The sequence below is a fragment of the Myotis myotis genome, unplaced genomic scaffold, assembly GCF_014108235.1.
Source record: "Myotis myotis isolate mMyoMyo1 unplaced genomic scaffold, mMyoMyo1.p scaffold_m19_p_3, whole genome shotgun sequence".
Classification (NCBI taxonomy): domain Eukaryota; kingdom Metazoa; phylum Chordata; class Mammalia; order Chiroptera; family Vespertilionidae; genus Myotis; species Myotis myotis.
In genome coordinates, this window is record NW_023416335.1 from 185,879,933 (window position 1) to 186,024,111 (window position 144,179).

Genomic DNA, 144,179 nt, shown 5'->3' on the forward strand with positions numbered 1-144,179 from the left:
CACATGCCTGGGTTGTGGGCTTGGTCCCAGTGCCTGGTCAATGATTCTCTCTCCTCATTGATTCTCTCTCTCTCTTTCTCTCTCTCTCTGTTCCTCTCTGAAATAAATAAAAATATAATAAAAACAAATGTAAAACATCCTTTTGTGTTAAAAAGGACAGGACCTAATGTTTTCCTTACCCCTTACACAGTAGCTTCACATTAAGAAGCCAAGTACCTGAGAAAAGTTCCCTCCCTGGAATATTTTATCTATTTCAAATATAAATTAAAGAATGGGCTCTGTTAAAATAGGTCTTGGGTTTAAGTGCAATTATACTGGAATCACCAAAAGTTAAGGCATTCCAATAGGTAAAAATCACATGCAGCTGAATCGATCTCGGCTTGCTGCAATCCCTTGGAAGATTTTGTGGATAATTATTCTAACCTCATCTAAAATGTTTATTCTGGGCTCCGCAGCTTGCTTTTAAGCCCAGAGTGTAATCAAGTTCACTGCCGACTGTGAAAGGATTAAGGGATAATGTCATTTCCATTGTTCTGTCTCCTGTTCTTGGCTATGAAAAGCAACAAAATATACACCTCTATCCTGGAGTTTCATGATTTAGAAGTGCTGCCACTGGTGGGTTTTATCACGGAAAGAGGCATTTACTTTGAAATCTAGGTGTTGAGTACTGGCTTTCCAGTCGAGTGGTTCTCAAAGTGTGGTTCCTGGGTCATAGCATTAACATCACCTGGGAACTGCTTGGAAATGCAAATTCTGGGGCCCCATAGCCAATTTACTGAATTGGAAACTCTGGGGGTAGGGCTGGAATTCTGTGTTTTATAAACCCTCCCAGTATTTCTCATATAAAATAGTTTGGGAAAGTAGGGAACTGCTTTCTTTGGCAGCACAACTAACCACTCCGATCAAAGAATTTACTTCTGAGAAGGGAATAGCAAATGTCCCTTTTCAGTAACACACTTCAGAGCATTAAAGGAATCTTCCCTTCAACTAACCTAACTTCACATGTAGCATGAGCTCATTTCCTCTTCTCTAGAGGAAATACAGGACTCTTGTCTGCTAAGATCTAATGTAGAAGTACCCTTTCCTGGGACCGTTAGACATCAAGTACCCTTCAGTCTTCTCCCAGATCCTTTTACCTTTGTTTATAATGACTTTTTAAAACTCTTCATCATCCTCGTCAAGCTCCAGAATAAAGTATAACCTCATTTCACTGTTCAAATGAATTACAACTCATTTCCTGTCCCTGAACCAGAGAAAATAATGCCACAAAACCTAGGCTTCTTCTATTCTACCTACATTTCATAGTATAAGATGTACTTCTAAAAATAAAAAAATCAAATTTTATGTCTGTTCTTTCTAGATACTCTGATTCCTCCTCCTCACCCCTGTTCTTCCTAAAAAAGTTTTAGTTCATCATAAGGTCACTAACTATTTCACATATATTGCATTAAACATTCGATCCTCATTTGTCCTATTAACTAAGAATTGACCAGATGGCTATTCCTCTGACTCTCTCTCCTGAGCAGGTTTTAGTTAATTAAAAATGATTATTTTTACTACCTATTTTATATATCAGCCAGATGTTACCTGTGGTCATTTCTGGAAAGGATCATTTGGTGGTGGTTATAAAATATCTATGTTCCTTTGGGAGGCAAGACTCTTGCACATGATCAGGAAAACAATTGTAGGAATTGATTTCACCTCACACCTTTTTCATAGCGTCCAAATGGGCATAACATTTCATTTCCTTAGAAAATACAATCAAATCAAATTCTTTCTTCTATTTCTGCACTCTGGCCCTATTTATGTTGTGTAAAAAAAATGATCAAGTTGACAGAAGAAAAATTAATATTGGTCTCCCCATGTACTAGAAGTGCAAGCTGATTTTTCCAAAGAAACACGTGGTTTTCTAGATTGGGTTTGAGACACAGATGTAGGACAGCAAGCTGCACTGCTCCATCAGGACAGACACTGTATCACGTTCTTGTGAGGATGCACTTCCAGGAAGATATCTGAAATGGTTCCCACTTTGCATAGGTCTCCTCAGATGCTGTATTTCATACAAACTAATATGCCCAAATTTCCCATTAGTGCTGAAATAATCCACAATGAGGCAACAATATTATAATTATGAAATTGTTTTGCAAGTATACATCATTTTCTCTCCATTTTTATACAAACTAGAATCCAAACAAGCCCCCCCGTTTTTTTTTTTTTAAAGCAACATTGACCTTTTAAAAAAAAATATTCAGTTCTTGAGGTCACCAAAAACTCTGAAAGTCCAAGAAATGAAATTAACCACACCAGCACTTGGACTAGATTTAGATGGCTGATCATCTCCAAACACCATTCAGAAGACTCCTAGAAGCAAAAGTGAGTCCTTCAAAAGTCTAAAGTTCACATGTTGACAAACATAATACTAGGTATGGCAGGATTTATAAACAATTACGAAATGTCAATTCCAAAGCCCTGGCTATGACCTGTAGAATATTTCATGGCGTGATGTGGATCTACTTTCTCTGTGACTTTGCATAAGTGACTTCCCACTTTGAGTTTCTATTCTCACATAAAAAAAAAAAAAGGATAAAATTAGATAGTCCCTGAAGTCATTTTAAGCCCCTAAACTTTATGATTGGTTGTTTTACATTATCTTTAAAACCTAATATGCTTTATTCAACAATTGTGACAATTTTGGGGGAGGTTGTTTTTATGAACTTAGAAGCTTTAAACACAACACAGCAAAACTCATTTTCTGGTTGCATAAAGCATTGGCTCCCAGTGTTCTCAAGCAGACAAATCTGCTTGTAGTAAATCACAATCACCTCAGAAATGACCTCTTCCTCTTATGTTTTCATAGCAATCAACACTGACTGGGGGCTTCTATTAAAGTCATCCCTGTTATATTTGACTTCAAGAGCCAGGTAAGGGGCAGACATTTCTGACGAAGAGGCAAATAGTCCTTGGAATAAATTGTCCCCCAAAATACAAGGTTATTTACCTTTAGAGCAGGCCATCCTCATCAGCCTCTAATAGGTCTGAGGGATTCACCAGTCTTAATTTCCTGTGTGAATCTATAATCGTCCACAGAGGTCAATTTCTGTGGATGTCTCATATAAATTAGAATTGAAGATAATGATGCCTGTTCACTTGATCAACTAAAGTGACCAGCTGGGTTTAATGGGAGGAAAACAGAAAGCCCTGTGAAATTGAAATAGCTTCAAAGGTGATAGAGTGTAATTATTTTCTGCAGTTTCTTCTCCAAAGGTGACTGACCTTTGTGCTGGGGGACACCTGGGCCAGCCTGTTATGAAGGTGGAAGCGGCATTCAGAGTCACTGACCACGTCCAAAGACATAAGTCAAAAGCCAGCTTTCTGCTAAGGTGTTGGGGGAAAGCAGGATTACTTCTCTGTACTTATTTCCGTCATTTCATTTACAGTTAGAGAGGTGCTTTGAGGGACTTGCCTAATTGACTCCTGAGAGGCAAATTCTAACTTAGATTGCTACAATAAACTTTTTCTCTTTATAGCCATAAAGCATCTTCTTGGATCTGTTATGGTTTATCCTTAGGGCATTGTAATGTTAGGGTATGAAAGCACCTTGATATCACCTGCCTCAGTCCTTTTATTTCACAGATAAAGAAACGGAGGTCCAGAAATGTGAATCTACTGGGCCAAGGTCACAGAGCTAGAAAGAGGAAGGGGCTGAGCCAGGACCCGGCAGGTGAGTCACAACTGCAACTGACTCCCAGTTTCTCGTTCATGAGTAGCTAGAGATTCATTCAGGAAGGAGAAGACTCCATCAAAATCACCATTTAAAAAAAAAAATAGGGCCGAAACCGGTTTGGCTCAGTGGATGGAGCGTCGGCCTGCGGACTAAAGGGTCCCAGGTTCGATTCCGGTCAAGGGCATGTACCTGGGTTGCGGGCACTTCCCCAGTGGGGGATGTGCAGGAGGCAGCTGATCAATGTTTCTCTCTCATCGATGTTTCTAACTCTCTATCTCTCTCCCTTCTCTCTGTAAAAAATCAATAAAATATATTTAAAAAAAAAAATAGGGGCAAGAGGGGATAAATGATGATGAGAAAAATATATATATTTTTTAAATGAGCAAATGCCCTGAAGCGTCTCAGTACTGTGTCTGATGAACAAAAACAGATCCAGAGACAGAGAAACATTGATCAGACCATCAAACCTCAGAGGGAAGATAGGGGAGGGTGGGGGTAAGGGGGAGAGACCAACCAAAGGACTTGTATGCATGCATATAAGCCTAACCAATGGACACAGACAACGGGGGGCGGGTAGATGGGGGGGTAATGGGGGGATAAGGACACATATGTAATACCTTAATCAATAAAGAAATTTAAAAACATACTGTGTCTGAGTACCTGATTCATAGTATAAACTAAGTGAATGTCGATTTGGAAATGTAATCAGTTTCCTGATGCAGTTTTAGATTGAAAATTAATATCAATTAATTGTATCAAAATAAATTATTTTAACTATTAAACAAAAAAGAAAAAACAGGTTTTTATAATGTGGTAAAGGTGCTAGCAAGCAACACAGGTGGAGGTGTGAAGTTGGGAGAGACCTCAGCCGCCAAAGGAACCAGCTGAGTAAAACAGAGACGATGATCCCACTGACTGTGAGCTGTTTGTGTGTGTGGGTGTGCTGAGGGACAGTTCCACACGGGAGTGCCCGCACAGGCTCGGGAGCCAGACTGTCTGCCTGGGCTTGATTCTTGACTGCTAATTTTTGAGCTTCGTGACCTTTGGCAAGTTACTTAAATCTCTGTGCCTCAGTCCCGCATCTGAATAAAAGGAAGATAATATCAGTATTCATTGTTGTAAGGATTTAAAACCTTCATGTAGTTACATCACTGTTATAGAGATTAAATAAGGATTAAGTAAATTGGTGTATGTAAAGAGTTGAGCACTTATTAAGTCTTATGTTAGTGTCTGCTGTTTTACCCCTATTCACTGTATTAGAAAATCTTAAGTTTCAGAATATAGACGTAAATTGTACTCATTAATAATGGGCTGGGGGTGCTGCACCTGAGATAAGTACCCCTGGACTCTACCAGAGAGAGTCAGGATTCAGAAAGTCATTGATAACCTCTTTATATGTTTCATGAATTCATGTTTGCAATGTATGGTGACAATTTAAAATTTTAAAGAAATAAACAACTACAGGAATTTTTTTTTATTTAAAAAATTCAATGACATCCATAGTTTCATATTGCAATGACAGGCATTTCATTAACAAAACAATTAATAAAAGAGCATATCTGTTGCAAAAATTAAAGACGGATTTTCATGGCAGGAAGTTAGTGCGGAGCCAGTGAGTCCTGGGTCGCTGAAGGAAAGCAGCGGGCCAGTTTCTTCTGCACGTTTCTTGGGCACGTCAACATTTTTTCCTTAGAATTTAATGTTGTCAATGCTGTCATTAACGTGATACTCAGAGTTTTAAAGAGAAAACCTTCACACAATTAACAGTGCAGATCTAGTCATTAAGGGCATTTCATATGTGCCTGAAATGAGTTTCATGTGTGGATTAGCTGGCATTTTTCTTTCATTCTTTGAATTAAATTCAACGGAAATTTTAAGGGGAAAAAGGCAGTTACCTAGTCTCTCATTTTTTAATTAAGTAATTTTCATAATCATGTAGAGAAATAATTTTTAAACGTTGTGAAAAATGTTTTCTGGAATCCACTTCGGGTTTAACACATTGGAAGATCATGATAAGCAGCATATCTTCCAGTCACGTGATGATAAATCTGTGAGGGAAACAGTTTTTTAATTAATAATTATTATATTATTACACATTAATTAATAATCATACTATTATACAATAATTAATGATGTTAATTAACACTTCATTATAAAGCCCCATTATTCTGCACTTCAGCAAAACCTCCATCCAACCTACTTCAGGGGCAGTTTTGCTTGGAAGAAGGCAGAAGTTTGGATATGATGACATACGTCAGATGAGTTTTGTTTTGCTTTTAAATATATTTATATTGATTTCAGAGAGGAAGGGAGAGGGAGAGAGAGATAGAAACATCAATGATGAGAGAGAATCATTGATCGGCTGCCTCCTGCACGCCCCACAATGGGGATCGAGCCCGCAGCCTGGGCATGTGCCCTGACCAGGAATCGAACCGTGGGTCACAGGTTGATGTTCAATCACTGAGCTATGTCGGCCGGGCAAGTCAAATGAGTTTTCACCTCTAGTTCTCACAGCCCTATAGGGGACTTTTCGTTTCTCTCTCCAAAACACTTATCAGTTTGTTCCAAGGACAATGGGCTACTACTCACCTGCCTCTCAATGTCGGAAAGCAGAGCGCTGGCACCGATCCGAAAGAGTTCTGGCTTCAGCCACTCATCTCCCAGCTCCTCCTTTATGAGGGAGAGCCAGGCCAGGGAGTCCTTGGCACTGCGGATGCCTCCTGCCGGCTTAAAGCCTATCTACAAGGGAAGGTGGGAAAGACAACAAGGTTCATTGTCACTGGGTTATTTTTAAAAATGCTACTGCATTAATACAGGTCTCAATTCTCTCGCTCTTTTTTTTTTAGTCTATTTCAGTCCATCTTCAGCAAAAGAGCTTAGATGACTGACTAACGCCCATTCACACTACAAAATGGCTTTTCCAAGACTAATGAGAAGAACGTGCTTCTGAGGAGGCACTAATGAGAGTTAATAACCCTCATTGACATTGCACTTATTGGAAAGTCATAAACCTCAACCACCTAGACCAGCGGTTCTCAACCTGTGGGTCGCAACCCCTTTGGTCCTGCTAGACCCCTTTCACCGGGGTCGCCTAAGACCATCCTGCATATCAGATATTTACATTACGATTCATAACAGTAGCAACATTACAGTTATGAAGTAGCAACGAAAATAATTTTATGGTTGGGTCACAACATGAGAAACTGTATTTAAAGGGCCAGAAGGTTGAGAACCACTGTCCTAGACGATAGCTGTGAACCTGGGGTAAGCAAAAAAGTGTCAATAAATAGGAAAACATCTCACAAAAGCCCACTCATTCTACATTTCTACTAGTAAGCCTGGAGAGACACCTTTCAGCCCTTCATCTCGAGGTGCAAAACTCACATGTGTATCTAAAACAACAGCAAACCACGGTTTGGCTCAGTGGATAGAGCGTCGGCCTGCGGACTGAAAGGTCCCAGGTTCGATTCTGGTCAAGGGCATGTACCTGGGTTGCGGGCACATCCCCAATAGGAGATGTGCAGGAGGCAGCTGATCGATGTTTCTCTCTCATCGATATTTCTAACTCTCTCTATCTCTCTCCCTTCCTCTCTGTAAAAAATCAATAAAATATGTAAAAAAAAAAAAAATTTTAAAAACAACAGCAAACCAGAGAGCCCACACTAACCACTCTGGCAGCAATCAGCAAGGAGCGCTGACAGTTATTTTAATCAGCTTAAACTGCAGGGACATTTCCCCCTAAGTTGTAAGTAGACAGTTATATAAAGCAGCCGGACTCATTCAAGAAGCACAGCAGAAAAAGGCAGTGTAGGGGCTCTTCGCACTTCAGTAGTCTTTGAAGGTGCCCATAAAACAGCACCATTTAGCCAATAACTGATGTTTACAAATGATGTCCCTGAGCCCATTGGAAAAGGACAAATGTGCTCTACACACAGTAAAACCTGCTTATCTGGAGTCACCTGTCTCAAGAACTAGACGGGAGCAATCAAGAAAACACCCCCTGGCCCGAGTCCTAACTCTCATGCACTTGACTACTCGGAGCTGTGCGTTTCCTAGGCACACCAGCAGCGGTGACAGCTAACAGAATGCTGGAGAAGGGAAGCCATAAGAAATGAACCCAAGCTAGGAACCTCATAGTTCACCAGGACTCCACCGTTTTCCTCACCTTACCACACCCAATCGATCAACAGTCAAGGCCCCCCAGTCCTACCCTCTTCACTTGTATATGGCCCTGTGCACACTTCCCTATCTACTCTCACTTTCGCTGCTTTCATTTTTGACCCTCATCACTTCTCACAAGGAATATCAGTAAAGGTCTCCCAGCTGGTTTCCATGCCTCAATCACACGCGTCGCACAGCTAAGCAGCAGCTGTGCAGAGATTCTAACCACGTCTGCCTATTGCTCTGGAACCCAAGCGACTCTGTAAGAGTGAGGGGAGTTGGGAGAATGGGGCAGGCAAGTGGGATGGGTTACTTATTGAGAAGAGGCAAAAAAAAAAATCTATTAGCTGATATTAGCATACATGTTAATCACAGGAGCACTTCTATCAATTAGGCAGTGCTGCATATAGATTTTCCTACAGGATTCAGTTGTGTCAGCAAGTCTGTTGGGCAATGCTTCTGAAGACAGGTTCTAGCATAAGTTTGCACCTTTTATGAGGCAGAGAACATGGAAAACATGAATCTGCAATGAAATCAGTTATGAAATATTAAACCTCTGCTTCTCAGGAGTGGCACTAATCACGGTCGGGAAGGCGGCTGATCCCATTTTAAAACTCCCTCTAAATCAATGATGTAGAAACTTTACAGCCCAGGCAACCTGTCAACAACCTGAAAGGATGCACCTGATTTGCAAGACACACACACAGCACCTCACTGTGTGAAACCAAATGTGATGAAAATGAATACAGTTTACCTTGTACCTGTCCCTATCTGAATGAAACTGGTATGACCTTTGCTTACTTGCTGAGGAAAGAGTCAACACAATTCAAAAAGAAAGTGCTGAAAGACAGCAAAACATCCCTGGCTCTCTACTCTGGTCTAGAACATAGAGCATTTAAAACTTCTATTGAAATTCTTTGCTTGTTGTCTAAGGGATCTCCTGGGAAGAGACTTGCTCATTTTGGTGTCCCTAACTAACATATAACATAGGTTAACATGGTACATAGTTAAGGACTCAATGAATGTTTGTTGAGACTAAAACAGGATTGGGTTCCCAATGGAGAGTTTTAATCCCAACTATGGAGCTTATGGAATGTGGACAGGTCTGAGGACTCCCCCCGATGCAGCACTGCAGGGATGCGTGCCCAGGCCTCTACAAGTAGAAAAGGCTTCACATCTATTTGGATGTTACTGGGCTGAGAAAAAGAAGTGCTGGTCTAGTAAGTGGTGGGCCCACTCACTCAATGGGGAAGGGGAGGAGGGGTAAAGATAGAGTTCTCTCATTTTTAGAGCTTTACTTAAATTTTTTAATTTGGATCACTACAGAAAGGCAACCAAGAAGTGTTATTCAAGTTGGGTCAACTTTCATATGTAGGTCACAGTTGTTACTTAACCTATTTTGTACTTTTTTAAGATATGAAGTTATTCTTTTATATATATCCTAGAGGCTCAATGCACAAAATTCGTGCAAGGGGCTTGGCCCTCACAGCCCCAGCTTCATCCAGAAGGTCATCCAGAAGGATATCCGGTCTAATTAGCATATTATGCTTTCATTATTATAGATATATTAATTGATTTCAGAGAGGAAGGGAGAAGAAAAAGAGAAACATCAATGATGAGAGATAGTCATTGATTAGCTGCCTGCTGCACGCCCCACACTGGGGATTGAGCCCACAACCCGGGCATGTGCCTTGACTGGGAATCGAACTGGCATCTCCTGGTTCATTCGTTGACAATCAACCAGTGAGCAACACCAGCCAGGCAAGATATGAAGTTATTCTGAAGGAGAAAATTCTGGAAGGAGTTAATTGCTTCTCAAACCCAGTACATTCTCAAAAAGGTCTCCGATTCCAAAATAAACAGAAGCTACAGCCACATATAAAGTCATCACATCCAGTTAGCAAAGGATTAAAGATCTTTTTCAGGGTTTCTATTTGGCAGAAATCACAAGATTGGTTTTACAGGATGTCTTCTGAGGAAGGGAAAGTCTCATTTAAAAAAAAAAATTACCGTTCTTTCCAATGATGTAAAAAAAATTCCTTTTGAGATAATTTGCAACTAAACAAGCAACTTGAAATGAAAAGAAAAATGCAAATTCATTTTAAAAAACACCTCATATGCATTTTTCTGTTAACTTCATGTTTCAAAAAATATGTATTATTTTTCGAAAAGCTGACAAAAGCTAGCATATACCCTCCTCAGCTTAACAGCCTTCCAAAGAGCACATCTAACTGCCATAAAACGCAAAAATGGATATTTAATTCAAGAGCTATATAACGTCTAGCTACCTTTTCCCTGCTGTTTCACAGCATTTCATTATTTTGTTTAATAAGTTCATCTCCTCAAGAATTTTCTCTTCACCTCATATTATTAAAAGTAATAAGTTTTTCTGGACCGGGGGTTTCCCAACAGAAAAACCAATTTATGTGTGTCCTTCAATAATGACAGGAAAAGATTATTTCCCATTATATTGCATACTTTTCATATCACCACCACAGCTTATCATTCAATAAATGTTACTCTGCAATTCTTTCCATTCCTCAAGGAAGTTTAATTTCTGCATTAACCTGTTTTCTCTGGCCAACACCTTACCAGAAAGCCTCTGTGTTGCAGCAGAATTAGTTTGTTAAAGAACCCATTTAGGAATTTCTTGTCAGTGATAAAATTGTCTTCGGTTAAGAAAAGGCCATAAAGTAAGTTTGCATCTCGATCACACATACTTACTCCCACACTCACACGCACTTTCTGTTCCCTGCACATGTTTCTCCGGGCATGTGTTCTTTTGCAATGAAAAGTAAATTAAACATTTATCTTAATAAGGGTAACTCATTCACACCTTCTGCATACGAAGACAGTTATCGGGGCTGTAACACGTATTATAAATAGCATTAGCTTTACTCTGAAGGAAGATGTGCTGGCAATAACATACCTTTTTTCCAGTTTTCCAGAAGAAATCTCTAATGGCCCGTAGCATTACTATAGCTACCGGGAAGGTGGCATTTACTGTTTCTTTTCCAGTAGAAGTCTTAATAAAATCTGATCCTAAAACACAAGGCAGAAACACTGCATGTCAATTAAACACTTATTTTTTACACTTTTGAGTAAGTGGAAGAAATGAGTTGTGTAAATTTTTTTTTCCTGAAGAACACAACTTTTTCAAGAATTAGTTGAAAAACTAAAAAATATATATATCTTTAAAATAATTATTTCCATGCTTTACTATAAAATGAATTAAATTAAGCACCAAATGAATTCTCATGAACCCCTGGGGCTCTTGCCTCTATATTTCCATATCACCAATTAAAATTAAGTTGGTTTATTTAATGCATAACTGAGATGAATAAAACAATTTTATTCCCTGTACTTAACATCATATAACACTTTACTACAAAAATGGATTGCCAACTCATTTTTCCCTCATTTCCTTATGCTTGATAAAAAGCACACAGAACAGCTGTGACAACACAAGATGAATCACCAATAGCTGATTTCCACTGCGTTGTTTGTTAATAAATGCACTGTTTCCAACCAGATTAGGATTTTTATGAAAATCCTATGTTAGTTCATAACTTGCAAATATTTTAAATGACTTCTTGTCTCTGAAATATATCTCCTACCAATTGAAGCAGTTTAACAGAATAATATAAGGAGACAAAGAAGCAATAATAACAGTTAAGATTCACCAAGGGCGATGTACCATGCACTATTCTAGGTGCTCTGAAAGTATTAACTCAGTTAATCCTCATGACAGCTGTAAAAGTTAGGTACTAAAATGACCCACTTTTTTTTTAGAGAGAGAGGAAGGGAGAGGGGGAGAGTGGGAGAAAGGGAAGAAAGGGAGGACAGAGAGAGAGAAAGAAAAAAATACTGATCAGTTGTCTCAGTTGCCTCTCATACACTCCCTGACTGGGGATCGAACCAGCGGCCTTTCGGTGCTTGGGACAACCAACTGAGCGACTCTGGCCAGAGCAAATGATGACCATTTTTAAAGAGGAAACTGAAGCACAAAATGTTAGGTAACTTGCTTGTGGTTACATAGTAAGCAGAGGAGGTAGAATTTTAACCAAAGCAATATAGCTTACCCAATATGCTACATACAGTGTCTCCAAGAAACTTATTTAGTTCACACAGACATATAGCCAAATACAGATTCTGTCTTTCATGTGGTTACCTATTCCTGAAATACTCAAAGTGTGGATAACAGACCAGCAGCATGGGTACCATCAGGGAATTTGTCAAAAGTGCAGACTTCTCAGGCCCTACACTAGACCAAATGAATCTAAATCTGAATATCAGCGAGGCCCCTAAGTGATTCCTGTGCAAATTTACAGCCCTAGCCCATTGAATCCATGGGTCCATAGGTAAGACAAATCTCTGAGAGTCTCTCAGGGTCTATCAAAAAAATGGTCGATGGAAGTGGAGGGAAAAAGTGGCCAAAACTTTCCCCTCTAGTTTCCATTAGAAGAGATACATCCACAACTATTGTGTGTATGGAAAGGTTCAAAAAGATATGCCTTTAGTAGGTGCACTGCGTGTAAAGCGCTGTGAAAAATATAAAAAACAATACCCACACCCTTGCCCTCAAAGCCACACACATTCTACATGCAAGTGGAGGTGAACCCTAGTCCTGCGTAATCACGTGATGAGCTAGAAGTCAGCAGATCTGGTTTCCAGCTCTAGCTCTGACATTTACCTTCAAATTCCATCTCCTAATCTCTCTCATTTTTAAAAGATATTTTTATTGATTTCATAGAGGAAGGGAGAGGGAGAGAGAAATAGAAACATCAAACTGTGAGAGAAACTTTGATCTGCTGCCTCCTGCACGCCCCCCACCAAGGATCGAGCCTGCAACCTGGGCATGTGCCCTAACCAGGAATCTAACTGTGACCCCTTGGTTCATGAGTCGATGCTCAACCCTGAGCTACATCAGCTGGGGCCGAATCTCTCTCATTTGTAAAACAGATCTGGAAATTCTTACTGGCTTCATATTTGAGGAATCAAAAGAGACAATCTATGTGAAAGCACTCTGGAAACTGTTAAGCGTTACACACATGCGAGCGGAGCGAAGACCTGGGTAGGGCTGCAGTCTAGAAATACCATAGGAATTCTGACATATTGGAACAGTTCACTGGAAGCCTTCTTTGCTTTGGGTCTGTAGGTAGGCCCATGTGGGGAAAATGGAGACATGGTTGTCATGCATGCATTCATTCAACAAATATTGACTAAGTGCTTACTATGCTCTAAACCAGTGGTCGGCAAACTCATTAGTCAACAGAGCCAAATATCAACAGTACAACGATTGAAATTTCTTTTGAGAGCCAAATTTTTTAAACTTAAACGATATAGGTAGGTACATTGTTATTAACTTAATTAGAGTACTCCTAAGGCTTAGGAAGAGCCACACTCAAGGGGCCAAAGAGCCGCATGTGGCTCGCGAGCTGCAGTTTGCCGACCACGGCTCTAGATTCTTCTAGGTGCTGGGAATAGACCACTAAACAAAACAGACCAAGTTCCTGCCCTTGTGATAATTTCTGGAAGAGGAAGACAATAAGCTTGAATATATAACAAAAGCCAGGTGGAGATAAGTGCCGTGAAACAAATAAGCAATGTAACAGGAGAGAGTGGCGGATTTGAGGAGATAGAGCCATATTTAAATAGAGTCCTCATAAAGCATCTCAGATGAGTGAAATGCAGAGAGTGAAGAAGGGGACTGTGAAAAGAGCCTCGAAACAAGGAAACCAGAATCTGTCGCCCTCTTCACATTGCTTCTCTCCCCTGTGTGAGCTGAAGCTTCCTCTGCCTCTCCTACAAGAACATTTGTGATGGTATTGAGGGACCCCCTGGATAATCCAGAACAATCACTTCATCTCAATGTCCTTAATTTAACCACATCAGCAAAATCTTTTTTTTTTTTCCCAAATAAGCTAATATTCACAGGCTCTGGGGATTAGGATGTGGACATATGTTTGGGAGCCATTATCAGCTTACCATATTTCCCAACCTGTATACCTTTTATCCCATTTTCTTGTCTTACTGCCTCAGGTCAGACTTCCAGGACAATGCTGAACAGGAGCTGTGCGAGAGAACAGCCTTCCTTGTTCTTCAGGGGAACTTAAGGGGCAAGCATCTAGTTTCTCATCGTAAGTACGTTAGAGGAAGTTTGTTTCCAGATGTTCTTTATCAAGCTGAGGATGTTCCCCTCTATTCCAAGTTTGCTGAGAATTTTTATTATGAATAGGTGTTGAAATTCATCCAATGCCTAATCTGTATCAACTATATGATCCTATGACTTTTCTTTCTTACATTATTGATGCAGTGGACTACATTACATCAAGCCAGTCTTGAATCTCTATAAAGTAAATCCCATTTGGTTGTGGTGTATAATTATTTTTATACACTGTTGGCCTCATTTTACTAATGCGTTGTTGAAGATGTTCGCATCTATGTTCATGAGTGATATTGATCTATAGTTTTCCTTTCTTGTAATGCCTTTATCTGGATTTGGTATTAGGGTAATGATGGTCTCACAGTCTCTCTCTATTATTTTCTGGAAGAGACTGTAGAGAATTGGTATTTCTCCCTTAAATGTTTGGTAGAATTCACCAGTGAAATCATCTACCGCTGAATTTCATCTTTGTAAGGTTATATTATTTTTATTTAATAATTTAGAGTTATTAAATAATTATTTTAAAACATTCTATAATTTAAATATTTTATAAAATAGATTAAAAGTAAAATAATTTCTTCAATAGTTACAGACTTATTCAGACCTTTTCTTTTTGTGTGAGTGTTGGTTGTTTATATCTTTGATCTATTTAATCTAAGTTATTCAATTGTGGACACACAGTATTCCTTTATTATTGTTTTGATGTTCGTAGGAAGAGTAATGGTCCTCCTTTCATTTGTAATATTAATTTATGTCTTTTATCTTTTATTCTTGGGTAGTCTGTCTAGGAGTTTATCAATTTTATTGATTTTTTAAAAAAAAAACAGCTTTTAGGATTTTTTATTTTTCTGTGTGTTTTTTTTTTTGTTTTCAATTTCATTGATTTCTTCTCTGATTTTTATTTCTTTTGTTCTGCTTGCCTTAGGCTTGCATTGTTCTTTCTCTATTTTCCTAAGATAGAAGGCTGAAGTTATTGATTTTAAACCATTTCTTTTTTTAAAATATATATACCTAATGTTATAAATTTCTCTCTAGGCAATGTTTTTGCATTGTAGAGTCTGCTTTTTTTGACAATCTTCTTTTCATTGCTAGATTTAGACCATTATCATCTAAAGCTATTACTGATTTAGTTGAGTTAATATCTACAGTTTATAAATTTTCTATTTATTGTGTTTTATCTTTATTAAATGTTATACCTCTTTTTCTGCCTGCTCTGGCTTTAATTGAACATTTTATATCATCCCATTTTATGTCCTTGCAGCATATCAGTTAAATTTCTTTTGTACTTTTTTTATTGGTTGTCCTAGAGTTCCCAATATTCATTTTAACAATCTAAGTCTACCTTCAAATAACACTGTACCACCATACAAGTATTTCAGGTACCTTTTAACAAAATATTCCTAATTCCTCCCTTCTGTTCCTTAGAATATTTCACTCTTCTATTTGGTATACTTACCCAACACATTGTTACTGTCATTACTTTAAATAGTTATCTTTTAGATCAATTGAAAGAGAAAAATTGTTTACTCTTCATTTATTCTTTCTTTGACATTCTTCCCGTTTTAATATAGATTAGAGTTTCTCCATAAAAATTCTAGAAGAATCCAAAGGCAACAAAATCTCAGACATATGCCAAAGCAATTTCTTCACTGATACAGCTCCTAGGGCACTTGAAACTAAAGAGAAATTGAACAAATGGGACTACATCAAAATAAAAAGCTTCTGCACAGCAAAAGAAACCATCAACAAAACAACGAGAAAACCCACTGTGTGGGAAAACATATTTGCCAATGTCATTTCTGATAAGGGCCTAATCTCCAAAATTTATAGGGAACTCATACAACTTAACAAAAGGAAGATAAACAATCCAATCAAAAAATGGGCAAAGGACCTAAATAGACACCTTTCAAAAGAGGACATTCAGAAAGCCAAGAGACATATGAAAACATGCTCAAAGTCACTAATCATCCGAGAGATGCAAATCAAAACAACAATGAGGTACCATCTCACACCTGTCAGACTGGCTATCATCAACAAATCAACAAACGACAAGTGCTGGAGAGGATGTGGAGAAAAAGGAACACTTGTGCACTGCTGGTGGGAATGCAGACTGGTGCAGCCACTATGGAAGACAGTATGGAGTTTCCTTAAAAAACTGAAAATGGAACTCCCATTTGACCCTGTGATCCCACTTCTAGGAATATATCCCAGGAAACCAGAAACACCAATCAGAAAGGATATATGCACCCCTATGTTCATAGCAGCACAATTCACCATAGCTAAGATCTGGAAACAGCCTAAGTGCCCATCAGTAGATGAATGGATTAGAAAACTGTGGTACATCTACACGATGGAATACTATGCTGCTCTAAAAAGGAAGGAACTCTTACCATTTGCAACGTCATGGATGGAACTGGAGAGCATTATGCTAAGTGAAATAAGCCAGTCAATGAAGGAAAAATACCACATGATCTCACTCATTCATGGATAATAGAGACCATTATAAACTTTTGAACAATAATAGATACAGGGGCAGAGCTGCCTCAAACAGATTGTCAAACTGCAGCAGGAAGGCCGGGGAGGGTTGGGGGGCAGGAGGTAGGGGGGTAAGAGATCAACTAAAGGACTTGTATGCATGCATATAAGCATAACCAGTGGACATAAGACATTGGGGGGTAGGGGAGGCTAGGGGACTGTCTAGGGCGGGGGGATAAAATGGACACATATGTAATACCCTTTGTAATACTTTAAGCAATAAATTAAAAATATATATATATATAGATTAGAGTTTCTGATTTACATCATTGTCCTACTCCTAACATTTCTTTTAACATTTCTTACAGGGCACATCTGCTGACAACAAATTCCCTCAGTTTTTGTATAGCTAAGCTCCTTCACTTTTAAAGGATAATCTCACCGACATAGATTTCTAGGTTGGTGAGGGTTTTTCCCCTCTCAATACTTTAAGTATTTCACTCTATTCACTTCTTGCTGACATGGTTTCTAATAAGAAGACCACTGTAATTATTTCCATTTTTGTCTATCAGTATTTTCTTTCTGTTTTTTAATTCAAGATTTTCTATTTGCCCTTGGTTTCCTTCCATTTGAATGATATATCTAGGTGTAATTTTTTAAAATATTTATCCTGCTAGGTGTTCTCTCAACTTCCTGGATCTGTGGTTTGGCATCTGTCATTAATTTTGAAAAATTCTTGACCATTACTACTTCAAATATGTTGTCTGCTCCATTTCTTATTTTTCTGCTGGTATTCCAATTACACTTATGTCACACCTTTTGAAATTGTCCCAAAACTTTTAGAAACTCTGTTCCATATTTTTCAGCCTTTTTTCCCCCTCTCTCTCTCTTTATATTTCACTTTATGGGGCTTCCCTTGACCTATCTTCATGGTCACTAGTACTTTCCACAGTCTACTGGTGAGCCTGTCTACTAATGGGCTCAATCCTGCTCACTGATGAGCCCATAAGGCATTCTTCATTTTTGTTCGTGTTTTTTATTTCCAGCATTTCCTTTTAATTATTTCTTAAGAGTTTCCATCAATCTGTTTACATTACCTTTCATTTTTTCATGCTATTTTTTTCCCGAACATTAATTATAGCTATTTTAAATTTCTCTTTCTGATAATTCCAACTTCTCTTTTACATTTGAATCTGATTGTAATGCTTGCTTTGTCTCTACAGATTATGGGGTTTTTGTATGTGTGCGTCTTTTGATGTAGTTAATCCTCACCTGAGGATACTTTTCCATTGATTTTCAGAGAAAGTGAAAGGAAGGGGGAGAGACAGAGAGAGAGAGAAACATTGTTGCGGGAGAGACACATCATTTGGTTGCCTCTAGCTCATGCTCTGACTAGGGCTGGGGATCGAGCCTGCAACTGAGGTACGTGCCTTTGACTGAGGGGCAATGCTCCATCCACTGAGCCAAACCAGCTGAGCCAGACTGTACTTTTTCTTGCCTTTTAGCATCTCTTATAATTTTAACTGAAAGCTGGACATGACATATTGGGTAATAGGATACAACTATGATATAAACAGGCCTTTGGTGTGAGATTTTATGTTAATCTGGCTAGGAGGTGGGCTGTGCTGAATGTTTGCTGTAGCCATAGGTACCAGAGTATTTAAATCCTATAGTATCTTTGTTTTTTCTTCCCTGCTTACTTAGGGCTTCCTAAGTATTCCTCCTCAGATAGTCTATGTTTTTCCTTTTAGCTCTGTCACTGTAATCCACAGGATTATTGGAGCCCCATTACTGTGATAGTAATGTATGGGGGAGAGGAAATCCTATATAATAAAAGCATAATATGCAAATTGCCCCCTCAGGAGTTCGACCACTCGCTATTACATGCGCTGATCACCAGGGGGCAGTGCAAAACATGGAGGGCGTCGGCAACAGGGCGCTGGCAGCGGGCAGTGGGCAGCAGTGGAGGCACTGCTGGCCCCAATGGGCCCCAATGAGAGCAGGACTGTGGTGGGATGGTGGAGCAGATGAGCGGGTGGCACCAGGCCAAAGCAGGGTGCCAGGCAGGAATGCAGGGCTGCAAGGCTGGGGGCACAAACTGAGGCCTAATTGCTGCAGGCAACCCCGAGGCACCCCACCCGTGCATAAATTCATGCACCGGGCCTCTAGTATTTTATAATATTATAATTAAATATCAGTCTTTTACTAGTTGTAGGCCTGTGCCACTGGCCTACACAAATGTGTACTAGCTTTTCTCGCCCCCTTTGGTGAGGTATGAAGACTAGAAGACAAATGCCTTCCCAGGTAAGATAAGACTCTAGTAAAGATGTAGGCCTTTGCTAAGGAGAACACTCTGGACATATTTTGCAATAATTATCTTCCCCTTCCTTGCCAGAACCAAGTTCTTTCTTAGCTTTTCACTGAGAATCTGGGGCTCCTGGAGGTAAAACCCACAAAAGTATTGGGGTTACACTAAGCTTCCCACAATTTGTCAAATTTACCACCTAAGTGTTCTTATCAGTGTATGATCCTAGCAGGTAAGCAGATCTCGATTGTGACTCTTAGGATTTCCCTGTCTTTTCAGATTTCAAGGGGGCAGTTTGCCCTACTCCCTAAGTTCTTTGACAGGTCTTAGAAAAGTCACTGATTTTCCTTTTATTTGGCTTTTTCATGTTCTAAAGAACAGGAATGACAACTTCCAAATTCCCTACATGTTGAAGCTAAAACCTGAAGTCCTTAAATATTAAGAGCAGCCTTTATTATTTAGAAATCAGATATGGATGGAGATACAATTATGTATGGTATTTAAGGTATTTTAGACATATGCCAAGAAACTATCATGGTCAAGTAGAATTGGAAAGATTCAGAGAGATTCATTTTATCTAGAATATGGGATAGGTAGAATTTGGTACAAACCCTGAAGGAGAATAAAGAAGAGAGGAATAGAAGAACAATGCCATCAGAAGAAACACAAGCATAGAAAATATAAGACACATCCAAAGAATAACAAATGGATCCATCAAAGGAATCTCTGTGAGGGGCAGGGAGCTTGGGGGTTGGGGGATAGTGATATTTGGCGTGAGTGTGTCAATGTGTGTTTTGGAACATCCTATATAATAAAAGCCTAATATTTAAATTGTCCCCTCAACCGGGAGTTCAACCAGGAGTTCAACCAGGGGGTGGGGCCAGTCGGCTAACCGCCTGTGGCCCCTCCCCCTGGCTGGCCCACCCTGGCCAGTGGTGGTAGACAGCCGGGGGAAGGGAGGCCCTGGCTGGCAGCCAGCAGCCACTAGGGACCCTAGCCATGCACAAATTTCGTGCACTGGGCCTCTAGTGTGACTGTAAAAATCCCTTAGGAAACATGAGGTCTGTCCCCTGAAATCAGTGTTTAAGATGCTAAATTTGGTGTCTAGTTAGATGGGAGGAGGAAAGACAATGGAGAGTCAGAGCTCACACAAGAGACTAACAGGCATGCAGGCACCACTGGCTATTTCTGTAAGCCCAGGAATAAGACTTAGTTTTCATCACACAAAATACTATAGAAAGTACATTAGTATTATACTACTGTCAAAAAAACAATGGACTTTCCAATGGGACTAAGCGGGCACACACTCTTGTTTTACTTCTCATTTTAATATTGCTTCCTTTGCCCCTCTGCTAAAACAAAATTACCTTAGAGAAATAAATGCTAGATTTAGACTATCCAACACCACAGAACACCATAGACTCTCCTCAGAGCTTATGTAAATCCAACCTTAACCAAGCTCACTTCTGCTCAGCTTGGGGAAAAAGACCTTATGAGAAAATATCTCACAATTAGAATAGCTATTCATATAAATGTTCTCTCATCAGTGCCCACAATTTCAATGAAATGACTAACTTAGAAGATGAAAGGCCTGGAAGTCAAAAGTAACACATTAAATAGACTAGTATTCAACTGTAATTAGTTGAAATTAAAATTAATAATAAATTTATAGTATTATATCAAAACGTATTTTTTTCTTTTCCTAATTTGAAATCTCTAGCACAATACTTTTTTGTGGTCTAAAGCAACTCAAAGCTTTTCTAAGGCCCATAATTACAAGTCTCCACGGTACAGTTTCATTAAAAACTTTCATTAAACAACAGCTGCCCTTGTATATGGTCTTCTAATCAATTTGGTCAAACAGAATGACTTCTAATCAGCTGTTGATAAAAATAGAAGATGAAATTTTAATTCTAATAGATTAACCACAAACTCAAGACAGTCTTCAAAATCCATCTAGCTCTATTCTCCAGTGGATTTAATGACTATTCAGCAACTCATTACTAAATAGAACAAGATGAACATTTTCCAGTTCATTAAAGAAATGTACTATGTATTTTTGCATTGTCCTCATGATTCGTTACAGGGAGTCTTAATTACAAGATAATGGATAATGGTTATTAAATGCAGACTGCAGTAATGAAGCTCTATTCATTTGCGAGCCTCAGAGACTGCAAAGAGAAGAAAATAAAATTACTAGCTTCAAAAGATTAACGGATCAAATTATTATTCAATTTTGAAAATCTCATTCAGACTTCACAGAAACAAGAGGAGATTAAAAACTAGTATTAAGACCAAAGTAGTACATTTAAAAAAATAATATCTTAAGGCTATTACTGCATAATAAGCTTCAGATGTGATTATTAGAAAAACATATAGCTAACAATGGGAAAACATACATTTTTATTTCCTGAACAACTCTTATTTATGAGATAAGAAGTTACTAGTAGAATCTTAAAGGGAGTCTTGGTGAACATGGGAGACATATGCTACTATGCTACAAAAGAACAGCACAATGGAAGGTATTATTAACATTTTATACCTCACTAATGAAAACAGGATTAAAATCAACTGCTGCTTGAGAAAGCTTGTCATTAAGTGGAATTCATGCCAACCCAATAATAAGAGCTTCTGGGCACATTACTCATTAGCACTGTGTTTTCTATCATTCTCTGAAAAAATTCCCGATTAAAGTTAGCAAGAGAGTTTTGTGTGGTGATTCTGAAACTAATTTATACTTGCGCTCTGCAATGGGACAGCTTTTCTTTTTTAATCCTCACCAGAGGATATGTTTTTATTGAACCCGCAACCCAAGCATGTACCCTGAATGGGAATTGAACTGGCAATCTTTTGGTGCACAGGACAATACACAACCAACCCAGCCACTCTGGCTGGGCAAGGACACCTTTAAAAAACTGTGTGTGTGTGTGTATTTTCTCCTGTATATTTACACTGTACAAAAGTATGAAGCCCCAGTCCGGCCGGTGTGGCTCAGTTGGTTGAGTGTCTTCCCGTGCACCAGGAGGTTGGCAGTTCAGGTTCAACTCCAGTTCAACTCCAGGTCAGGGCACATGCCTGGGTTGTGGGCCCAATCCCCAAATTAAAACATATTCTTTGATATTATATTCTTTCACTCAACAAAGGCCTGGAAATAATTTGGGGAGCGATAAGGACCCAGTATTATGGTTGAAGAACTGGCCAAAGATGAAAGCAGAAGACCCCTGAGGGGTATCAATATGGTGCTGATACTCAGTCTAGAGACCAATTATACCACAAAGACATCCTTACATGACCCAGAGATCATAGCTACTCTTGTAAACAAGAGGGGAACGTTTTCTAAGAGAGAGAGAGAGAGAGAGAGAGAGAGAGAGAGGGAGAGAGAGAGAGAGAGAGAGAGAGAGGGAGAGAGAGAGAAAACATAAGGAAAGAAAAAATAAATAAAAACACCTGCTCTCTCAGTTCTTTCCTTCATCCTGAATAGTGAGCTCTGGAAATACTTTGCAGCTGGCCCAGCCTATCACATGAGAAAGGCAACAGCGCTGCATAATTAAGCAGTAAGGCATGTTCAAGCTCAATGGCAATCAGAAAGCAATCACAATCTCAGAGGCAGAAAATATCCCAAATACCCCTAGGGGAAGATTAGCTCATGATAACCACATTCCTTGTAGTGCCTTCGCCTCAATAAAAATAAAAATGTGGCCAGTTAAAATAATGCAAAACAGTAGGATTCAAATGGAATACAAGGTGGGGACTCTGACTATATAATACTTGGTAATTGACAGTAATGTCGCTGGGAGAATATCTTAAACAATTATGTTAACCATACAAAGATATGTGGTGGAATCTCTTGCCACAAACAAGAGTCCTTGAGTTATGTCTAATGCTACGAGTTCCCCTTCACTTCTAAAATGTAGCTATTTAAAATGAGCTTCAGAACTGTAATAATACCAGAGGTGAGTTACTCATCAATGCAAATATCTATTTTAGAGTAGATTTAAATTTTTCAAACAACTCTAAAATGTTTGTTTGTTTTTTACAAATTTGGAAAAAGAAAAGAGTTATTTAACTCAAATGTTTACAAGGCCATATTGTCCGCATTTTAGACCAAGAGTCAAACTGGGAAATAACAGAATGTGTCCTAAACCAAGCTCTATACAGCCTCTAATTTTTAATATTGCATTGGTGCTCCTGAGGGTGTTTACAAATATCTAAATAGAGTTAACTGTTCAGAAATGGGTTCCTAAAATATCATGCTGCACTTCTTGGCTCTCATTTTTATCCTCTCCCTCCTCCTTCTTTTGAGTAAGTTTATCAAGGAAGAAGAGTTAGGGGTGAATCCTAGAAGATCTGTAATTAAAACAAGAAGTCTGAAATTACAAAGTGGGGATAGCTGCACAATGCTGTGAATGTACTAAAAAACCCTTAACTGTACACTTTCAAGGGTGAGTTTTATGTCATGGCAATTACATCTCAATCCTATATAATAAAAGCCTAATATGCTAAGCATCCAGTCATCCGTTCAACCAATCAAAGTGTAATATGCTATGCTAAGGCCGCTCAACCTCTCACTATGACGTGCATTGACCACCAGGGGGCAGACAGTCGACCAGTCAACCAGTCACTATGACGTGCACTGACCACCAGAGAGCAGATGTTCTGACCGGTAGGTTAGCTTGCTGCTGAGATCCGGCCAATCAGGACTGAGTGAGAAGGGCCAGACATGCCCTAGAGCAGTGGTTCTCAACCTTGGCTGCACATTAGAATCACCTGGGAATCTTTTTAAAATCCTGATTTCTGGGCCTCCTCCTCTGGAAATTCTGTTTCTTTGTTATGGGGTGGGGCCACAACATTAGTAACAAAGAAACAATTTCTGGAGGATGAGGCCCAGAAATCAGGATTTAAAAAAGATTCCCAGGTGATTCTAATGTGTAGCCAAGGTTGAGAACCACTGCCCTAGAGCCTTCCCGTGGTCCCTCCCTGGCTGGCCAACCTCCCACATCCCTCCCCAGCCTTGACTGTGCACCGGTGGGGTCTCTCGGCCTGGCCTGCGCCCTCTCGCAATCCGAGACCGCTCGGGGGATGTTGGAGAGCCGGTTTTGGCCCGATCCCACAGGCCAGGCCAAGGGATCCCATTGGTGCACAAATTCGTGCACCGGGCCTCTAGTTTAAAATAAAAAAGGAAGTGTGTTCACGGGGGAGAAAGGGGATAAAAACTAAGTAAAGCTAACTCTGAGTAAAATTATCAATTTGTTAACAAATTAAGTATATATAGCAAGGGTCCTCAAACTTTTTAAACAGGGGGCCAGTTCACTGTCCCTCAGACCATTGGAGGGCTGGACTATAGTTTAAAAAAAACTATGAACAAATTCCTATGCACACTTGCCGGGAGCCAGTCCATGCTTGCTGTTTCAAGGGACCTGGCATACATGGCATACTGTTCTTAATATGTTTGCTCACCTTCTTGGCACTGTGTTTTAACCAAGGTCTCCTCTCTGAGAAAGGTTGCTGCACATATCTTATTTTGAAGTAAAAAACACAAACGGGAACAAATACAATATTTGTATTTGCATGTGGCCTGCGGGCCGTAGTTTGAGGACCCCGGATATATAGTCATCTGCACCTTCACCCCTTTTTCTGGTCTCATGTCTAAAGGCTACTCCTAATTTTGATTTGCACTTCCCTAATAGCTAGTGAAGTTGAACACCTTTTTATATATCTGCTGGCCACTTGTATGTCTTCTTGGAGGGATGTCTGTTTAGGTCCTCTGCCCATTTTTTAATTGGGCTGTTTGTTTGGTGTTGAGTTGTATGAGTTTTTTATATATTTTGAATAGTAACCCCTTGTCGGAGCTGTTGTTTGCAAATACCATCTCCCATTCGGTTGGTTGCCTTTTTGTTTTGTTGGCATTTTCTTTTGCTGTGCAGAATCTTTTTAGTTTGATACAGTCCCATTCATTAATTTTTGCCTTTACTTCCCTTGCCTTTAGGATCAAATTCATAAAATCCTCTCTAAGACCAAGGTCCAGAAGTCTAGTACTTATGTTTTCTTCTATGTAATTTATTGTTTAAGGTCTTATAGTTAGGTCTTTGATCCATTTTGAATTAATTTTTGTACACGGGGAGAAGATTCTGTCTTTAATTCATGACAAGATCTAGCACTGTGTCTTGGGAGACAGAAAAGGCAATAAAGCTGGAGCCAGAAGACCTGGGTTCAAATAATGAAAATATGTGATCTCTAATCGTCATTAATGATTATAACATACCAGTAACATTTAGTCATCATTGGTCTAAACAGACACGGTTATTTATTGATGTTTTACTCTGGAAATAAGGTTAACCAAATGAAGAGCATTCATATCCAAGCATTAAACTACTTAAAATATTACTTTTGAAGAAAAATACTTCAACACATCTATCATTATCTATACTAATAAAAGGGTAATATGCTAATTAGATTGGATAGACCGGATTTCTGGGCATCCTTCTGGACAAAGCCACAGCAGTTGTGAGGGCCAAGGAGAGCTGAGGAGGCCCAGCAGCAGCGGTGACTGCTAGAGCAGGCAGTGGCAGCATCAGCAGCGGGGTGATGGGGGTGGCGCCTTACCCTGATCGGCCCAGTCGCCTCCCGCAGAGGAAAAGGCCTAAGCCGTCAGTAGGACATCCCTTAAGGCTTCTGGACTGTGAGAGGGGGAAGGCCGGGCTGAGGCACAACCCCCCCCCCCCCACGCCCAGTGCATGAAAATTCGTGCACTGGGCCTCTAGTACTTTCTTAAACAGATTTTTAGCCCTAGCTGGTTTGGCTCAGTGGCTAGTGTAGGCCCACAGGCTGAAGGGTCCCAGTTTGATTCTGGTCTCAATTGCAGGCTCAATCCCTGGCCCCCATCGGGGCACATGCAGGAGACAATGAATCTCACATAGATGTTTCTCTCTCTGTGTCTCTCCCCCTCCCTCTTTTCCACTCTAAAAATCAATGAAAAAAAAATCCTCTGGTGAAGATTAATGAACAAACAAACAAAAAAGATTTTTAAAGAGTGATATCAACACTGAGAATGTCATGCTGTCCAAAGAGAGAATTTTTATTTAAGGGCCTTTTAGGACCAGTTCAACGATGCCAGCTGGGAGTCACCGACTTTGCCTTGTGCACAGTCGAAGACTATGATGTCTAATGCGGAAGTCACTCGCCAATGTGGCTACTGAGCACTTGCAAAGTGGTTCATCCAAACTGGGATGTGCTATCAGTATGAAATACACAGAGTTTTGAAGACTTAGTACAAAAATGAGAATATAAAATCTCTCACTAATACTTTTCACATGGATTACAAACTGAAATGATATTGTGGATTTATTGGGCTAAATAAAATTTATTATTATAATTACTTTCACCCATTTCTTTTTACTTTACTAAAGTGGCTATTAAGAATTTTTAAAATTATATATCTCTGTTAGGCAGGAATGGTCCAGAACTTCAATGAGACACTGAAATCTGTATTCACTCTGCCTAAGCTACAGTTTGATGCCCTTTTAAACTAATATCCTTGGTTTTCATTTATTTAGGAAAAATAAAAAAGGCTTAAATCTGCCCAGAGGTAGAGTAAGAAGTTCCCTGGTAACAACACTTAACTATTCTCTCTCATTCAAAGAATTCAGTTCTGTCCCCATATTTGAATACTTCACTCAACAAACAAAAGCTCTGTAATTAACTGGACCTGCCCTCCCTAGAAAGCAGCCAATATCTGTTTGGGGGAACATAAGAACACGCCCCTATGTCTTATACCCAATCCTAATCATATACAGTAGAGGCATTCTAGGAAACACAATTTTCTCTGTCTTGAACATTTTCATTGGTTTCAATGCCTCTTATGGATTAGCACCCTGGGAACCTGGCCAGCTGGCTGGCCCCTTAATCCTGTTTGGAATTGGCCTTGCTTTCTGTTTTCAAACACACAGGAATAACTCTAAACCACACTTACCAACTCATGACTGCATGTGACTTGTGCTCACAGCTCTGTGCTCAAGCCAACCACTCTCTCTCCCAATCTTTCAACATCCACTCAATTAATATTCACTGAGCACCTACTATGTGCTAGTACTATTGTATGAACTGGGGACACAACAGTATACATGACAAGAACTCCCTTAATAGGCCACTGTTACAGGCAACACTCCCTTAATGGGCCTCTATTAAAGGCAAGACTGACTCAGTTATAGAAGTTATTTGTTTTCTGTCTGGCTATCTAAAGAAAAAAAAACCTCTGTCTCCATCACATTACCCCCTGTTTTCAAGAGAGCTGGTGGCACTGCTGAAAAGGAAAAAATGAGATTCATGACATTAGACTAGTACCCGATGATCAAAAGAAAATGCCAGACGTGCCCCCAGGCACTGTTACTGTATAGGTATAATGGTTTGGATAAAACAGCAAACGGTTTTAGACTCAATATAAAATGAAAACATCAACCTGCAAATCAAGTTACTGATGCCAGATGCCTCAAAACCAAAATGCTTTCCTTTTTGGGCCGGCTTGTTACAGCTGAACTTACTGGTGTAGGAATGTATTATGTTAAAGCAAATGTCCTCTACTGATACGGTATTTTAAAGTCATCTTATCTTGAAATGACACAACCATATCTAACGCATTCTTTTTTCCTCCTCATTTGCTGGGAGAAAAGAAGGAGATGGGACCTCAATACAAGGTAAAATGTGATTTGGTATCACTATATATACTTTGGCAAATAAGGGTAAAATGAAGATGCATTTTAACAAAATAACAGGCTAGATATGCTTTAAACAACTGGATTTCATTTTGATTGTGCTTCCCATTGTCACAGGCAAGTTTGGAATATACAATATACATTAACATTAAAAGTCAGGTATGCTTGTGTGGAATCTATTAACTTGAGAGAAAATGACTCAAATTGAAGAAATAGCTGCTTAAAATGGATTTAGAAATATATTTTACTGAACAAAGCAAGCTAGAAAATTAGGCTACTTTATCAGGATTAGAAGAGTGCTGTGAATTTTAAACACAAAGCTTTTAAAAACAATGCAGAACATAGTTGAGCTTATCCTGCCTCAATGTCATCATCAATCTTTTTTTCAGTAACAGATGATGTCTGCAGAGTTACTTTTTACAATGACCTGTCTTTCATAAAAAAAAAAAAAAAAAAATCTGTGTTAATTTTTCTGCAGGGATTTTTATCTCCCGGTGATTGTTTCACTGTACCTGGAGACGCACACACTTTCCATTAGCAGATCTCTAGATGGTGAACCTTGAAAAGGCTCTGAATGGGAACTATTCACCATGGCCTGGCCATGTGGGTTATTGCAGTCACCACTTACCAACCACTTATAAAGACAATGCTGCCACCTCCTACTGCTCACAACCATTGTCAAGTTAAAATCCTGTCTCTATTTTCCAACTAGTCACGACTTGATTTTTATCTGTATTCCTCTGCACTCAGCCACCACCAGAGGCCTTGATTCCTCAACAAAAGAGGTACATGTTGGCAAAGGAGGCCCAGCGAATCTCCTCTATGGTAAGAGTCTGATCAGAGAGGATCACCTCAAACTTTGCCAAGTCATGGGCCTCATCAGGATATGAGAATCATTCACAAATTCCTGAAAACACATAAGGCAAGGAGAAAGGATGGGAAAAAGAAGTTTGTGAATTGGGCAGGAAGAACGGTCCTGACCTAGACTCCGAAAAAGTTATGAATTAATACAGCATGCCTACAAGCTGGATCCATTTTGCATATTCACTAGAAATCATATAGGATTCCCTGGGTATCAGACTGTCTGTTTTCGACAGTTTTAAATAGAAATTATATATAACCATATGGTAATGATGTGTATTTCAGAGAAATAGTTTACATTACACACTTAATACAGAGGTTTTATCTGCCTCTCACAGAACTTCCTATTAGAAGGCTAACAGGTTTGATTAAAGGCTATTCATTTTTAGGAGATTTCCCTCATCGGAAAACAGAATATAAATAGTTTCTTAATATCTATAGATATTTACCTACCTTCCTTTTAAACCCACATTTAAAAGTTCTAACACATATTTAATGTTTTATTACTACCTGTATAATTGCTTTAAGTGTGGCATTTATTTCCTCCCCCTAAAGTACATGTTATGTCATAGGTGTAATTTCTCCCAGGTATTTCAGGGGAGGTTTTAAATGTCAAAATCCAAAGTGAATACATACATAACTTAAAAATGCAAAATCTCAGCCAAAAAAATATTTCAGCTGTTAAGTTTATTACCAAAAATGGGAAATGAAATTCACAATGATAACCTATAAGGTAAAAGGCATTTAGAAAATGGAATTAGAGACAGCTGCTGGCCATCCATTTACTTATGCTTCTGACCAAAAAAAAAAAAAAATCATAAATTTGTTCTGGAGAAAGAAGGTTTTCCGTGTGGACTTGGCCCAGCTTTTTATATTTAATACATGAAAACTAAAGAGCACAAAAATGTTTAAGTGTGAAGGGCTAAGAAGTGTTGAAATGCAGAATGGAAAGATAAGACAGGTTTGCTGTGGCATTTTTCATCTCAAAACCTTCAACTGCTTACAGAATAAAACTCTAGCATTTCTACTCTTCAGGATCTGAATTTAGCTAATATTCCATTGGTGCCTTCTGCTACTCACCCTAAAGTATCTCGGGTTCTAGCAAATTCTGATGAATAATAATAATAATGACAATACTACTACTACTAATAATAATAAAACAAACCCAGCTGGTGTGGTTCAGTGGTTGAGTGTTGACCCATGAACCAGAGGTCACAATCCAATTCCAGGTCAGGGCATATGTCTGGGTTGCAAGCTCGATCCCCAGTAGGGGGTGTGCAGGGGATAGCCAATAGATGATTCTCTCATCACTGATGTGTCTAACTCTCTCTCCCTCTCCCTTCCTCTCTCTGAAATCAATAAAAAGCATATGTTTAAAATAATAATAATAATCTACACTAATAAAAGACAAACATGCCAATTGACCATACCTTCGCTACACCTTAAGCCACGCCCACCAGCCAATCAGAGAGACTATATGCAAATTAACCCAACCAAGATGGTGACCGGCAGCCATGGAGCTGGAGTGAGCAGGAGGTTTGGTTGCCCCAGTGATGGAGGAAGCCAAGCTTCCTGCCTGCTGCGGCACGCTCTGAGCTCCACTGAAGGCAACAAAGTTTCAATTATAGAAGATAAATAAACCCCAGATACCTGCTTTCAGCCGGCCGTGGCCATGGAGCTGGAGCGAGCAGGAGGCTTGGGTTGCCCCTGGCGATGGAGGAAACGAAGCTTTCCACCCCGCCCTGGCTGGCTCTGAGTTCCACTCAAGACTACAAAGTTTCAATTATAGAAGGTAAATAAATCCCAGAATAAAAAAAGAAAAGAAAAAAAGGAGAGGCTGGGAACTTCCATCACCGGGGGACTTGGCCAGCCTGAAAACGGCCCTCAGCCCCTCACCCAGACTGGCCAGGAACCCCAGTGAGAACCCCCCACCCTAAAGGGGGTGTGGCCAGCCTGCAAACAGCCATCAGCCCCTCACCCAGGCTGGCCAGACCTCCTTGGGGTGAGGGTCCCCACTTGCGGGGGGGCTTGACCAGCCTGCAAACAGCTATCAGCCCCTCACCCAGGCTGGCCAGGCACCCCAGCAGGACTCCCACCCTGATCTGGGACACCCTTCAGGGCAAACCAGCTGGCCCCCACCTGTGCACCAGGCCTCAATCCAGGAGCTGTTCCCTGGTGGTCAGTGCACTCCCACAGGGAGAGCTCTGCTCAGCCACAAGCCAGGCTGATGGCTGCCAGCACAGTGGTGGTGGCGGGAGCCTCTTCTGCCTCCTCAGCAGCACTAAGGATGTCTGACTGCAGCTTAGGTCTGCTCCCTGCTGGTAAGTGGACATCCCCCGAGGGCTGCTGGGCTGCCAGAGGGATGTCTGACTGCCAGCTTGGGCCCGATCCCCCAGGTAGCAGGCCTAAGCCAGCAGGTGGACATCCTCTGAGGGGTCCCAGACTGCAAGAGGGTGTAGGCCGGGCTGAGGGAGCCCCCCCCCCCCGCCAGTGCACAAATTTTTGTGCACCGGGCCTCTAGTAATAATATAAGACAAAACAACATTAATAGTAGTAGAATGCATCTCCTTTGTGAGAACTCACAGGTACTGGGCTCCAGCTAACCACTTTATTTATCTACTCTCATTTAATCCCCACAGTAACTTAAAAGACAGGCACTCTTATTGTCACCATTTACAAATGAAGAAACCAGGGGTGACAGATATTGAGGAACTCATCTAAGACTATAATTTATAAACATCACACATGGAACTTAACACAGCTTTTTCTAACTCAAAGTCCAGGCTTTTCATTACTACACTTCTGCCCCCCACACCAGCGGAGGTGTTATTTCACAGAAACACCCTCTACCTTTTCAAATTTGTACTCTCCATCCTTTCTCTCCCTGTCAAAATCCTACCTGGCCAGTTCAACCGTTTCCTTCACTATGAAGCAGCACAAACATTGCTTTTCCCCCTATTTTGAATGGAAACATGATGACTGGAGCTGAGGCAGCCGCCTTTCAACCATGAGGAAAATGCCAAGAGAATAACAGAGGCACTAAACCTGGCACGGATGATGAACCAGCAGCCGTGACTGACTATGCCTCTGAACTTTTTTTTTAATGAGAAAAATAATTCCTTATTTATGTAAGTCACTGTTCTTAAGTTTGGTGCTTTTTGTAGCCACACCCAATCCTAACTGATGAGGTCCCGGGACTGTTTATTTTTGCTCTGCTGAGCTAGAAATCCAATGGTGCACCCTATCTGTTAATTTCCCTTGGCATCACTCTCTGCAACCATGGACACTGGGTGCCACTTCCCCTCCTCCCCAACACACATACACAGCCTCCTCTCTGCCTGGCTGAGACCCCTGGATATGCCACCGGCTATGCCTACCCAAACCCCTAGATCCCCACTCCATCTACATTAGTAAATCAGACAGAAGTCAAAGTCCACCTGGAAAAAATGTAAAAGGAAAAGTAGCAGGTGAAAGGGGACCCTCGTAAGCTGTAGGTATTATTAGGAAAAGCTAGAAGTGGAAAGCCTCGGGAGAACAGAGATTTCTGTTGGAGAGACAACCGTCTGAGAGATTCGTGAATGGAGCATCTATACACCAATCTGAACACGTTATTGAAGAAACAGAGAAAGGAACTGTTTTATCAACAGAGACTCTAAGGAGTTCTAGCAAAAGTAGAAGATGAGGAAGAAACTAAGGTACAAGCCCTAAAAAGCTAACTGGAGAACACACGGGGCCCGGATAAGTGGGACCATTTTTCAATGTGTGTGTCCATCCCCGTGCACTAACCCCACAGCCTTTCAGGGCCATGGCCACCTCATTCACTGGCGTCATACGGACCATATGTAGCGAGCACAGTGGTCACAGTATAGACTTAATAAATACAAAATCTAAATAAGTTCACAACCAGGTAAGCTCTGGTAAAACATAATGTCTGTACGGAACACAACTAAACTCCCCAGCGATTCCACAGCTGTCTAATTGTATAAATACATGAGTTTCTACTTCATTAACCTCTTTAGTAAACACTTACATAGCACTCAGCATGTGCTAGGTACCTTTCTGAGAGCTTTATCAATAACCCAACAAGTGTTAATAAAATAAAGCAGTGATTGGGCACTTCAGGATCTGACTGAAGCTACCTTGCTGAGTAACATGGGAAGTAGACCTATGATAAGGCTAAGCATCCAAGAAGTAATCTTGAGAAATCCTATGCTTCCTGGCCCAAGGGACCTGTCCTTGACCTAGTCTGTCCCACCACCAGTACCTGTGAGTGACTACCGTGCTCTAGGCTGTGTGCTGGGCAGTGATGAATAAGCTTTCCTGAAACTGCTCCATTCTGAGAGAGAGGCTAAGTGGAGAATGAAGTGTTGGACGTCAACCAGGGCACACAACCTGGAGTCCACAAGGGTGGCTGTGAGGACATGAATGGCTGAGATCTCTTTCTTTGGTGGGCGGAGTCGGAGGAGCTGTATGGAGAGAGCACAGTTGATCCAGGACACTTTAAATGAGGGCTACTCGCTAACTGGTTTTTTCTGATTTTAGTCGTAGTTTCAGTCGGTTTAACTGAGCAAATCTACATTAAATTTCTCCTGCTCTCCACTTCTAAGCTGTTTATCTTACACACATTGAGCACTAATACAAATATCTTGATTGGCAACACTGTTGTCAGCCTCAAGAGAAAGTTTCTCTTTTCTTGAAGAGTTTGAGTTTGGCTGAACAAATAAATATCCTGACTTCTTTTACTTGGGGGTGGGAGGGGGGGATCCAAGGTGAGAAAGGGATTCTAACCTTACGGTTTCAACTCAATGGATATTTTTTAATCAAATATTTTCACAAACTTCACATCTAGTTCTCTGCATCTATCAACTAGTTTTGCTCAAGTAATGTGATACAGTTATTGAACCCGTGTCTTTTTAAAAATGCATTTAAATTTTAACAGGCTTAAACTAAAGAGTGAGGATCTAACAGTGGAATTTCAGACATTAGCCACAGGAACAACAGGAAGGGGGCGGCGTTTGGGGCGACTGCAAGGCAGGTATTCTAAAATTGGACCACTTACACTGGCAGGCTTACGCTCCCATAGCTCCGTGTTCATTGTAATCTTGTCTGCTTAAAAATGTATACCAGTACTCCCACAGAGCATAAGCTTCTATGTCTACAGGACCCGACGGAACCTAATGATATTCACTGACTCTAGTCTTCGGTTCAATATTCATAATGACACACGAGAAAAACTTTGCCATACATAAAAATAAGTGTGGTGTGGTGGGCTTACAAATACATAGTTTTCCTTTCTGTAAACTTTCAGGATCTTTTCTAAGTGCACATGCACCGTGAATGGCTTGTAGGCGTACATGTTACACTGTGTCCCCAAAGTTGTCTGATCATGTGACCTCTTTTTCAGAGACGTTTTCATTGAAATATTGTATCACAGAATGCAGTTTGGAAATCATTGTTTTAGCTGAAAATTATCCCAAAACACACACATTTTCTTTATTCGTTTGGTTGGAGGCAGGCTGGTCCCTGGAATAACCTTCTCGGTTCTGGCAGGACTTTTCTAGAACCTCAGACCATCCAAGGGCAAGTGTTGTGGAGCTCATTACCTTGGCTAGCTCGCGGAAATGTGTTTTGAAGTAGACTGCATGAGAAGACAGAACCTTTTAAACTTCTAAAACCGTTTCGTAGCAAAATTTAATTTGGACTTTCTAGGGCGTGAAACCAAATCCTCAGGTGCTGTTTCTTCTTTATCTAATTATTCATAGACTCTAATACTTAAAATAGGTTCATAGATCTCATTAAATTATCAAAAGATTTCTAACCCTTTACACTAAGAAATATACATACACAGATGATCTATGCGATTTATAAATCAACGCTTCCTAACCTGGAGTTTGGAAACTCCCAAGGTATTTCTTTCTTAATTTATAATGAAATTTTCTTTAAGTCTCAAAAAATTAATAAACGTAATCCATGTTAATTTTGGGGGGAAAAATGTAACCAAAAAAATAAATAAATAAAATAAAAACCAAAGCCCCATTAAGTCATTGTTACCATTGTACAAAGGATACGTTTGCAAATACCTTCTGTCTTTAAGAAGAAAGCATACAACTTAACACACTAAAAAGATTACTAATAAAAATTTAAGAAGATGGCTGGTTCTTTTTTTTCCACATTAGCTTCATCTTTTTCGGTGCATTAACACAAATGGAGAATTGTTGCATTTAAAATTAATCTTTTATCAAAACTATGAGATGTCTAGATTCATAAATCAAAGCAAAAAAAACCCCCCAAAACACAGGTTGGTGGGGAACTAGGTTGTTAGGCAGCAATTAGGCTTTTTTCGTTCAGTTTTGTTTTATTTTGCTTTCCGTGGTGACTCCTTTGCAGTATGTAAGGTCTCTGGGGGTATTATGTGAGCTTCTTATTTTTTCTCTGTATTTATTTATGTCTTTTGAGTACTTAGTTTTAGATTCAGATTTAAATGAGTGGCCTATGTTAAACTGCTAATTGACTACATAGATAAACCAGTTACATTTTCTACCTTTAATTATTAAATCGAGCAGTTTAATACATAATTTTCACAACCTAGAAGTGGAATGCAGTCCAAAAGCTCATAAATTCACAGCAGGCTGGAAATTAAAATGTTCCTCTACAGATAAACACTATTTCAACCGATAGTAAGTCCCAGGTCAGCCCTGGCAAGCATGTTTTACCTGCCCAGAACCCATGTCCTACCAACCCCTCCTAAGCATTCTGCATAACAGTGTTTCCTTAGGAGACTGAAGAAGGCCAGGTGGTGCATCTGACTGTCAGTCCCTACAACCCATCACTTCTATCATCTGCCAGGTTGGGGATGGGGGTCACCTGAGCTTTAAATTACCAAAGGAGTTTACACTTGCAAGGTGAGAAGGGCTGGGTAACTAGGACTTGGGGGGAGTGGGTGGTGAGGAGTTATGGGAGCCAATAGCCTCTTAGTCACAAATCACTAGAAATGCTCACTCATAAGCCACATCCTAGTCACTCTTGCCTCCTTGCTTTCTTCCATCAGCTCTAGAGTCTCCTCTCCAGGGTCACTTATAGGTTGTTTTAGCTGGTGCGCAGCTCACCATAATAGAGAAATATAATCTCACTGCTTCTCTCCTACTTCAAACAAGCACTCAGCCCTTAAGCACATAAGCAAAATGAGCAAAAAGGTCCTCCCTGAACTCTATTTGGCTTTCCTTCTTTAGGGCTCACTTGTTATGAGTTGAGTCGTGTCCTCCACTAATTTCATATGTTGAAGTCCTAATCCCCAGATGTTGGAGTGTAACTTTATTTGGGGAAATAGGGTCACTGAAGATACAATTAGTAACTGGAATAGGTAGGGTGGCCCCCCAATCCAATATGATTAGTGCCCTTATAAAAAGAATGCCATGTGAAGAGATAAACACACACACACACACACACACACACACACACACACACACACACACGCAGAGAATGCCGTGTGAACATGAAGGCAGAGTTCAGAGTGATGCTTCTACAAGCCAGCACACTACCCGGAGCCAGAGGAGAGGCCCAGAACAGATCCTCCCTCTGCCCTCAGAAGGAACCAACCCTGCCCACTCCCTGATCTCAGGCTTCTGGTCTCCAGAACTGGGAGGCAATACATTTCTACTGTATAAATCATTCCGTTTGTGGCATCTTTATATCAGTCTTAGGAAACAATATAAGAATAAATTTAAAAAGTAAAACAGACATCACACACATAGGTATTAAGAAGTGAGTCTTGTACAGTTCAAGATCAGGTCACTTATATTTCGGAACAAATCCAAACTCAAATCTCCAGGGTATCTCACCACAGAGCTGGGGCTTGGTAGGGGACTGATAAAGAGCTGCGATGAGGGAAAAGGGCGCAGCCAAGGAACTAGCACTGGGCCTGGCAGAGCAACGGCTGCAGGAGAAGAGATGAATGGGACTACTGCCCTTCCCAAGACACCGGCGGTATTTCAGGAGAGGAGGAGAAAACCGCAATAGGCAGCGACTAGCTAAGGAAAAAGAGAAGAGGAAACTCCCACAGGGCATCTCTGAGGCACAGGGGTATTATTCCCAAGCTCTCTACCAATGTTCCTGCTAGTTGCTGGTCATGTATAAGAGCCACGTTTAAGTCAAGGTGATACACATTGGGTCCTATACATCTGTGATTTCTCTAGCAAATAACTAGAGTTTATAACAGTGCCTGGCAACCATTACCCTAACTTTATTGGAGTGAACCTATTTGGAGCAATAAGGAAAGAGACAGTTGGATGAAAAGTCCACTTGGGATTTCCTTTCGAAGCACCTGAACTGTCAATAAGCTTCTAGTCAAATGTCGCCTCCCTAACGTGCCAGCTATGTCTAGCTGAATGCCACCTTCCTAACTCTGGGGAGCAGGAAACAGAGCCCTGTCTTATTCTCCCAGTTCATGACCGAACCCTCCTCGGGAAACTCTTCCTCTAATACCATTTCCTCTATTAACACTGTTTCCACCATCTAATAGGCATAAATTCAGCCAGATCCTGTGGAAATTGGTGAAGTCTGGCAATCCCATCTAAGTCTAAAATTACTCAAACAATGCACAGCTTTAAGAGCATCAAATACAACATCACATAAGATCATGAGACTGTGGCTTCACATGCATCTGTATCTTTGTTTCTAAGCACAAACCTCTTTCCTATCTCTGTGTGAGTCACTTCTCCTCTGAGTCAACTATCTTGAATGAAATACCTGAACTTTTCCAGCCTGCTGAAGGAGCAACCGAAGAAAACAGTTAGTGGAAAGGGGTGGATTTAACTAAGAAGTATATTCGGGTATAAAGGAATGCCTGATTACCTCTTGGGAGTATGGATGTTAAAAAGCAGTACCCTGCCCTAACCGGTTTGGCTCAGTGGATAGAGCATCAGCCTGCAGACTCAGGAGTCCCAGGTTTGATTCTGGTCAAGGGCATGTACCTTGGTTGCGGGCACATCCCCAGTGGGGGGTGTGCAGGAGGCAGCTGATCGATGTTTCTCTCTCATCGATGTTTCTCACACTCTATTCCTCTCCCTTCCTCTCTGTAAAAAATCAATAAAATATATTTTATAAAAGCAGGGCCCTGGCCAGTGTGGCTCAGTTGATTGAGCACAGTCCCGTGCACGGACAGGTTGCAGGCTCGATCCCTAGTAGGGGGCGTGCAAGAGGCCGCCATTGGGTAGATCTCTCTCTCATTGATGTTTCTCTCCCTTCCTCTTTCTCTAAAATCAATGAAAATATACTTTAAAAATAAATAAATAAAAGGGGTTAGAGATTTTTTTTTTTTTAAGCAGAGCAGGCAGAAACAGTATCAACTTGGCCTGGGTGTGTGCTTATGGACAGGAGATGAAAATGAGAAATGTACTTCAAAAATAATTTCAGCAGAAAAGTATATTTAGCCACTCACTTTAGAAAAATACCATCTGTAATGAAAATGCCTCAAAGTAATTTAAAGATTTTTATATTTTTGAAAGGCCTTACACTAATGAATACTGTAAAATGAGGATGCTGAGGAAGGCAGAAGACAATGTGCTTTTTAATTGTCTCAGTTATCCAGCTACAATACTAGTCAGAAGCCTCAAGATCTGTGAATGCAAATATAGGTAACATTATACACTCTGAGGAAATTTATATGCTTTTTCTTTTTATTAAAAAATAAACAGGAATATTTTAATTATTCACTAGAATGTTAATATCAAACCAGTGTGATAGCAGCTAACATTCTACAAACAGCCTTTTGTGTGACATGGATGATCTAAATTCTTCCCAATTTCATGGACTATTCAGTGCCTCCTCTGTTGTCCCTGCCCAATTTAGCAGCTTCGTAGCATAGGAAACATACTTTCGGATGCCCCAGTTGATGATAAATTTTTTACAAAAAGGCATACTATACTCGTTCGGGGGTCACTAGCAAGACAAAGCATCACCCCAATAATTCACGTTAAAAGCATGAATTTCCTTTTCCTCCCGAATCGCTAAAACAACTGTATTTGTTCTCCATTTTACTTGACATGCCTTGTCTTGCTAATGTTTTCTAAACAGAAGGAGAGCCTCTCTTTCTTTTATCTTCATAGCCTGAATCAGATCTCCTCACCAATGTTAATTTTTTTTTTCTTGTTAAAGAACAAAAAAGGAGAGGGCAAGCGGCGAGACTGAGCTGCGTCCTGCAGTAAGCCAACAACAGAATGAACAGGAGGAGGAGGTCCCATAAAGGGAAGCAGAGGCTTGGACTCCAGGCCTGGGGAAAAGCCTGGCTTCTCGTGAATTCCCTATGCTGACAAACGGCACCATTAGGAGCTGCTCTGTCCTCTCCCTCCCAGCTTGGTATACAATCATTCACCAACTTCCATTCATTCTGCCCCTTTAATCCTTCCCCTGGCTGTCCACTCCTCTCCATTCCCACCACTCTCACTACAACTCAGCTCCTCATCATGGCCAGCTGGGCTGTTACGACAGCTTCCTAAGGGCGTCCCTGTCTCCGGCTACAATCACTGCCCAAAGGTTGTTTCTAATGAGACTCTGATCACCATTCCTCTACCACAGAGTGTTTGGAATAAAGGTATCTTGTGGATGTCCTTCATCCCAGGGCCTGGCACAGAGCCGACTTCACCAAATCCTTGTGAGGAGGCGGAGGGGGCAATTACAGTGCGTCTTCACAGCATCCTGGTTTCCCCACCTACCCAATGGAAGGAAGCTTTGCGGTTAATGAGACTTCTTTATGCTTCATGATCCTTTTTAGTTTCAAAGCATTTACAACTTTTATGAGTTAACTTTTGAGTGTTTAGCTGCTCCATTTCTCTTGGCTTCTCTGACAATGTACAAATCAAGGGAAAACAGACATGAATTTGTAAAAACCTTTTAGTGACTTAGACAAAGGGACTGGCAGGCACAATTCCAATATGAAAAGTATGTTTCCCACATACTAACTAGTTCCTGGGAGGACAAAAGTAACATATACAAATTTTATGGATTTTTTTTTTTGAGAGCCATTATGTTAAATTTTTTAAAAAGGGGGGAAAAAAAGTTCCATACTATTTCACTCCCTCAGATGTGTAGTTTCATCATTCTAACAATGACTTTTTTGCATATGCTTCCATTAAAGTCACAAGCTGATGATTTCAATAACGCCCCCTCACTTCTTAAGTCGTTTTCCTGCATGGCTTGCTGAGCTATTTAACATACAAGGTCCCTAATTTCTTTATGTTAGTGACGCCAATACAACCTTTGTCTAGCTTCGACCAATTTTTCCCTCAGTTAACACATCTTTCCAAGTTTAAAAAAAATATTTTTGCATTTATTTGGCTTGTAAACTAAACCCAGAAACCTGCAAATATTTTTTTAAAAGCAAATAAAGAAATATTCAGCCATGCAGAAGAAAGGAGAACACAGGAGAATCGCTGGCTCCATTTTATAATATTATGGCACATTGTGTAGTGTTCTGTCAGTATTTATTATCAGTCATTTAGTTTATGATAGAGAATAACTTTTGATTACTGATGCTTGTAGCATTACTCACTCTGTCTTGGACTGTTTGAAGATCTGTATTTTTATTACAAAGTCTAATAAAAATAAAGTGAAAAACCCATAGGTCCCCAAACGGATTCTGGCTTGGGTTGTATGTCACTCCTTTCCAATCTAAAAAGTATTCCTTTCTGCTGTTAGTCTCTGTCTCTTGCTCATAAGCAAATTTATCTCCTAATGCCTCATTCTTTATTTTAGCCATTAATCTCCCATTGAGAACCTTACCAATGCTTTTTGCAGATAAAAATATTTAATATCTACTAGATTTCCCCTACCTACAAAACCATCCAACATTGTTTACAGGGGGGAAAAAAATCCATCTTTTGTACCTGAATTTAAGTTTGTTGGTTTGACTCAAAGTCTTTTTCTCTGACTTCTTCGGGTCTTTTTATGGGAAATAATAGAACCACAATGCAAGAACCCTATTTCTCTTTGTTATAAATTGAACTGTGCCCCCCCCACCCCCGCCAAACCCCCAGTTCCAGCCCCCAGTCCCTCAGAAAGTGACCTTGGAAACAGGGACACTGCAGATGTAATTGATTAATTAAACATAAGGTCTTATTACATTGGGTGGGAAATGAGACAACCAGTGTCCTTATAAGAAAAGAAGAGACGGGGAGAAGATGGCACATGATGACAGAGGATTGCCAAATATTGTCAGCAAACACCAGGGTCAAGAAAAGGCAAGGAAGGATTCTCCCCTACAGATTTCAGAGGGAGCAGGACCCTGCAGATATCCTGATTTCAGACATCTACACTTCAGAACCATGAGACTACATTTCTGTTGTTTGAAATCACCAGTTTGAGTTAGTTTGTCATACAGCACTAGAGGCTCTGGGCACAAATTTCATGCACTTGTTTCTATCTCTCAATTCCTCTCCATTCCACTATGAAATCAATAAAAATATATACACTTTTTTAAAAAAGAAATAAGGTCGGTTACATTTTTTAAATTTTCACACAGTGAAATTTTATACAGGCCAGTATATACCACATAAAAAACTAGGCTTATAAGCTTCTTCTTTTCTTTCTTTTTTAACCCCAGAAGCCAAGCCACGAGGAGGTAAAGTGCTTTCTGTGTAAATGTATAGACTTACCCTTTTTTTAACATGATATGCATATACCGGATTCACCATCAGTAACGCCTGCACTGTTGGGAGGCCAGGGAATATAATCTCCCTTCCGCAGAGCTCCTGATCTTGCACTCTGCAGAGGATAGGGAGGGCGTGGGTGCATGGGGGTAAGCTCTCTGAAATTTTTGCCTGGGGGTCTGAATTTAAATTTACTCCCTGAATGAGATGTCAAGGTAATTAGTGTTTGCCCTATAAGTGCTGTCATTTTCAGGGCTAGTTTAAGAAACTGCAAATAAATTTACACTTTAAATCCTTTAACTCTTAACCTAACACATGTCTACAGTCTTATGCTAATGAACTTTCCATTGCAGCACACCTTTTCATAAATTGAAATGCTTTTCCCATGAAAAGCAAATATTTTAAAAAAAAAAGAGCTGGAACACTGCAGGGGTCAAATGTGCCATCTGGATCAATATTCCTTGAGTATGCAAAGATCTGCAAGCCTAAGACAAGGACTCTGTGACCTGTGACAATTTTTAGAAATACAAAGCTACACTGTCATTTACTCTACTATCTGATTCATATTTAAATTTCTATAACTGTCTTTTTAATTCTTAGATGTTAATTTGATATTAATCACAGCATCTTTATAGGGTTTTGGTTTCCTTCCGTCATAGCAAGTTTCCCACTATTTTTTCCCTTTACTTCAGTATTTTTTTAATGGCCTCCCTTCTATATTATTTCTCTGCTTCATCTCATTGTTCCCGTGTGATTTTGATCTTATTGGGTTAAATTTCGAATATTCCCTCCCCTGGTTCCTAGTTTTGTGTTGCTGTTTTCCTGCACATTATAAAATCCCAGCCAAGTTCCAAGCTCACTTTGTATTCCTTCAAGGTCTGCGTTTCTCAAGCCCCATGTTTTCGTATTAGTACTCTTCCCACAGACCTTCATCAGCAATTCAAACCTGATGACATTATGATTGCATCTTCAGTGTTTTTCTCCTCCAACCTTATTTATCAGGCCTGCATTATTTCCAAAGATAAGGTCTAGAGTAACTTCAGAGCAGAGCTTGTTAACTGTTGCATGTGTGCGAACAGCCCACAGTTCCTGAAAGATAAAGCCACTTTTCTACATCCTGGCATTATTCTCAACCTGTGCACTTGCTGGGCTGAAATCCCTTAGCGGAGACCGATCTGATTTTAGACTTCTCTTTTCTGTAAGCATGTTTCCCTTTCTGTCTTACTTCCTATCACCTTGTTCTTGCACAGTTCAATGAGAAAAAAAAAAAATGTGGCTCTCCTTTCTCCTCCCTGATTATATTCCCTTCCAATGGTTTCCTCCTGCCTCACCTCCTCCTTTGTTTGTATCTCTCTCACCGCATTTCCACTAATGTAAATGGGAGATCCAGTTTTTTTTTACAAAAAGCTAAAGCAAAAGGGTTTCCTTAGTATTTTCTTGCCTCCATAACTACTTCAAAATCTTCACAAACCTTTAATGTCATACCACTACTTAGATCGTCTAAACCAGCGGTCGCCAACCAGTGGTCCGCAGACCATTGGTGGTCCGTGAGGTCCGAAAGGTTGGCGACCACTGGCCTAAACAATGCCATGGATATATAATCTCCCGCTCAAGGTTTACTCTCAAAATAGCACGTCCAAACTCTACAAAGCTGTCGCACATGTGGAAAGATGAATCTAGATCAGCCATGGGCAAACTACGGCCCGCGGGCTGGATCCCGCCCGTTTGAAATGAATAAAACTAAAAAAAAAAAAAAGACCGTACCCTTTTATGTAATGATGTTTACTTTGAATTTATATTAGTTCACACAAACACTCCATCCATGCTTTTGTTCGGGCCCTCCGGTCCAGTTTAAGAACCCATTGTGGCCCTCGAGTCAAAAAGTTTGCCCACCCCTGAAGATCTTCACATTTCACTTTCCCGTTTTCTCTTTTCCTTACATCGCTATCTTTCTTTCCTATTCATTCAAATATTCTGAAATATTGTCTCTGGCTCTCCTAGATGTCAGGCACATAATAATCACAGGAAATACAAATAAGTGAGATTTAGTCCTTTGTCTCAGGGAGGTTCACAGTTTTGCAAAAAATCTAAAAAAGTAGAACTGATGGAAATACTATCTGGCAATGCTACTGGTATTTACAACTGTCCTAGGAGCACAACAGTATGAACAATTAATTAATTCAGCTTTTAGAGGATCATGGAGAGATTTGACAGAGTTTGGAAATTTTATTAAAAGCTTTAAAAACAGTTAAGGGGAGGAGGGGGAAACGCTAGAACAGACAGAGAAAATAATAAATAACAAAGACAGAAATACCTGGAATATTTCCAAATATCAATAATGACCATATGGAATAGAAGCAAAAATATCCTTTGAACTGCTGTTCTTATTTTGCCACAGGAGAGCACCTACCTCATAGAGTTGTTGTGAAGAGTAAATAAAAACATACATAAATCCCCTAAGTCGCTGGCATATGGTAAATGCTCAAAAAATGTGAGCTGTTATTGTTTTATTCCAGATCACATTTTTAATATGTCATCTTTCTTCTTCCCCCTGGTTCATGACTTGGTTTTGGGTCATTGTGGCTGCTGAATAAGTGATTTCCAGTTAAGTGACATTTCATTTGGATACACATCTAAAGAACTGATGTGGCTGCTATAGCCCCCAGAGTAAAAGAATGAAGAGAGATGACAAATAAACATAGCTGAGATGTGTACCATAAAAAACGTAGCTATACCACATCTAATTGTTATTCTCAACTAATCAGACTCTTTTTACACCTTTCTTTTTCAAGACAGAGTCAAGAGTTGACAAAACAAGTTCATATCTTCTGGTAAGATTCATTGAACAATCCTACCAATATAGTAAGCTTTGGGATTAGTACAGAATGAAATACAGCTCAATATCTTACGTTTCCTAAAGCTACACCAAATGACTTTGAAAACTGAGGTTCTGAATAATGCTTTGTAATAGTCTAGGGGGAAAAAGATTCAATTATGTTCCTTCCTTATTGAGGTGGGATGGGGTAGGAAGGTATACTAATATTTTTTAGTAACTTGCAAAGTATTTAACTTATAGTTTATAATGTAGTCACACAAATTACTTTATTTCAATTGATAATCAGATTAATGTGTTTGCTCAAGGTCACAAAATGTGCAAGACAGAACAAGAGGGCAGGTCTTTGTACTCCAATGACCATGCTTCTTCCCCTAAGACATTTTAAAGACATAAACAAGATTAAAGCAAGAGTAGGATACTAATCATTTACTTAACCCAAAATGCAAATACCCTGGTTTACTACGTTTTTATACTTACAATGATGTGTATAATACCAGACTAACATAATATCTCTACTTTATCTCCAGAGAATTATTTTTGCAATAATCTAAATGGCTATCAAAATTAGGAGATAAATTATGAATGTAAATGATAAACCTCCTTTCTTTTAAGATTTTGAAACTAAAATAATTCAAAAACAATGGCAATTAAAAAAATTCCAGACACGACGGAGTGTTACCAAGACTTGCCTTCTTGCTATAAATAACTTTACAGCTGAACAAAATATATAAGGCAACTATTTTCAGGCACTGGAAAATTGGCAGCCTAAGATAGATTCTAAGATAATCCAGATACATATTAGCAGTTTGAGGACTTAAAGGAAAACATAATCTCAATGAGTGAATAAATAGAGAAGCACAGCAGGGAAATGAAAATTATAATAAATAGTACAATGGATATTCTAAAACTAAAACATGTACAATAGCCCTGGCTCGGTTAGTTGGGCCTCATCCCAGGTTCAATTCCCAGTCAGGGCACATGCCCAGGTTGTGGGCATGATCGCCACCAGGGGGCATGGAGAAGGCAGCCAATCGAAGGTTTGTTTTCACATGGTTGTTTCTCCTTCTCCCGTTCCCTTCCCCTTTCTCTAAAAATTAATTTTAAAAATCTTCTTAAAAAATAAAATAAAATATGTACAATAGCATCAATTTCACTGGATGGGCTTAAAATTGAGATAGAAAATAAAGGGAAATTAGAAAGTATTTTAAACTAAAAAATTACAAAATGAAGCAAAAAACTGGCTCTTTGAAAAGATCCATGAAACTGGCAGACTCTAGCAAGGCTCATTTTCTACCAAAAAAACAACAACAAAAAACAAAAACAAAACAGTAATAACAGCAATAATGACCAATCTATAATAATAAAAGCGTAATAGGCTAATTAGGCCAGACATCCTTCTGGACAACTTTCTGGATGAAGTTGGGGCTGTGAGGGAAGTCCGGGTCCCGGGTGCCTGCCGGCAGCCAGAGAGAAGCCCAGGTCCTGGGTGCCAGAGGGAAGCTGGTGCTGGCAGCCGGGGAAAGGAAGGCCTACTCTGGCACGAATTTCGTGCATCAGGCCTCTAGTAAAAGGAATAAAGAAGTATATATAACCACAGATCCTGTAGACATCAGACTAATAAAATAATTTTAGAAACAACTTTATATCAAGAAATTTATCAACTCAGTATATTTGTACAATGGAAAACGTCTAAGCAAACTCATACACAGAACAACATGGATACACCTCAACCTTATTATCTTTGATCAGGGGGAGACAAGCACAAAAGTCTCTATGGTGTTCTAAAACTAGCAGAGCTAATTTATGGTGGGAGATAAAATCAGATCAGTGCTTGCATGTGGGGCAGAAGGTGAGACAAGTGGAATTCACTGTCAAAACTCATCATAGCCCTAACCGGTTTAGCTCAGTGGATAGAGCATCAGCCTGCAGACTCCCGGGTTCGATTCCGGTCAAGGGCATGTACCTTGTTTGAGGGCACATCCCCAGTAGGGAGTGTGCAGGAGGCAGCTGATTGATGCTTCTCTCTCATCGATGTTTCTAACTCTCGGATTATCCCTCTCCCTTCCTCTCTGTAAAAAATCAATAAAATATATTTAAAAAATAAAAAATAAAAACAAACAAAAAAACCCCATCACGCCGAAACCGGTTTGGCTCAGTGGATAGAGCATCGGCCTGCGGACTGAAAGGTCCCAGGTTCGATTCCGGTCAAAGGCATATACCTGGGTTGCGGGCACATCCCCAGTGGGAGATGTGCAGGAGGCAGCTGATCGATGTTTCTCTCTCATCGATGTTTCTAACTTTCTATCTCTCTCCCTTCCTCTCTGTAAAAAATCAATAAAATATATTTAAAAAAAAAACACATCACATTGTACACTTAAACACCTGAATTTTATTGAATATAAATTTACTTCAATAAAAGTGATTTTTAAGAAAAAAATTTTAAATATCACAAAAATGGGAAGCATTGTGAATTTAGTTCAATTTTTTTTCTTTAATTCTTCAAAATTTTAAAATTACTTCTTTTCTACTATATACCTTCTTAACATAACAGGAAGCATAACTGTGGGCCAGGAAGTATGCTAGCAGCTTCCACACAGGCCACTTCACAAGGTTGTGTTTTTAATTCATGCCAAGACCTAGCACGGTGCCTTGAAAGACAGAAAAAAACAATAAAGCTGGAACCAGAAGACTTGGGTTCAAATAATTACCATATGTGATCTCTTAGTTTCGGGACTGTAGACAAGAGACTTAATTTTAAACTTCATCAACTAAAGGAATGATGTGAAGATTAAGAGATATTAAAGTAGACAATGGTTAAATGAAGGACATAAACAACAACATGGACAGGGAAGGAGTTGGCAGGAAGATACAGGGGAGAGCCTGTTTCAAATTAGGTATTTGTCTGTGCACGGGTAGAGGAAAGGGTGGAACAGAGGCGCCAAGTGTGATGACTTAATACCATGTTCCTGTCATGAGCAGTGGGTGCAGTGATTAGGAAAGGGTTGGCTGATGTCCCAGAGTGAATATACTTTCATTATGTCCTGAACAACAGCATTCTGGGCTAGCAATCCCTTGTCCTGACAAGGAGCATGAAAAGGGAGGCTCCTTGTCCACTTAAGACTCCAAAGGTGGGTTCCTAAGAGTTGCGGACAGTCTTCTATTACTACACATCTTTTAAGTGCCACCATGATTGATGACCACCCATTCTTTCTCATCCTTAGGTTTTCAGAGATTCTGCTCTGAATGAGAAGAGATCTGGATACAGCAGCAGTGAGCAGAGCATCATTCATGCCTAGTAGGCTGACCTTCCGTAGAGTTCCAGGGAACAATGTTAGCCTGACAGAGTATCCTAAAAGTACATGAGTATAAGAATCTGGAGGGTGGCCCTGGCCGGTTTGGCTCAGTGGATAGAGCGTTGGCCTGCGGACTGAAGGATCCCAGGTTCAATTCCGGTCGGGGGCATGTGCCTTGGTTGCGGGCACATCCCCAGTGGGCGGTGTGGTGTGCAGGAGGCAGCTGATCGATGTTTCTCTCTCATCGATGTTCCTGGCTCTCTATCCCTCTCCCTTCCTCTCTGTAAAGAAATCAATAGAAAATATTTTTTTTAAAAAAAATCTGGAGGGTGACTTCAAAGACGCCCAGATTTAAGACCTAAGAAGTCTCGTATCTTCACCCAAATATGGAGCCACTTGTAGGGCACCTAGAACTTCAAAACTCGATCACAGAGCAGTGCGACAAGTTATCTGACAGAGGTTTTAACAGAATGCGATGGGGGGCACACAGAAGCGATAATGAACCAAGTGGTGGGGAAGAAGCAGTGCTGGGACACATTCTCGAGAAGAGTGACACCTGTGCTGAATCCAAAGATGCTAAGAAGTTATTTGGGCAAAACATATTTCAAGGCAAGGGGCACAGCACAAAGACTCAAAAGGGTTGGACGGTGACATTCACAGAAAACTGCAAGCAATTCCACAGAACTGGAGCATATGGCGTGAAGGGAGAATGGGGAGATGGCAGAGGCCCAGGCAGGGTCTCGGGAAGGACCACTTTAAAAATCAGGCTGAAGGAACTTGCAGTTTACCTTGAAGATGAAGGAAAGTCATTGCAGGATTTTAAGCAAGGAGTACCGCAATCAAATAGATCATTTCTGAGAGATCACTCTGGCAACACTGTGGAGAACAGACTCGAAGGGGACGAACGCAGATATGGGGACAGTGAGGAGCGGCGGAGAGCGGCCCGCAGGAGGAGCGCTGATGGCGGGCAGCGGAGCCGGGAACCTGGCGGGGGGGGGGCGGTGGTTGCCACTGCGGTGCCCAAGACCCGCGAGCACCTCTTCAAGGTGCTGGTCATTGGCGAGCTGGGCGTGGGCAAGACCAGCATCATCAAGCACTACGTCCACCAGCTCATCTCCCAGCACTACCGGGCCACCACCGGGGTGGACTTAGCGCTCAAGGTCCTCAGCTGGGACAGCCGGACGCTGGTGCGCCTGCAGCTGTGGGACATCGTGGGGCAGGAGCGGTTTGGCAACATGACCCGAGTCTACTATAAAGAAGCTGTTGGTGCTTTTGTAGTCTTTGATATATCGAGAGGTTCCACATTTGAGGCCGTCTTAAAATGGAAAAGTGACCTGGATAGTAAAGTCCATCTTCCAAGTGGTGGCCCTATTCCTGCTGTTCTCTTAGCTAATGTATGTGACCAGAAAAAGGAAGGTAGCCAGATTCCCGCCCAGATGGACCAGTTCTGCAAAGAACATGGCTTCACTGGAGGGTTTGAAACCTCCGCAAAGGACAACCTCAACATAGAGGAAGCAGCCCGCTTCCTGGTGGAGAACATTCTCATGAACCAGCAAAGCTTTCCCAATGAAGACAACGATGGGGACAAAATTAAACTGCACCAGGAGACCTTGCCAGCAGAGAGCAAATCCCCGTGTTGCTGATGTGGCTCCAGCTCCTCTCCTGCTCGCCAGATGCAGCCTGACTTGATTTCTCCATTTGGAGCAAATTCCTGAGAAGGGATTGAGGTGGTGGATGCCCTGCTCTGTGATCTTCCCAGAGCTGTGCTTAACGTGACCGTGAGGGCACTCGGGGAGCCTTAGCTGAAGTGGGTGTCGGTGTCTATCCTGAGCATGGCTCTACACCTTAGAGTGAGCACTTGGACCTCTCTTGTTGTTGCTGCTGCCGTCAGGTGCAGGATAATGTTTACATCCTTCTTAATATCTTTGAAAATGACAATGCTCAAGATGTGGTACGAGTTGCAAGTTGTGGCTCTTAGTGTAAGCGCTGGGGTGGTAATAAACTTTCCCAGCAGTCTTACAGTAATTGTACGAGCCTATATTTTTGTATTCTATCTTCACTTTTGAGGGAGGCTTTTAGACTGTTAGCCACAGAAGGCTTGAAGTTTCTGTTTAGCAAGGTTTTCCCCCTCAAAACTTCTACCTGGAGCTAGTTTTATCAGATCTGTAACAGTCATGGTCAAGCAAAGGGGCTATTCAAAGGTTAGACCCAAGGTCCCATAGTATGAATTGTGAGAGAAACAAGGTCGTGTGGTTTTATATAAAGTTCTGGGCACTTAAAATATAATACACGAAGAAGGTATGTCTGGCTCACAATACTTGTATTACCATTCAATCCAATTAAGAACATGCCGGAGTCCATTCATTGTCTTCACTAGCTGAGTTTAGACAGAGACCCCCAAAAGCTAGTAACCTTTGAAGTCCTAGCAAAGGTCAGGACTGTGTACCACCCAGTTAATTTAGGTAATAATAGTTGAAGCATCATCCCCACCTTAGTTCCCTTAATTCCTTAGATACTTGTGTAGATCCTTGTTGATTACTGTTGATCAGATACTCTGCCCATTCCTGGAAATCATCTACTGATGAGCTAATCAGACACTCTGTATATTCCTGGAAATTGTCTGCTGATCCAGGTGTCATTGAAATCCCCTTACCTCAGGCTACCCCGACCTGAATAAAAGATCGGAGCAGCCTGAGCACAGGAAGAAGTCCTTCGGGACTTGCCCACCTGGTCCCCCAATATTGCAAAATTATCTCGTGTCTTTTTCTCTCATTTGTTGTGCGGCTCCTCTTTCAGATACCAAACACTACTCCACGCAGAACGTGGAGGGAGTGTTACTCGACAGAGCAGAATAAATATTTAAAAAAAAAAAAAGATATGGGGACAGTGGTCAGAGACTGCTGTGGAGAACCCTGTGGGAGTGACAGTGGCCTACCACAGCAGCACTCAGAATGGAGAAGAGATGTAGTAGATACAGTAAAGGGGTCGAACTCCCAAGTCTTATTCACTGATTCATGTGCAGGTGAGAAAGAGAAGGAATCAAGCAGGTCTCACGCTTAAATGGACAGGCCTTCTGTCCACCAAAAGAAAGAATGGGCCAACTTCTATATGAAAGTATCAAAAACAATGATTCGGCACTAAATTTCAGAAGAAAGAATTAACACAAAAGCACGGGTTTCCTTAGAAAGTATGGATACTCTATCCCCAAGAAAAAATCAAACACTTAAATTCACAGAGAGGAATAAGCCAGAGTTAAAGAAATTCCTGTCTAACATGCTGATGAATGAATAATCAAAGAATAATGCAGTAGGCAATTCACTAACAAGAGAGCCATCTACTGCCATATCAGGATAGTGCAGCAATGAAATGCCAACAAAGAGTGTGGAAGGAAGCCAACTGTTTGGACACTTCACATTGTACATGTAGTCCCAAAATATTTGACATTCCACCCCCCCACTGCCCACCCCAAAATCCAAGTGGTTAGCACTTTTAGCTAATAGCCAAATGTTTTCACTTACTTGTTTCACCTAAAAACATCAATTCAATTGATATGATCATTTGAATAGAATATGCTTACCTGCCATCATTGCTATCATGCTGGCTTTATAGACATTAGTGAGCGATCCAAGTTCTCCAGTTGCTAAGATGGTTTTGAGATGCGCCTTCCCACAGGCCTTGCGGAACTGACGAATCTCATCATACAGGGCTGGGGGAGGAAATAATTGAGGCCGTTACAAAGCAGGCAAGTGATAACATGACTTGGCAGCCGTTTAGAGCTGGTAGAGCCCATCTCAGATTTAGGAAATATAAAACATTTGTCACTTTCTCAAAATCGCCCCAATTTAATATCGCCTAGAGCATTCTGTTGCAGTTCACATTCTGTTACAAGGAATGCTTAGTTTGCTACCGTGAAACAGTTTCCAAGCCCTGGCCCAAGGTCCAGAGGCATGAAGATTTAAAAAGTATCATTATAATGACATGCAAATTACAAATAATTTCTACCTCTTCCAGATGACAGTTACTTATAAGTAAAAAGAAATCTACAGACCACACATACAGGGGTGTACCACTTTGCAAACTAAAGGAAAAAAAAATCCTCGGGTCCCTATGAACTCTTCCATTCACACATAATAAGTTCTCTTGTTGGAATATAAAGCAGGCCTTCCCTGGGAGCCCTGCTAATGACAATAAAGACATAACAGCTTGTCGCACTATCTGCCAGGGTGTGTGTCTATATCTCTGACAAAAAAGTGTCGAGGTAGCCTTGGCTGTATGTGTGCAGAGCCAGCTGTGGAGGGATTTACAGATGTGGCCTTGAACCTATTAACCCCTGACCCTAGAGCCACACCTGGCTTTCTCAGGCTCCACGTAGCACCCTGAAAGCAGCTTGCTCATATGCATATAAAGCTGTACACAACAAAATAAAGCCAAAAGGAAAAACAGTTCCTACTTAAAGTAACAGAATTTCAGTAAACAAAATCAGTGTCATAAGTATAAAATTTTTGAAAAAATTATTTTACAGTCTTTTGTCCTGACACCAGTGGATCTGGGCTGTCACCCTGCATCAGCTTGGCCATATTCATTTCCTGAACTTGAGCTGTGGCAAATTATCAGGACTAAGGGCAGCGCTTTTTCTTTCTTCTGTATGTGTGTTTCATAGGAAGCAGTTTTATAAGCACACAGATTAAACTGAACAAGAACGAAACATGCATAGCATGTTTTTAATACAATGAGAGTTCTGTAATTCATAGGTTTCCTAAAGTACATAAAAAGTACTTAAACTCAGCAAACTCCATGAAAGTTATAACAAGAGGCACAAAACTTGTCTTCCCAATCCCAGAAAACTTAACTTGAAGATAGAAAGTGAAAACTGAATATGAATGAAGTCAAATATTCTATTACAAGATGCTTGGTCAAATTCCGTGTTTACTGCCACCAGACATGGTCTCACAGGTTTTTCAAGAAGATTGAATATTTTCACAAATCCCTAAAAATATGTAGTTTTGAGTACTAGAGATGATCTGAGATGCCACACCACCTACCAAACCCTGCCCATCCTTACTAAACTGTGATAAAATTATTACTCATACATCCAATCTGACAACATGTGAGAATGGATGGTATAAACAGTACAAGACTATGTGATGATAACAACTTATATTCTTTTAACTCAGAGAAGGGGTTACCAAATCTAAACAGAGAAAATTGTTCTCGAAGAAGTAGTGACAAGGAAATCTCTTGATCTAAAAATTCAAGAATGCTAATCCAGAGTTAACTTGTGATTCAATTAATGACTATTCTTCCACAGTACAGTGTTGCCATCAAAAACAAGCTGGAGAGTCAGACAAACATGGATTTATTTTTTTTAACTTTTTTTTTTTTTATTTTGAGAGAGAGAGGAAGAGGGAAATATCGATGCAAGATGAAACATCGACCAGTTGCCTCCTGCACGACCCCCACTGGGGGATCGAGCTCGCAAGCCAGGCACATGCCCTGACCGGGAATCAAACTGGCAAGCTTTCAGTGCATGAGCCATCACCAGGCAGGGATAGACAAATGTGGATTTAAAATCCAACTCCACCACTTACTGTAGGACCCTGGGAAAGTTATTGCTCTTAGCCTCAATACCATCCTAAAAGCGTCAATAAGAACATGGATTTTACAGGGTTATTATGAGAATTAAAAGGGAATGTATATATATATATATATATATATACACACACACACACACACACACACACACACACACACATATATATATATATACACACACACACACATATATATATATACATATAATTACTTTGCACATTGCCTGGCTTATAATAAGCACTTAAATCATGTAGTCCTTATTAAGCTCAGAATTCTAGTAAAATGAGTTTACATTAAGTGTTGTGTGATGAAAACCAGATCTTATTTCTTGGCCTGATCCAACTCCTTGTACTGCACTGAAATTTTTTATATGGATTAGTGCTTACAATCAGTGAGCCATCAGATAAGGCTTAAAAATATTTTATTATAGCATTTGTTAAGCTGAACTTTGGCCTATATAACAAAGCTCTGGAAACACTGATCCCGATCGTATTTATGCCATCCTTTTCCTAAAGAATATCACCTTTTGATATCCAGTGAATTTCTTCACCTATAGTTAAAATCAACCAGAAAACCCAAATATATTTTATGACTCAATTATCAGCCTCATAGGAGTAATGCTCTTTAATCCATGATCCAAACAGAATGAAACAAAAATAATCACTTAGAATTTAACTGGGTTTAGCTAATATGCAACGAGTGCATTCTTAGTTTTTACCTGCCAACTCCTCAAATCATTCTACTGACCTGTTTCAACACATTAGGAGGGTCACATTTTTCTGAGCAAATATATTAATTAATAAGTTCAACATTGGGAAAGTTGTTGCTTCTTTCTCTTACTATTCCGCTCAGAGTATACCAGCACAATTAAATGACAAAGTATATCAGATCTGGCTTTTTAAAAATGTGGCCTGAAGGCCCAAAGCCCAGCACACCCAACGTACACCACGGCTACCGCTCACGCTGACCAAAGGGGCTCCTCAGCAGCTCCCCACCACTGATTTCAAAAGTAACCTCCTGCCTGAGCTGGTTTGGCTCAGTGAATAGAGTGTCAGCCTGCAGACCGAAGGGTTCTGGGTTTGATTCCGGTCAAGGGCATGTACCTCGGTTGCAGGTTCCCCGGCCCTGGTCGGGGTGCATGCAGAAGGCAACCAATGGATGTGTCTCTCTCACAACAGTGTTTCTCTCTGTCTCTCCCTCTCCCTTCTACTCTCTCTCAAAATCAATGGAAAAATATCCTGAGTGGGGATTAACCAAAATAAATAAATATAAATAAATAAATAAATAAAATTTAAAAAACGTAGCCTGAGCCCTGGCTGGTTTGGCTCAGTGGATAGAACGTCTGCCTGCGGACTAAAGGGACCCAGATTTGATTCCAGGTCAGGGCACATGCCTGCGTTATGGGCTCGATCCACAGTGTGGGGCGTGCAGGAGGCAGTCAATCAATGATTCTCTTTCATCATTGATGTTTCTCTCTCTCTTTCTCTCCCTTTCTCTTCCTCTCTGAAATCAATAAAAAATATATTTTTTAAAAGAGTTTAAAAATAAATAAATATATATATACATACATACATACATACATACATACACACATACATATGGGCTGGGCTACATCAATGAAAACTTCAACCTGGGCCTGTGAATCTCAGTGAGTGATACAAAGATGAAAGAGCAGTTAGAGATTTGTATTAGCATTGCAGCATCACCCATGGGAGCAGATGCAAGAGTCCAGCGGCCACCAGCCAGCAGCATGGTACTGTACTGGCCAGTGGTGGCGGCAGCAGCAGTGGCCCTGTGACCAAGCTCTTCCTGGGGCTCAGTCTGGCTGTATCCTCTGCTCCCCAGTCCTTCATGATCCTACTTGTTTTCCAAGCCTGGTTTTGCAGGCTTCCCACGGATGCAGTGAGTTACTATATATCCTCCTAATAAAGCCCTTTAGCTTAACTTAATCAGAATTGCTTTTCATTTGTGTTCAACTCAGAAGTCTAGTATAACAAATATTTACTGAGGAAGGATGGGAAAGCAGCCAGTAGTGGGTGCCCTGGCTGCGTGGGCTCACATCCCAGCTATAAAACTAATCTGCTGTTTGATTTGGGCAAGGTACTTAACCTTTGTCTCATTTCCCTTGTCTATAAAATGGGAATAATAGAGGTACGAACAATTCATGGAGTTATTTCAAGCATCAGACAGGTTACTACACACAAAATGCAAAGGACAGTATTGGTCACATAGTTAACACTCAAGGAATGGCAGCACTTGTTTTCCTGTTGCTGGCAGCGGTGGTGGTGCTGTTACTGTTATTGCTGAGTGCTTCTTAGGTTCAGAGCACAGAGGGGCTGATAAAAGCGGAGGACTCCATGACCTGTGGATACAACCTCTTTGGGCACTGGAAGAGTGGTCTGAAAAAACATGGTTACTATATCACAGACAGTTTTTTTTAAAACTCAGAGCCCACGCTCCTTTGGATAGCACAGACTCCTGGGATAATAAGACAGTCGGGCTACTTACTAGATTTGTAAACTTGTAGGAATTACTCAATTTTTTCTAAGCCTAATTACTTAGGAGCTGCAGTTTGCTCACATGTTTTTGTGAAGATTAAATATAATAATACCTGTGGCTAGAACAGCACCAGGCATATAGAAGCATTTAATCATTCAATAGTAGTTTTCCACATTTCTTCCTTATATACATACATCCAGGAATTTCAAAAACTCTAAAAAACAAAATGAAGCAAGCACTGCCCTAACACTTATGAAAGTATAATTAGAATTTATAGCTCTCACATGTAAGAAAAATAGACCACCCCCCTCCAGCACAAGCCACAGAAACCAGGAGAAGCACTATGAGAGGTGTCTACATAGTTCTGGGCACGCTGGCATCACAATGATGGACACCTAGGAACCAGACAGATGATAAATGCAAATCAAACGACTTGATGGCTGAAATGTAACCCAGTCTATCTCCGATCAGAATGTCCTTTAACATACTCAACTGTCACTTTCAAGATAAACAAGCAAAAGAATGCAAAAGCTAAAGGGTGTTTTCTCTACATTAACAGGAAAGGACAGCAGGATGTAGGTTTACATAATTGCAACTGAACTATATATGTGGAGAGAATCACAAGTGAAGTGATAAGTGCAAGAGATCCTCCTTCCAAAAAATTCTTCACGCAGAATAGTTACTCAAAAGAATGAAAAGTCCCCTAACTTTCAAAGCATCTCCCTTTAAAAATTCTCAAATTGTTTTCCATGCATTGAGGGGCACTCTTACCAGTGAGGGTGGGGAATTCTGGAGAACTTGGAGAACAGCCTGAGTACACCAACTGGACGAGGGAGACAGCCCACAGGAAAAATAGATTGTTATATACAAGGAAATTGACCCAATAAGCAAATATACTGAGAATAATCGGAGCAAGATTTCTCACTGACAAGAAAGAGGGACATAAATATAGAAAGGGAGAGGCGTAAATAAACCATGTGATGTTGCCTTATAGTAAAAGTTGTCCATGTGAACTCATGGGTTCTGGAATAGAGAGACAGATAGACAGACAGACAGACAGGTAGATGTGTTTATGTGGGTGCATTGCGTATATGTGAATATTCACGTATTTCCTAAAGCTGTCCTCTGAGAAGGCCTAGAAATAATAACATCCCTATACCATCTTCCATTGCATGGTCATAAATAATTTATTCAATCATTTTTCTATTATTGGCTATTTAAGGTTTCAGATCTTTTGCTCTGATAAACAACACTTTAGTACTGTAAATAACCTTACTGCTAAATCTATGTATATATCGTGACCTTATTCCCTAGAGTACTTATTAACTTTTCTGCTCACATATTCACACAATACATATTCATTGTTAAAATTTCAAACATTATAAAAACCGAGAATTCCCCCATTAAAAACAAAGGAAGAAAAACAATTCTCGCACGTACCAGAAAAATAATAATTTGGAAGGCTATTATAAAAGATGACTGACAAATGAAAATGGAATTCAAACACCACGACTGCAAATTAGTCAGAATAATGCAAAATTTAACAAAACACATACACCAGAGAAGTGGCTGGCATAGTGATGTCACATTAAAAACCTGATAATAAATGTTTTGACTTATAATGAGGTTTTCAGGAGTAGCGAGAGTGGGTGTACTAGAAACCCAGGCTATATTACATTGCAGGTGCTTAATCAATACAGTGTCTCAACCAGCAGAAGGGGTTGTCTCCTGTCTGTCCCCCCCTCATCCCTCCTACTACTACTGCCCCATTGACGAGGAGAGATGGAGGTCACACCTGACCTTCTGCTCATCATTCCCAGATAAAGAAACAGGTGAGGGTGGAGTGCTCACTGACAGGGATCAGAGAACTTAGCTGCATTGGGAAAGGTCTACATGCAGGGCCTTGTGGATCTAAGTTGTGGAGTGGGTCATCCTTCCCATACCTGTCTTAAATTTTTTTAAATCTATTTGAGAGAGAGAGAGAGAGAGAGAGAGAGAGAGAGAGAGAGAGAGATCAATTTGTTGTTCCATTTATTATGCACCCATTGGTTGCTTCTTTTGCTTCTTGTATGTGCCCTGACTAGGGATCGAACCTGCAACACTGGCGTACTGAGATGACACTCTAACCAACTGAACTACCCAGCCAGGGCTATCCCGCACCTGTTTTAAAGAGCATCCAAAATAGGTGGAAACTGACTCTACCTTCTGCTCCCCGGGTCAGCAGGAACTTGCATCTATAGCATTTTATTTTCTCTATTTAAAATTATCTGTTCCTCTCCAGCTCCCACCTTAAAGGAAAATATTTTCTTAATCTTCAGGCTGCTGACAGTGAGTTAAGTTTTCTGGAAAAGCACTGCTACAGACATAGAAAACTATGTTAGGGAAGCTTTCCTGTACAGAAATTATTATTTAAGGAAGAACCCAGGTGTGTAAAGACTGTATTTCCTATCTAAAAGTCGTAAAGTGGATTTTCTTTTATAGTTCGTGCTATCCAAAGGCACTTAAAAAATAATTGTTAACGAACATATCTAAGCAATTATTTTTTGAGTACCGGAAAGATGTTCAACACTGCAGAAGAATGGCCTGAAAATAACTCTTATGATAATTATATGTACAGTAAAACACTTAATATAAATTGTACGGCAACCTTTTAAACTAAAAAAGTCACAGAATGTTCAAGAACAGTTTTCTTCCACCAAGGCATCTAATTAATCTAGTCTAAGTAAAACAGAGATGAGCTCAAACACCAGGCAGTAAAATAACCTACAAGAAATAAAACACACATTTTGGTCAATAGTATTTGAAGTTTTGAGCATAAAAACAAAAGCCATAAAAGCATACAGCTGCCAGAAGTATCTCTAGCATTTTCTGTTATAAATAACTCCCAAAACTGAGAAAGCACAGATTACAGCTGATGTGATTCTTCCCAAGGAAGTGTCTAGAGATGCCGAGATTGCTTTTCTCGTTGATATGATGATTAACAGCTCTACAAAACGAAGAAAAACACCAATTTCTCTTAAAGGATGTTCTTTCTACCATCCCTCTTGTGTAAAAATAAGCAAACAAGAAAAATAAATGGGTGCCCAGATTCAAGATCTTCAGGATCCACTAGCGTACGACACAATGATAGACACTGTAGCTTTGGCCCGAATATTTCATTCTCTCCCCCTAAAACTCTTGATAGGCCGTAGCCGGCTTGGCTCAGTGGATAGAGCATCATCCTGCGGACTGAAGGGTCCCAGGTTCGATTCCGGCCAAGGGCACAGGCCTGGGTTGCGGGCTCGATCCCCAGTGTGGGGCGTGCAGGAGGCAGCCAATCAATGATTCTCTCTCATCACTGATGTTTCTCTCTCCTTCTCCCTTCCTCTCTGAAATCAATAAAGAAATATATTTTTTAAAAGACAACAACAACTCTGGATAGCCAGGAGGCATGTACTCCACAGACCAGGTCTAGAAGAGCAACTCTGGGCTACCGAAGGGAAGGAGGTGAAAGGCACCTGAGGCTCTGGAAGCAGGAGACAAACAATATCTCCACGTGCTACACTGAGCATACAATTCTGGGAAAACGTCACAGACGAGGCCCCCTTTGGGGTCATTTCTGTTGGTGGTCCAGGGCCAGATGGGTTTCTGGAAACTAGGAAAGACAGCTCCGGGTCCCGGGCTCAAGGAACTAGAAGGTTGTGGAGTGAGGCAGAATCTGACAGCATTGCTATGTCCCTGGTAATATAGTAGTAAGTAAAGATATGCAGCAGAGAGAGGTCATAAAAAGGTAAAAAAAAAAAATAAAAAAAAAAAAGAACACTTCTGTGTATTTACAGAGCATGGAATGCACTTAGTTTTCAAAACCTGCTGGGCAAGATTTGAGATGAAGAATCCCTTCTGGGATTCATCAAAGAATGGTTTAAAGATGCACCTTAGATGTCAACTTCAATGTCGTCATTAAAAAAACACAGTATTGCAAGCGCTCGTCATGGGAATGATACCCACAGACAAAGAAACGCCAAATATAAACTCACAGGCCATTAAAGCTAAAGGGCTGTGGAAATCCTTAAGTCTTATCCCCCCCCCCCCCCCCCCCGCACTGGTAGCTTATTTAAATGCAGGCAGAGAGAAGCGTTTGCCCAAAGTCTAGGTGTAAATTAACAAAATTACAGAGGCTGAAGCTCAAGCCCTTCGAGTTCCACTGCAGTGACTCAATACATGTGCTTGGCCACATACTAACCTCAGCAGGAGGAAGAGGGGGAAAGCAAAGAAAATGCAGTTGGCCAGGAGGGAGTCATCTGGGCTGAGCAACAGGATGAGCCACTCACACACATTATCTCATTTAATGCCTATTACGACCCTGTGAAGTAGATGCCATTATTGCTATTTTACAAAAGGAACAGAAGGCACAGAGAAGGAACTTGCCCAAGAGAAAAGAGCTACTAATGGTAGTGCCTGGACTGCAACCAAGGTCTGACTAATGCAAAGACTCAGCTCTCAGTTCTTCTGTCTCCCAGCCCCACCCTCGCTTCCTGCTCCACAGGGTACACGTTCTGGGTCTGACTGAGGTCCCATGATACCTGGCATACCTGGCTGGTCGGCTGGGTGCCCCCACCTCTACCACAGGCCAGCACAGCCCTCGCCACCCCACCACAAGCTGGGGGTTGGGGGATGCACAAGATTCTGTGAGGAGAGGTACTGGGGCAAGTCATCTGAAAACGTCTGTCAATCATAAGGACACAGAGAAGAGACTGATGGTTGCCCAAGGGACAGGGGGTTGGGGGGCTGGGTGAAAAAGGTGAAGGGATTAAGAACTACAAAGTGGCAGTTTGAAATAGTCACGGGGATATAAAGTACAGCATAGGGAATATAGTCAATGATACTGTAATAACTATGCACGGTGCCAAGTGGGTACTAGAAATATCGGGGGGGTGGAGGGGGACACTTTGTAAAGTATAGGACTGTCTAACCACTATGCTGAACACCTGAAACTCATACAAAATAAGATCGAATGTAAACTGTAATTGAAAAATAAAATTGAAAGTTCTAAAAAAAAAAGAGAGAAAGAAAGTGTCTGCCAGGTAACTCGGAGGACCAGCAATACATCCCACACCCTCAGCAGTTAAAACCACTGCCCCGAGCGATGCCAGGGGGTGCACCTCTCTGTGCCCAGACGGGAAGGATCGAGGGGAGCACTGGCAGGGAAGGACAGTGCCCCGTAAGGAGCGAAGCAGGATGTCTTAACAAAAAGCTCAACAGCAGCCCTGACCGGTTTGGCTCAGTGGATAGAGTGTTGGCCTGCGGACTGAGGGGTCCCGGGTTCGATTCCAGTCAAGGGCATGTACCTTGATTGCGGGCACATCCCCAGTAGGGGGTGTGCAGGAGGCAGCTGATCAATGTTTCTCTCTCATCAATGTTTCTAACTCTCTATCCCTCTCCCTCTCTGTAAAAAACCAATAAAATATATATTTAAAAAAAAAAAAAAAAAAGCTTAACAGCAAAGGGCCAGGCAAAGCAGCATCACCAACAATGTTTCAATGTAAAGACATATGAAGGCAGAAAGCAGACATCTCTGCCCCTGAGAGAATCACTGTGCTCTAGAATAACACAAGCATGGACACGACGGTGCTGAAATAAAACTGTGTTTAACAGAAAGTGTTTAAGTTGGAGAGATGTGCATTCTTCCCCCCAAAAAATGTCAAGATTCTCTGCTTGGATCAAGATTCATCGATTTCTGAATGTCTGCTTATGTGAAAAGGATGGATGAAAAGCAACAGAGTTTAGTGGGGAAATGGAACATGAGTTCAGGAGGCAGGCAAGACTCAGGCTCTGACATTTAGACGGTGTGGGAGTCTTTGGCACAGGGGACGTAGCCGAAGTCAGAGAAGAGAGGAGAGCGTGTGTGCCTCATCAGAGGGGGGTCGGTCGCAGAGCTGGCTAGGGCAGGACCCAGGACCACCGACTCTCTGGGAGGCCAGAGGAGGCAGAGGAGCTTGTTAACAAGATGCAGGAGAAATCAGAATCACGGAGGAATACCTGAAGGACATACAGTCACCAGAACCATGGCAATAGAGTGTTTCCAGCATGTGTCACATGCTGCTGAACAGTAAAGCTAAGTAGAAGGAAGGGTATCCCCTGGGCACAGTGAAATGAGGGGGCATTAGTATCTAGAACAGATTCAAGAGTAACAATGACATCTGAATCAAGAATTTAGCCATCGGGAAGGGAAATTTAGCGGGAGACAAAGGGGAAAGGTGGCATATGGGGCTTTTAATGAATAAGAAAAGCTTACATATGTCTGATGCTAATGAGAATGAGCAAGGAGAGGGAGGCTAAAGAAACAGGAGGGGAAAAAGGCCAATAAATGGAGTAAGGCCTCCGAAAATGCGGAAGAAAATGAAAGCCCGGGCATAACAGAGGGGTTGGATTGAGAGGAGGTATAAAGGGAAGCAGATCTGATGCAAGGACCTTGAGGGAGTTCCTGTCTAATGTTTTCTTTCTTCTCTGAGAGGTAGCAGGTAGGTCGTCAGCTAAGAGTGAAGGAGCCTCCAGGTGAGCAGAAGAGTTAAAAGTCTGAGGACAGTAGAGATTTCAAATCATCACCATGGAGAACCCAAGAGGAGGAATATGAGGCCCCTCCAATCTCCCCTTTGAATTCATATCCTAAACTGTGGATCCTTGTGACCATAGACATGGTTGAGATGCACTCTGAATGCCAGGTTTTTAAAAATGGGATTCTTTCCTTCTTTAACCAGGTCCTACATACCCTCAGTACACAGAGAAGGACCCAGATTTGAATGTGGAATAGCCCGACAGACCCCTCCATCAGCAAATTCCAAGAAATCAATTTTAGACTCATATTTTAATAAATGGCTAATATTAAAACATAACACTGAAAAAATACAATGTGTAACCAAATTGAGAACCGAAAGATAAAATACTGCAGTGGAAAAAGTCCTAAGTCATTGCTGATTTCTATTTAGAATTACATTTCTAATATTAAATGTTCCTATTCCATTTGTTTTGGGTCAAGAGGTTATTAACATCATAAAAAAGGGTTAATAGAAAAATATGGCCTAGGACAAAAATGTGTTTTTATATTTTGTATGAATGCCTGTTATTGGGAAATTACCAGTTCTTACAAACAACCATTCCTAGTCCATTAAGGGACTGCCAATTACATCAAAACCCCTCTCCTACTGTATTTTATTTTCCAATTAATAGTATTCTAGAGACAAAGCACAGGTTACAATATAAACTATACTTCTATATCTACAACTATTTTTTTTAAACTTAAAAAACTTTTATTAACAGATATTACAGCCACAAAATAGAGAGAATGCAATAAAAAGAGAATAATATGTAAACAAGAAAAACATCGTAAAATTGCAAATATAAAATTAGAGATAATTTTTTACATCAATCAAAGAACTGGAAGGTAAAGTTGATAAAATCTTCCAGCAATTAGTATAAAAACCTAATGATGAAAAATTATAAGGTAAAAGATCCACACTATTATAAAATGCCTCAATACAAAGGACAGAGAAAAATCCTAAAAAACTTCCAGAGAAAAACAGAAGGAATCACAATAGTGGTGGACTTCTTAAAAGTAATACAGGAAGCTGAAATACAATGGAGAAATGACTTTAAGATTTCAAAGAAAATCAAACCTAAACTCCAACACCTGGACACACTTTCATGTCCATGTGACACTAGAACAGAAGTATTGCCAGGTGTGTGAAGTACAGTAGACATTACTTACACCAATATGTTTTTCCTTTCCTTTCTAGTACCCAGAAGACTACACTTCCCAGATTTCTCCAAAGTAGGCAAGGCCATGTGTTCTGATCAAGTGTCTGTGGGCAGGAGTGGCATGAGCCATTCCTGCCAAAGCATTAAAGAGAGGTGTGAGTGCCACATGTTCTGAAGAGGCCTCATGCTGAGATGGTAGAGCCACAAGATCGAAGCAGTTTGATCACTGAGAGGCCACAGGAAAGACAGCTGCCCTGGAGAGGTAAAATCTATTTCTTTACTATCTATAGTAATAAAAGCATAATATGCTAATTAGACGACCTTCCGGACGAAGCCAGGGCTGCAAGGGAAGCCTGGATCCCAGGTGCCAGAGGGAAGCCAGTGCCGGCAGCCGGAGGAAGGAAGACCTACTCTTGCACAAATTTCGTGCATTGGGCCTCTAGTCTAATTATAAAAGACAATAGTATGTTACTGGAATAGGCAACATCCCATTGTAATCAGTGTGAAAGTAAATCATGAATCTCAAAGGTGAATATGAAATAATATTCATAGGAGCTATGTCAAGAACAGAAGTAAATACAGACTTAGCAGACATTAATAATTCCACATCCTAAAAATACACAAAGATTAACATATAAAAGGGAAATTTCCTCCATCATATTAAAATACACTTTGCATAAAAGACTTGCCTGGAGTGATTATTGCATTGATTAACAAAACAATATAGAATAGGATAAAAGTTAATAATCTACTGAATGGAAATAACTATTCACCTAAGCACTCAGAAGGATCTAAAAAGCTCATGCAGGTAGGCAAATTCCAGGATTTATCAGGGGCACAAGGATGAGTGATCTTAGCCATGGCTTCTCCTAGATCAGCAGTTCTCAACCTGTGGATCGCAACCCCTTTGGGGGTCACCTAAGACCTTCGGAAAACACACATATAATTACATATTGTTTTTGTGATTAATCACTATGCTTTAATTATGTTCAATTTGTAACAATGCATATCAGATATGTACATTACAATTCATTAACAGTAGCAAAATTACAGTTATGAAGTAGGAACGAAAATAATTTATGGTTGGGGGTCACCACAACATGAGGTACTGTATTAAGGGGTCACAGCATTAGGAAGGTTGAGAACCACTGTCCTAGATTCACCCTCCCATCCAATCACTTGTGATGTGGAGCAATAATTTTCAAAACATGCTGTCTCTGACCAGATCCCCCCCATTTCATCCACCAGGGAAGAACTGTGTCTCCCTTGTAGGTTAGGACATGCACCTACCTTCCCACTGGCCTGTCAGCACCAAGGTCCTGTTAATTACCACATCGATTTCCGTAGCTCCATCTTCCACAGCCAATCTGACCTCTTCTAATCGTGTTTTTAAATGAGTCTGTCCAGCTGGAAAGCCAGTGGCCACTGGTAGAGAACGGAAAAAAGAAAAGAAAGGAAGGAACTTCGTTTGGTCAACAAAGAATTTCAGACAAAATAAATCAGCATTTAAAGACCAAAGCATTCATGACACTTAAAAAGCTTCAAGCATATCCTGATTAAGTTAAGTGTGATGAAACAGAATGTTATCTCATATAGTAATGGCATTAGGGCAGACATCAGCATCATATCCTCACGTCTAGAAGACCTGAAATCAAGTTACTTCAGAGATGCTCATGAAGGTACTCTGAGCAAATAGCAATTAAAAAAATGTCATCACACTGATGCTCATAAAATAGTAGCTGTATCCCTATCTTCACATCAGGGCACTAATTACGCATCCCACTCAGGAGGCCCTCAATGTATTTTTTATTTACCATTCACATTTTTAGCCATTGTAACCAAATTGTAAGGTAGGTTCTTCCACATGCCTATCTTAAAACAACCAGCTAAGCAGATAGGAATAAAGGAAAGAGAATGAAGAAAAAGCACCTGATCAGTCCACAAAACTGGGGCAGGGACAGAGCTGGGAAGAGCAGGGCCAAACATAAAGAAAATGAAAACACAACTACAGTTTTGGAAAAGTATTAAACATTTTGACACGCATCATTAATTCCATTCTGATAGCTATAGATAATCCCTTGTGTTACCTTGATGTTAAATTCCTTGGGTCTGCTCCCTTAGAGAAAGGCACATTTCTCTGTTGTACAGAGGAAACGCTGAATTGACTGAGAATTTAACATCAGTAAAGGTGTAGCTGCCAAATACTTTGGAAATCTTCACAAATGAGCTATATGAAAATACTGTACATAACGTTTCTTTTGATGTATTCTGAATACAATAAATTAACAATCTTTATAGATACTTTTTTCGAGCACCAGGATATTCCTCCAACATCTTCTTTTTTAATATGTTTTTATTGATTTCAGAGCGAGAGGAAGGGAGAGAGATGAAAAGATAGAAACATCAGTGAGAGAGAAACACCAATCAGTTGCCTCCTGCACGCCTACTACTGGTAATGGAGTCCTAACCGGGAATTGAACAATGACCTCTTGGTTCATAGGTCAATGCTCAACCACTGAGCCACACCGGCCAGGCTCTCCAACATCTTTAAAAGTAAATTTTAATTTTTCGTCCATCCATCCATCCACCCATCTATCCATCTATCTATGTGTAAGAGGCAGACACACACACATACCCCCCCACACACACTGAAGCTTTTAAAAAGACTTTTCTTTCCCTTACGCCATGTCCTACGTGTCTATCTTAAGTCGGTAACTCTTGAACATGCCCTCTCTTATCTTCTAGGCTTTGGGGTGTCTCTCATCATCTCCCACAGGGACAGGGATAGTCTCCCTAAGTCCAGCTTCCCCCCTTCTCATTTGCTCACTACCATGCCCTAACTTAGGACATCATGAAGTGGATCGTGGTCTGCCTCTGCTTAAAACCTTTCGGTACCTTCCCCATCACCAGAACACAGCCCAAACAGCACAGCCTGGCATGGTCTCCCGTAAGATCTCCAGCTTCAACTCCCACAGTCCCGACTCTGTCCCACCTCAGGATCCAACAATTGCAAGCCACCTGCAGTTCTCGGAACATGCTTCTGCCTTCACCCACACTCGTTCTTCTGTCTAAATGCCATTCCCTATGCTCTCAACACTGGAAACCCCCTTACCCTTTCAGACCCAGTGCAGTTATTGTTTGTCTCTATGAAGCATTCCCTTACTCTCCAAGTGTCACCAACCTCTGCAGAATAAATAAGTTCCCGCTCAGAGTTACCACTACCTTCTGCATGACTTTATTATCATATTTTACATTTATATAATATACTACACATCTGGCATTATGATTTTTTAAATTTGATTATTCCTCCAAAACAACTAAGTTGCCTTAAGGACAAGGATACAGGTCTATATTTTTGAGAATATAATTCCCTTTGATTAAAGGAATTAGTAATTAGTTAATGTTAATTGCTACTTGGAAGGCAATTAATAAATACTAAAAGAATAAATACAACTGATCAAATACATAAAACTGATTAAAAGCATAGTGTACAACTATATGTAATACCCCAAGATGTCTGAGCCGAAGAACTGGAAACATGTTGAAAGACATCAACAAAAGCCACACCAGTTTTACCTGATGCCACGGGAATAGTACAGCCGGCAGCCTTCAGTGCTTTCACGGCATCACACACACGGGCAGGGTAGACACAAACGGCAGCCGTAGTGATGCCTATGAAGAAAGAAACCACAGCAGCCTTCTGAATGTGAAGTTCAATATGCCTTTAACTATTATCTATAGCACAGTATCAGCAGAAATCAAAATGAGAGGAAAAAAGAATTCCCCCATGATGTGGCAAAAATTAAAAGATTTTTATTTATTTTTATTTTATTTTACCGTTTAAAGTATTACAAATAGTAGTACGTATGTCTCCTTTTTTTTCCCCCATTGACCTTCCCCGACCTCCCCTACCCCTGGCACATGCCCTCACCCCACCCCCCCAGTGTCTTGTGTCCATTGGTTATGCTTATATGCATGGATACAAGTCCTTCGGTTGATCTCCTACCTCCCCCATCAACACTCCCCAGCCTTCCCACTGTAATTTGACAATATGTTCGGTTTTTATTTTCCACATTTCTTTCCAGTTCTTGACAACATGGACCATTTTCTCATCGTTACAGTCATAGAATAAAACAATTGTGATACATTGTTCTTTAAAGTTAACATAACACGACTTTTTTTAAATTCTTAAATAATAAGGGTGGTGGTCTTGGGTCAATAAAAATATCTTATTTCATGCCCTGACCAGTTTGGCTCAGTGGATAGAGCGTCGGCCTGAGGACTCAAGGGTCCCAGGTTCAATTCCGGTCAAGGGCATGTACCTTGGTTGCAGGCACATACCCAGTGGGGGGTGTGCAGGAGGCAGCTGATCGATGTTTCTCTCTCATCGATGTTTCTAGCTCTCTATCCCTCTCCCCTCCTCTCTGTAAAAAATCAATAAAATATATTTTTTTAAAAAATCTTATTTCATGTAATTAACAAAATCCAGATTTGTCCAGCATTCAGAAAGTGGATGAAGAAAAATATAAGCTAACCTTACAGGGTAGTATAGCAAAATGACATTTAAGTAATCCTATCCCCTTTTATAAAAAATAATCTATATATATAAAGCCCAGTGACTGGAACAGCAGAACAACCAGAATGACCGGTGGCTATGATGTGTACTGCAGCAGCTAACCAGCCTGATCCAGACCCCAATCAGCCCCCCCGCCCGCCCCCCCGCCCCCCCCCCGTCCATCTGGCCCCCAATAGGCCCCTCCCACCCCAATCAGGGGTGGGGCCAGCCGGCCAACTGCCCTCGGCCCCTCCCCCTGCCGGCCCAGCCCGATGGGCCCCCATCAGTGCAGCCAGCCAGGCCACCTGTGAACAAATTCATGCACCGGACCTCTAGTAAATAAATCTGGAACCTCCATTTTGAGGAATAAGCTCTTACAAAAATAAAAATTAAATTAAACACTATAAAACAAAACAATAACATAAAGCATACAGAGTTGTTACATTTTTCAGCCCCTCTCCCCCAAAGCTGTTACTATTAAGTATTACTAGTAGGTGTTGTTTTTATTGTCAACTCAAGAAAAACATCATAAATATTTTTCAAAAGCTGTCCAGTTTTTTAGGTCTACAACTTATCTACATATCCAGTTGCACTCATTACAGACACCCTTCATAGAAAGACCTGGCTCCTGACACCAGCCCAGCGAACAACAGGGCACGTCCTCCTGCAAACAGCATTTAGCCGTCCAGGTCGTCTCCTCCTCATTTAGAAATATTAGAGCCCGGCCAGCGTGGTTCAGTTGTTGAGCATTGACCTATGAACCAGGGGGTCACAGTTCGATTCCCAGTCAGGGCACATGCCAGGATTGTGGGCTCGATTCCCAGTGTAGGGCATGCAGGAGGCAGTCAGTCAATGATTCTCTCTCATCATTGATGTTTTTATGTCTCTCTCTCTCCCTTCCTCTCTAAAATCAATAAAGATACATATTTTTTAAAAAGAAATATTAGAAATAAGGAGACTGACTCTCAAAGGTCTCCTCCATTTCTAAAATATTAAAGTTTTGTACCTATAGCAACTTTCTAAAGTTGCTGTAAGTTCTTTCATGTATACTAAGAAAGTGAATATAACTTTTCTCAAAAGATCGAACCTAATATACAAGCATGTAATATTTCCCATTTGCATTTTATTCTCAAAAGTATTTCATTTGCTCACAGAAAATACTTTATGTATGAGATGTGATGATTAAGTAATGAGACTGGCTTTTTCACATGTGGCTGGGGAATCAGACTCAGTATTTTAGAGTCACTAGATAGAAAATTTCCAAAACTGAAGAAATGAAAAGAAAAATCAAGAAGTTCTCTACCAGCAACTTGAATCCATGATGGAAAGAACAGGCCTACACATAAGACTCAGATTCTTTCCCTGCTGTTTTTCAGAGAAGAATCTAATTATTTGTCTGGGTACACAATTCTATTACTTGGATTTTATTGTTGCTATCATTTTAGCAGCTGAATCTTGTCTTAAGTCCTCTGGATTTAGTCATCAGCATTGTAAAAAGGAAAAACCCAGACAGATTACACACCATACAATACCTTTATCGTGCATATTTAAAGCTTCCAAGAGATCCTCCCGTATTGGATACTTGGCTTTATAACAGAGCCTTTGAATGTTGGAATACGTGTCATCGCCCGAAAGTGTAGTAAGATCTATAAAGGTAACAGCTTTCAGGAGCCAAGCAGCCTGGTTTGAAGGAAAATAAAACTAAGGTTAAAAAAAAAAATCAATCTCCAACCCAGTTAGTTAGCAGAGAATCACTAGACAAACATGAATGCTAAAAGCTGACATGTATACTATTCACAGCATATCATTCTGTTATAAACATTGCTAAGAGTGACCAAAAACCTGAGTATCACATAGAATAAAATAAAAGGGGGAAGAGCAGTCTTACTTTTTTTTTTCTCCCATAGAGTCCAATCTGAAATCCCTAATAGATCCAGTCTCCCCACATCTGACTGCTCCATCTCATTCACAAGGAGCCCCTCACAGCTACCCCACATGGAAGAACGTGGGAACAAGAGCATTTCTGTCTTAACGTTCCACCTCCAGCCCTGGAATCTCAGATGAGATAGTATAAAAAGACTCCATGCCCTCGCTGATTGCTCAGTGGTTAGGGCACCAGCCCTCCGACTGAAGAGTCCCGGGTTCAATTCCAGTCAAGGGCACGTACCTCGGTTGCAGGTTTGATCCCAGTAGGGCATGTGCAGGAGGCAACGAATCGATGCGTCTCTCTCACATTAATATTTCTCTCTCTCTGCCTCTCCCCCTCCCTTCCACTCTCTCTAAAAATCAATGGGAAAAATAGCCTCGGGTGAGGATTAACAACAACAAAAAAAGACTCCCTAACTCCTTTGTTTGTTTGTTTCAATTTAATCCAATTCCATTTTTAAATAATATTCATATCTCACAACTCATTCTGACTAGTTTCCTTTTAACTTTTCAATCAGCATATCTCCAAAGATGAACAAAATGTGAGATGTCACCCAAAAGGATTCGATCACAACACTTTGCCTCCCTGGTAAAATGGACTCTCAATTCCTTTTAGTCCTGCGAGGCATAGCACGTCTTTGGTTGGTATCCACAGGAGAATATGCTGACCACAAGTACTCCACGCAACATCATTTTTCTGAATTTTGAAACATGATTTATGAAAATTAATACGAAGGAAAATATGATGGTCAAAGGAGGTCACCTAAGGGCCTCAACAGGGGGCACACCAGGTTTGGATGTTACGGTTTGAAAATTCAAATAGAAGCCATCCAAAGGAGGTATGTCTAAGAAACTGAATAAATGTGTTGAGAAAAGATGCCATTGAGTGCACTCATGAATAAAGATGCCTCAAAATCATTTGCGGCTTTGCCACTCAAGAGTGATAACAATTTTAACTTGTTTGGATAAATGTGTTATCTTTCTCCAACCCATCATCATCATATATGAATTATTAAAATAAGTCATGGACAGCTGCAATCTTTTAAGGTTAGATACATCTTGAGCGAAATTCAATACTGTGGCCTTGAGGGAAGAGCCAGGCACTGGAAGGTACAGGCACTAAGAAGCCTTACCTGCCACTCCTTCTTCACGGTCCTGCGAGCCTGGATTTGTTGAGCGCGTCTCAGGACCGCCGGTTGATTCACTTGTATTTTAGAGATCCAGCTGAGGTCTAAAAGGGAATGAAGAATACTTTTTAAAACTTAAGAAGTTTTATTAAATACAGCCACCCATTTTTTTTTTTTTAAACACGGCCCTTGAAAGGATATATTTATCATCTGGCACCACAGCTCTCTTAGAGCTTATGTTTCTTTTTCGCGCAACTACAAATAAATAACCTTGTTGAAAGAAGCCCAGTCATGAAAAGGCATGCTTCGTGGAAAGTTAAGTTATTTGGAACCGGAAGAGCCTGCATTGATTCATTACACAGACGTGCCTAACAATGGGGGGGAAATGTTGTGCTGCCCAGGCCACGTGCCTCGCTTCTGACAGCGAAGACGTATGTGTGAGTGCCCAGGCCAGGAGAGCAAACGATTAAAACATACTTAAGTGAATTGATGTTGGGCCTTAAAGGAATCCTCAATCACTACCCCCTCACTGACAAGATTAATATCTACTACATGCTGACATGATACAGCCCATTCTTTCCTCAAAGGGGAATTTTTCAGAATGTATTAGAAATTACAACATTGATATAGCAGAGGTTAGGAAAAGGAAAAGAAACAAGCTGCTCAAAATTCCAGGAGACATCTCTGTTGCTTCGGTTTTGAAATGCTCTTTCCGACGCCATCCCACCCGCCGTTCTCCGCTGGTTGACTGAAATTTCTACTTTAAGACCCAGCCTGTATGGTTTTCTTTGTGAAAACACTGCCAGCTCCCCGCACAGAGCCAACACTTGGATCCCTCTGTACTGGGGAACTTGTATCAGTTCATACTGGAGTTGGGGTAAAATTGTCACTTGTATTTCCTGTGTTGTGAGTCATGACCTTACTCATCTCTGAGTGCCCAAACCAAACACAGTGTCGGGCGCACACGCAGTGCAACTGCACCCACCAACACTCTGTAACACAGGTGGCCTCACCCATTTACCTTCTATAGCCAACCTCATTCTACATCCCTCTGGCAACCTCATGTTTTTAAAGAATCTTCTAGAGCCTTAAAGGACTATTGTAGAAAAGGTTACTCAAGAGGGGAGAACCAAGATGGCGGCATAGGTTAACGCTGGAGTTTGCTGCTTTGAACAACTACTTCAAAAGTGAAGCCAAAAAACGGAAGGGACATCACCCAGAACCACAGGAACGCTGGCTGAGTGGAAGTCCTACAACTAGGAGGAAAGAGAAACGCATACGGACACTCAGAGGAGGCACAGTGCTGAATTCAAATTCTGAGGTGCGGAGTGCACGGAGCGGGCTGGCGGCGGAAGGCGCGGTTGGCGTTTTCAATCAGGAGGGAGTCGCAGACTCTGAGCTCCAGATACAGGCGAGTCTTTAGGGACCCAGACTCAAACGGGAGAAGCGGGACTGTCTGGCTTCGGTCAGAGCGAGCGCAGCTTTCTCTCTGAGCTTTGCAGCGGGTGCTGGGACTCAGAGAGGCAGAGCCCCTGGGGACAGGACTGAGAGCCGCCATAACTGCTCTCTCCGGCCCACCCTGTTGATCCTGTGCGACCCGCCCCGCCCAAACCCTGCATAGAGGCATTTGCCGGATAGCCTCAGGCAAAGGCTACATTAGCACCTCCCTAGAGGACAGAAGTTCTCTCACTGCTGACACAGCTGATTCTCATAGCCACTTGGCCTGGAGGTCAAACCCTCCCTGGAATTAGCTACAACAATCAAGATTTAACTATAAGACTGCGAACAAAGACCACTAGGGGGTGCACCAAGGAAGCATAACAAAATGCGGAGACAAAGAAACAGGACAAAATTGTCAATGGAAGATATAGAGTTCAGAACCACACTTTTAAGGTCTCTCAAGAACTGTTTAGAAGCCGCCGATAAACTTAATGAGATCTACAAGAAAAGTAATAAGACCCTCGATCTTATATTGGGGAACCAACTAGAAATTAAGCATACACGGACTGAAATAACGAATATTGTACAGACTCCCGACAGCAGACCAGAGGAGCGCAAGAATCAAGTCAATGATTTGAAATGCGAGGAAGCAAAAAACACCCTACCGGAAAAGCAAAATGAAAAAAGAATCCAAAAATGTGAGGATAGTGTAAGGAGCCTCTGGGACAGCTTCAAGCGTACCAACATCAGAATTATAGGGGTGCCAGAAGATGAGAGAGAGCAAGATATTGAAAACCTATTTGAAGAAATAATGACAGAAAACTTCCCCCACCTGGTGAAAGAAATGGACTTACAGGTCCAAGAAGCGCGGAGAACCCCAAACAAAAGGAATCCAAAGAGGACCACACCAAGACACATCATAATTAAAATGCCAAGAGCAAAAGATAAAGAGAGAATCTTAAAAACAGCAAGAGAAAGAAACTCAGTTACCTACAAGGGAATACCCATACGACTGTCAGCTGATTTCTCAACAGAAACTTTGCAGGCCAGAAGGGAGTGGCAAGAAATATTCAAAGTGATGAATACCAACAACCTACAACCAAGATTACTTTATCCAGCAAAGCTATCATTCAGAATTGAAGGTCAGATAAAGAGCTTCACAGATAAGGAAAAGCTAAAGGAGTTCATCACCACCAAACCAGGATTATATGAAATGCTGAAAGGTATCCTTTAAGAAGAGGAAGAGGAAGAAAAAGGTAAAGATACAAATTATGAACAACAAATATGCATCTATCAACAAGTGAATCTAAGAATCAAGTGAATAAATAATCTGATGAACAGAATGAACTGTTGATTATAATAGAATCAGGGACATAGAAAGGGAATGGACTGACTATTCCTGGGGGGGAAAGGGGTGTGGGAGATGCGGGAAGAGACTGGACAAAAATCGTGCACCTATGGATGAGGACAGTGGGTGGGGAGTGAGGGCGGAGGGTGGGGCGGGAACTGGGAGGAGGGGAGTTATGGGGGGAAAAAAAAGAGGAACAAATGTAATAATCTGAACAATAAAGATTTAATTAAAAAAAAAAAAAAAAAAAAAAAAGAAAAGGTTACTCAAGAGGAAAGGTGTCACAATTCAACACTTATTTATAAAGCGATGGGGGAAACTGCTGATTGCATACTGGACTACGTAACAACACAAATAATAAATCATTTGCATCTACCACAAAAATAAAACCACAAAGATAGTCAGTTTCTACAAAAGACTCTCTCTCTCTACTTCTCTCTCTTCCTCTCATTTCCATTCGATGGTGTAGAAATTGCAAGTTAGCATTTGAATGATTAATAATGATATTCTTATTTTAAATATCACTGAAGAAGGAACGTAGTCTGGGTGCTTTTTTCCCTAATTAAATGATTGTGTTAGCCGAAATCATTTAACAAACAGATTTTTAACATTTCAATCCATCTGTTCCTGCTTGTCTGCTGAACCAACTTCACAGAGAACTGGAGTCTAAGGTCAGGCACATGAAATCTGCCTCTTCCTCCCCACCCCAAGGGAATAGAACCAGATAGACACACTGGACTCATCCCAGTTTTTCTGAGACCTATAAGAACTTCTCTCTAACCAAAGGTAGGGGGCTCTTTTATTTTTTTTTTAACTACTACTAATGGTGATCAAGTTCATGGAAAAGAATGTTTCCGGCAGATAGTAAAAATGAGTGAAGCAAGCAGCTGGGTGAAATGCAATACTCACCACCAGGCAGCCATGGACAGTAGTCAAAAGAGGGAAGCGTATGACGGTGGGGCACACTTTGAGGGGCTATCCTTTATTTCATGTGACACTTCCTGGAAGCATCTCCCCACTTCTTCTCTACTCCCCACCCACTCCGGCCACGGCTGCCAGAGAGGTCTCAGGCAATTCCAATCTTCATAATCTGACTTCCTCCTCTCTCTCATGCCCCGTCTTCTCCCTCTCTGCCAACTGAGCTCTGTGGCACAGCCTTTCCAAAGCACTGGGAGTTCACTGACACATTCCACCATGCTCTGTCTCTGGACCTGTGCAGGCTGCCAGTCCCTCCTGCCTAGAATGCCTTTCCTTATCTCGCCTGGACAGTGAGCCCTTCCTCAACCTCTAAGACTCAGTTCAAGGATCGGAATAGACATTTTTCCAAAGAAGACATACAGATGGACAACAGGTACATGCAAAGATGCTACACATCACTGATCGGGAGGGAGATGCAAATCAAAACCACCATGAGCTATCACCTCACACATTTAAAAAGTAGACAAAGAAGTGTTAGTGAGGATATAAAGAAAAGAGAACCCTTGTGCACTGTTGGTGGGACTGTAAATTGGTGCAGCCACTCTGAAAAACAGTATGAAGGTTACTCAGAAAAATGAGCCCTAACCAGTTTGGCTCAGTGGATAGAGCATCGGCCTGTGGACTCAAGGGTCCCAGGTTCGATTCCGGTCAAGGGCATGTACCTTGGTTGCAGGCACATACCCAGTAGGAGGTGTGCAGGAGGCAGCTGATCAATGTTTCTCTCTCATTGATGTTTCTAACTCTCTATCCCTCTCCCTTCCTCTCTGTTAAAAAATCAATAAAATATATTTTTAAAAAAAAAAAGAAAAATGAAAAACAAAACTACCAAATGATTCAGCAATTCCACCTGGATTTTTTTCTAAGGGAAACAAAATCACTAAATCAGAAAGACATGGGCACCCCCATTTTCACTGCCGCGTTATTTTACAGTAGCCAAGATATGGAAACAACCTAATTGTCCACTGACAAATGAATGAATAAAGAATTAAATGTAATATTATGATATTCTTTAGTCACGGAAAAGGAAATTTTGACATCTGTAACACTACAGATGGACCTTGAGAACATGACACTAAGTGAAATAATTCATTCAAAGACAAATATTATATGATCTCTTAGATGTGGAAGCTAAAAAAACAAAACTAAAAAAAGCTGAACTCAGCCCTAGCTGGTTTGGCTCAGTGGATAGAGCGTAGGCGTGTGGACTGAGAGGTTCCGGGTTCGATTCCGCTCAAGGGCATGTACCATGGTTGCAGGCTCCTCCCCAGCCCAGGCCCTGGTCGGGGCACATGCAGGAGGCAACCAATTGATGTTTTTCTCAAACATCAATATTTCTGTCTGTCTTGCCCTCTCCCTTCCACTCTCTCTAAAAATCAATGGAAAAATATCCTCCAGTGAGGATTAAAAAAAAAAAAAAAGCTGAACTCAGAGATACATAGAACAGATTGGTGGTTGCCAGAGGCAGGGTGTGGAGGGTTGGGTGTGAAATGGGTGAAGGTGGGGACAGAAGGTACAAACTTCTACAGTAGTAAAGTACAGTATGGTGACTACAGTTAATAATGCTATATTGCATATTTAAAATCACTTAAAAGTTCTCATCACAAGGAAAAAAATTATAACTGCATGGTGATGAAGGTTAACTAATTTTATTGTGGCAATTATTTCACAACAATATATTTATCAACTCATTATGTTGTACACATAAAAACTAAGACAGTGTTACATGTCAATTATATCTCCATAAAGAATTCTCAATCCAAATGTCACCTTCTCCGTGAACCCTCTCTGAACCACAGAGATTGAGCTATTTTGGCTTCTTTTTTCTTCCATGGGCTCCTTTACAATCTGCCTTCAGTACCCTCCCCTTCGTTCTGAATGGCACTAATTTCTCTAAAGGCTCATTCTCCCAACAGATTTTTAAAAATCCAAGCAAAGTGCTTAATACATGGATAGCATTCAATAAATTAGCTAAATGGCTCCCAAAGGCCAGAAATGATCTATTCTATAAGTCTTTGCCAGTTGCTTTTTATTTTTAATGTTTATCTTCCCCCCACCCCCCAGCTTTATTGAGGTATAATTGACAAATAAAAATTATATATATTTAAGGTGTACCACTTGCTGTTTGTTTTTGTGTGGAGATTTTAATTTTTTTTTATTGACTTTAGAGAGAGAGGAAGGAAGAGAGAGAGAGAGAAACATTGATTGGCTGCCTTTTACATGTGCTGGACTGCGGAACCAGGGTATGTGCCCTGACTGGTCATCATACCCACCACCTTCTAATGCAGTGGTTCTCAACCTTCTGGCCCTTTAAATACAGTTCCTCATGTTGTGACCCAACCATAAAATTATTTTCGTTGCTACTTCATAACTGTAATGTTGCTACTGTTATGAATCATAATGTAAATATCTGATATGCAGGATGGTCTTAGGCGACCCCTGTGAAAGGGTCGTTCGACGGCCAAAGGGGTCGCGACCCACAGGTTGAGAACCGCTGTATGTATATGACAACACTCCAACCAACTGAGCCACACCAGCCAGGGCTACAACTTAATGTGTTGATATACATTTTATATATACCGTAAATTAATTGCCACAACCAAAGTAATTAATATATCCATCGCCTCACACATCTACCTTTTTTGGGTGTGTGTACGCAGAACATGTAAGATCTACCTCATAGCACGTTTCCAGTATACAATACAGCATGGTTAATTCTAGTCATGTTACTATATAATAGATCTCCAGGACTTAGCATCTGGTATAATGAAACTCTGTACTCTAATTGCTTCTGATTAGAGAGGACTTTTGGATCTCCACAAGAGAAGTCGGGACTGAGCGTGAATGGGATACCTGAAGACATTCATCTTAAAAACTAATTTTTAGTACAATCCCCCACCAAAGGTTAGAACCCGTGAGGCCTACTCTCACACTTCTCAGATACCACTTGCCAGAGGTCCCTGCAAACCATCTCTTGCAGAATGTAATAGGATTACCTTGCTCACAGTATCAGGCTCCACTGCTAAAAATATCACTAGTGGTCATAAAATTACCCAGCCCCATGTTTAATCTAGCCACGAATTTGCCTCTGTGACCTCCCATGGTAATGAATTATAAGTGACTATCTCATTTTATTAGCACTTAATTTGCTACTCTTTAATTTCATCAAATAACCCTTGTTCTCATATTATGGGGTCTGGGGAAAAGGAAGAACTGATTGGCCTTTGTTATGTCCTTCATAATTTTTAATATTTTACTCGAGTACCCTTTAGCGTCTCCTTTCCAGGAGAAGTGATTCTATTGCACACAATCTCATCAGGACCATAGAATCCACTCTTATGGGGCCAGGAGGGGTTTCAAGTACATGTGTCTTTGGGGAGAATAGATATGAAATCATAATTGGAAGGCGGTAATACTCTTTTCTTAACACTCTCCAGTGAAGAAAATCCCACAGTTTCTCTTAGTATGTCATTTGGTGCCTTTCAGGCTCTCTGTCATTTATAAATTTGTTCTCAAAGACTCTTCTCACAATTCTTTATTATTATTATTTTTCCTGTTTCAGTCTCAGTGGAGAGAGATCATTTTCCCCCAAAATCTACTTTGTAGCCTTTCCATCACTCCCATTTGTGTTTCTATGGCTATCCGTGAACTTCTTCACAATATAAAACATATAACACCAAATAACTGTATAAAAGAAGGTTTGTTTTGTATTTTGATTTTACCTTTGTTCCTAATGGAGAAAAACAGAAATTGTGATACTTTATTAGAGACTTTTCCCCCAAAAACCTTGGAAGAGTATGAAAGATTACATTTCCCATGTTTTCTCTTTTCATTCTTCCTGGGTTTTTATATGGAACTAGAGGCCTGGTGCACGACATTCGTGCACTGGGGGGTGAGAGGGGGTCCCTCAGCGAGGCCTGCGCCTTCTCACAGTCTGGGACCCCTGAAGGATGTTCGCCTGCCAGCTGGCAGACAACCCCCAAGCGGTCCTTAGCCCTGCTGCGGAGGCAGGACCAGCTCCCACCACCGCCACTGCGCTTGCCAGCCGTGAGCCCGGCTTCTGGCTGAGCAGTGCTCCTCCTATGGGAGCTCACTGATCACCAGGGGGAAGCTCCTGCATTGAGCATCTGCCCCCTGGTGGTCAGTGCGTGTCATGGAGACCAGTCATTCCACCATTCCGTTGATTTGCATATTAGCCTTTTATTATATAGGATTGTACCACCCGAATTTGTTCCCTAGTGCTGTCTCCAGTCATTTTCTGATATGCACTTGTACAGTTTTCATCTCAGACTCTATTACTGAGAACCTCTTGCTAATTGACTATTATTTCTGTATTGTTTATTTTCAATTCTAATTTGCAACTTCCCAGGGGTGAGCCACACCCTCCCGTACAAGTGCCTAGCACAATAACTGCTGCTCAATATGTCTGTTGCATCACAGTAAATTTATTTTTTACATCAGACACTGAAACTAGTGAAGTATCAACTTGATCACATCTAGTCTTCCTATCTTAGCCATGGAAAAGGTTAGCTTAGCTACTAAAAAAGAGCCCTGAATATCAGTACATGCCTGATCCAGCCAGGCTCAGAAGATATTCGATTTATATAAATGAGCAGACTCAGCCTCGCCCAGTTCCTAAGCCAGAAAGATACAAGCCAGAGACTGTGCTGGGAGCCTGATCCTTACCAGAAGATGGAGTCTAGAATTAGTCTTCCTCCCAAAGCCCAGTATCCAATAAACCCTGGGTGAGCCCATATAGGGCATCCAGGCCCCCACTGGACATTAGCCAACTCTTCCAACAGTCCTCAGAATCCAGAGATGCTTTATAAACCAAGACACCAGCAACCTGACAACATAGACTGCCACAGCACTCAGAGCCTTGCTACTCTGTCATCTCCCCAGAGCGACTCCGCCCCTAATCGCTAATTCCCATCCCACACACATCACCAACCAGATCATTCTTTAGGATTCCAATCCAAGTCCAGGTCATTGATGAGTTTATTACACCCACTGAAATACTTCAACTTAAATTGCTGGCACCAAGTTAAAAGCCAACTTGATCCCTCTGCAGCAATCTTGACTATTCTCTGCTTACACTCCTCTTCCATCTGGCTATCATTTCTAGTATGTCGTATATCCACGGCTAAATGGGTTATAACATTCTTTCAGAATGTTCGAGGGGTTGGTTAATGTCCAATGGCGCCATGGATGCCCTAGAGGGCTCTCCGGGTCTGACTAGGATTTCCATTTATTCATCCATTCAATGCCAGGCACTGCTATAGGCTCTGCAGATTCAGCAGTGAAAGAAAAAAAAACAAAATTCTACTCTAAAGAGCTTGTTCTGATGAGAAGAACCAGATAAACATGTAACTACTAGAGGCATGGGTGGGGCCCCTCAGCCTGGCTGGCAATGGGGGCCTATCAGGGCCGGCCAGCAGGGGAAGTGGGACTGTGGGAAGTTGGCTGTGGGAGCACACTGACCACCAAGGGGAAGTTCCTGCATTGAGTATCTTCCCCCTGGTGGTCAGTGCACACCACAGCGACCGGTGGAACAGTCATTCGGTCACTTAGGCTTTTATATATATACTAGAGGCCCGGTGCACCAAAATTTGTGCACTCAGGGGGGAGGGGGAGTCTCTCAGCCCAGCCTGTGCCCTCTCGCAGTCTGGGACCCCTCGGGAGATAACGACCTGCTGGCTTAGGCCTGCTCCCGGGTGGCAGAGGGCAAGTCTAATCCCTAGGTGCAGCCCCTGGTCGGGCTCAGAGCAGGGCCTATTGGGGAGTTGGGGCATCGCCCCCTGTCATGCACAGAGCAGGGCGGATTGGGAGGTCGCGATGCCACCCTCAGTCACACTCAAGGCAGGGTCGATGGGGAGGTTGCGGCGCCACCCTTTGTCACGCACAGAGCAGGGCCAATCAGGGGGTTGGGGCGCTGCTCCCTGTCACGCACAGAGCAGGGTCAATCAGGGGGTTGGGGCGCCACCACTGTCACACTCAGGGCAGGGCCGATGGGGAGGTTATGGCTCTACCCCATCACACACAGAGCAGGGCCCGTGGGGTGGGGGGGTTGGGGCGCCGCACCCAGTCACACACAGAGCAGGGCCAATCAGGAGGTTGGGGCGCTACCCCCTGTCACGCACAGAGCAGGATCAATCAGGGGGTTGGAGCGCCGCCACTGTCACACTCAGGGCAAGGCCGATGGGGAGGTTATGGCTCTACCCCATCACACACAGAGCAGGGCCCGTTGGGGGGGTGGAGGGGGGGTTGGGGCACCGCCCTCTATCACCCACAGAGCAGGGCCAATCAGGGGGTTGGGGCACCGCCACTGTCACACTCAGGGCAGGGCCGATGGGGAGGTTATGGCTCTACCCTGTCACACACAGAGCAGGGCCCATGGGGTGGGGGGGTTGGGGCACCGCAGCCTGTCACACACAGAGCCGCAGGGCAATCAGGGGGTTGGGGAGCTCCCCCCTATCAGGCACAGAGCAGGGCCGATCACGGGGTTGGGGTGCCTTCCCCTGTCAGAAAGAGAGCAGGGCCGACAGGGAGGTTGTGGCCCCACCCCCGTCACACACAGAGCCACAGGGCGATCAGGGGGTTTGGGCGCTGCCCCCTGTCATGCTGATCCCGGTGCTGGGAGGCCTCGCGGCTCCGCTGATCCCTGTGCTGGGAGGCATATTACCCTTTTACTATATAGGATAGAGGCCTGGTGCACAGGTGGGGGCTGGCTGGTTTGCCCTGAAGGGTGTCCTGGATCAGGGTGGGGGTCCGCACTGGGGTGCCTGGCCAGCCTGGATGAGGGGATGATGGCTGTTTGCAGCTGGTCACACACCCTTCAGGGTGGGGGTCCCCACTGGGGTGCCTGGCCAGTCTGGGTGAGGGGCTGAGGGCTGTTTTCAGGCTGGGACTGAAGCTCCCAACTGCTCCTTTTTTCTTTTTTCTTTTTTCTTTTTTTATTCTGGGCCAGCTTTAGCTCTGGCTCCAGCTCTGAGGCCTCAGCTGCTGAAAGCAGGTATCTGGTTTGTTTAGGTTCTATAATCGAAACTCTGTATCAACTCCAGCTCTGAGATCCCAGCCGGCTGAAAGCTGGTTTCTGGGGTTTTGTTTAGCTTCTACATTTGTTACAATATTTCAAACTGCAAGCTCAGAGGCCAGCAAGGCAGGCAGGGAACGTTGCAGTCCTCCGTCACTGAAGCAAGCAAGCCTCATGTTCAGTTTAAGCTGCCTGGCTGCCAGACGCCATCTTGGCTGGCAGTTAATTTGCATATTGCCCCTGATTAGCCAATGGGAAGGGTAGCGGTCATACGCTAATTACCATGTTTCTCTTTTATTAGATAGGACTAGAGGCCCAGTGCACAAAATTCGTGTACTGGGGGGTGTCCCTCAGCCCAGCCTGCACCCTCTCCACTCTGGGACCCCTTGAGGGATGTCTGACTGCCTGTGGGATCGGGCCTAAACTGGCAGTTGGACATCCCTCTCACAATCCGGGACTGCTGGCTTCCAACCACTCACCTGCCTGCCTGCCTGATTGCCCCTAACTGCTTCTGCCTGGAGCCTGATCACCCCCTAACCGCTCCCCTGCCAGCCTGATCGACACCTAACTGCTCCCCTGCCAGCCCAATTGCCCCCAACTTCCCTCCCCTGCCAGCCTGTTCACCCACAACTGCCCTCCCCTTCCAGTCATCTTTTGGTGACCATCTTGTGACCACATGGGGGCAGCCATCTTGTGCGAGGGCATGATGGTCAATTTGCATATTACCTCTTTATTATATAGGATATATGGCTGCAATGAGAAGTTATGTAGGATAAGAAATGGAGGATGCAGGGATGGGCAAAGTCAGAGAAAGTCTCTGATAAGGAAACATTTAAAACATTTGAGCAGAACCCCAGTTGAAATAGGAAGTGAGCAATGAGGCCACTGTCCAGGGAAACAGTGTCCAGGCAGAAGTGCAAATGCAAAGGGCATAAGGCAAGAGTGAACATGTTGTATGTGAGGTAAAGCTAAGACACAGGTGTAACGGAGGAGAGTCAGCAAGAGGGGCAGGAAGTGGTAGAGAGAAAGTCAGAGAGGAAGGCAAGGGCCAGGCCATTGAGTAAAATGTTTTCCAAACTGAGAGTCATGACCCATAGATGTGTCATGATATCAATTCAGTCAGTTGCAACCAGCATTTAAAAGAAGAAGAAGAAGAAGAAGAAGAAGGAGGAGGAGGAGGAGGAGGAGGAGGAGGAGGAGGAGGAGGAGGAGGAGGAGGAGGAGGAGAAGGAGGAGGAGGAGGAGGAGAAGAAACAGAATAAGATAGAAAAACATCAGGGTACACTCTCTGTAATATTGGGGGGGGGAGGGTCATTTACGGAAGTTCTGTTTTAATCACATGTATGTAGGCATGTACTCTGTGGCAATATAATACACAAAGCCTGTTAGAAAGCCCCTTAAGTAGGACTCTTTCAAGCTGGAAAGGACTTTAGGTGTGAAATGGGAAGTCTTTTGAGAATTCTGAGCACAGGGCTAAAAGGATTTGATTTACATTTTAAAAGCAAGCCTCTGGCTGCTGGGGGGAAGCCAACTGAAAGGCTCACACAAGAGCAGGTGGTGGCTCACACCAGAACACTCCAGTGGCAGGGCCAGTGGTGGAAACCCCATCAGTCCACTGACGGGAACATTTCTATTCTGCCTTCAAACAAATAAGAGCTACCTCCTCTCTGGTGCCATTATTCCCATCTACAGAGTGAACAGTCCAAGAAAAGTTGACATTCCAGAAGCAGCTCCAAGGTTCACAAAGCACACAGTTCAAGGACGTTTCCTCTGCTCTCCACCCAGAAATATCCTCAGATAAGTGGAAGATTCACAGATTAGAACAAACTGTCAGGGCTGGTCTCTGAGCCTCCTCTCCGACCCTCTCCACACTTTAACGACTGGAATGAAATCTAACCATTCCTCCCAGTACCGACCATCTGCTGAGCTTTTAAATATATTTTTATTCATTTCAGAAAGGAAGGGATAGGGAGATAGAAACATCAATGATGACAGAGTCATTGATCGGCTGCCTCCTGCGTGCCCCACACTGGGGACCAAGCCAACAACCCAGACATGTGTCCTGACCAGGAATCGAACTATGACCTTCTGGGTTCATAGGTCGAAGCTCAACCACTGAGCCACACTGGCTGGGCCATCTGCTGAGCTTTTAGTCACTACAGTGACCACATCATCCTGGGCAACTAGGACATGCCCAGTTGACACACCCTTGTCCCATCTAGTTGGGCATTTGTCTTGTACATTTCATTTTAAACAAACTTAAACCAGTTCAGGTTTGGTAGACCCCAACTTCTACCATGGTCTCCAGTAATAGTGTTAAAGGGTGTGCAGTGAGCAGAGCTCTCACCTGAATATGTGGTTCACTCTAGGAAACCAAAACCTTTTTTCCACCTTCCCAAACATCACAGAAACAACACTCCCAGTACGCAGGGCATTCACTGGCGGCTCAGGGCATTGGGAGTGTCTGTGGCTAGCAACAGCTGAGTCCTTCCAGTCTTGAGTGGTGATAGAAGTAAGCAACACTGTTCTTTCTCTGTAGTCATTTGCTATAGCTGCCAGCTGTGCCCTGACCTGAGCCCCAAACTGCAAGAGATACAGCCCCACCATGCCACACATCAATAGGGTCACGAGAAGTGTTTGAATGTGTAGGTTAGATGAACATGGAATATGTCGGGGAATCTCTAGTTCCTTGAGGAGAGCAGACTGAAAGCAATGCTTTGGTCATTTTTATATTCAATAAATCTAAAATTATTTATTTGGGGTTAGGTTTCTTTATTTTGAAAAAAAATCCATCAGCAGCAGTGAACTCTAAAAAAAGTAGATTCTGAATTTTTATTTCTCAGGAAAGTTGATAATCTGTAATCTGGACAAAATGTTCTTCAACATTTATCATGTGTCAACATCGCTCTACAGAGATATCACGGACTCCAAGAAGACCCAAACTTGCTTCAAAAGCATTTGTAGATACTCCAAAAATTAGCTTTTATGTTAAGAATCTTGTGCCTAAAGATGACAATTTAATACCGCCTCAAAGGGTAGTCACATAAAACTCTGAAGCATGACTTTTCCTTCAGATAAAATGTGTGCTCTAAATATTGCTCATTTTACATCCAAATTTCCTGATGTGTATAAGAAAAAAACACACAGCTATTCATTTTTTGTTTCCAGAAGCAGAATTTCACAAACAAGTAGGAAATAACAGTTTTATATCAGAATCAAAACATGATTCATCACTTAGCTACTATGTGACAAGAAAACTTAAGGAAGGGACATCTGGGGACAAGGAACGAGGATTTATAAACAGCAACGACATCAGAGGAAGTAAGTGCTGGCATCAGAGGGGAAGGGAGAAAAAAGTGGGTGATTTAACAACACAAAGAATCGACTTAAAGCAACTACATTATTTCTCTACCCTTAGTGAAATAATTGATACAGGCAAGCATTACCAATGGATGCAAAAGACACTGAGTGATAAGTTCATGAGTCAACTGGATATGCACATGGTATAGAAGTACTGCCTCATACATTACTTGCAGGTCAAAGGGCTAAACGGGAACTGTACAATCGGCAGATGTAGCTGCAGTCTTTTTAGACATATGACCCAACTTAACATCAGACACGCTTTATATGCCTCATGACATGATGCAGAATGAACTACACAGCATCACTACTGAAGTGCTCTGACCAGACCTGTTTAATCTGAATCTAATCAAGTTTTAGATAGGGGGTGGTGAATTTTCGATTCTGTGTGCCAACTGGACTGGCTCACGGGGTGTCCAGGTACTTTTTTAAAACATTATTTCTGGGTGTATCTTGTGAGGGTGTTTCAAGCGGGATCAACCCCTGAATGCGTACACTGATGAAAGCAGACTGCCCTCTGCAATGTGGGTGGGCCTCATCCAATCCCCTGAAGGCCAGGATAGAACAAAAGGCTGAGTGAGAAAGAGCTCTCTCAGTGTCTGCCTCCCCCAGCAGGGACACTGGGCTAGCCCTGACCTCAGACTTGCACTCAAAAGGGAACTTACACCATTGACTCTTCTGGTTCTCAGGCCCTCAGGCTTAGACTCAACTCACACCATCCGCTCTCCTGGGTCTCCAGCTCGCCACCTGCAGGTCGTGGACTTCTCAGCCTCCAGAATCACGTGAGCCAATCTTTTATACTATATCTCTTTATTTATATCTACATCTATTTACCTCCTACTACTGATTCTAGAAAAACCAGACTTAGGCAAGATACAACTTCCAAATTAAAGGAAACACAGAAGACAGAGAAATAAGTTACATGACATCATGAGGCAATAACCAGATAAATCCCCAAGTTGGGGCAGTCAGATAACCCAACAGCATCAAACTCAGTAAAAGAAGGGATTCTATTTCAGATTAAGGGAAACAAATACAACTGAATATAATCCATAGTCCTGATTCGGAACCTGGCTTGAACCAACCAGTGATAAAATACATTTTGGGGACAACTGAAGAAATTGAAATATGAATTGGTATTAGATGATATGAAAGAATTATTTCAAATTTGGTTAATGTGACAATGGTATTAATAAAAATATTTTTATTCCTTAAAATGCTAAAAGTATTTATTTCTTTTTTAAAATATATTTTATTGATTTTTTACAGAGAGGAAGGGAGAGGGATAGAGAGTTAGAGTCATGGATGAGATAGAAACATCGATCAGCTGCCTCCTGCACACCCCCTAGTGGGATGTGCCCACAACCAAGGTACATGCCCTTGACCAGACTGGAACCTGGGACCCTTCAGTCCCCAGGCCGACGCTCTATCAACTGAGCCAAACCAGTTAGGGCCTAAAAGTATTTATGAGTAAAATGTCATTATGATTATAATTTTAATTTTAAATATTTCATGCCCTGGCCAGTGTGGCTCAGTTGATTGGGCACTGCCCATGCCCCAAAAGATTGCCGGTTCGATTCCTGGTCAGGTACATGCCCAGGTTCTGGGTTTGATCCCTGATATGGGGCATGCAGGAGGCAGGTGGTCCATGTTCCATTCTCTCATCCATGTTTCTCTTTCTCTCTCCCTCTCCCTTCCTCTCTCTCATCTAAATTCTTAGGTATAAGCAATAGCTAATCTAAATTTCAGTATCTGCTTAAAATTACTCATTTTCCCTGGCTGGTGTGACTCAGTTGGTTGGGCATTGTACCATGCACCAAGAGGTCACCATTCAATTCCCTTCCCGGTCAGGGCACATGCCCGGGTTGCAGCTCGGTCCCCAGTGGTGGGCATGCCGGAGAAAGCCGATAAACGTTGCACTCTCACTTTGATGTTTCTCTCTCTCTCTCTCTCTCTCTCTCTCTCTCTCTCTCTCTCTCTCTCTCTTTCTCTCCCGTCCCTTCCTCCCTCCCTCCCCTCCCTTCCTCTCTAAAATCAATATTTTTAAAAAAACATACTTAAATAAATTACTCTCATTGGTCAGAATAGCATTACCAAAGAAAACCTCAAAAGTCATTTGGAAGGCAAAGTCAACAAAGGACTTCAGACAAATTAAACACCCCCCCCCCCAAAAAAAAAAAAAAAGAAAAAAAAAAATATATATATATATATATATATATATATATATGACTAATGTAAACATTTAACTCTCCTACCCAATGTGGTCATTTTAAATCCTGACTCTCAAGCAAAAATTTCATTTAGAACCTCAATGCTTTTATTTACTTATCTGCAAAGGACATGGTATTAATTAGTTAATATAATTTACCACCAACAGCCTTTAGTATTATATCTCTGGTGCTATTTTTCTAATTATATGGACCTTTATAACAAACTAACAGCTGACTTGATCCACTTCCCCAAGTAATACTGACACGTCTAGTCAAGTAAATTTGTAAGCCTCATGCCTAGAATACTATGCCCTCCATTCTCACTGGGGAGCTCCCTCTCATCCTTCAGGTTATCAGCTTAAACATTCTCTACAAAGTGCCGGGGTCTAACCCCAGCAGGTCCAGGGGTCCCCAAAGGTGTGGATGGAGTCGGCGAAGAAGGAATGACATAGAGGCAGCATTCAGTTCATCAGCGGCCTAGCCAGGATCTCTAGCCAAGTTCTGGTCTGGATCTCCAGAGAGGTTCTGCTTAGGATCTCCAGCCAGGTTCTGTGTCCATGTTCTCTTGCTAGGTTATCCAGGTTCTCCAGCCAGGTTCTGTCCAGGTTCTCCAGCCAGGTTCAGTCACCAGGTTCTAGTCAGGTTCTCTTGCCCATTTCTGTAGTCAGGTTCAGTCCAGGATCTTTTGCCATGTTCTCTCCAGCGAAGTTCTTCTGTCTCTAGTTCTGTGTGTTCTGTCTTCTTACATCTGTATTTATACCAGTTGATTCCAATCCTATCAATCTCTATTTCAAAGGTTAGGGCGTTTCTTATCTTCATTCCAGGGAGTAAAGATTATGTAGCTTAAGCATGATTGTTCGTAGTTAAAGTGATTAATTACCCACCTGGCACTTAGTTAAGAGGTTTTATTCCCTCCCTAACTTCAGGGGAAAATCCCTACCTGGGGAAACAACCTTTCTCAGAGACCTTGGTTAAAACACATAGTGCCAAGAAGGTGAGCAAACATATTAAGAACAGTATGCCATATATGCCAGGTCCCTTGAAACAGCAAGCATGGACCGGCTCCTGACAAATTCCCCCTTTTTTATTTTTTAAAAGCAGGCATTAAAAAGAAAAACCTCATCCATAAGGTGTCCCTGTTCATGTGTGACCTCAACACCCTGTACTGCTCTGCTGTCAAGATTATCATAGAGAAAAACAGGACTAAGGGAAAGTCAATATTCAGTGCCATCACCAGAGCCCTTCCACTACTCAACTCCAAGAACACTAGCAGTCAGGCTATGTTCCCCCAGGCAAAACATGGGAGGATTCATCTCCAGACAGGTTAGTAAGCCAGGACAAGTGGAATAGGGAAAGAGGAACTGAGAGAGATAGTTAAATGGCCCAGCAGTTCTTGCCACCTAGTAAATTACAAAGTCCTATCTTCCCTAACTAAGGACACTTGAGAGTAAATAAATGGTGTACACTTCTCCTCCCAACCAGAGAGCAAACGGCTTAAATCACCCTACTCAGGAGATCGGTAACAGAAATTCAATCAGTGCCATTTGTGCCAATCACAGCCAAGGATGGATGAAGTCAGGGGAATAAATCTCATTTTGGTGCATCAGCATAAAGCTGATGAATATTCTATTGAGATCCTCCCCTAAAATTCCTGGCTTTCGAAAACAGACAAGAACCCTCAAGACAAAGAGGGTTCTCTCTCTGGAGCACACCCACACCTTTCTTCCCTCGCAGGCATACATCTTTACCTTTCTCCCTTAAACTCTAAGGGTCCCCACAAGACTTGCAATCAGGGGAGAAATGGGGATTGGCAACTCGTCCTGGGCTTACCCCCTGAACTTGTCTCCAAGGCCCCCTTTTCTCTGGCTTTTCAGTGAGCTCACAGCAGCCCATCTTGGCTCACTTCTGCCACTGTGACTTTTCCTTCTCAGTGAGTCCACAGAGCCCAGTGCCGACCAAGTACTGCTGACCAAGGAAGCTCACCCGAGCTTTGGTGTCCAGAGTGTTGAGCGGGTCTTGGTCACAAAGACAGTTAACCCCCATGTGGCTGACCTCAGTTCCCAGCCTCCGGAGGTCAAGCTAAGACCACATGGCCCAAAGCGGTCACCAGGAACCACCCTGTCAGACTCTCTGGTGCGGGCCAAAGCCCCCGGAAAACAAAGACACTCTTACCAGCCAGGACAGTCCAAGGGTTTAGAGATCATCTCCCAAGAACCAAGGATAAAAGCCTAAAAGCCAGTCCTGTCTTTGGACACAACTAAATGCTTTACTGCCGGGAGCCGGTCCATCCTTGCTGTTTCAAGGGACCTGGCATATATGGCATACTGTTCTTAATATGTTTGCTCACCTTCTTGGCACTATGTGTTTTAACCAAGGTCTCTGAGAAAGGTTGTTTCCCCAGGTAGGGATTTTCCCCTGAAGTTAGGGAGGGAATAAAACCTCTTAACTAGTGCCAGGTGGGTAATTAATCACTTTAACTATGAACAATCATGCTTAAGCTACATAATCTTTACTCCCTGGAATGGAGATAAGAAACGCCCTAACCTTTGTAATAGAGATTGATAGGATTGAATTAACTGGTATAAATACAGATGTAACAAGACAGCAAGACACAGAACTTAGAACACAGAACTCAGAAGACAGAACCTACACACAGAACTCAGAAGACAGAACCAAGAGAGACAGAACCTAGGCACAGAACCTACACAGAACGTTCTCTAGAGACAGAAGAACTTCGCTGGAGAGAACATGGCAAAAGATCCTGGACAGAAACTGGCCTCAGAACCTAGAGACAGAACCTAGCGAGAGAACATGGCAAAAGATCCTGGACTGAACCTGACTACAGAAATTGGCAAGAGAACCTGACTAGAACCTGGTAACTGAACCTGGCTGGAGAACCTGGACAGAACCTGGCTGGAGAACCTAGCGAGGGAACTTGGCTACAGAACCTGGCTGGAGAACCTGGCTGGATAACCTAGCAAGACAACATGGACACAGAACCTGGCTGGAGATCCTAACCAGAACTTCACTGGAGATCCTGACCAGAACTTGGCTAGAGATCCTGGCTAGGCTGCTGATCAACTGAACGCTGCCTCCGTGTCGTTCCTTCTTCGCCGACTCCGTCCACACCTTTGGGGACCCCTGGGCCTGCTGGGGTTGGACCCCAACACTTTACTACACAAATGCCTCATTCTTAAATATGAAGGGACAACCAAGGACTACCTGATATAAAAGGAAAGCTTCTAACAGAGTAAAAACAACTGGACAGGAAAGAGTGGAGGGCAGGCACTAAGGGGCAACAGAACACTGTGGGAAGCAGAAGAAAACTTGAGAATGACTATAAATAATATCCACATGCATAAAACAAGAGGAGAAAGCTAAAGGAGGACAGAAAGAAAAAGGGGGTTCTATGGAAAGTAACCTCACCGGGTGATCTGATCATAAATTTCTAACTGGGCAGCTCAAGATGGGTAGTCACACCCCAGGCATATGACTTCTTTAGTGAAAGGTTAACCTTTGCCTTAAGCAAGACCTACCCATTGTTTCTGTGCAGCTAAATCAACACACCTTTCAGATAACCATCCTCAAGAGAGAACATAATCTTAACTATCCTGTAATCTAATTCCCACCTTCTCTCCCCCACCTCCATGTCATCTTCCTTACTTTTCCTTCTTAGTTCAAATGCATAAAAGGCGCTGCAAAACACTTCTTCTGAGCATTTCAGATATTGCTCCTGGGCATATGTTGTCAGTTTGGCTCAATCAAACTATTATAAACATTCTCTACAGGTTTGGACATTTTGTAGGTGGACACTATTAAGAAAAAGAAACTAAAGAGCTCTTAGAAATTAAAAATGTGATAGAAATGAGAAGTCCAACGGAAGACTTGAAAGATGATATGAGGGAATCTCCTATTCCCCCATCCTCCCAAGGTGGGGGGAAAAATGAGACAGTAAACAGGAGAGAGAAAAAAGTTAAAATCAAAGGATCAATCGAAAAAGTCCAAATCCAAGAAGTAGGAATTCCAGGACAAAATTAAGAAAATGAAAGGGAAAAAATTAATCAGAGAAATAATTTGAGAAAAAAGAAAGGCCACATTAAAAAACGGGGATAAGAAGAGCATCAAATTTGCCAAGAGGAACACTGGATAGAAGCCAAACACAATGGGAGAATACCTTGAAATTCCTGAGAAAACAATTTCAAATATAGGATTCTATTCTCAGCTAAAATATTGATTAAATATGACTAAAGAGTAAAAGCATGTTTTGACATTCCAAGCCTTTATTTTCAGGAAGTTGCTGATAAGTGCACTCCACCAAATCAGGAAGGAAACCATGAAAGAGGAAGACATGGAATCCAGAAAACGGGGCCATAAGTGTAGTGTGAAAAGGAAGCCTTGGGTGAAGGTGGGGAGAGCCCTGTCTACCAGGGATGCAGCAGGCTTCCAGACAAGCTGGATTCAGAGAGGAGAGTTGAGGACACGAGGGGTGATGTCTCCTAGAAAAATACAAACCTAATGAATTACATCATCTCTTTGAATGCACCAATAAAGCAGTTTCATTGCTGACAGCTGGCGTAGGGTTGAATTAGTAATAGCTACACTGAAAACTGAACAAATGAGACAATTCCAGAGAAAATAAAAATTTATTCAAAAAATAAAATGTAATCACAGTCTACCATATGGCTTATAAATGAATATTGACACAGTCTTAATAATAGACACACTGAAAATGTATCTAACTAAAATGATATTGCCATAATGAGAGGATGGAAGAGGGGCCCTCGGAGAGGAAGAGGGAGATACAGTGCAAGAGAGCTAAATCTTTATCTTCCATAGCAGAACGTCAATGCATAAAATTCAAAACGGAAAAATTAAGACTCACAGTACAAGCGTGTTATTTTGAAATGTGGAGGCAAACACTAGAAGAAGAGGCTCCCTGTGGGGAGCAGGAAGTATGGATGTAGAAGGGTGGGACAGGAGTTTGCTGTATTAACTCTTACAAGCATGCCTTTTTAAAGAATATATATATATATATTCAATAAAAATTCAAATAACATTTGAAAAGAGAGGAGAGAAGCATTTGCTAATTAATCGGGATGAATACCAGCAGACCTTATGCTGTACAATAAAAGAAGGTGGGGAGTATTCTACATTTTTTTTTGTTTGTTTTCTTAAAGGAATCTCCAAAGATTAGTTAGTTAAAAGTAAGAGTCTGAACCCAAGACTGACACTAAAGAACCCACTTCACCTCAGTGTTTATAAACTACTTCATATTTGTCAATTATGTTATCCCTCTCATGATTCTCCCAAGAGATTTGCCTCCAGGCATACAGCCAACATTAAGGGTCAGATGATCTCCCAGTAATTCTCTAAGTTCCATTCAGCTATTTCACTTCCCCTCCATTTCGTAAGTTTCATTAGAAAGCATACCATTACATTCCTAAAAGATGCAGCTTCTCCTTTCTCACAGGCCATCAGGACTTACATTCTGGGCTCCACATACGGATTTACAGTGTGACTAAAATCTCAGTGTATCCCAGAGGTTTTGATTTGTACAGACAGAAGAAAATATCTCAAGGGGGGTATACACAAAATGTCCTTTACAGTTTGTTCTATACCTGGCCAATCCTTCACTTTTATGAAATGAATTCAATCCTACCAGTCTAAATCAAGTGTTGGTTCTTCAGCCTCTATCTATACCTGTTACTTCACCAGGCAAAGCAAGCTAAGGGTCTATACACACACACACACACACACACACACACACACACACACACACACACATCAAACAATATTGTGAATTCATTCTTGAGTTGACAATACTTTGAAAACTGTCATTTAAAAATTAATTCTTTCATGTTTTTCAGTCAAATTAACATCTTAAATAAATTTGCTAATAGACAAAAATTCCCATCTCACAGGACATAGTATTACCCAGATCTCAATTTTACTACTATGCATTCTCTTGAAAATATGCCATTAGACTTATTAAACCAAACTTGGATTTCTGGGAAATTTTCTGATCAGTTTCTCCAAGCCCCTACATGTGCCCAGAGTTCAGAAAGAATCATTAGACCTTGGAGAAATTCATCAAGAAGCTGGAAAACTTTGGCACCCTGCTCAGTAAAGATCCAACTCTCAGCCCTTTGAGACAATTTGATCAATTATTCTAGGAGCTTCAGAGAAAACCTATTTAAGTCTTTCCTCTCAATGAGGTACTTGATGACAGACTTTCCTAAATTAAAATCTGAAAATGTCCCAAAATGCCCTGCTATTTATTGATTTCACATGATAAGTCCACAGAAAATATTATTCATAAAGCTGCTACCGATGCTGGAAGCTGTGCCAATCACACAAATTAGAGTCCGCAAGGATACTTACATAAGAAAACAGACCTGCATACAATTAATCCTGTCAAAATATCATATACATAATTTAAATGCTACAGAACAGAACTAAAAATAATTATTATTATTTTGTTTAAATGTAAGTATGTTAAGCTCTGGGGGGGGGGGGGAACAAATATCTTAATGGAACTTAATGGTTCTATAAAATCTGTACCTATTTTTCCTGAAACCTATTTCCCCATTACCACTCCTGTACTCAATGTACTCTGCTCTCAACACACACACACACACACACACACACACACACACACACTATCCCACTTAAATCTCATTCCAGGAAAAATCTATTACCAGTCATTTGTACTATACCCATGGATTTAAGGTAATATATGACCTCTCCCAGGAACATTTACTTTTATGTTTGACCTCTCAGGTAAGATATAGTAAATAATGAAGGACATATTTTATGAGGGGTGTTAAAAACTTATTTCCTAAAGTTTGTGAGTTCATATTATTCCTGACACCTAATCTTTTGGGCAAATACTTTGTAAAATGACCTAAGACTCACTTCAATTTTGCGATTAAAATTTGTATGTTTAAATTTTGAAACCAAAGCCAGAGTTTTACCAAAAATATTGCTAGTTCTCAAGCAATAGCACATGAGCATGTGTCTGAGCTCATATATCTAACATAGTCATAGGATAGCACCAATAAATCTTATCAAATGAACACTTACTCTGTAGTCTTGTTATTTATCAATTTCAAAGATGCTGATCACAAAAATAGGTTAGAAAAATAAAAGAACTTGGGATGAATAAATTCCCATGGGGTGGAGGATTCCCAATGATAAATACCTTTAACATATTCTCATATGAAGGAAAGCAAATCATTAGAAAGTTACTGAGTACATATCTCGTTTCAACCACCACCGCATTCCAGCATGCACTGCGGCTCCAACTGCCCTAGACTCCGTGAACTTCTCCTCACAACTTCATGTTATATTCCGCTCAGCAAACTTATTCACAACCAGTTATTCTTTAGTTTTAAGTTTAGAATGTCCCCACATTCCTATATTTTTTGAAAGGGAAGGTAAGTAATTCTTATTGCGGCTCACTACCTTTCAGGCACTGTGCCAATTGTTCTACTTATAATATCTCTTTTAATCTTCACAATTACTCTATGACTGAGCTTTTGTTCACCTCATTTTTTTAAGTGTGAAAACTCAAAAAACAATAGGTAGAAGAATCAGGATTTGAATCCCACAGATTCAGAATTCAAAGTCTAATTTCCTTTCAAAACAGAAGCTATATTTAATTAAATGGGTAACCATCCCAACATATATATTAATTTGCAGAAAATTTTAATCTGGGTAGTCTAGAACTAAATAACCAAATTCTCAATCTTGAACATGCGATTCTGATTTGAAACCAAAGTGAACTAAGTTTTGAAAGTAAAGGAAAAAAATTAAAAAGAAACATGTGTTGTGTAACTGGTATATGTATTATCCATGCTTTATGTCACCTTCTCATTACCCTTTGATTTGCAGAAAATATCAAATGCTTTCCAATCCCAACTTACCAGTCTCACGCTCTCCAGCACTGCCTTTATATGTGCTTAAATATATTTTTAAACACACGCAGAAGGAGCTTGGAATGTAGGTGTACCCCTTAGGCAGTAGGCATCTAACATGTGCTAAAATACCCTGACTGTAAGCAGACAGGGCTGGAGTTGATACCGTCTCCCAAAACAAACAAACAAACCCCCGTTACATTATGGAGCACAGTGACTGCCAACACTGTCTGAGAATATCTGTTCAAAACTGAACTTGAGCGGAAATCGCCACCTGCTGGGTGCTGACTCAAAACACCGCCTCCCACAGCACCTGATCGCCTTCTGCAATTCTACGCAGGAAGTTCTGTTGTGGCACAGGTTTTGCCAAGGAGACTGGTTTTCCTTGTGTTTTCAGATGCTCGGTGACAAGTCAACAAAAATGTTAAAGCACCACCACCCTACTTTAAAAAAGAAGCCATCAGATGTGCCAACTCCGAAGTCTGAGTCAGCTTTACAGTAACACCTCCTGGCCAAGCTGGCCTGGAAGCACGCCCCCTAGTGGAGCAGAACGGGAACACAGGCTTCCCTCCGTCTACTCCACGGAGCCAGGTGAACCAGGCCAACAGAGCAGGGAGAGAAAGCCTCCCAGAGGAGATGAATCATGAAGGTAGTACTAGGAATATTCCTGTAATAATGACTACCGTTCATTAGTTACGGGTGACTTACCTATAACTCTACCACGGGGGCTTTAGGTCCTTTCGCAGATGAGAGAACTGAAGCTCAAAGAGATCAAATTATTTGTCCAAGGTCACACGATAAATGTGAGAGTTAAGATTCAAACAGGTCTGTCTGATTCCGAACCTAGGTTATTTCCAGAATGCTTGTATATAATCTTCAAAGTGAAAAACGTATTTATTTAATTTATCTAGTTGACATACAATTTTACAAGGATTTAACAGACGTCTCTAGTTCCAGGCTTGTGAGATTTTTACCTGGCAAACCTGTTCATCACTTCCTCACAGCACTGACTGTCCCCACCAAGTCAGTCGTCACTTTCTACTAAAGACAGAGATGACATTAATCTGATTAAGGTTATACATAGTTTTCACAAAATGGAAGTACATTCTAAAGCAGGGGTCCTCAAACTACGGCCCACAGGCCACATGCAAATACAAATATTGTATTTGTTCCCGTTTTGTTTTTTTACTTCCAAATAAGATAGGTGCAGTGTGCATAGGAATTTGTTCATAGTTTTTTTTAAACTATAGTCCGGCCCTCCAACAGTCTGAGTGACTGAACTGGCCCCTGTTTAAAAAGTTTGAGGACCCCTGTTCTAAAGTAACCAAATAATCAGCATAGCAAACCTGGAAAGATAAATACAGTTTGTACTATTTGAACAAACAACCGGAAAAAAAGTTAACCAGATATGGATTTTTCTGAGGCAGATGAGAAAGACCAGAGGTAGAGAGGTGAGCTCTGTATGAGGCCACCAGCATGATTTAGGTGTGTGAAGGAACGAGGCAAGGATAGGAATAGAAGGAAAGAGGAAGAGGTGAATCCACAAGATACTTTTTTCTTTCAGTGTAAGAAACATTAAGACTATAATCAGTATTCTGCTAGGCAGAGGAACAAATACAAAATAAAAGGCTCTGCTTCCATAAAGATTTATGACGAAAAAAAAAAGATTTATGACGTCAAGACGTGAACTAATGAAACACCTAGAGAGAAAGTAGACAATAATGTATTCAATCATGTTCATCACCAAAGAAAGGGGCGGGGGGATGTGAGTTGAGCACTGGAGCTTACAGCCCTGAAAGGCAGAGAAGGCTGTGATGGCCAGAGAAGGTAGCACAAGGTCTGGAGTCAAGCAGGGAACAACCTACAAACCCACAGAATGGTAATAAAGCCAAGTAATAATCAGAAAACTCAGGAAAGTTCAGAACTAAAAGGATCCGCAGGGATCATGTGTCTGTTTTCTGTTTAGTTTTTTTTTAAGAGACCTCATTTTTTGAGAAGTTTTAGGTTCAGAGCAAAATTGAACGGAAGGCACAGAGGTTTCCCATTTCCCCTTTGTTCCCCCCTAACACCACAACACATGTATAGCTCCCCCCAGTATCAACACTCCCCCCCACCACCACCACCACCAGAGCAGGTGATGAACCTCATTGTCGCCTGTCTGTTTTAGATTTGAAAAGTACAAACCAGTGCACAGAAGCCCCCGCCTATGGTCACATGTCAGGATGCTATCAAAGCTAGGACCACAGTGCCTGGGTCCCCATCCTACATAGCACATCCTTCCGGGATAAACGCCAAGGCATGAAGTGAAGCATACAGGGCCAAGAACAGGTTCTCTGGCATTCCACTGTGGGACGCCAAACTTCAACTTCTTCTGTAAGTGTAACTACTGTCAAGCACCAACGCGAGTGACCTTTCTGTAAGGGACCAGAGAAAGCTCTGCTATCCGGAGCTTGAACTCCTTCACAGCTACAAAAATAATGAGCACCGCCACAGCCTACCTTCCTCCACACTACAGACTTCATGATTTCCAAGGAAACATGAATGTTCCTCTTTCCATGAGAAAATCAACTGAATTTTCTGGTAGACAATCTCAGATCTTCAGGTAATGGGAGATCATTAGGGTCTGTCCCCTCTGGTCTCTGAGACCATGGAGAAGACACGCTCATGTCCATTTCCAAACTCATCATGAAGAACACTGTTAGGCTTTCCATCCGCCACTGGCATCATTTGAATAAAATACGATCATTTTCAGACATAATGCACCTTTCAGATATAATGCACCTGCTTAACCGCCTTATCCTCCTGGGTTTTCCAACTTTTCACACTCATTTTAACACATTTCTTCACTTAATTTAATCAGAAAAAAATGAAAGGCTAATTTCTCCACAGTTTCCTTGTCAAAGCTTTGCTAACCAAATATTTAAAAAATATAATAAACATATTGATATAAAGGTAAAAGCGACTGAGAGGATTCATCAAAAAATAATATATAGTAATTTAAGGTTCTCTGAATCTCTAATTAATCTGAGAAACTCTATAGCTTATTGTTCATAAGAGCCATCTGGGGAGCTTGTGAAAATGCAGGTTCCTGGGCCCCGACCATGGACAGCTAAAACTATTGTGGGGCTCAGGAATGTGCATTGGGTGGTTCTAGTACAGGGCCACAGCCCGATTGAGCTTCTACAAGGCTAACGGCAGGAGAAGTGATGCAAAATCTTGGAATAAACCTGCGCAGAGAGAGCCTGAATTTCAATTCCAGGACTGCCTCTAACCAGCCACGTGACCATAGGCTTAAATTCCTGTGCCTCAGTTTACTCGTCTGTAACAGAAGGGTGTTGGACTAATAGCTAAGATGTCTTCCTGCTATGAAATTGTGAGATATATATATATATATATATATATATATATACACACACACACATATATGTATATGTAACTATAAATGTGGACACTATTATTTTTCCAGAAAATAGGGTTTGAAATATTCATAAGTAATGTTTACTCAAGGGTCTCTACATTAAAGTGTCTGTAGACCTTACGCTTGCCAGATACCTAGTTGAATGTCATGTTAGACATTTTAATGAAATCAAACACACACACACACACACACACACACACACACACTTCCCTATCTTGTGGCCCTGGGGTAAGGAGTGTGACCACCATGTGTTCAGTAGAAAAGCTTATCTGAATCTGGATTACAGGAGAAGTTGACTTAGCTACTTTTTTAACAATAAGTTTTGTTCCTTTTTTTATTGAATGCATTGGTGTGACATTGGTTAATACGATTATATGGGTTTCGGGGGTACAATTCTATAATACATCTTCTGTACATTACACTGTGTGTTCACCTCCCCAAGTCAAGTCTCTTTCCATCACCAGTTTGGCTGCTTTGACCGGACTTGCAAGTATCACAATGTTGACATTATTATCCACATTCCTAAGGAGGCAAAGCACCACTTCAGTGACACCTTCTTAGGAAGTAATTACCAGGGGCTCCTCTCTCTGAGACTTTGCTTTAGGGAGGAAGGCCTGACTCTACAAAGAGCGTCAGAAGCTGCAACCAGAGTGCCTCAACGTCTTTAAAAATCTGTATAAACCGGAGCTGAGATGAAACATTTATCCTTCTCTTGCAACCACTTTGGTTCCCAGGGAACTGGCTGTCGCGGCTGAGGCAGGCGGAGGAGAGGCACCTCCGCAGCCATACACATAACACACACCAAAGTTAACTGAACAGGTTCAAAGTGCCTTTTTATGCCTTTAACTCAAAGATGAACACATTTCAAGGTGACCCGATCCTCAAGTGACAGGCAGTGTTTTAAAAGGGCCAGAGCGCTCCACTTAGACAATTTCTAGTGACACATGCTCACAGCGCGTGCTCGAGGGCTCCGTCTGCCGTCTCATTGACGGGTCTTGCTCTCCTGGCAGAGGCATCCCGTTTTAAACGGGCGCCTGAAGTCCGTCTTCCTTCCTAACAATTACAATCCAAAGGGCTTAGGGACTTTAAAATTTTTTTTTGCTTTTTAACTTAGCGGACACCATGGAGGACTTTTAATTATTCCATTATACAACAAACCCACATTATTATTTTGTAGGTTTTTTTTTTCTATGTATCAAATCAGTACCAGAATAACAAAACACAGCCTCCTCCGTCATGCTCGTAAGCAAACAGTGAGCGACTTCTAAGGTAAAATCAAAGTCAGTGTTCACAAAGGGACACCCAATTTAGAAATCCAAAAAGGCACATAATCATCGTGTTGACTTGGCACGTGTATTCCAGACACGGAATATGATTTTTCCTTCTTTCTTCACTAAAATGTTACTCTTTGTCATGACAGCAGAATGAGATGATTACAACAGAAATCTGAACGTGGGGTGCCTATGGTTAATGACACATGCCAGGCTGCCTTTGCTCAGTTCCTTTGGAGAAACTACACCCATCAAAGATGTCCTTTCCCAGAAAACCTCCCCTGGACTCTGTGAGCTCCTCTTTCTCACCTGACCACCCCCTATGGTCACTTTTATTGTTGTTATTGTTGTTAATCCTCACCCGAGGATATTTTTTCCATTGATTTTTAGAGAGAGAGTAGAAGAGGGGGAGAGAGAAACATTGATGTGAGACACGTCTATTGGCTGCCTCCCGAACATGCCCCAGTTGAACCCAGGTAAACGCCCTTGACCTTGAATCGAACCTTGACCTTCAGAGCGAGGGCTGGGGCTCTAACCACTGAGCAACACCAGTCAGAATCCCTAGGGTCACGTTTATCTTGCTGCAGTGATTTCCATGACTGTCTCCCTTAGTTGACTGTGAGCTCCGGGAGAGCTGAGATAAGGAAGCTATCTATGTGGAGGTGCCCCAGCCAGGAACATGAGCAGTAAGTTACAAGTGCCAGGAAAGTGGGCACGCCACTTGTTTATTTTTAATTTTGTACAAATGTATACTATAGGGCAATAAATTTAAAATTTTATTCTGGTCCTCTGAACAAGTGCTCTAAATGGGGGAGTGAGGGTTGGGGGGGTGGGGGGATGTGAGCAAGGTAGACCGATGGGGGGGAGCCTAAACAAGTGAGGGGGACACTCATACACGGGGGCGGCCCAGAGTCCACTCATAACACGGAGGGTATCTGCACAAAGGGGCGGCCAAATATGGGAGGTCAAGGCAAGCATGAGAATGAGAAGGAAGCTATATATGTGGAGAGCAGCCTGACCGACTGCCACAGACCTGCTAGGGGACGACAGGCCAAGGTTCTCCAAGCTGGGTGTGTTGCAGAACCACCCAGAATACTTGTTAAGACTCAGAATGCCAGGCCCCAAGAGAGCAACTTCCGGTTCATTAAGACCTCGGGGTGTCTGCATTTTTAATGAGCTCCCCAATAATGTCAATGCTGCTAGTCCAGGGGCCACATTTCTAGTTCAAAGAAATCAAGCAGCTTGGCCAGAGCTAGAGGCCACTGAACAGGAGGGCCAGATTTGGGTCTGTTTGGTTTTGCCTCTGACTCCAAACTAGTCAAGCCTTCTCTCTACAAGGACACATCTGTCACCTACCCACCTAGGACTGACACTGCCCAAAGAAAAACGTTTCTTGAGGCTTATGTTTAGTTGGAGAAAAGCAGAAATGAACATTTTAAGTGGAAAATACCTTTAGCAGACAGCACTCATCACTACACACTGACATAAAAGTTAACATTGAAGTTGGAGGGTTTCTCCTTCTTTCACATATCCAAATGCTATCATAAAAGGACATTTTCCTTGAAGGGCTTTATCATGAGGGTCAGTCTTAAATGAACCTATTTTTTTTAAGTCTATTAACTAGAAGTATATACATTAAAATATAAGTACTTAGGACTGGATTAGTGATAATTTTAGTTTTTTGTGCTAATTGTATTTTCTAAAACTTTTACAATAAACATGAATTCCTCTTGTAATAAGAAAAAGAGCCCAGCCGGTGTGGTTCAGTGATTGAGCGATGACCTATGAACCAAGAAATCACCGACTGATTTCCAGTCAAGGCATTTGCCCTGGGTGCAAACTCAATCCCCAGGAGCGGGCGTGCAGGAGGCAGCAGATCAATGACTGTCATCCCTGATGAAACGTTTCTACCTCTCTCTTGCTCTTTGAAATCAATAAAAATATATTTCAAAAAATAAAAAGAAAAGTAAAAATTAATTTCTTTAAAAAAGTTACAATATGTATTTTAAGAGATTTCATTAGAACAGTGGTCGGCAAACTCATTAGTCAACAGAGCCAAATATCAACAGTACAACGATTGAAATTACTTTTGAGAGCCAAATTTTTTAAACTTAAACTATATAGGTAGGTACATTGTTATTAACTTAATTAGGGTACTTCTAAGCTGGCCTTTGCTAAAAACGTCCTCAATCTGATTGAGGTACGTTCGCTGAGGTCGACCCCTTCCAACTCTCCCATCCACACTCGTCTTGTGTACTTGTTTCGTCGATCTCCTTTTGTTCATCCTCTCTGTATGTCCAAACCATCTCAACATACCTTTCTCAATCCTCGACACTACATCTTCTTTCACTCCACAACATTCCCTAAAATTAACTTAATAAACTTTACTTAAAGTTTTAAGTCAACTTCGTACTGTACGTGCATGCCCGCACGTGGTATTTTGTGGAAGAGCCACACTCAAGGGGCCAAAGAGCCGCATGTGGCTCGCGAGCCACGGTTTGACGACCACTGCAATTAGAAAACTCTACAGGAGACATCAGAGAAGCAACTGCATAAATTAATAGTGAAGTTTTTTTTCTAGTACATAAATAATTCAAGTAACTTATTTTAGTATTTTAGGCTAAACCTCTGTTGAGATTAATGATTAATACCAGTGAAGGAAAAACACTCTTGTGTATCTGATTTTAATTAAACAAAGAAAATAAAACAAAACTGATCATTGAAATCATTGCATAAAAACCACACTTACTATTATTCTACATAGCAACTGTTTTTGTCTATACTGTTTCTTTTCAACAAATGAATGGAGGCGATTCTAATTCTCTCAAATTAAGAAAGCAAAAATGTTATATGTCAACTAGTGGCCCGGTGCACAGATCTGTGCACATTGAAAGGGAATTAATTAGAAGAAAAATCTGCACGGTAATTACGTTACTGCAAAAAATTACGTCAAAATAGTATATATAATATAGTATTATAAAATTAATAATACTTTGTATAGAATCCCTGTGTGATCTAATGCTCGATTTCCACAGTTTTAACACAGCTTTATATGTATGCAATTGGCGCCAGCGAGAGCTTTATATGTATTGTGCATGCATGAGTCAACATTTATTTTTAAATTGCCAGAGCGTGTCATTATGTACCAGCCAGTCAGTCGGTCGGATGGTTGGACATACGTATGGTCAGTCACTTAGCCTTTTATATATATACTAGGGGCATGGTGCATGAAATTCGTGCACTGGGTGGGGGGGGGGGGGTGTCCCTCAGCCCAGCCTGCCCCCTCTCACATACTGGGAGCCCTCAGGCGTTGACCCCCATCACCCTCCAATCGCAGGATCGGCCCCTTGCCCAGGCCTGACGCCTCTGACAGAGGTGTCAGGCCTGGGCAGGGGACCCTCATTTCCCCCCATCACTGGTTCTGCCCCCAGCCCAGGCCTGATGCCTCTGGCCCAGGCGTCAGGCCTGGGCAGGGGACCCCCAGACCCCTCCGATTGCTGGCTCTGCCCCTTGCCCAGGCCTGATGCCTCGGCCAGAGGCGTAGACCCCCATCACCCTCCGATCGCCTGATCGGCCCCTTGCCCAGGCCTGACGCCTCCGCCAGAGGTGTCAGGCTTGGACAGGGGACCCCCATCTCCCCCCGATCACTGGCTCTGACCCCCGCCCAGGCCTGAGGCCTCTGGCCCAGGAATCATGCCTGGGCAGAGGACCCCCATCTCCCTCTGATCGCTTGCTCCACCCCCCGCCCAAGCCTGACGCCTCTGACCCAGGCTTCAGGCCTGGGCAAGGGGACCATCATATCCCCCCAATCCCCGGCTTCGCACCCCACCCAGGCCTGATGCCCCGGCCAGAGGAGTTGACCCTCATCACCCTCCGATCACCAATCACCGGATCAGCCCCTTGACCAGGCCTGAGGCCTCCGGCAGAGGTGTCAGGCCTGGGCAGGGGATCCCCAGCTCCCCGCGGTTGCAGGCTCCGCCCCTGCCCAGGCCTAACGCCTCTGGCTGAGGCGTCCAGCTCGGGCAGCGGGGACCCGCAACTGCAGCGGCTCCACGATCGTGGGCTCCACTTTAGGCCCAGGCAAGGGACCCCTAGCTCCCGGGACTGCCAGCTTCGACTGTGCCCAGCTCCCATCGCTGGCTCCACCCCTACTTCCTGCTATCACTGGCCAGGGTGGCAAAGGCGCCTGATTCTCTGATCATGGCTGGGGGGCAGGGGGCTCCCCCCTGGGTTTCCGATCACTGTCAGTGGCAGGGGGCTTCTTCCTGCTTTCCCTTTCACCTCCCTGCATTGTGCCTACATATGCAAATTAGCCGCCATCTTTGTTGGCAGTTAACTGCCATCTTAGTTGGCAGTTAATTTGCATATAGCCCTGATTAGCCAATGAAAAGGGTAGCGCCGTACGCCAATTACCATTTTTCTCTTTTATTAGTGTAGATATAGATTATATCTCAATTTGAAAAAAGAAAGTAAAAATAGTTTAACTGTATTTCTTGAAAGAACAAAAATTAAACCTCTGAGTTTAGGGAAAATAAAGGTTCATCTTCTATGGGCACAAAGTCACTGAGTCACATCCCTGAAGATACCAAGGTAAGACCTGCACCCCATCCCTACCCCTCACCTCCCATCTTTCAGGATCTTCCAATCTAGGGAATATTCCTTTATTACTAAAGTTCACACTCCAGAGGTAGAGCTAGAGTTTAAAACATAATCTCCCAAATGGCAGTGACTAAAAGGGAATCAATTTGGTGAGGAAATCATCTGTCTTTATAAAAATACTAGAGGCCCAGTGCACAAGATTCGTGCACTGCGGGTGGGGGGGCGTCCCCTCAGTCAGGCCTGTGCCCTCTCACAGTCCAGGAGCCCTCGGAGGATGTCCTTAGCTCCCGCCCCCGCCACTGCACTCGCCAGCCATAAGTGGCACAGTGACCACCAGGGGGCAACTCCTGTATCGAGCATCTGCCCCCTGGTGGTCAGTGCACATCATAGGGACTGGTCGTTTCGCCATTCAGTCGATTTGCATATTAGCCTTTTATTATATAGGATGCTCTTACCATTCAACCAAAATTCTAGACTACCTCTAGACTGTTTAGTTAGAAAAGATATTTTTAAAGAAATAAAAGTACCCCTATGTTATATATAATTTACAGCTAATGCTCTCAAAATTGGCCCCTAAAAACAGAACTCGCCATATATTTTTATTAACGCCTACTAAGTAGCCACAATGTATCACACTTTGCATCCTCTCATTTAATGTCCAAACCAGTTTATGAGGTAGATACCATTATAAACATTTTACAGATTAAGAAACTTAAGCACTGAGTGGTTAAGGAATGTGCCCAAAGCCACACAGCCAAATTAAAGATCCACCACGCAGATAGCCAAGTTATAAAGCTGACACCGAGATCTTAACCTTTGGCCGATCATGGTCTATGCTATGTTTGAATGACAAAGTTTTCACACTTTCTGGAAATCACAATTAAGTTTTCTTGCCAGTGGTATTTAACTATAGCCATGACAGTTTTTAAAATAGAGAAGTCATTCATTGGGCACTTTTATAAATCTTCGTACCTATAAGATCGGACTCAATTCTCCCTAAGTTATATAGAACCGAGGCCTGACCACTTCTCCACCGCCAAGGCCGCTGCTGGGACGCAGCTGAGTTAAAACCCTCTGGAAATCGAGTGTTAAGGTCACACGGGGATTCTCTACGAAGTGCGCAAGGACGGTTTTCAACCAGTTTTGCTGGTTCGGGGTTCGGGGTCCTGCTCTTTGCAATCCAGGAGCTAGAAGGTAAGCGAGTTGGGGGCTGGGAGTCGAATCCTTTCCCATCCCCTCCGCTCAGAAAAAGCCGGCTTGGCTGTCCGGGCGGGCGGGGACGCGCCCAAGGGTTAGGTCTCCCCGGCCCGGCCTGGGGTGGGGGCGGCCGGCGCCCCGGCTTCCCGGCCCGGGGAGCACCCGCGTGGGCGCAGGGCCCGGGCGGCGGCGAGCCCCACCGTGGCCGGGAGGCGGCGGCCGGACGCTGGAGGCGGACGCGCGGGAGGCGGAGAGGGGCGCTTACCGAGCTCCGTGCCCGGGTTGTGCGCCGACATGGTGCGGTTCGCTGCAGCGGTCGCCGGGTGCTCCGCCCGGGTTCACCTCCGCCCGGCCCTTCCTCCTTCCTGTTCGCCAGCGACTACGCCGCGATCGCCCCGCCCTGCGCCCTCGGGGCGGAGCGGGGCACCTCGGCCGCGCGGGGCGGACCCGGGCGGGGGCTCCGCGGGGAATCCGGCCGCCCCGCTCCAGGGTCCTCTCCGCGAGCTGCGCGGCTCCAGCACCAGCTCCCGGCGGGAACGCTGACAAAGCCGTTTTGAAATCCCGAAGTTGCCGGCTGCACGGGGTACCCACGTGTAGGAACTTTTACTAGTAACTGTGAGATGGCATTCCAAGACGGGAGGCAGCGCTGTGGCCAGGAAGAGAAGGGGCCCAGGAGTGAGAACCTGGTCTCTCCCTGCGCGCATCAAATGCCCTGCCAAGCTTCATGTTCTCCATCTGTAAGAAATGACCTTGACAACTTCTTGGAGCTCCACTAACCTCGGAATGTGTGACGCTAAGATTTTTTTTTTCAGTCTGACTTTTGTGATCAGAAGTTTCAAATGGTCTGAAGTCGCTCAACATAGGCTACTAGTCGATTCATCTGTACTCACAATCCTAGAAGAAAACTGAGTTATGGCTTGTCTGCCATGAACCGGTTACTGCTTCCAGATGTATGCTAGCGTTTGAGTCTAGAACAGCCCTGCCGAGAATGTGTTATATCTCCACAGCTATCCCTGCAGACACGAGATTTCTGAATAGAGAGGCATCCTGAGGTCGTGGAAACTGAGCATAGAACCCCCAGTGTACCAGCAATTCCACTGAGTAACTACGCGATTCTAGGAATGTTATTGTCTACTTGTCTGAGAAATGGGGATCCAAATGTCTTCGCCTGTAAAGTTGTGGTATATGTGGAAAGCCTGTAGTAGGTGTTCAGCAAATGGAAGCTGCTAATGTTGTTGTCAGGTTCACAGGGCAGGTTGGGGATTAATAGAAAAGTAATCCCAGTCCTATTCCCTTACACTGAGCTGCCTCTCAGCCTTGTCAACACAGAATTATTGTGACTATTTTGGATGTATCAAGATTCTATTCACACATGTAACATTTCCCCTTTATTTTTAGTTTAAAGATAAAATAAAAAGCAGGCCCTAAAAGCCTGGAGCTGGCCTAGCCCAGCTACATCACCAGGCTCTCCAGTTAAACATAGACAATGTCACAGAATGCCAACATCAGCCAAGGCCATTGTGACCATGATGAATCAACAAAAACAAGACCACTCATAATCATGTCTGAACACAGAAAAAAACAAACAAACAAACAAACAAACAAAAACATGAGCATTGCCCTAACCGGTTTGGCTCAGTGGATAGAGCGTCGGCCTGCGGACTAAAGGGTCCCAGGTTTGATTCCGGTCAAGGGCATGTACCTGGGTTGCGGGCACATCCCCAGTGGGAAATGTGCAGGAGGCAGCTGATCGGTGTTTCTCTCTCATCGATGTTTCTAACACATGTTCCTCTCCCTTCCTCTCTGTAAAAAATCAATAAAATAAGTTTTTTTTAAAAAACAAAAAAACATGAGCATTGCCTAAACCACAAACATGGCCTAAACCACATATCCTGGCTAATATAAGTGACTGTCACTTCTTTACCCATCAGTTTTAGCCTCATTCCATTCTTCTTGTGTTTTAGATAATAATTAAGTTGCCTTGTCATAGTATTATCACTGCTTCCTGCCAGCAATCCCGTCCAGGGCAATGGCCCAAATCCTTGAACTTTCCCCAAATCACCAAACACAAGGCCAAATCCCATGTCATTTCTAACATCCTCTTCCTGAGACATCCTACAATTCCCCATGGTGAGCATTCTCCCTTGTTGCATCAAGTCAACGAACCCAAATTTATCCAACTAGAGATGTGTTCCTGGTGGCCTTCAAAGGGAAAGCATTGACATCCTTAAGAGATCCAAAGACCACAAATAGAATCCAATTTAAGGGGAAGATACAACTCTAAGCCAAACTCCACACCATTCATTATACATTCATGTATAGTGTAAATGTATTAAAACTAAAACAAAAAGCTGTGAGAATCCCAACTTAGCTGAAAACCAGAATCGGGGCAGCCTCCTACAGCAAGCATGTTAGCAATATGTCTACAAAGAATTTCTCAAGGACTTTTTCCTAAATTTGACCTGTTATACAGTACTAATCTAGAATTAATCTCTAGGGTTTGAAAGTGTATTAAATTGGCAGCATTCTGAGAGATAGTGGTGATAGAATGCAAAAAAATAAAAATGAGTTTCTTTAATGGAGAAATGTCGCCGAGGTTCACTTTGTGAGTTCCCCTTTTAAATGCATTGCCTTCAGAAACTTCTGAAGAGCCCCTAAGGCAAGGCCTCTCAAAAGAAAGATCTATAGACCACCACTACCACACTGGAATCCCCCAAGAGTTTTTTTCTAGTCAATTCGAGGCTCCACAACAGCCCTACTGAAGCTGAATCTCTAGGGCCCTGGAATCTGTATTTTTACAAGTTCCCTCAAATGATATTCATGTGAGCTAAATATAAAGAATCATGAACCTAGATGCACAGGAGAGCAAACTCTCCTTGCCCATCTGCTGCTATTCCCAAACTGGCTCTTGTTAACCTGTCTTTATTTTATTCTTTTTATCCATGAAGACTTTGCATATCATTCCTTTTTGTGGATGTTTTTAATAAAAATTTTAAATTGTCATATAAAGCGTCTGTCTTCCCATCCCCACCTCTTCTTCAATTAAAATGAAAGCCCCAGGAATGTATCATATTTATCTTGAAGCCTGAAGAACCTACCTGGCCTGGGGGATAGGAATAAAATTCCAAGGGCATTGACTGTTTGCTGATTTGTCGTAAGCCTCGCGTCTAGTACAGTACTTGGCACATAGTAGGCTGTGAATATTTGTTAGATAAATGATTGCATATTACTGTGCTATTTTCTTAGGGTACCTATTGTTTTATCCAGCCCAATTTCATTTGACTGGTCTCTAATTCTATGATTTCTCAGAGCAGTCATTCCACTTAGTCGATCCACTTAGACTGGACTGTAAACCAGTATTTCTAAGGTAGATGGGGAAAGTATAGAAGCAGGAAGGACTAGGGAGGAGTATGAATATTAGAATTAAATTATTTCACAACTGGAGGGAGTCTTATAGACCATCTAATTCCTACTTCACAGTGAAATAAGAAAGATAAGAATTATACTGAGTCTGTTATGAAGCTAAATTTATTCAATTTAAAGAACAGTTCTTCATTCTGAGACTACAGCCTTCACTACAACTTGGATTTTAAAATGTCCTATTTTAAATGAAGATTGTGGTGGCAATTTATTTTCTTTTTTAATAGCTTCACGTGCCAATATTAGAAGCAGACATTCTATCATACCCACCTCCATTTTTCTAACCTATTGGTCCACCAAATCCCAAAGTTAGGGAATTACTGAACAAATAAATATATATTAACTAATATTCTTATGAGGTAAGCCCTTTACATCAATTATTTGATATTTCCATCTAAAAAAATTCTGTGTGTGAGAACTATCATCTCCCTTTATAGATAAAGAAGTTGAGTCTTAGAGAGTTTAGACTATAAGTGTCAGAGGATGATTCAACCCCAGGCTATATAACCCTTCAAACCACACTTACTAGCCCACTCTCTCTCTCTCTGAACCCGAACTCATTAGACAAACCATTTAGCCCCTCTAAAATCAGGTTTCCCATTACATTCATGTGCCACTTAGCAGTAGGGATGCGTTGTATGAAATGCATTGTTAGGTGAGTTCATCACTGTGTGCACATCACTGGGTGCACTTACACAAACCTCGATGGGGTAGCTCACTACACTCCTAGGCTATATGGTGCAGCCTATGGCTCCTCGGCTGCAGACCTGTGCAGCATGCTACTGTACTCTATACTGCAGGCAACTGTAACACAACGGTACTTGTGCAACTAAACATATCTAAACATAGAATGGTACAGGAAAAGTATGGTATAAAAGTTAAAAGGGTACCTCTGTCTAGGGCACTTACCAGGAATACAGCTGGCAGTATTGGAAATTGCTCTGGGTGAGTGGCAATGTGAAGGCCTAGGACATTCCTGTTTACTGCTGTGTACTTTATAATACTGCACTTAGGCTACACCAAACTTATAAAACACAAGATTAAATCTAACACAAGAGAAAATGATGCATCAAGAGATGTGGTAAACACAAGATGAGGTTGCTGCTGGCATTACATGACACACTATTTTACAGCAAATTTGTTTTAAAGTAGACGTACACTTGAAAATAATGATAAAAAGCATAGTATAGTGAATACATAAACCAGTAACATAGTTTATTATTATAGAGTATAATATATTCTACATAACTGTCTGTGCTATAATTATATGACTGGCTGTGCAGATTTGCTAACACAAGCATCACCACAAAAGTGAGTAATACATGTACAACAACAGATAAGACAGCAATGATGTCACTGGGTGATGAGCTTTTCAGCTCCATTATAATCTTACCAGAGGCTCGGTGCACGAAAATTTGTGCACTCACAGGGGGTTCCTCAGCCCAGCCTGTGCCCTCTGGCAGCCCGGGAGCCCTCAGGGGATGTCTGACTGATGGCTTAGGCCCGCTCCCTAAGCCTAAGCCATCAGTTGGACATCATTAGCACTGCCAAGGAGGTAGGTGCTACTGCCACCACCGCTGCGTTCACAGCCATCAGCCCAGGTTGTGGTTGAGCGGAGCTCTGGCTGTGGGAGTGCGCTGACCACCAGGGGGTAGCTCCTGCATTGAGCATCTGCCTCATGGTGGTCAGTGCGCATCATAGTGACTGCTCATTCCACTGTTAGGGTCAATTTGCATATTACCCTTTTATTATATAGGACTAGAGGCCCAGTGCACGAAAATTTGTGCACTGGTGTGTGTTGGGGGGAGCAGTCCCTCAGCCCGGCCTGACCCCTCTCACAGTCTGGGAGCACTCAGGGGATGTCCTACTGATGGCTTAAGCCCACTCCCTGTGGGGAGTAGGCCTAAGCCACAGTCTGGCCTCCCTCTGCAGGAGGCGACTGGGTGATCAGGGGAAGGCACCACCCTTATCACCCCCTCGCTGCTGCTGCCTCAGGCCTCCCTCTGCAGGAGGCAACGTGGCTGATCAGGGAAGGCGACGCCCCCATCACACCTCTGCTGCTGCCACGGTGGCTGCCTGAGCCTTGGCCTGACCCTCGCAGCAGCAGCCACCGCCTCGGCCTGGCCCTCGCAGCAGCAGCCACCATCCGCGGCTGTGGCTTTGTCCAAAAGGACGTCCGGTCTAATTAGCATATTACCCTTTTATTAGTATAGATGGGACTACCGTTGTATATGCAATCTTGTAAACTAAAATCAGTTATTTTCCACTACACCAAGTTCCATTCTCTTATTAGTTGTGTGAAGTGATTCAACCTATAAAATATTGCCCAGTAGCTATCAGCTGCATACTTTGACCTTGTTTCCACAGGTAAATTAGTCAGATGCTGCATTTGTTTCTTCAGGAACTCTATTGGTTTTAAAGTACCACTGACTAGGTGACACTGTGTCTATCTAGTTCACATTTTATCCACACTGAAAATTGTGCTTTTCTATAGATAAGAAAGCCAGGCCTCCAGAGAATGTTCTTGGCTCCAGCAATTTTTCCTCAGGAATCCTCCTTGTGTAAGAGAACAATATGTAATACATATGATAAAACATAAGGTACTGCCCAGCTGGCATGGCTCAGTGGTTGAGTGTTGACCTATGAACCAGGTCATAGTTCTATTCCTAGTCAGGGCACATGCCCAGGTTGAGGGCTCTATCCCCAGTGTGGGGCATGCAGGAGGCAGCTGGTCAATGATTCTCTCATCCCTGATGTTTCTCTCTCTCTCCCTTTCTCTGAAATCAATAAAAATATATTTTAAAAAACATAAGGAGCCTACTAAAGATATATTTTCCTTTGGTCTACATTTTCAACTCCCCATTTTATTGTTGCTGCTTTCTGAAAAATTACATCCCTTCCCCCCCCCCCCCCACCTTAGCCTCAAAGAAAAGGCAGGCTAAATTAATATTCCATTGAACTTAAACTATTAAAAATGTAACCTACAAGTTAATATGAATTATGGTATGTCTTTACTATACTGTTTTGTAGTCATTTACTAGAATTGTTGAACTTTATTTACTGGCAGGAAAAACATGTAAGAGAATTGGTGGACCACACTCAACCTGGTTTCTTTGAAGATACCTCTGGATGACACTAAAACTGAAAAACAATGATTCATAAGGTAAATTACTAAAAATGAGGCAGGATTTGGGGTTACCATGACCTATAGGACAGCCTGTCTAATAACAGACAAACATGGTAATTAACCATACCTCTGACACGCTTCCCATTGGCTAATCGGGGTGATATGCAAATTAACTGCCAACAAAGATGGCGGCTAATTTGCATACTGCTGGCAGGGTAGGCCAGTGCAAGCCGCCATCCAAGCCTCCCTGTGCTACCGGGGGCTAAGGCAAGCGGTACTGATCGCCTTGCTGGAGCCCTCCCCCACCCACCCACCGGACACAGGGGACCCACTCCCGTGTGGATCTGGGGGTGGGCGGGGGCTGGGGCCAAGGCAAGCGGTGCCCATTGCCTCAACCGAGCCCTCCCCTGCCCACCAGAGACACGTGCCAATGCGCAGGGGCTGGGGAGAAGGCAAGTGGTGCAGATCGCCTTGCCCAAGCCCTTGACCGCCCACCAGAGACACGTCCCAATGCGATCTGGGGTTGGGCGGGGGCGGGGGCTGGGGCCAAGGCAAGTGGTGCCCATCGCCTCGCCCGAACCCTCGCCCGCCCACTGGAGACACGTGCCAATGTAGGGGGGCAGGGGCCAAGGCAAGCAGTGTAGATCGCCTAGCCTGAACCCTCGCCTGCTCAGCAGAGACAAGTCCCAGTGCAACCCAGGGGCGGGCGGGGGCTGGGATGAATGCAAGCGGTGCAGATCGCCTCAGTTGAGCCCTCGCCCGCCCACCGGAGACATGTCCCAATGCGATCTGGGGGCGCAGGGGGGCTGGGGCAAAGGCAAGCGGTTCCCATTGCCTCGCCGGAGCCCTCGCCCGCCCACCTGAGACACGTCCCAATGCGCGGGGGCTGGGGCGAAGGCAAGCGGTGCCCATCGCCTCAACCGAGCCCTCGCCCATCCACCTGAGACACGGGGCCCACTCTGAGAGAGACAAAGAGAGAGAGATTTAGAGAGAGAGGCGGAATTTTGCATCCCGCATCCCTCCCTGATCGAACAAGCCAGCTGTGATTCCAAGCCAGCGAGGGCTGCCTTCAGGCCGCTGCTCCACGTCCCTCACCCCCACCCCAGGCCCGAGAGCACAGTGCTGGGCAGGGGCACCCAGGGGTTTGGGAATGCAGCACGAGGGGCCAGCACAACGTGGGGCTGGGCTGTGTTTACACCGCCAAGTTCTCCACTTCTGCCCTGGCCCACACATCCCTCCTCCTTCCACTCAGAGGCCCAGCTCCTGCCTATATGCTTGCTGGGCAGGCCCAACTGCACCAGGGAGTGAGCTATGGCGATCGGGATGGCCACTTCCTGGGATGGGACGGCCGGACCACAGCGATTCATGAGGGCGATGAGGCCTGTGGGGCATGTGCAGCCCTTGGGCGGCGGGGGTAGCCGGCCAAGCCGAGTCTGGCTACAGTGGGGCCAGTGGGAGCCCGAGGCCACCCCAACCCCCACAGGTCTCAGGTGGATGGTGGCTCAGTGGAGAGCGGTTTCTCCATGCATGGTGCCCAGGGGTGGCTGTGAGCTGCTGCAACCCTGCCCCACGCTTCAGGGAGGGGGAGAAGGCTCACAGCCACCAGCACCCTAGGCTGCACCACCGCCTCAGCCTGCCAGGTTGGCAGGGTCCAGAGCAGGTGAGCTGCTCCCTTCCCCCAGTGGTAGAACAGGGAGGAGAGCGCTGGGTGCAGGGAGGGGACCTCAGCTGGGATCCTCCTGGTGTGGGGAAGGGGCCTGGCCTGGGTCCGGTGGGGAGCTTAGGAAGTCTGGCTAAGCAGGCGCCAGTTCATACCAACTCTTACTCTGTCATCTTCCTCCAGCTCTTCAAGCTAGCCCCCCTGCCCCACCTGTCTGGGGGAATGGGCTCTGGGTGACCTCCCTGAGCTCAGACTGTGGACCCAGAGACCTCAAGGAAAAGTGCCCGACTGGGTCTGGGCAGGGGCCGGTGCAGAACTACCAGGGCAGAGTTGCTTCAGTGTCTCGGTGAAGTTTGCAACTGACCCAAGGAGGAAACCCCAGAGGGGAAAGGCCGGGAGGCATGAATTGCCAGCACTTTAACCACTTGAAAACAGCTCCACTTGGAATATGAGGCGGTTGTATGTTCAGCTGAGAAGTGAGGGGGCTGAACTCCACCATCGCTGGGCTCCTGTCAGTCCGAGGCCCAAGCGTCCACCATGACAAGGAAAGAACAGAGTGAGGGGCCCGGAGAAAGGGAGGACAATTGAAGAAAACCGTGTCTAGACTTTCCCCAGCCCTCTCCTTCTTTCTGCTGCCTACAAGAGCCCCAGGCCAGGCCACAGTTCTGTCTCCACCTTTTAGTCCCCTATTCTCCAACCACAGAGGAAAGAAATAAGGAAGGAGTCTGTGCTGCCTTCAGAAAGTATCTATATACCTGATCGGCCAGTTGCCTTCCACAGAGGGAGGCCAGACTTCAGCTTAGGCCCGCTCCCCACAGGGACATCAGTAGGACATCCTGTGAGGGTTCCCAGACTGCTAGAGGGGGCAGGCTGGGCTGAGGGATGCCCCCCCCCCCAAGTGCACAAATTTTTGTGCACCAGGCCAGTAGTCTACACTAATAAAAGAGAAAGATGCAAATTGACTGTTCCTTCATGATGCCCACCAGCCAATCAGGAGTGAGTATGCAAATTAGCCTCATCACCTCCATGGAGACTGACAGCATGGAGGAGGCAGCTCCCAGCACGGCCTGCTTGGCAGTCACTGTGGTGTGGAGCAGGCAGGCCCCACGGAGAACCACAGGGAGCGGGCCTAAGCTGTCAGTAGGACATCCCCTGAGGGCTCCTGGATTGGAGATGGTGCAGGTCAGGATGAGGGACACACTCCCCCCAACCCCCCCACACGAATTTTGTGCACCGGGCCTCTAGTTAGGATATAAAAAGGAAGCCCCAGAGCAAGAATGCAATGGGAAGGAAAGTGGTGATTAAGGGACTAGAGCAGGGGTCCTCAAACTTTTTAAACAGGGGGCCAGTTCACTGTCCCTCAGACCGTTGGAGGGCCGGACTATAGTTTAAAAAAAAACTATTAACAAATTCTATGCATACTGCACATATCTTATTTTGAAGTAAAAAAACAAAACGGGAACAAATACAATATTTGTATTTGCATGTGGCCCGCAGGCCGTAGTTTGAGGACCCCTGGACTAGAGCATACAAGTTGGACTTCTCCTAGGTAATTAACTGGGTCTCAGGTTGGCTGAGGCTGCCCAGGGATTCACAGGACAAGCAAGGGCTTTGAATAGGTTCCTCCCATGCCTCACTCTTCAGAGAGGGGGGTCTGCTACACGGGGTATAGATAACTAGAAAATAATTGTCCTGATCTGATAAGATCTGGTGCTAATCTAGGGCCTTGTTTTAACAATTTTTGAGTATTTACAACATACCAGCCCCCCTTCCAAGCAAAGGTAGTATTAGTGAAGACAAACTTCAAACAGTGCTAAGAACTATGAATAAAATGGGACAAAATAACAGTGACAAAAGAAGGGCTGCAGAACTTGAGGCCTAGATCACAAAAGGGTTAGCCATACAAATATTTAGGAAAGAGTGGACCAAGTAGTAGAAACAGCACACCAAGTGAAAAGGCCTTGAGATGGAATAAAGTAAATTTGGCTAAAGCAGTGCAAGCAAGAGACAAAAATAAAGATCGCAGAAGGCTAGAATCAGATCACAGTAAAAATATGGTATAATGGGAAGCCACTATGGATGTAAACAAGGCAGTCAACTGGCCTCTTCAAATCCTAAAGCAATCACCTTTCCTACTGCATAGAGCATGAATGAGATACAGGCAGAGTGGGGGAGTAGGGGTAAGAAAGTAGTTAGGCCCTAGCCAGTTTGGCTCACTGGATAGAGCGTCGGGCTGGGGACTGAAGGGTTCCAGGTTCAATTCCAGTCAAGGGCATGTACCTTGGTTGCAGTCACATCCCCAGTAGGAGGTGTGCAGGAGGCAGCTGATCGATGCTTCTCTCTTATCGATGTTTCTAACTCTCTATCCCTCTCCCTTCCTCTCTGTAAAAAATCAGTAAAATATATATTTAAAAAAAAAAAAAAAAGTACAGTTAGGAAGGCAAGGTAAAAGTCCAAATGAGAAATAAAGATAGTCTGGCCTTGGTGGCAACAAAGATGAGGCAAGGTACAGATTCGGAAGAGCCATAGGACTTCCATGTGGACTAGGTGGGGATTACAGAGAATGAAGTTGAGCACTTTTTTGTCTTTTTAGTTTGAACTAATGAGCATCAGTTACTGGCATGGGTAACAAGTTGAGAAGGAAACAGGTTTGGTTGAAAAATGAAAATGTTTTAAATAGGGAAGTCTAGGATGCTTATGAAAGGTTAAGGCGGAACATTTAAATGTGCCATTAAACTCTGGTGCCAGGAAGGTAGGCGGGGTATACAAATTTGGAAGATAACCAAAGATACAAAATGCCATAATAATGCATGCTTTTTATCTTCCTTTGGAGAAAGCAGAGCTAGAAGGCACAGCCCAGACCTAAGATCAAGCAGAAAAGGAAACAGCAACCAGAGCAGTCGGAAAGGGATAAGGAACCATGAGTATGGTTTCATAGAAGTCAAAGAAAATATTTCAAAAACAAGTAAATAGATAACTGAATGCTGCTGGAGGTTTTAGTAAGATGAGGACAGAAAAGTAATAGCTGGATTAGAAACATGAAGGACATTGGAGACTTTTATAAGTACAGTGGGGTCTTGACTTAACGAGTGTCCCGACTAATGAGTTTTTCTGAGATAGGAGCCATCTCTCGGCCAACTTTTTGCTTTGAGTTGACAGAGTAATTTGAGTTAACGAGCTCCGTCACAGAACGAATTAAACTCGTAAGTCAAGGCCCCACTGTACAATTATACACACTTGAACTTTTTGCTAAAATAAATTCTACTGTAGGACCCATTACTAAGTGTGGTATGCAGACTAATGGCCCCCCAAAGATATCCACGTCCTAATCTGTGAATGTTAACTTACATGGCAAGACGGACTTTGCAGATGTGATTAAATTAGTATCTTGAACTCAGGTATTCCCCAGGTGGGTCCAATGTAATAAAAAACACTTTTAAGTGAAAAAGGGTAGCGGAAGATCAGATTTGAAGATGCTATGCTGCTGGCTTTGAAGACAGAGGGAAGGACCATCAGCCCAGGAATGTTGGTGGCCTCTAGAAGCTGGAAAAGGGAAGAAAACAGATTCTCCCCTAGAGTCCAGAGGAATGCAACCCTGCCAGCACCTCAATTTTAGCCCAGTAAAACTATTTTCAGATTTCCAACCTCCTTAACTTACTCAGTATACACAAGGCTATAAAGAAAACCAAGGCTAACCTTATGAGTTAAACTAGTAAAGTTCCTACAAACATACCCTCTGTTGTTAAAACAAAAGTAGGTATTAATTATAAGCAACTCTATTACTTGGCAAAATGAAACATAAAATGACTTAATGGGGAAACCGGTACCTTAAACTGTGATAAAAGCGCACGAACTTGACAGCTGATCCCCTACATCAGATATCTGACCAACGTGAACATTCTAGTCACAGAAGAATAAGGCCTAGCAGGACAGCGCTTCATGGCCTGGAACTCAACTTACAAAATAAAACTTAAGATTTCAAGCTATATGCCACCCAGTGGTGGTGTCAGCATGTACCTGTATAGGGTCTTTAGAGTTTTAAAAAATCTAAGTAGAAGACATTCCCTTGGATCATAAATACCAAGGTACTTCATGAGTCTAACCTAGTGCATACAGATCTCAACTTCCGTAGCATACAGTAAGTATCTATGACTCGAGTCTGGCAACCTGTGACACTGATAATACCGCTTCTATAAAGCAGAGGACCAGCCATGTACATTGGCTTTCCCTATGGCAAACCTCTCTTGGCCTTCTAAGATGGTCATAACCCACAGTGCTTTCTTCCCGTCACCACCAGTCAATAACTTACATTCTTTGGTTGGAGAGAAAAAGTAATTTGGCAGAAATGTTATTCATTGTTCGAAAGTATTTCCAAAGCACGAGATTAATATCCCCTCCCTGTTTAAAAAAATAAACACAAATCTAAATTCCATTCATCCATTTTTTTGGAAGGTTGGTAACAAGGCTTTTTGAATGCCATCTGAATCTAAAGAATAAAGTAAAATAAACATTGCAGGTCTACAATTATTCCATTTTTATAAAACCTTTTCTATCTAGGTCTATATGCACACAAGGATGCACTATTGTGTATTAATGTTCACTGAATTTCAATAGATTTTCAGGATGGTGGAATTTTGAGTGTTTTTTTGCTATATTTCTGCTAATTCTTAATTGTTTTTCTCATAATGACCATGAATCCTTTAAATAAGTTATTATTCTGAAAATTAGTTTGTTTTTAAGGCAGGTCAAGCGTTTCCAAGAAGGTGGTAAGCGCAACATGAGCAAATTTCAAAAATTCAGTAAAGTAATTGAATCTCAAAACAGGGAAACAATGTTTACTACAGATTCTTTAATAAGATTATTTTGATACAGTTGTGATGTAGGTAATTTCCTTTTACAAAACTCAAATCTATCAATTTTCCCCAAGAAACAAACATTGATTTGTTTTAGAGGCATTTTATTTAGACAACTAAAAACAATTAGATGTTCAGAAGCAGTGTACAATGAATGAGAAATCAAGCCAGTTACTTTATCATGAATTCCCCCTCTTCTTTACAATGAAAGACAAAAAAAGAGAAGGCTTTCTGCTTTAAGGGAAAAGTCAGAAAAATAGGCCAATATATATTTCTTCTCCGTAATAACATAAACAGCTACAATAAACCTAACTGTAATAAGAGAAATCGGACGTTGGCTTGTACATATTCATTGAAAAGACAACAGGCCATCGAATTACAAGAGCATAACGTCACCTGCCTTCACCCGATACTCTTGCATGTTCACTTACAGGTGACACCAAGTTTGTTAGTTCCACACTGGAGCTAATTCATATTCCTCATAATTTACTGCTCCATGTTTGTCTGACGTAGACACCAACTCTGGAAGGCTGATGCTGTTCTCTGCTTGTCTTAGTCTGTAGTTGTATACTGTTTGAGGCATATGCATGATACTCAGGCCTTCACTTCAGGAGTTGAACTATAGATGGAATCTGAATTCTCTGAAGCAATTTCTTCTACAATTACAAAACAAAACAATCACATTAGTTAACTTTATAAAGAAAAGAAGCAAATCTACATTTCTGTGCAATGAAGGAGTTACAAAGTTTCTTTTAGTGTTCTGGTGAAGGGAAGCAAAAGAAAGTGCATATGCCATTAATGACTAAACTCATGCCATTGATAAAGCGATGAGGAAGAATTCATGTGTTTTACCCCTTAACTCTTTTATTCCATAACTTTACCTCTAAGGGGCCCCTCTCATCAGCTAAATTGTCAATGAGTGTGTCATATCTCTGAAAGATCTAACTCCTTTATTTATTTGAACTCCACAGAATATGATACAATAAGGGCATATACAATTTGCAATTCTAGATTTGGTAAAGAACACTTAGTATTTAATAAGCACTTAATCAATGTTAAATACAATTACAACTGTAACAATTTACTTATTTATCTTAGCATCTGCCTCCTGAGTTCAACTTTTAAGTTCAATAAAAGTAACCACATTAGTGTCTCCATAGTACATCCCTGTGCCTACGAGGGATGTACTAGTATGTATTTAAATATTTGTTTTATAAATGTGTATACTAGATACATATTTCAGTATGTTCATATTTCATAAATTTCCTTTTGTCCCTAAGTCAAACTCACATAAACACTTCAAGTTAATTCATTAGTATTTACCTAGCTCCTCTTCCGTTGTCTCTGGAAAACTGATCTTTGGCTTTGCCAGCTCACCACTATCTTCTTCTATAAAAGAAAAGCAATGATGATGATGTGAATTACAATATTACCAGTAATAGAAAGTATCTAATATGCAGGAAGAGTAAGCCAAGGCTATTCCAAACAATGAGATACAAAACATAATAGGAACAACAAATTCCTTAGTAATTATAATAGTATGTCTTCCCTCAAAAATTATGTTGGGACCAAAAACTAAGTATTTTGATTAAAAAACATGTCTACTTTATTAGTGAGGAACAGGGAGTAATGCCACTCAGAGATTAAATATATTTACTTACAAACTTCTTATATTGTTCTCTAACAAATTTTGAATTAGGTCGATTCCATTCACCAAATTACCCAGTGTACAAATTCAGAAATAGAATAGATTATACAACAAAAAAATTTAAACAAACAAGAGAGCACAGTAGCCAATTTATAATCATAGGCTTCTCTTTCCTTAAACCATGTTATATACTTTAAAATCTATAAAACACAGAAACATTGTAATAAAATGATTAAAAATGACACAAAATCATAAAGTTTAATGTGACAGCACTGAATACAAGTTCTTACCAGGAAGCACACATTTCCAAAGGCCATATGTTTTTCCTACTACAGTTTGCCATAGTCTCAAAGTTCCATCTTCAGAACCACTGGCATAGAGTTCTCCATCAGGACTAAATCTCACGCAGTGAATAGGACCAAAGTGTCCCTTGTAGGATTCTGAAAGAGGAGAAGGGCTATTAGATAATTTAATAAATATAGGTTAGGTATTGATACTTAAGAAAATACTGTCTAAATTACTGGGAAGATATGAAATTCCTAAGAAGAAATACAAGGAACTATACTTAATTAAAAATGATTCTCATTACCAAATGGTATATCATGTCTACCATTTATCCGTAAGATTATCCCTTTCCAATTCTAGCACACATTCTAGTTGCAGATGGTCTCTCCCTCTAAAATAAAAATAAAAATGAGGCTTTGTGTCCCAATAGAGATGAAGAAAGGGAGTAAATGAAAACCTCCCTAAATTTTACAGAAAGTAAATCTAAAGTCTATCAATTCAATCCCATATCCTAAACTCACTGCCTCTTTACCAGAGAACCAATTCTTAATTATGACTACAGAGAGCCACTAGATGGAGCTCTTTGATACACTCACACTTTGTCTTAATTTCCTACCAGACTATGTAGAGTCCACTAGTCCTTCTGCCACAGAACACTGAAATACCGGATCAATACTGATCCTTACATATTTTAATGTATAAAATTTAATGAGAAAATGTACATATTAGTAGTGGTGGTGATCTGTTTAAGTCATATCCTTACTTATGAACTTTTCTCATTTACTTTCCAATGCCTCATCACCTTATTAGTTTTCAAAGCTCTTTGCTAGACCAATGTTCCGACTGTCTCCATATCCACTTAGCTCAAGGACTTTCAAGCACCATCTTCCCCCATCTCTGTCCTATCAGAGAATATCATGAGAGGATTTATCAAGAGTAAAAATTTTATCTTGAGAATGAAAAGAATAAGAGGTTTGGAATGAGAATGGCTGGGCCCAAGATCTGCTTATTATTCACTACTAGAGGCCCAGTGCGCGAAACTGCGCAGGACCCCAGACCAGTCACCCCGCGAGACCCATCAATGCACTTCCTGGTGACCGGTCATTTGGTCATTACGGAGTTACGGCCACTGGCCTTTTATAATATAGATGATCTCAAATATCAGGCAAATAATTTTTCTTTTTTGAAAGAGAATAATACATGTGGCCAAAACATTCTAAAACTTTGAAAATTGATAATAAAAATAAAAAAGAAACTCTTACTTAAAAGTCACTTATATTCAAGTAATATAGGGTGAACCCTAAGTAATTAAACTAGATTCTATATGGTCCATCTGCCAAGGTTCCACTTATCCAACCCAAATTTATCAGCTTTCCCAAAGAAACAAAACGTAAAATTGTCTTTTGTTCTCTGTGTATCATACAACCAAGCTTAGTTCACTGGGTGGTAAAGCAGGATAGCTAGAAACAAAGTGGCAACTTACAGACAAAAAAAAAAAAAAGTATAAAAACTAAAACTATTTGGGATGGCTAAAGTAGATTTTGAGAACCATACTATAAAATACCTAGTCCGTCAGATAAATGTCAAGTTAGGATGAGCATTAACTTCAAACTAATCCTACATGTCTTTCCCTTTTCTTTATTAAGGAGTATTATGAAAATGGAAGCAAAGTAAAGACTCCAAAAATAAATAAATACCAAAGTACCCCTCCTTCCAATTCAGATTCCTAAGATTTCCCAATAATGAGCTATAGTTGTCTCCCCCTCCCCCCGCCCCCACTATTCACTATAGAGCCTTAGGGATTCCTATGTTGGTAAAGAGAGGCAGAGCTAGGTAGAGGGAGCCACATACATACACTATACCTCAGGAAGAACTCTCCTTGCATCTGTTTAATATAACTTTGACATAAGATTGCCCCCTTTCAATAAATATACTGCACTATTGTATACAATGTCAGAGAATGGTGAACTTAAAAGGAAAAGGTAGAGTTCAGCATACTTTGTTTATAGTTCTACAAGCACTTGTACCCACAATGAATTAACAATCCTTTACTTTTTCACTTGGAAGCCACCAGCTTTAGTTAGCTGAAAAAATTTGCTGTGTTTTTCATCAATGAAACCTAAAATTTGATAAAGGTAACTACATCTTTTTATGGGAATAAAAAGAGGACAACTCACCTAATTCTTCGCCACTATTATAATCATACTTATAAAGTTTAAAGTCTTCACCACCTGCAACAAGAAATTCTTTTTCAGGATGAAGAGATGCAGAATTGATGGTTGCAGGAGTTTCAAAGGATTTAATTAGCTCCAAACTGGGGGGAAATTGAAATAATAAAGACTTATAAATTTTGAGTATTGCATAAATCATACAAGGAAATAATTAGTTACATTTAACTGGCCCTAAATTCTGAAACCCAAGGAACAAGTAAATATTCATTTAGTCAAATACAGTGATGTTAAAAACAAACAAAAAAACCTCTAAATAATATTAGCAAAAAGTTCAGAAGGCTACTATGCCCAAGTGGAGTTCATCCCAGAATACAAAGACATTTCAGTAGAGGAATATCCACATTTTATGCATTCCTGGAAATGTGTGCTGGCTAATTAAAACAGTATGTCTAATGTACTGGAATTTTTTGCTTTGAAAAAAATTAATTCTGTATTTTTTTATTTTCCCATGACAAACATACATTATCTTTGTAACAGAAAAAGTTTTTTACAGTAGGTAATTACATTAATGGGTTATGTATATATTACGTATTCTTAACTGCTGAGAATTTATAAAGCTTCAGTAACAGGATAAACCTACAATCCCATCATCCTATATAATAAAAGGCTAATATGCAAATAGACTGAACGGTGGAACAACTGAACCGGTTGCTATGACGTGCGCTGACCACCAGGGGGCATGTGCGGAACATGGCGGGCGTAGACCATGGTGGGATGGTGGAACAGGTGAGTGGGGGTGCCAGACCAAGGCAGGGTGCTGGTCGCTGTCATCGGGGCAAGCCTCTGGTGGTTACTGAAAATTCTTTGCTCCCACACGCTGTGGTCCCACCAGGCGCTCGCACCTGCTGCCCGGCGCTGGTCCCAATTGCTCGGCACCATCAGCAGGTGCGGCTGCCAGCCCCGATTGCCCCTGAGGGCTCTCTACCTCCCCCTGCTCCTGAGGGGCGATCGGGGTAGCAACCGTAGCTCGCAGCCGCTGATGGCACCGGCTCCACTCTCACCGCTACTGGTGCCGGCCCCAATTGCTCTGTGCCGTCAGTGGTGCGAGCAGGGCTGGCGCTGTCAGCACATGGGAGCAGCAGTGGCAGAAGTGGGGCTGCCAGCAGACAGTGGACTGGGGGCACAATGGGAGGGGCTGGGCAGGGGCGCAGAGGATGGGCCGAGACCTGCCCCTGTGCCTACCGCAGCCTTGCAGCCCACAGTTCCTTTCAAGGTGCACAAATTCATGCACTGGGCCCCTAGTGAAATATAAAACTGCTAAAATTGGCTCAGTTTTTATTATCAGGCAATAAAATAACTAAATTTGAGGCTATAGCTATATAATAAAAATCAATGCATAAAATAGCTTTCCCTGAATATAAATGAGTTTCAACATTGGCTCTTTTCCAGTCCAACCTTAAAATTCCTGAAAGGCCTCCAATAGAAAACATTAGTGCATTCCAGCTCCTAAATGCTACCATCCTATTCCATGATGACACTTCAAAGCATGAAAAGTAAAGTTAGTCACGATGTAGATGGTATCACTGCATAGAACTTTCTGGTTCAAATGTTAGAATATGCAATAGGCCAGCAAAACCTCTGCCACCAACATGCAACTAGGCAATAGTCTATAGCAGGCCTACATTTAGCCCAAATCCAGAAGTGACTAATTAACATAGTTGTGCAATTTAATGGCTCTGGGCAATAGCACTCTATTTTTATCAATTCACTGTGTTATTGAACTCCTTTATATTCTTAATTGCTCTCTTCCATTTTCACTACCTTCTCTTTCCTTCTGTCATTCAGTGAAGCTTAGCTTTGCAAGTGGTCCTTTTGACAAAGTTTAGGACTGCTGATCAGAGTATAATGTAGTATAATCTTTATGGAAATCAATTAAATAACGTATACTAAAAACTTTAAATTCCTACCCTTTGTACTCTACTTATAGAATTCTATTGTAAGGAAACTCTCAGATGCACCATAATAGTCACTGCAGTTGCAAGTACGGAAAATGACACATAATTTAGTACAACCTATAATGCAATATACCTAGTAAAAAGGTTTTCCAAGAATTTCTAATGGCTAAGAATATTTTAAAATAAAAAATAAAAATCACACTCATTAGGGTTCCAGCAAAGTGGGAGGTGGGGGGGAGAAAAGGACCCCACAAATATACATATATAAAAATGCAGCTACCATTAACATTCTAGAATCTATGGGTAAAATTTTTTAAAATTATATTTTCCAAATTTTCAACAAGAACATTTACTATGTTTACAGTCACAACAATTAAGTCTGTTAAAAATAATCATTAGATCTACATATACTTGGAAATGGGGGGGCGGGGGGGAATCACTATTTTTCCAAAATTTTAAAGTGAAAAATAGGAGAATCAAGATCATAGTGGTTTTATATAATAATGAACAACATTAAGTATAACACCAGCCCAGTTATCCTTTAATTTGACTAACTCCTTTGATTAAAGTATACCATATTCTTTAAAAATACATTATTAATGGTATGGAAACATTTCCCTCCATATTATATAGCAACAGTTTTCAACTTTCTATGCCACAGAAGTTTAAAAACATACAGTATCTGACTATTTAGCCAAGGTGACTGACCTCTTTTCCCTTAGATCAGTGGTTCTCAACCTTGGTTGCACATTATAATCACCTGGGAATCTTTTTAAAATCCTGATTTCTGGGCCTCATTCTGGAGGATGAGAACCACTGCCTTAAATTGTTAAGAAAAAACAAAACAAACAAACAAATAAAGAAAAAAGAAAAAAAAGACAGCAGCCAACACAATAGCTGTCCAGTGTAAATGAATCAAAAGTATACCTTTTTTTTTGTCTGATTGGTAAAAATACATATTTTTGGTGTGCCACAGAATTTTAGTTATTAGATTATGTGTGCCACAAGAGGAAAAGGGTTGCAATCACTGTTTATAGTATAGGCCAAAATTTGCCTTTTAATAAGTTAACCTTTTCACATATACCTTCTAATATTTAAGTACTCTAGGTTGTCCTTTGTTAGCAAAAAGAAAATGAAGGTATTTCTTGGACATACCTTACTGCACTATGAAAAGCAATAGATCGTCCATAAGTTATTACCAAGATCTCTCCCTCAGGAATATATTCCATACTGCTAACAGACATATTAAAACTTAGAGATTTCACTTCTGTCATAGTGGCGTGATCCCAAAGGCTGCAAGAAAGAAAGGAAAATATGATTTACTTATTTAAGAAAAAAGTTTAAATCCTAATTACATCTGAAGATTAACCAGTAATCACAACTGTGAAACAATCTCCATCCCAACTCATAAATTATAGATGATACACAGAGAAGTTTTGGTTCCAATACTAGATCAAATTATTTGGCAGTCTGTTGGTAAAGCCAACTTTCATATGTAAACACATTTCCCAAACAATTTAGCAAAACTATGCAGTTAAGATACATAGGTCCCAATCTAATTAACTTCAGTGGTGCTCTAAATAATGGTTCTTACATTTTTGTGACTTTAATGATGGCTCTTACTTTCCACAGAAAACTACATCAGGTGTCAGCATAAAATTGTGTATAGAATTTCAGGGGTTTCACAGACCCCGTATAGCCAGCCTGTCTCTGACCCAGGTTAAAAGAACCTGCCTATAAATGTGTAGTTTTAATTAAGTGTCTTGTGAATTCTGCTGTTTATAATAGTAAATGGAGAGCTCCAGAAGAATGAGACCTATATGCTGTGGAAGTTTTAATGTTCAGAGATAATTCTTCCTACATAATAGTTATAAAAAATATTTTAAATATTAAGTTCTACGGTCAACTATTTTTCTCCTTTTTTAAAATTTTTATTTATGGATTTTAGAGAACGGGATGGAGGGAGGGAGACAACACTGATTTGTTGTTCCACTTAGCTATGCATTCATTGGTTGATTCTTGTATGTGCCCTAACCAGGGATCAAACCCAAAACCTTGGCATATCAAGACGACACTCTACTGAGCTACCCAGCCAGGGAAAGGTCAAATACTTTTCAAATTTAAAATTATTCAAGAAAAATTACTTACCGAACAGTTTTATCATCAGCTGAAAGAATCTGTTTATCCTCACTGCACCATAGAGCCTTTTTAATTCCAGAGGTATGACCACTGATTTCCTTAGGTTCTTAAGGTGAAACAATTTAAAATACATTTGTTAACATTTAATCTCTAAAACTCAGCATTGGAACAATTCAATACGTAAAAAGGAAAGAAAAAAACGTATTTTAAATTAGACTGCAACTTTATAAAGCCCAGCACAATTCAAACTTGCCATCGACATAGGATCCAATTAATTTTTCTATATTGGAACAAAAAATTTTTCTGCATGACAAGGAATCCAAGAACTATGATTCTTGTAGCAAAAGTAAATACAACACACCCTCCAGGCTATTTTTCTGCTTTCAAAAGTGTTATCTATACTTATAATAGGGTAATATGCAAATTAGTGACCCATCAGCAGGAGGGCGGGGCGGTCATCAGAGGCAAGCTGCAGCGAGCTACTAGCCCTGCATAAAAAAATAACTAATGTGACACAATTTAATAAGAATATGGACCAAGGAACAAGACAACCTAAACATATTCTGGTACTATCACTAATCATGGACTCCTCATCCAAGCCAGTCAGTAGTAACAGGAAAAAAAAAAAAATACGGGGGGAGGGTTAAGGAATGTAGAGGCTGGAAGAGAAAAGGCTAATAAAAAAAAAAAAAGCAGTATTCCCAAGAATACAGGGTAGGGCAAAAGTAGGTTTACAGTTAAGTATGCATTACACAGTAAGTCAATATTCAAAAATATAGCTGTACAGAAAAAAGGACTGGAAGACTATGAACCAAAAACTAAAGATATTAACAGTGATTAATGGATAATGGATTGTTTTCATTTTTTCCCACATCTGAGTACTGAACATGAACATGAATTACTCAGGAAAAGTCATTTAAATTAAAAGGAAATAAAACCATAAACACATATAAATTATGCTTACCTGCTTCAGGTTTGTTCAAGTCATATATGCGTAAGAGTTTATCTTGTCCCGCGGTTAACAAGTAATTACTATCCTGGAAACACAAACAAGTAATATGTTACTAGATTAACCTTTTTAATGGTTGTATCTCTTCGAAACTTTTTCAACACCAAATAAAATCCAAACAAACTCACAGATGTCAAAAAGAGATGCAACACAGGCCAAATACTTCTGAGAAGATACTGTAGAGCATTTATCTTTTTCATAATGCCAAAGCCCTTTAAACTTCATAGTCCAAACGTGTTACACCACCTATCACATAAATTTGCCCAATCTGCCCTGATCCTGCTCCCTACCCTCCTGAGTAGCAGTTCTTCGATGATCTCAAATTTATCCTTTCCCTTCTGCAAGTAATTGGGAAACATTATTTGGGTATTTTAGATGTCTGCTGCTATTGATGCAGGATTGATAAAGAGTGTCAGGGAATTTTAAAAGCCTCATATCATAAAAAAAGAATTAATTTGTATAGCTTAACCTACAATCAAATAAAATATATGCCGATATACACAAAATACTCCCCCCCAAAACCAAATACAAACCAAATATATAAATAGAAATTTAACTCCTTAAAAAAACTTCATTTTCTAATACCTGTGTAAAATCCACAGACTTGACAATGTGTTTATGAGCCAGGGTCATCAATTCATCTCCTGAGACAGCATCCCACACTTTGCTAAAAATGGAAAGTAAAATTAAAAATAAATATAATAATTAATTGCAAAATAATTTAGATATTTGAAATGTTACATAAATACACTATAAATCTCCATTATTTCTACTATTCCACCATTGCTATAGTTCATTTGATAACATATTTAAATGAGTCTAAGGGAAAAGAAATTTCTCTGTAAAAGCCATATAACCAATCTAATTCTGACAGTAAAAAATATCTATGAATTTAAGTAAATGAGATCCATGAACCAACACATTCTTACTTTTATTTTAGCCTACAGCCATATTTTAGCAAGACTGCAAAACATTTTAACCAATTTTTAGTTTCAACTTTCCAATTTTTCCTCTATTCTCTACTCTCATGTATATGCAAAACAAAAATTGACAATAAGAAATCCTTTTAAAATGTACCGAAGAATAAACGACCCTGATACAAGTTACATAAAATTTTAAGTCAACACAATAGAAAATATTTTCCCTACCTCTTCCTCCAAGTTGACTCTTAAATTCTCAATCCAAGTCCAATTAACTTCCTCCCAAAGTACCAGCCTTTGCTCTATGTAATACTAACACTCAGGATTATTAATCTCAACTGTATGTTTCCCTGACCCATCCCAACCAAAAACATAGGTGGTTGTGTCTATAAAGATATATTATGTCTGTGTATGTCAGGAGATAATAGTTATATAATACTTTACAAATATGCTGTACGGGATTCCCCCCAAATAAAAATGCTTAAACTTTGCATATGGAGAAGAGAACTTTGATTTATTTATTCATTTTTAAAATATATTTTACTGATTTCTTACAGAGAGGAAGGGAGAGGGACAGAGAGCTAGAAACATCGGAGAGAGAGAAACATCGGTTAGCTGCCTCCTGCACACCTCCTACTGGGGATGTGCTTACAACCAAGGTACATGCCCTTGACCAGAATCGAACCTGGGACCCTTGGTCCGCAGGCCGATGCTCCATCCACTGAGCCAAACCGGTTAGGGCTAGGGAAGAGAACTTTTAAAAGTGAACAGCTATGCTCAATAAAGGTTTCCATTTTAATGTAACTGACATTTATTTTCAGGAATAAAGTGGAAAATAAACAGTAGAGAAAAAAGAAAGGGATATCTTTCCTTCATTTACTCAATAAATACCCAATAAATATATCCAGTTTTATATTTTACTAGAGGCCCGGTGCACAAAAATTTGTGCACTGGGGGTGGGGGGTGGGAGGGGTCCCTCAGCCCGGCCTGTGCCCTTTCGCAGTCTAGGACCCCTCAGGAGATAACAACCTGCTGGCTTAGGCCTGCTCCCAGGTGGCAGAGGGCAGGCCCAATCCCTAGGTGCAGCCCCTGGTTGGGCTCAGAGCAGGGCTGATTGGGGGGTTGGGGCACCGCCCCGTCACACTCAAGGCAGGGTGGATGGGGAGGTTGCAGCGCTACCCCGTCACGCAGAGTAGGGCCAATCAGGGGGTTGGGGCGCTACCGCGTCACTCACAGAGCAGGGCCCATCAGGGGGGCTGGGGCTCCGTACCCTGTCACGCACAGAGCAGGGTCGATCAGGGGGTTAGGGAGCTCCCCCCCCCCCCCCCGGTCACGCACAGAGCAGGGCCGATCAGGGGGTTGAGGAGCTCCCCCATCACTCAGAGAGTAGGGCCGATAGGGGAGTTGGGGCACCGCCCCGTCACACACAGAGCAGGGCGGATCAGGGGGTTGGGGCGCCACACCCTGTCACACTCAAGGCAGAGCCGATGGGGAGGTTATGGCTCTACCCTGTCACACACAGAGCAGGGCCCGTGGGGGGCGGTTGGGGCGCCACCCTCTATCACCCACAGAGCAGGGCCGATCAGGGAGGGGTTGGGGCGCCGCACCCTGTCACACTCAGGGCAGGGCTGATCAGGAGGTTGGGTTGCCACACCCTGTCACACACAGAGCAGGGCCGATCAGGGGGTTGGGGCGCCGCACCCTGTCACACACAGAGCTGCAGGGCGATCAGGGGGTTGGGGAGCTCCCCCCTATCAGGCACAGAGCAGGGCTGATCAGGGGGTTGGGGCGCTTTCCCCTGTCACAAACAGAGCAGGGTGGATAGGGAGGTTGTGGCCCCGCCCTGTCACACACAGAGCCACAGGGCAATCAGGGGGTTTGGGCGCTGCCCCCTGTCACGCTGATCCCGGTGCCAGGAGGCCTTGCGGCTCCGCTGATCCCGGTGCTGGGAGGCATATTACCCTTTTACTATATAGGATAGAGGCCTGGTGCATGGGTGGGGGTCGGCTGGTTTGCCCTGAAGGGTGTCCTGGATCAGGGTGGGGGTCCCCACTGGGGTGCCTGGCCAGCCTGGGTGAGGGGATGATGGCTGTTTGCAGCTGGTCACACACCCTTCAGGGTGGGGGTCCCCACTGGGGTGCCTGGCCAGTCTGGGTGAGGGGCTGAGGGCTGTTTTCAGGCTGGCGGGTGACTGAAGCTCCCAACCGCTCCTTTTTTTCTTTTTCTTTTTTTTTATTCTGGGCTAGCTTTAGCTCTGAGGCTTGGCTCCAGCTCTTAGGCTTCCGCTGCTGAAAGCAGGTATCTGGTTTGTTTGGGTTCTATAATCGAAACACTGTTTCAACTCCAGCTCTGAGATCCCGGCTGGCTGAAAGCAGGTTTCTGGGGTTTTGTTTAGCTTCTATATTTGTAACAATGTTTCAAACTGCAAGCTCAGAGGCTGGCAGCGGCAGGCGGGGAACGTTGGATTCCTCCGTCACTGAAGCAAGGAAGCCTCATGTTCGCTTCAAGCTGCCTGGCTGCCGGCCGCCATCTTGGCTGGCAGTTAATTTGCATATTGCCATGATTAGCCAATGGGAAGGGTAGCAGACATATGGTTAATTACCATGTTTCTCTTTTATTAGATAGGATGTCATTCTAGACTTAGTGCTAGGGCACAGGGTGAAAAGAAATCCCAAAGAAAGTTCTTGCCTTAGAAGAGCTATAGCTGAGGAGAAAAAGATCCATTAAGCAAATATAATTAAAATACAAACATATGTGGGTATAGAAACAGAAAAAACACACTACTAACTATACCAGAAAGTCTGGAAAATCTAAGCAGTGGAAGTCGATAGTCTTAAAGAGCAAGCAGAAATACACTATGAACAAAAAACAGGGTATTGTAGACAAGCATTAACAGTATGTACAAAGGTTAAAAAAAACCATGGATGACCATCTAACAGTAATTATTACTAATCCTATATAATAAAAGCCTAATATGCTAAGTGTCTGGTCATCCGTTCAACTAATCAAAGCATACTATGCTAATTATATGCTAAAGCAGCTCAACCGCTCGCTATGATGTGCACTGACCACCAGGGGGCAGACGCTCCCACTGGTAGGTTAGCTTACTGCTGGCAGCTGGCCAACCTCTTGCATCCCTCCCTGGCCCTGATCCTGGCCTGTGCCCTCTTGCAATCCAGGACCCCTCGGGAGATGTCGGAGAGCCGGTTTTGGCCCGATCCTGCAGGCCAGGCCGAGGGACCCCACTGGTGCACGAATTTGTGCACCGGGCCTCTAGTGATATAATATAAATCTTGCCTATTACAGAATTGAGCCATGAGTGGCTAAATAAACATATTCTGAGAGAAATAAAGTCAACTATGAGTAGTACTAAACTCTCAAGTAGTCATTTCTGTTTGCAAAGGAAACCCGCTCTAATCTCTCTGATTTCCAATTCAAATCTGGCCCAAACCTACTTTTCCCAACTTCATTTTGTATTATTTACTGGTATCTAGTCATACTAGATTATAAACCAGTTCTCAAACAAGCCATATATTTTCTTCCTATGTCTTTATTGAAATTGTTCTCAGCCATCCAAAGTTCTCCTCATCCTCAGGGCTCATTTCAAATGTTATCATTTTATGAAACCTTCCATTTATCTCATCTCCAGGAATCATTCCTTTCTTTTCTTCACAGAACTCAGATTATGCTGATTATGTGTTTAATTCTGCTTTGCTTTTATTTTTAGCACGTTTACTTTTAATCACAAAGAAATCAGGGATAAGATTTCACAATGATTAGGATTCCAGTCTGTTGTGATGACAGAGGTGCCAGACGTGAAAACACAACCATATCTGAAATTTCTATCCAGTGATTCACATGATGCCAAGTCTCAAAAAAACTCTAGGCAACAGCCTTTCAAATACTAATTTTTAAGTATATTCAAAATCTTCAAAACCTCCTTAAAATCTTAAGGTTCTTTTTAAATCATGTCCACTCACTTGTGAAAAGAACTGACATGAGCAAATCAGTAAGGGGGGTGGAGGGGCGGGGGGTGAAGCAATGTACCTTTTTCCTCCCGTTTATAAACTACTGAAATTGAGGATGACAGTCTGACAGAGCATGTTTTTATCACTTGCACTAACTTTGGAATATTTCCATTATTTACAGTAAAAGTTGTAAAAAGGACTTAGAGTCCTCAAAAGAAACTGGAATAAACTAAATATATTTTTCAATCTCCAGGCAAGAAACCGGTATTAACTAGCTGGCTGCAGAACACAAATCAAGACAATGAAGCATCAGCACCAATATCCTTTTTTTTATCAGCTGACTTTATGCACAACTCATGAAGTACTTATCATCTTCCTAAAGTCCTGATACTTTTTATATCCCTAGTTTCTTGCACATAATAATGAATACCATCTGTTCAATATTTTCATATTCTGTGAATGGACTTACCACAAGTCTCAAAAGAGGGGCTACTTAAGGTCTTTAAAGCCCGAGCAAAACAAACTATTTGAGGGGAAGGAAATTGCCTATCTTAACATGTTAACCAAGTAGTCAAAAAGAAGATAATACCACCTGATTTATTGGGAACCTTATTCAGAGAAAAATTAAATCTTTCTATTGACTTCTACAAGAAAGAAAAAGTAATCATACACTTTGGTTACTTATAGTATAGATTCCTGGGCCCAACCCCAGGTCTAACTCAAACAAACTATGGAACAGAGCACAGGAATTTTCTCTGCTTTTGGCCCTCTGTCCAGATGACTCTTGACGGGAGGAAAGAGATGGTGCTAAAACGATCATGACAAGTAATGCTAACATTAGTTTTATGAATTAAAACAAATACAGAGGATAGTGTTTCAGGGACAGTGAACTCATCACCTGACTTGACTGTCCAAATCACCTCAAGATAACATTCTATGACCCACGATTGGCCCTGCTGAATATATTTTCTCCACAAGAAACAAGAACAAAATCTACCTCTGGATAAACACGACATTAATGAACTTTCTGAGAAACATAATAATGAGGGGAGGGGAAAAGAACTTCCTAAAAATGGTCTATACTATGATTAATCAGGTAAGTTCAGGGAGCTATTCTTTAGCTGGATCAAGTTCCATAATAGCAAAGCCCAGACAAGTCACTAGGAGGAGAATATAGACAATGAATGCACACACTCCCACACCTCACAGACAGACACATAACAAATGAGGGTAAAACTCAGCTACCATTTATTGAGCACCCACTATACTAGACTTCAGGGATACAAGTAGAGAATGATCCTTGTGATTCTCCCATAACTACTTTGGCCTTACACCCATTTTACAGATACAAAAACCAAAGTTTAAGAAGCATCCCATAATCAAACTGGAAACACAAAGTGCGGCCTGCACATGAACTCAGCTTACATCTTTTCCACTGTATCATGGCACCTGAAAGCTGTAACTGAGGGGAAAAACAGTATTTCTTCTTGATATTTGTATCTACTCAAACTTGTCTGCATGAAACCAAAAGGTTTCATGGATTTACCCATGTGAGTTACAAAATAACATATGATTTTGGTCTAGTGGGGTTGGTAGCTATCACTGTTACCTTACACAAGCAACACTTATATATAGCTATTAGATTTTAGGCAATGCTCTAAATATTAGGGACATATAAACTCATTTAATATTCACAATCGACTTATGAGGTAAGCATTATTACTATTCTCATTTTTATAGATGATGAACTGAGAAAAGGTTAAATAAAGTTCCCAAGTTATTAAATGATGGAGCCAGAATTTTAAGTACAGAATCAAGTTTGTATCAGCATTCATGCTTTTAATACCACTTGTAAATACAGACACAAACTTGAAATGTTAAGAAAGCACAAAAATAACAAAATACCTATCCACAGTCATATCTTCAGATGTGTGATTTTGGTTATTAATGCTCTGAGACTTAAACAAACTGTTCTTCTGGCAGTAAGATAAAATCCTGACTACTCTTTTCATGACTCTCTTAAATATTTCAAGTGCCATTTTTCAAGCCCTTTTCTCTCTCCATTTCAGAGTAATTATCACATGAATAGTAATATCTATCTAATGCTCTATTTCTTTTCCTGAGGATTGGCATTATAATTTGGCCAAATATACAAGCTGAGATCTTCACAGATTTTATAGAGATGGGCATCTTTCCTAACAAGCTTTTGCACAGGTCTCTTAAAGATCAGAGCAAAATACTGAAGACCATCAAGCAAGAGGTGACTAAATATTTTGCTCAAGTAATTAATATTGTTAGGGCCAGATAACACAGAATTGAGGTTAACAAAAATGGATCTTTCCAAAACTGCAATTCAAAAGCTTGTCTCTTTTAATGCTAATGTCCGTAGTGTCGAAAATCTTCTTATATTTATAAACTTAATTATGTTTAATTTAAAATAGTTTGAAATACCATTTTACTAAATATTAACTTATCACCACCAGACTAAGACTTAGTTTCAGAAATGACATTTTAAAAATCTACTTGACCAATATCTGAAATCTAGAGTTATTTAATCCCAATTTCCTACCTCTGGTACAAAATCAATGTTATGTTCCACGATTTAGCCCTGGCCAGTGCGGCTCAGTTGACTGGAGCATCGCCTCGTACACCAAGAGGTGGTCACGGGCCCAATTCTCAGTCAGGGCACACACCCAGGTTTCGGGTTTGATCCCAATCAGGGAGCCTATGGAAGGCAATCAATCGATTGATGTTTTTCATCTCTCTCTCTCTCTCTCTCTCCTTCCCTTCCTCTCTCTAAAATCAATTAAAAAAAAAAGAAAGAAAAAAAAGCAGGACCACTTTTACTCTCTAGGCTCTTAAGTCTAATAAAATCTATTACAGGCATAATAGCTCTTGACATTGCTTTCATTAATTTAAATATTTAAGTATCTGCTAAGTGACAAACATAGCTAGGAACTAGAGATACCAAGATTATGTAAAATATGATACATGCCCAGAGGGGAAAGTGGGTCATTGCAAGCCACTCTAACTACATATACAAAAGCCACAGATCAAGATAGGTAAGGTATATTCTGGCAACAAATAATATAGTTAGCCTGTAGCACATACGGTGTGCAGTGCCAGATGATGCTGATGAACTGGGATGAGGCCAAATTTTAAAGCGCCAGCAACTGAAATTTAACCTTTAGGCCAGTGGTTCTGAGGCCGCACATCAGAATCACCTAGAACAACTTCAGGAAAGAAAAAAAAAAGATGCTGGGCACTCCATCTCCAGAACAAATCAGAATTTCTTGGATACACGCATCTGAATATTTTAAATGTTCCTCGGGTTATTCTAATGTATATCCAAGGTCATGAACCATTAAAATCGCAGAAGAAAGACAGGAAGATTACTGGGTAGAGAAGTGACATGATGAAATGTGTGCTTAGGAAGACACGTGGCAATGGAAGATTAACAGAGAGAAAGAGAGTAGTGGCAGGGATATGAACTAAGGCAGTGACAGAAGCCAAGAAGCTCTGTAGTCAGGAGTCCTGCTTGTAGAATTTAAAAAAATGAAGAAATCTGGGTGTTAAGGAAAAATCATAAAGAGAAAGACAGGACCAGGGTGGAATTTTGGTGAGAACCAACATCATGTGGTCTATATGGCGCGGAATGAGAACTGCATGAATAACCAAGGTTGGAGTTTGATTATTCCGGAACACAACTCGCAGAGACCTCCGAAACTGGGCATTTTGGATATACTTACGCTGTGAAATCCGCAGCTGCGGTGGCTGCTTTGGTGGCATCCTTATTCAATGTGGCACCCCAAACGGCACCCTTATGACCCAAAAAAGTTCCAATCCAGTCTCCTGTGTCCCCCTGGCGTAGCATAGGTTTACCGTCTAAAAAAATATTTAAGAAGATGTGTGATTTAGAGGTTTAGGTTATTTTAATCCTTAGATTCAAACATAAAATGATCATGTTCAACAACAAAGTGGAAAACCGCGTCTGCTCTCTACCCATTCTCTCCCACTGAGGTCACTAAGGAAAGCCCAGAAGTAAGTTGGCTTCTAGTTAACTACAGGGCGGGGCGAAGGTAGGTTTGCAGCTGGTATAGAAAACAACGATACGATCATTAACAATAGTGCAAAAACAAGCTGCGTCTCGTGCACTCAACAATGTATATACTCAGGGTAACTAAGTAACTCATTACCTTAAAAACTGAGCTCTCTGGGAAGCATTCGTAACTCGGTAAGCGAATACCGATCCGCATCAAAATCTAGAACCGAGTCTCATTCTGGATAAACTTGCTAAGCTAAATCTCAGTGTCCGTTTGCAAAATGGGGCTAATGGCACAAGGGAACATCCAAGGAGGTATGGGAGGGTCGAGTCTGTAAGATAAGGTATGACTGAGTCTGGCCCGTTTTCTCCATTTCCCAAACCTCTGAAAGGTATTCACAGCCCCACTTCTCCAGAAATGGCAATAAAAGTAAAAGGAGAAGCCTTCGTTGGAGAAGAGCCGCTCTAGGCTCCAGCGGCGGGACCCCCCGCACCTCTGGGGCGGCCCCCACCTCCCCACGGGCACCGGGGTGCCGGCTCCGCTCCCGGCCGGCCCGGCCCCAGCCCTCCGGAAACCCGGATCGGGGGCCCCGCTCACCTTTGCACGCGCTGATTAAGAAATAGCCGTACGGCGTGATGCCGCTGAAGGCCAGGTCCACCACGGGCCGCGTGTGGCCGGAGCAGGTGAGCGGAGTCTGCCTCATCGCCATGGCGGCGCGGACCGAACGAGCCGGACGGGGAGCCGAGGGTCGTCTGGTTCTTTTCTCTCGACCGCAGCGCCTCCGGCTCCGCAAGGCCCCCGCCCTGGCACCGGGAAACGGGCAAAGGAGGCCAATCCGGCAGCCCCGAGGTCAGGAGAGGGTTAGGGCTGGGTCAGGGAGTCAGCCACCGGCGACCGACCGCCGCCGCGGGAGGGAGAGGGAGGGAGGGAGGAACGTAGGGGAAGGGGAGATCCGGAGAACCCGCAGCCACGACCCACACCGTCCACACCGCCACCGGCCGGAAGTTACGTTCGATGACGCGCCGCGTCCGCCGGAAGTGACCTCTCGGCGGGAAGGCGGGTGTGCTGGGTAGCCGGGGAGAAAGTGGGACAGCAGCGCGCAGGCGCGAGTCCCGCACACGTGGGGCACGTGATGCTGGCCCCGCGCCGTCTTGGTTTGGCGCCTGGGGGCGCTCTAGCTCTTTGGTGAAGTCCTTGCCGGTCTCCGACCACCCCCGAGACGTCCTCGCTTTATCCGGGGCCGAGTTCGCCACGTGCCGAGAAGTTGTTCAGCTCCGCCCAGACCCGGTACCTGCGGATCCTGGGGATGACGCACCGAGCAACACAACCGGGACTGCGGTCGGTGTCTGAACACACAGGCAGGAAAAGCAGAGCTGTGCTCAGTGGCGGTCCAAACCAGCAAAGAGCGTCCAAGAACTTTTTTTTTTTTTTTTTCCAATTTGTATTAACTGTATAGGTAGCTCCTCTGGCATTGTTTACACAGCGGTTCTCAACCTGTGGGTCGTGACCCCTTTGGAGGTCGAACGACCCTTTCACAGGGGTTGCCTAAGACCATCGGAAAACACATCTATAATTACATATTGTTTTTGTGATTAATCACTATGCTTTAATTATGTTCAATTTGTAACAATGAAATTGGGGGTCACCACAACATGAGGAACTGTATTAAAGGGTCTCGGCATTAGGAAGGTTGAGAACCGAAAGCCTTAAGAAAAGTAATTTCCCCAGCCACCCCTTCTGTTATGGACCATTCCTGTGTTGCTGGTGTTTTAGAGGTTGTTATGTGGCTTTCAATGCAGTGAATTTCAAATCATTTTTCTTTTGAGGAGTGCAGAGAACTCTAGAGCAGGGGTCCCCAAAGATTTTTGGTGGAATATTCGGATTAGTCAAATGTGAGCCCGCAGTCCCAATGTACAGATAATTACGTACTAAACTAAATTATAAATTGTAAGTAGAAACTCTGGTATGGTCTTTCTACAGGCAGCCCATTTCGGGAATTGATGTTCTGTGTGTCAACCAGAACTGGTGACTGATTGCTCATGCAAAAGCTGTCCTAGGCAGGAACGGCCCTTTCTTTGGGCAAGTTGTTTCTTTCCGTTGATGATAGAATTTAAACCGACAACAGCAGACATTTTTGTGACTTATTCACGCTTTTATCCCCAAGGCCATAATGTCATGGCACATACCAATAAATAGTCACCCAGCATAAATGTCCTTCATGTTTCCTTATCCACCATCATCTTTTTTGTGTGTGTGATAAACATGTATTGCCATTCAAGAGTCAAGTCTGAAGACCTGAATGGGGACTTGATGTACTTCCCTATTCTATTTCCTTAGCATTTTGCTCAACACTTACTATATATTTTTTCCATTATCTTCTACTCCCTCTCTGTGCCAACCTCGCCCTATGGTCCAACGCACACCCGTACACATGCTCCATGTACATACTTAAGAGCTCCTTAATGGCTAAGGTTATGACTTTGTTGTGTTTGTACTCTAGTACCAGAAGAGTGAAGGGCATTTATTCATAGATAGAGAATCCTCAACAAATGCTTGTTTAGTGATTACATAAATAACTGCATTATTGATGGAGGTAAATAAAGAAAAGATACAACGCAAGTTAAAACAACTACTGAGTAAAATATTAATGTCCACATATTGCTCATTTTGTGTAGGTGAATATATAACTGATAATTGCTTTGTCTCTAAAGAATGTATATTTCCTGCTCATTTGTATTCTGACTTGTAAAAGTGTTGTCATGATCAGCTGCCTTCAAAGTTGGTTTAATATATTAGAAGACAGATTAATGCAATTAATATGATTAACCACAGTAAAAGTCTAAAGGAGAAATTGATATCCATATATGTGTAAAAAGTTTAAGTTACAATTTAACATTCATTCATGAGAAAAACTTGTAGAAATAGAAGGGACCTGATAGGATATCCTAAAGAAATATCATACCTAATGACAAAACATTAAAGCATTCCCTGTTACGTGGGGTACATGTGAATAGGCAAGGAGAGCCTTCAGGTGCAAATACTGGTTTGAACTTCTGAAAGGAGAGTGGGCAATAAAGAGGATTGCATAGAAACAGACGTAGACTACAATACAAATCTGAAAAAAGTCTTGTCTGGCATAACTCACTTCCATTCACATTACATTGACGAGATCTGGGACATGTGGCCACACATGTAGCCACATATAGTCTGGCTGGGCATTCATGTGCTCAGGAAGACAAGAAGAGTAATCATTTGAGCGTGCTGGGAAAGGGCTCAGGCAGTGACTTATTTCCATTTGCTTTCTTCCCTTTGAGTTATATCTTGTCTACTGCACTCTGTGTGCTTTCTACACTTTTTTTTTTACTTTGTTTTGAGTCAATTATCTTTCATTCTGCTTCAAATGTAGTTTTTATATATCATTTGTTAACCTAAAAATAAGAGGTTAAAGTTAGAGGCAGCAAGTATTTATTTGAGTTTTTTTTTTTTTTTTTTTTTTTACAAAAGAATTGTGGTTTTTGGAAGCACTTATTCAGGCAGAAACCCAAATAGTGTTCATTTAGGAGGTGAGACAAAGGGAGGGGGAATAATTACATGAATAGAAGAAAGGAATTTTTATTCTTGTTAATAAGGCAAGGAAGCAACTTCTAGAGGTGCAAATAAGCTAACCTATTCTTTAGGTATACATGGTAGTGGTAATTCTAAAGGATGTCTTTAATATTCAGTCTGGTGGTCAGGATGTACGCCTTCCTGTTAGCTTTGCAAATAGCTGCTTAGAACACACTGTTGCTTTGGCCCGGTCCAAAGGTTATTTTGTTCCTTTCAAACATTCTAAAGGTTTGGGGAGTAGGAGATGCAAAGCAGTTCCTCTGAGATGGCAGCTCCAACTCTGTTTTAAAGTGGCTCCATTTATATTATTTCTCCCATATTCATGGTGTTTTAAAAAAATAATTTTATTGATTTCAGAGAAGAAGGGAGGAGAAAGAGATAGAAACATTAATGATGAGAGAGAATCATTGATCAGCTGCCTCCTGCATGCCCCACATTGGGGATTGAGCCCGCAACCGGGGCATGAGCCCTGACTGGGAATCTAACTGTGACCTCCTGGTTCATAGGTCAACACTCAACCACTGAGCCAGGCCGGCTGGGCTATTCATTTTTTTTAAAAAAAATATGTTTTTATTGACTTTTAGAAAGAGAAGAAGGGAGAGAGAGAGATAGAAACATCAATGAGAGAGAAACATTGATTGCCTGCCCCCTGCATGCCCCCTACTGAGGACTGAGCCCACAACCTGGGCATGTGACCTGACCAAGAATAGAATCAGCAACCTGTTGGTGCATGGGTTGACGCTCATCCACTGAGCCACACAGGCTCATGTTTTGTTTCTTATTTCAGTTTCTTTCCTTAACCCTTCCATTGCATCTTCATTTGTTTTCACATTATTTCTTATTTTGTCTCTTGTTGTAGAGAGTTCATATTTTTTACTTTTTTTAGAGCACATAGGGACATTTTTGTCTAAACATTTCATTTTTTTAGTAATTCTTTGTCTTTTACATTTATTTTCTTTTATTTAAAAACAATACATTTTTCAATGCAGAGATCCCATACCACTCATCTTTAAATGGTGACCATTGTATTTATGTAGTCTGATACTTGTGCAAGAATAGTGTAAGTGTACTCTTTTTTATTCTCCTCCCTCTTTTATGGGAAATTGTTTTGTTCATATACTTAGAACTTTAGCTAGAAGAATAGTTTATGCTTTTGAAATGAAATCAGCTGCTTGGAGGATGAGACATCTCAAATTATATGTTAAGTGAAGAAAAGGGAGACTATTTGAATACATTGGGTACTGCTTCAACCTTAGGGTTTTGAACAATAAGATCAGCTGTTATGGTTTTGTAGATAGACATAGACATAGACATAGACATACGGATAGTTTGTTGGATAAAATGAGACCTCCCCTCGCCAACACCTACACTTTTCTGTGAGGAAATACTACATTGTCCGAAAGGATCCATTTGGAGCTGGCACTGTTTTCCCTCAATGATTTATAAAGAGTGATTCCAAACTAAAGTGATAGTTCTAGTAATATGGACATGCTCAGGGGGAAAAAAACCCAGAAGATCCATATCCAGAAATTCAAGGATTACTTTTTCCCAAAAGAATAGAGTCAAAGTCACATCAATGTGGAGATTATGTCCTCCTCATATCCCACTAGATCATGTTGTGCTAAGAAGAAAATTAATACTCATTAATTGTTGTTCTTACAGGTGGAAGTGTCAGTAGCACTCACTGAGGAAGAGGCCAATTAATTAGATCACTCACCATCTTTTCCTCACAAAACAGAGCTCCCAGGGCCCCTGGAAAATCCCTGTGTTCCTCTGGCAAACCCCAAGCCCCGGGACACTCCATCACCTGGCCTGTGTAGTTTAACCACACACTCCTTTCTCGTGTGAGGAGAAGTTGAGTTTCCCCAAGAAACCCAGTGGGGACTCTAGAGAGTGAAGGCTTGAGCAGCTTCTGCAGGAAGAAGGTTAGAGTTTGAGGAAATAGAGTTCAGAAACAAGTGGTGGCCATCTGAAGGCCTAAGTGCTGAGGCCTTTCCCGCCTTCCTTTCTCCCTTGTGTGGCACAAGAAAAAGAGTGAAAGTCACCACGCCAGGGTTCTTCTACTGCGTAGTCATTGGGAGTACTTATTTAACTCTTCTGTAAAAATAGCTGTCTAAGTGGCCGTCGCCACTCCCGCAGATAGGAAGTCTCCAAGAAGCCAGCTGTAAAGCAAATCCCTTATTCCTCTCCAGGGTTGCAGTTTTTCTCTGACACCTCCTGCTGGAAGAGCCTAATGTAGCACCCTGAGGAGTAGTATTTCTGTCTCTAGTCGCTTCTCTCTTGAATCTAGTGATTCTCACTCCAAGCTGTATGATAATACCATCCAGGCCACTTGGTAAAAGAGCTCATTTTTAAGGAGCCTGATTTAATTGTTTTGGACTGGAGTCTGGGGATCAGCATTTTTAAAGCTACCCATGTAGTTCTAAAATGCAGCTGGCTTTGAGAGCCATTATTTTAGTCTGTCTTCCATATTAGTATCAAATTGTTTTATTATAATTTTGTGGTGTGCAAATCCAATAATGTCTGTTGATTGCCTAAAGCTCGGTTATAAAAGGGCCACAGCTTGTCTCATCCTTGGGGTAGTAGCCCTTGTGGGCAGCCTAGGGCGAGGGGGCTGTCTTCCTGTAAGCTTTGAGATGACAGCCCATCTTACACCACGATGGCCCTCTTATGCTACATCAGCCACGTCAAGCTGATAACCGCCTGTTGTTTTCAGGCACTACACCCGGGTCACTTGTCACACAGCAGTAGTTAACTAACACAGCATGCACAAGAGCTCAGTGTAGGTGGTTGATGTGGATGCTCCCTTTTCTGTACTCTGTTCAGCTGTTGCAGGGACCCTGTCTCATTCTAGCTGATGTCTGGTGTGTGGACTAATGTGGACCTCTGTTGCCAGGGCTTCCCATTGTCTCTGTCCTCCTCAGTCCCTGTGCTGGCCTTCACCTCATGCCGGGTCAGCTGAGGCCTCAGCTGCCTTCTAATCTGGACAGGGAAGCCTGGAACTCGGTGTGACCCCAGGTCTGGCATCCCCCACGGCTACCCAGGCCCCTACAGAGCGGCCTAAGGATCATCCGATTTTAGGCCCATTTAACACTGAATCCTGGGCACCAATCCCCACCCTGGGCAAATATGTATTTAGCAACTAAAGTTTCACCAGGATGAAGCCCATAAAAGGCTTATCACAGCCAGTAGCACGGACTGGTGCAGGAAGGAAAGTAGGCGTGGGGTGGAGGGAGGGGACTGCCCCAGGCCCCTGAGCCATGGAGAGAGCAATGTACTGAGACTAGGTTTCTTGGAAATGCACAGCAAAAATGTCCCACCTGGCAGGAGGCCACACTGAAGGTGCTTTGAACATTTGTCCCCTGTGCAGAGGGTATGACGCGCCTGGTGCTGGGAGCTGGGCCAGTGGCTTCTGCTGGCATAGGATGTGTCCTGAAGCCTGGGTCTCCGTGTGCTGATGGCCCGATAACGGAGGCAAAGGCGATTACATGGATGCACAGCCTGGGAGCACCTTCATCTGTACCAGGTTGTGGTCTGGAATGACACCGGAGGGCAGTGAGGCCCGAGACAGTGCATGGCCTCTTGGGTAGGCTGAGCAGACTTCCCAGCCTGCCAACAGCTCTGGACCACGCGCTTGCCTGGCCTCTGGCCCTAGGGCAGTGGTGGGAAGAGGGTGGGGTATGTTCACCTAGAGCTCCTGGGAACCCTGCAGGCCTCTCCTGTTGGCACCAGCCCCAGGAAGGGCCTTGGTGGCTGAGGAATGCCCCATGGGAACCCCAAGGACATGGACTAAGAGGCCAGGAAGGAGCCTGATCCTCAGGCCACAGCCACTGGTCTGGGATGGACCCCCGTGCTGGCCCTTGGCTGGTCAGTGCTAATCCAGGACTCATGCCTGGATTCCAGCGAGGACACCTGCTGCCCAGCCCTCGGGCTGCCCTGGGCAAGGAGGCCTGTCCTCTTGCTAAACCCCTGGGAATCTCCAAGTGCAGGTTCAAGAATCAGTGC

At 42.0% G+C, this 144,179-nt stretch overlaps 2 protein-coding genes and 1 pseudogene across 3 annotated transcripts; 1 reads left to right on the forward strand and 2 right to left on the reverse strand.

Annotated features, from left to right (window-relative positions):
• Nucleotides 1-5,183: 5,183 nt before the first annotated feature.
• On the reverse strand, nt 5,184-105,778 carry DERA (deoxyribose-phosphate aldolase). The gene is made up of 9 exons (XM_036300464.1): nt 105,636-105,778; nt 70,610-70,707; nt 69,083-69,230; nt 66,572-66,667; nt 64,286-64,420; nt 50,748-50,876; nt 10,815-10,927; nt 6,314-6,463; nt 5,184-5,772 (listed from the first exon to the last, which is right to left on the reverse strand). The coding sequence occupies exons 1-9, from the start codon at nt 105,664-105,666 to the stop codon at nt 5,716-5,718; spliced, it is 957 nt and encodes a 318-aa protein (XP_036156357.1). The 5' UTR covers nt 105,667-105,778; the 3' UTR covers nt 5,184-5,715.
• Nucleotides 48,131-48,813, forward strand: LOC118651369 (annotated as a pseudogene).
• Nucleotides 105,779-118,406: 12,628 nt separating the features above from the next.
• LOC118650913 (serine/threonine kinase receptor associated protein) lies at nt 118,407-137,590 on the reverse strand. 2 transcript variants are annotated; one of them, XM_036299451.1, is made up of 10 exons: nt 137,166-137,587; nt 136,275-136,410; nt 128,223-128,304; nt 127,593-127,665; nt 126,638-126,734; nt 125,645-125,782; nt 122,541-122,677; nt 120,369-120,518; nt 119,754-119,819; nt 118,407-119,086 (listed from the first exon to the last, which is right to left on the reverse strand). In XM_036299451.1, the coding sequence occupies exons 1-10, from the start codon at nt 137,275-137,277 to the stop codon at nt 119,025-119,027; spliced, it is 1,053 nt and encodes a 350-aa protein (XP_036155344.1). In that variant the 5' UTR covers nt 137,278-137,587; the 3' UTR covers nt 118,407-119,024. The 2 variants fall into 2 exon arrangements, with proteins under 2 accessions (XP_036155344.1, XP_036155345.1); XM_036299452.1 differs by lacking the exon at nt 125,645-125,782 and having other exon boundaries at nt 137,166-137,590.
• Nucleotides 137,591-144,179: the final 6,589 nt, after the last annotated feature.

Bases quoted from the DNA above. Each gene is read 5' to 3' on its own strand.
- DERA (XM_036300464.1), bottom strand. From the start codon at position 105,666: ATGTCGGCGCACAACCCGGGCACGGAGCTCG. The intron at 64,421-66,571 runs GTAAAACTGGTG...GTTCTCTACCAG, and splicing joins TACTATTCCCGTGGCATCAG to TGGCCACTGGCTTTCCAGCT. The intron at 5,773-6,313 runs GTGAGTAGTAGC...TTTCCCTCACAG, and splicing joins TTTCCGACATTGAGAGGCAG to ATTTATCATCACGTGACTGG.
- LOC118650913 (XM_036299451.1), bottom strand. From the start codon at position 137,277: ATGGCGATGAGGCAGACTCCGCTCACCTGCTCCGGCCACACGCGGCCC. The intron at 128,305-136,274 runs GTAAGTATATCC...TTCCATTTTTAG, and splicing joins GCAGCTGCGGATTTCACAGC to CAAAGTGTGGGATGCTGTCT. The intron at 120,519-122,540 runs GTGAGTTGTCCT...CTCCTCTTTCAG, and splicing joins TAATAGTGGCGAAGAATTAG to AATCCTACAAGGGACACTTT.